Below are 144,179 nucleotides of genomic sequence, written 5' to 3' on the forward strand. Positions count from 1 at the left end.
GATTACAATATTGTTTCTTTATTTCAATTCAATAAAGTTTTAATTGATAACTGATTTACAAGTTGTGATCTTTATTGAGTAGATATTTACAAGTATAAAAACTGTTTAACTAACAACTAAGGTCAATAGATGCAGAGTGATTTTAAGAGTCGTAAAATGTCTGTTTCTATCGACCAAAGTAATTATTTAAAACAGTTCACAATTATTTCGAAGTCTGAAAAATATCTAAGTAGTAATTACAACAATCTGAGGAATACAATAACTATTTCGTGTTCGAAATTGAAATTACAGATTCAAGTAAAAATTTGTCTCGCTTTTACAAGCAATGTTTACTAAGTAGGTACAAAATATTGCCGGAAAATTCTGAATAATAGACATTTTCCTTTCGCGAAAAATTCTTGTGTCAAGTCATTTCAGATTTATAAACTAATTTTCCGTTAACTTGATAAGATTTTGAAGTTTTCAAAGCGTTGAAAACAAACTTAACGCGGACCCATGCTAAGACACCACACGAAAATGTAACAAGATTGAATAACAAGAAAATTTGACCAGAAATTATGTGTTAGCTTTAAGAATAACCCTGTTGGTTTGCTATTTGCACCCTATTACGGTAATATTTTATGATTTGTGTTGTCTTCTTCAGGTTATTTCGTGAATTCTTTCACTGCGTAATTTACGGTCATATACTAATTCCTAGCTCTCCTCTGGGAGAATAGGGCCATAACGGTCACATACAGCAGTTCAAAAATTACGGCAGTAGTTTTGTGGTCGACAATGAAATCACTTCTCTAAAGGAAACAAATTACGACAAGAGATCTTTTGAAAAAAATCCAGTATCAATTGAGCCGTAAAATAGAAGCTAAGGCCAAATTAACTCGAAAAATTAAGCTAGATCGAGTTCTGTGACTGACAACAAGTTTAGACTCTGGTAGAAATAAGTACGTCGAGCTCGAGACATAAATAAACACTCACAATTAATTGCTCCGTGAAAAGCAAGGCGACATGACTTTTAAAAATTTACATATAGTTTCATGACCGACAATGAAATTAAGTCTCTGGAGGAAAGAAATACGGCGAGATCTTTTCGGAACATTGAAAAATAATTGCGCCGTAAAATAAATAGCTTCAAAACTTGTACTTTTTGTTGCATGACAACCATGACAGCAAATTTAGGACTACAGTTTTGAAAAAAGTACAACGAGATTTTTAGAATTGGCAATGTTCACAGTTAATTGTGCTGTAAAGTGAAAGATGAAATTCCTTAAAAAAATTCAAATCAATGAAAAAAATAATTAGGTTTTTGGCAAACAAAACATGGGTCCGCGCTTTCGAGTTTGAAATATTAATTCTCCTTGCTAAATAGCATACATTTCCTTTAATACTAGTTATGAGAATTTGGATGTATATCAAGACAATTTTCCCTAGTTCAGGTCTCGTCATCTAACCGAGTTTGTAAGAAGAAATTTGATGTCCTGATTGTTCGTAGAATAAAAGGCTTAAAATTAAGTCGGTATAATTAGTGTTCTTTACCTATCGAGTTATACACTATGTAAATCATACGCCGTGATTTACTCCTCTTCTTGTCCTAAAGCATCTAGCGTCCACGAGAATCCATGAAAGCATAACATCCTTGAGAAACTGTGCCCTCGTCCCTCTGCAATGCTGATAAAAGAGGTAATCTGTGGAAAAATAAAACCATCCACATTAAGAAGGAGTCGCCTTCCAATTATCGTCCAAAGCTGCAAGTAACAAATGATTGTTTACATGTATTCTTGATGGGTTAAACATTGTGTTTAGGAAAAGTTTGAAAAAAGGACTGCTCTCTGTGATTGTGCCTAAAATCGTGTTATATTCCGCCAAATTTGGTCAAATCTCCAAAGGTTGTTTGACCGTTTTTAAATCGCTTTGTTAATTCAGGGGCACCCAACGGATCGGTTCGGTAAATTATCTGTTCGGAAGGCCTTTAATCCCCTCTGATTTTCTTGAGAGAATTGGCACCTCGAACTTTCGTGATATGAGAAATTTAATGTCTGTTGTTTTCGGACTGTTGAAAATGTCGTTTTGAGTACCGAAAAAAGGTCAGCTATCATTTTCGGAAAGGCGATAAGACCTAAGGTTTTCGGGAAATGGACAAAAAAGCCCTAATAAATTCGAGAATACTCAAGTTCCCCTAGAATATCCGAACAGATAAAATTTTTTTAGTGCAACCTAAAATTAACCTACAGAGCTTTAAAAGTACTCCAGATAGCCTAAAACAGCATCTAACAGCATTAGAGAGAAAACGGTCGTTGGGTGCCCCTGTTAATTTGCATCAGAATGAAACAATCAAACCCTGTGGAAGGTCATTCAAGGTCATCTAGACTGGTCAGCAGTTGTAAAGGTAGTGATCCAAATTAGTCAGAATCGAGCATTTTATCTTTTCCTCTTGAAAAATTCAAAAGATTCGGAGGTTCAGTTCTAAAATTCAAGTATATTCTATTCAAAGAAAGCATGAAATAAAAAGGAATTAGTCGAAATCTCCTAACTTCAAGCTGTCGTTTTGCGTGATTAATTTGCATCTTAATGTGAAGCCACTGAAACCAACATTGCGGCTAGCGTGAACACATGCCACTGAAGGTCATTCAAGGTCACCCATAGCAGTAGCTTAGAAACGTAGTGAAAATCAGCAAAAAATGACCATTTCTTCTCATAAACAAAGACTTTGAAAGTACTTTAAGAAAGCGCCAAACTGTACGAATTTGGTCAAAATCCCTTTATTTTAAATCGTTTGTTCCAATAGAATTGCTATATAATTTGCATCATAATGACCATAATATGGAAACCAACATGGCGGTGAGTAGGTTATGAACGATGTAGTTGAAATCCACGAAATTGAAACGAGAATTTTTCTTCCACACAGAATAAATATGGATTTCAAGCCGAGCAATTATGCCCTTTATTCATATTGCAAGGCCAACTTAATCATTTTGAACCATTGGGTTTTTCAAAGTTTGGTGCGAAATTTCTTTTTGGATTCCTTTAAATGTCCTTTTTTAACCCTTCGGGCTTACCTTTACTTGAAGGTGATCGTCAAAGCTTTAAGTTCGCCAAGATAACACAAGAAAATTTTTGTCAAGAATGCACCGTGATTACAGAAATATTGAAGAAAAATCTCGCTTCAACTGAGAGTAGGGACAGCCATTCCCTGGATTTTTAACTGTTAAGTACCACGGAGCCTGATTTAGTTGAGTCTATCCAAATGCAATCGATGGCTTGTGTTAACGCGACATCACTGATTCAAAGTTTTGTACAGCTGGAAGAACAGCTGGTACCAGTAGATTACATATTTATTCTCCGAACCTTCAGTTTTTCTGTAAAAGTTGCTAAGCGACTACTTGTTCCATGAAGTTGTGAAAATTTCGAAATACTCCCAGTGCTTGCCCTATTATTTTTATTGGGTGATAAAACTTGGAAAACTTCACGTCTGTGACAATCAGGACTTGTTAAAAAGACACTCGAGACACCTGATCTATTGACTGTGCATTAAATGATTAACCCAAAAAAAGAACCACGAACTCATCATTTGCAAATGTGCTCAGCAGGATATTTTCCAGTGCTTGAGTTGAATACAACAGGCACCTCCAGGTCATCATAGCAATTCCAGTCTACAGAGAGGTGAACAAGAAAATATGAGTAAATTGTGTTGAAGTTCTCAAAGACAACAGCTACAGCTACTGAGTATGTGAAAACAAAGTAGTTTCCAACATTTTGTGATTTCAGGTGGCTGTCAATTGTTTCTAACTTTTAACTTGTATTGGCAAAAAGTTGAACTGATCACAAGTCGGTAATAAAAGCAAGGGAGTCTCTAAAATTGTTTTGAGTAATTGGCCTTTGAAACTAAAAAAAATACAGTGTAACCAGTAGTGTCACGAAAATGACCATACAAGACTAAACTGACTTTTACAATTTAATTTGTTCCCACAACTGGTGTCAGTTGCAAGTTTTGCTTCAAGTTTTTCATGGTGTATAATGCATTGTTACTATTGTGATTGGCTATGTGGCATTAAATATAGAAAGGCAGCCCCCCAAAACCTTTTCGAGTTACCATCGACTTTGTTTTGGCTTTTAGATGGTCAACTTTGTAAATGTTGTTATTATTTATTACACGACGCTGGGTCTCATTAAGCCATAATTCATCCTCATGGTATTTGTTACATTCAGTGCCAACATGAGCAGGCATGTAACACCAGATTCTCATAACTGGCATTGTAAGAAATGTATAACAAAACAAGGAGAATTTACATTTCACGATCAAACATGCAACCAAAACGATTAACTCACCTGGACCTAACTTGTCGTGGTGGCCTCGTGAGTGTCAGTGTTGCAGGTATTTCTTCTCTGGAAGAAAAAGTCAGAAAAAATTAGTAATCATAGACGCTGACTTACGCTATTTTACCGTCAACTATTCTCGTGTGATTAAAGAATGCAACCTCTTTATCCTCAAAAAGATCTTTAGTATCGGCGACTCAAGATAATGTTAAACAGTGTTGTGAACTAAATTTTAAGAAATCCAAATGTAATAGGATTGTAATTGTACGAAAAAGAGACTATTAAAAGAAAGATGTATGACATAAGCTTAACTTACAATGTCTTAGAGTATGTGACTAAAGTCTTAGTTTAGCCGGAGAATATGAACAACTCCTGCTGATTTTCCTGCTAGAAAATACTTGCTCTGACAAACTTGCATGTTATGTTAAGTAAAGGGAATAACTACAAGTTAACAATGAATAACAAACACTACAAGCAAGTGCTAACTGCTAACTTCTCAGTAACGGGTTTTGTACAGCTCCTAAGTTTTCCAAGAGAAACAATTCTAAGTTATCTTTGCAAAATGCCACATTACTTTTACATATAGTTCTTACCTTAAGAAGGACATAGAAACCATTTTAATCTCAATTTCTGGTTTCTCGAACCACGTGCTTGTGAAGTTTCCTTGACTGAAGTACAATTCTTGTTGCAGGTACTTGTCTTTAGCAGCAGTTCCTGATGTACGGACATATTCTTCGCTGAATGTTGATAGATTTTGTAGCAACGAGTGACGAGAAAGGAAGATTTCTGTTAGTTGAAGTTCTGAACGCAAGCGAATGAACGTACCGACGAACATCAAGTTGCACGAATAATCTGCAATTCAAATTCTTTTTGAGAACTTTGCAACCACTGCACGCACCCAATGGTTGCTTCATGTCGACTATATGATTGGATGGCTTGCTCATTACAATTAAAGGCGGGACATTTAAATATTAGGACGGAGTTTTTCCCTGAGTGGGATGGAAGGAAACAGGCAGGTTCTGGTAAAATATTGATGATATGTTATGCATCCAAAAAAGCCGGAAAATACAACCCTCGGACGAAGACAAATAAGCTCATAACTTCACCGTGGTACAGGGGGAGGGAGGGGTTGGAATCTCACCCCCATCCCCCCCACCTGGGGTTTCGTTTAAACTGCCCAGCTTAAAAGCATTGTAGGAATCGAGGGACAAACAAACAAAAGCGCTTCTCAGTACAGACATACATAACAAACGAAAGATGTGCTACTGGGTTTGCGTTCTGAATAACACTCATCAAAATTCTCGTTGCATTTTATAGTCGATATAATAACCCTCAGCCTGAATACTCCGAGATGAGGTGTGATTTTGTTGACGTCGACACGTCTTTTGATTCCGAGGAAGACGCGTATTTTTTGCTATCTAACATTTACATAGAATAAAGACACCACGAGAACTTTTAGAAGATGTCAAGTGTAAACAAATCGATATGCCATCCTTTCTACGTCATCAAGACCTTTTCTCGCTCCAGTCTCCTGTAAATATGAACCACTTTTTGGTCAACGTTGTGGGTCTTTGAGCAGTAAAAACTAGCCTTTTGTGCTTTTCCGTTCTGATTGATGTTCTTTTCGTTTCTTAGAAAAACTAACATAAGTAATAACCAAAGCTTCTCAAACTGAAAATAATGATTCTGACAGTAATCTTTCACAAAGATCTTTTCTCTCGACTTCATGCCCACACCAGAAAGGTTATTTAAAACTGTTTACCGACGCAGTGATACAATGTTGACAGATATAAATAGATTTTTTTTTAAGTCCGTTATTAAATCTTTCCCAAATAAAAAAAATGACCTCCCAATTAAGATCTCTACTTTTGCAAGTCATTGCCTATTGGATACTTAAGCAATAGACAATAAGTTTTTATGGTTTATAGGCTGATAAACCACGCGGGATGTTGGAAGAACACGAGAAGAATTGGTAAATCACGAACCGCAGGCGAGTGATTTAGGAATTCTTCGAGTGTTCTTCCAACATCCCAACTGGTTTATCATGCCTCTAAACCGTAAAAATTGTGGTCTACTGCTTTTGTATAATAATTCAGAAGACACGCGAAATTTCCATGAGTTTACTGACACAATAGACCATAGCTGATTGACCAATCAGAGCGCGCGCATTCATTTGATTATTATATAAAAGTTAATAAAGAGAGCTTAATTAAATGAAAAAAGACATGGCAAGATGGATACATATTTCACGGTCAGCCAGGTTTGATGTCCTTTCTTTAAAAAAGTCTTTTCACTCCTAAGTTAGTTCAAAGGGAAAAAAGAAGATTGTACGAAAAGAGATAAATGGAGTCCGAACAAAATATGGAAAAAATAGGAGTCCACCTAGGGGGCTAAACGCAATACCCTTATAAACCGATATGCACAGGTACTTTTTATTGACGGCCTCATATTGCTTTGGAATACGTGGAGTAAAAAAAATTACAGACTTCACTTAAGTTATACAGTCTTTTTTTAAAACCCCTATTAAATCTTTCCCCAACAAAAGAGAAATAACCTTTCAATCAAGATCAGACCTTTTGCACGTCTTCGCCTATTGGATACAGCTTAAATGAAAAAAGACAATAAGTTTGATATATTTTACGGTGAGCCTGGTTTTGTCCTTCCTTAAAAGATCTTTTCATCCCTAACTTGGTTGAACCAAAAAAAAGAAGATTGTACGGAAAATAAAATGGAGTCCAAGAGAAATATGAAAAAAACGAAGTCCCCCTGCGGGGGCTGAACGCCATGCCCCTCCGAACCGAAGTTCTGAAATGTAACCACTGGGCTACGGAAGTACTCGTTGAATTGGGTAGCAAATTTAACGGTACCTATATGCACATGAAATGAAGTTTTTATTGACTGCCCTATGGTTCTTTGGAAAATGTGTAACTGAAAGACTGAAAGACCTTGCTTAAGTTATAGAGTCTGTTTTAAATCCTTTATTAAATCTTTCCCAAGCAAGAAAAAAAATAACATTTCCATTAAGATCCGTTCTTTTGCAGGTCTTCGCTTATTGGATACAAGCTAATAAAGAGAACTTAAATGAAAAAAGATATAATAAGTCTGATATATTTTAAGCAAAAAACAACAACAACAACAACAACAAAAAATACCAACAAAAAAAAACATTTCCATGAAGATCCGTTCTTTTGCAGTTCTTTGCCTATTGGATACAAGCTAATAAAGAGAGCTTAAAGGAAAAAAAAGATATAATAAGTTTGATATATTTTACGGTGAGCCAGGTTTGTTGTCCTTCCTTAAAAGGTCTTTTCATCCGTAACTTGTTGAAACAACAACAAAAAAAGAAGATGGTACGGGAAAAAAGAGTCCCGAAAAAAAAACAAAAAACATTTCATGTGCATATAGGTACTGTTAAATTTGCTACCCAATTCAAGGAGTCCCTTGTAGCCCACTTATTACATTACCAAGGTTCGGTTCGGAAGGGCATGGTGTTAACACCCGCGGGGGGGAGTCCGTTTTGGACCCCATTTATCTTTTCGGTACAATCTTCTTTTTTTTTTTGGTTTGAATCAAGTTAGGGGTTAAAAGACCTTTTAACAAAGGACTTAAAACCTGGGTTATCGCATAATGTACCCCTCTTGCTTTGTGTTTTTTCATTTAAGCTCTCTTTAGTAGCTTGTATCCAATAGGCAAAGACCTGCAAAAGTTCAGATCTTAAATGGAAAAAGACATGGCTACCGGAAGATGGGTATTTTTGCGGTCAGTCAGGTTTGATGTCCTTTCTTAAAAGGTCTTTTCACCCCTAACTCTGTTAGGAAGATTGTACGAAAAAACACAAATGGAGTTCAACACGAATATAGATAAAAAACGGAGTCCCCCTGCGGGAGCTGAATCTCATGCTAGCAGAGCGGTTTGCGAACACGAGCAGAGACCAAATTTGTTTTGCGAGCAGCGAGCACTTTAGAAAATACACAAGTAATCTGGCTAACACTTCCAAAACAGGAGAATAGGCGCAAAGCTAGCCAACATTTTAAGATCTTATCGCGGTTCAATCAGTCCCATCAGCTTACAGCCAATTATGCCTTGTTTGTTGTAGCTTTACGTGAGTCAGTGGGTGGACGCTCAATCGATCAAGGAGATGTAAATCTTTTTAACCACACCACGAGAAGAAGCTAAAAGCTACCAGACTCCGAACATGCGAGCAGTTGTAAAAATTTTGTGAGCAGGAGCTAGCGATCACTCATTTAATTTTTGCCAGCAATTCGAGCATAGGCTAAAATAGTAATTATGTCCCGAATATTCTCGTATTAGACCGGTACTCATTTTCTGAGTTTCTATTCTAGTGAATTGTTCACGCGCTGTCATTACAATGCTTGACGCTCCTGGCATGGAAAAAGAGAGTTGAAATCAACAGCTCTTCATGAAGGGATCTATTTTGGGCGTATAATTGAACAGTCTGTCTTAGAAGCGACATGGAGAGCAGGGCGTGTTCGTTCCTTTCCGTTGGCGGCTATTGCGGTTCCGATACGAAAGTACACTGCCGGAGTCTGCAGAAATGCTTCCTTTGCTTAGCTGTAATCGAGATATTTCAAGACCTACCTTAGTAGGAAGGTTTTTTGAAAATGTTTAGCTGCTATCCTCCATAAAATGCTTCCTCGCTTTGTAATGCGGCAATGGTATCATGTTAAGAATTTTTGGAGCATAAAGATGGCGCGGTCACACTGGGACCGCAAAATACAAATAACATAGAAAGGGTACGGTAAACTGCCATTGGCAAGCTCCACCTCCTTCGCCCTTAAAAAAGTTCCCGGGTTCCGGTTATGAAGCCCTTCCCTCCCAACTTAACGACATTAACCAAGAGATAATGATCCTGCCAAGAAATTATAATCCTGTATTAAGTTATGTCCACACATTGTAATATAGCCGCCATTGAAATAACTGCCATCGAATAAGTAAGAACCTCCCACTTTCCATACTCTGTTCTCCGGCCTCCCGTACCTTTATCTCCCGATTCCCGCCCTTGTCTGTGTGGCTCCCGTGCCCTGTGAATAAGGAGACTCAAAACACATTCTTGTCATTTAGCTGCGCAATACTTAATCGTTTCTTTTTCTTTTTTTTTCCTTTGTTTTCAGCCTTGCTCCTCTTACTCACGTCTTTTGACAGCTTAAGTGAAAACATTTCATGACGTAAGCACCACGAAAGGGTTTCCAATTTTACCGGAAGTATAGTAGGCCTCAGTTTTTCAGCCCAAGAGCGAATTTTCGTTTTTCCGTCAGTCCACAAGTCTCAAAATAAGCCAACAGTAAGTCAAAAGACATTTTGGATTCTTGTTTTCGAAAGTATTTTACCACTTAATTAATGATTCCCGCCTTCTTAGAATTCCCGCTTCCCGCCCTTTTTCTCTCCCGGCCCCAGCCCCCTATTCTCCCGGGCTCCCGCCCTCCTGCCCCTCCTCCCACTGACAGTTGTCTGTGCAGGAGAGTCACGGACTGACGTTACCGTGACTTTAAATCGTGACACTTGACCGAATGAACTACCGGTAAGTTACTTTCCTTAACAAAATCTGGACCGCAGCACAAAATGGAGAATAACTGGACGGCATGTAAAAGCAAGTCATCCTTCTTAAGCTGTGAAGCAGAGTTCAGCGCAATCATTTCTTTCAAAACCTGCCTTTTCGGCTGGAATGCGTCTTTGTGCTGAAGTAGCAAGTATCGCGAATATGCTAATTAGTTAAAATTTTAGTAAAATTACTCAATTTTCGAAGGCGTTTTATATAAAGCACTCGCGTAAAAACCCAGACTAATTTTTATATGATGTGTAAGGAGAACACTTAGACACGTTATAGCCAAAAAACGAGCCCGATTGAACAATGGCCACACATCAAATAGTTGGTCAGTGTAATTATGAAGTGAAACTCGATTTGCTGAGACTGTGGTGAAGCCTTATCAAAGAATGTGTTTTCTCGTAGCAAGAAGCATCATCTAGAACCAAAAAGTAGACATAAATTAAGTGTCAGATACTTCTCCTTTTAAATTAGTTTCTTTCTTCCCGATGATATAAACTTTACTACTTGCGCAAAGACATTTACGCGAATGCCAATTTATGCTAGTTATTATACATTGTAGTCACGATCTGTCTTCTCATTGGCTAAACGCCTACAGTTAATTCTGGGAAACAGTGTAACCTGCAGATTATTCACTAATCTGCTAACAGATTAGTGAATAATCACACTTACCTCGACCTTGATTATTCCGGATATCACAAAAACCTGATCTAAGAATTGTTTATAATTTGATTCCTCACTATAACCTATGACTTGATTACGTAATTCACGAGTTAAAAAAGACCAACTCTATATTGGACACTTGTATATAGTGTAAGAAATGAAATGAAATGTGTTTAATATAAAATTTCACTAGTTTAGAATGCCACAGGGATTTATAGAAGCGTTATAAGCTTCTTATAATTCACAGTAGTTTCTAAAAAACATAATAACCGAGTCAAACGCGACCACTATATTGGAATTAACCCATCCCATATACGCTCATGGTGTTCATTATTTAAAGATGCAATCAAATAATCAAATGCAGTAGCTATTTTTTATTCTCCGATAGGTCGTCGGATGGTCGTCGGGCTGACTTGTCTCAAGCGGTCGTCTCCGTTGTCTCTTTTAATGTGAATGTTAATTAACGAGAGAAACCTGAGAGGGAAACGCAGGTGCCCTCTTGCATAAGGCTGGTGCTTTGAAATTTGAATCGACCAATCAGGAGGATTCAGCAGGAAGGGAAAACTGTACTGTCCTAACATCAATGTATGTTTACAGGAAAGCCCTTGAAGTCAGGGAACATTTCATACTGGAAATATTCAGTTAAAGGGATTATAATTCCAAAAACTGTATCAAATTATAAAAAGTGAAAATACATGAAACATTTTGGGTCGCTCGTCGCTTGTTGAGTATCGCCAGGTAGGGTCATAGTTGTGTTATTTTGGACAACATGTTGTCCTCGTCAAATTAAAGCTAGCATTTTCGATTTAAGCATTAAGAGGCCGAGTTAAGAGGCCAAAGGAACTTCAGCATTGTCTTTGTTAGCTGCAAAGAAAAAAAGTATTATCGTGTCAATTCGGAAGGACAGCGCGGTTTTGACCGCCTCTCGTACTGCGGGCGACGCCACCACATGCAAGGCCTTCGTTGCGTGTTAGTCTGGCTCGTATCCATTTCTCTCGCCCCTCTCCCGTGAGAAACAAATAAGAAAATACTGGGGACGAGTCAGTGTTTGCATATACTGCCATTTCTAAACAACGTTAAACATGTGGACAAAAGGTGCTGGCTTGACTTTGCCAAAAAAAAAAAAAAAAAAAAAAAAATGGAAATTAGAGGTAAAGGAAACACACCGTACCGGTGGTTCCTTTTTGATAGCCCCGTAAAGTGATTGGCAAATGCTGAGCGGCGTTCCTCCCTCCACCTCGTACAGCGCTCCGTGAAAGTAATTTGACTCTTTAACTGAATGCGATTTGCAGATGGGAATATATTTGCCCGGGCAAATCGCACACGCAACGCGATTACGGAAAGTCAAACATTTCATGGTCCTGCTCAACCTAACTCAGCCCAAAAGTATTTTATACTACCGCTATCTAGCTTGATTTACTAGGAAAGTTGTGACCATGTCTTGGTGCAAGTTCTAAATGGTGCGCATTTAATTTCCGAACTGTTGACGTGAAAGGGGGTTTCTTCACCGTCCAGCTAGGCTGCAAGCAGTCTCTCTTTTGCTCAAAAATCCGCTGGGAAGAATGGTAATGGAGGCCGCTTACAGTCAAGCTCTAAGCTAGCTCGAAGTACGTCAGCAGCATCACATGTAACAATCACTTCGTAATTATAATAGCTTGAAGTCACCGGACACACACCAGGGCTTCGTCGGCTAATATTAAAATTGGAACCACCTTGAACAATACAATAAACTCTCCCATCCTCACTAGCTTTCATTTGAATGCTAACACACGAGGGTTTACTAACAACGAAACTTGGAACGTTTTGCTGGGTTTGGATAACTGAAAAACTTCACCAGCTCTAGAATAAAAAAAAAAAAACTGTAGAGTCCATTAATCGTTATGGGTCCAAACAAACCACTCCAATAAGGACATTTTGCGTTATTCTCGATTTATTCCAAATACAGACAACAAGTCCAGCAGATGCAGCGTACCTTAAAAGACATCTGTTAGTAGTGTAGGACGCTTGTGTGGGCCGTAGCCAATCAGAAGGCCGTGCATATCATTAAAAAAGGCTCTCGACCAATCAGAGGGCCGGATTTGCTCATTAATATATTCATGAGTTAGGGGGTTATCAAAATATGCGTCTGCAGTGACGTCACAGGTCAGCAGTCTTTTGCATCCCAGGTCACGCGCGTGCCCAAATAAGGCGATAGCCAATCCCTGAACTCGAGGTTGTCATATGCATGAAATCGAGGTTTGGATGGGAATAAAAGGGTTTGCGCGAGTGTGGAAGGAGTATAGTTGTTTTGAGCTAGACGACTAGAAGATGTCCTCAGAGGAGAGCGAGACGAAGGTGGAGGTTTCTGAAGAGGAGATAGAAGAAGAACTTGCCGCGAGGGTGATGGATGCTGTTCATGACGGTATTCTTGGAAAGATGATGAAATGCGCCGTTTCTCACGCTATGGATGTCCTCCTGAAGAAAGAGGTGACGAAGCTGGCGGATGAGGTGCTGAGTTTCAGAAGAATGCTGTCTGAGAAGATGCTTGCTGACCAGTCCATCTCGTTTAAAGACCCCGTGTGTTTGGAGAAGTTGCCGGAGGGATTTGAGGACGGATGGAAAGAGTGGAAGAGCGCTTGGGACAACAGAGACGAGTTGGCGTACCGAGCATTTATCAAACAAATTGTAAAAAAATCAGAGGAGTGAAAAAACATTTTTATCCATGCCTGTAACATTTTAATAAAGATCCTTTAAAGAGAGAATGTGATTTTTGCATCGTCTGGAGTGCTTGCACGTAATGGAGACACGGAGTCTGAAAAATAGAGCAAAAAACAACTTTTTTTTTTTAATTGGATACACCAGGACTTAATTTTTACATTGCGGGACTTGTGCCTAGTCCTGATGACTGGCGCCCATATTACAGGAACGATTTTACATGATTGACCCGTGACATGGCCTGGTCGTAACTGTTTCCCAGGAAGACGGGGGCATATTTTTGGGTCTCGTAATTGAAATGCTCGCCATAGATGGTCTTGCAGCAGGTTTCCCAGACTCTCCCCAGTCCCCAGGATTCCACAGCAACGAGAGTCTCCACAGTCTTCTGTAATGGGCGCTCATACAAGTTCAAAACTCAGAGTGCCTTTGACGGTCCGACTCGCTTATTTTATACACGCGGTATAAAGGGTGTCCAGTCTCCTACCGTGAGGGGGTGTGGTAGGGGGGTACCCCCTATCCCCTGGGTCTAAGTAACACGTGACTTGGTCTCGATCTGTGATTGGTTGAACGGATCTGCGTAAAGCGAATCCGCGTCGTTCGCTCTTCACTCTGCATCTTTGTATGTGTATAGAGCGCTTTTTAACTGTGGAAGTTTTTGAGACCATGCCTGCCCGCTCCGCTGCAGCATTGAAACGACAGAGAGTGAGAAGAAGAGAGTTCGCGCGAGAGTGGAAAAAGGAAAATCCAGAGAAAGTTCGCGAACAGAAAAGACGATATCGTGCCCGACGCAGGGCCAAGAGGTGTGAGGTACGGTTTAAGCACATTGCGGGCGAGGCTATAAAATCATTAGAAAGGAAGAATGGGGTTAAGTACAATCACGAGAAAATTCTTCGGAAGCTGTTTAGAGTCCGTATAGGGTTAACGGATTTCAGGCGCCCCGCGGAAAACCCCGAGAAAGTTCGCGAACAGAAAAGACGCAGGGCCGAGAGGTGTGAGGTAAGGAATGAGGATATGTATGATCCGGATGAAATTCTTAGAGGTTTGTTTCCGGGTTGCTCGATAACATCATCATCATCATCATCCATCACCACGGTCACTTCTAATGAAAGCGCCATCACCTACGCCTCCACCACGACCGCCGCCGATAAGAGCACAAGCACCACTACTGCATCACTACCATCACCATTTCCGCTAAGAGCAGTGACACTAAGATCACCACCACCACAAAGAGCACTACCGTCATCCACCAATACCACTGCAGCACCACAGGCATTACCCCCACCGAAACGCCGTGGGAAGCGGTTGTCTTATTCCTTCTCCTCTGACTCTGACTCTGACTCTGAGCCTGATGAAGGGTTGGTAGAGGAATTAGAGCGTATGTTAGCGGAACCCGAGGATCCTGTACAACGGAGACTTTCGGAAATCAGGAAAAATAGGAAGAAAGCAGAAGAAAACCGAATGAAACGAGTACGAGAAGAACAAGAAATGGAAGAGAGGATCGTGGAAATAGTTAGTGAGCTTGATCAGATGACATCCATGCTTCATGACATGGGACGCTCCAATACCACTGCAGCACCACAGGTATTACCCCCACCGAAACGCCGTGGGAAGCGGTTGTCTTATTCCTTCTCCTCTGACTCTGACTCTGACTCTGAGCCTGATGAAGGGTTGGTAGAGGAATTAGAGCGTATGTTAGCGGAACCCGAGGATCCTGTACAACGGAGACTTTCGGAAATCAGGAAAAATAGGAAGAAAGCAGAAGAAAACCGAATGAAACGAGTACGAGAAGAACAAGAAATGGAAGAGATGACCATGGAAATAGCTAGTGAGCTTGATCAGATGGCATCCATGCTTCATGACATGGGACGCGGGTTCGCGCAGTTTGAACGCGAAGATACAGTAGAACAGAACCGTTGTCATTTCCCAGTCACCAACGAACTTATGGATCAGTTAGAACACTATTTATTTTCGACTTAAAGAAAAAGAGACTCTTTTTGAAAAAAACAACAAAAGCGTGTGTGTAACTTTAATTATAACAACAATAAAGGTTTTACAATTTCAAACGTTTCTTGACCTGCATGATTTTCTTAACAATGCGTTCTGTCATGGTTTTACGTCCGGGTAATCTGTCGATGGCCTGGATCATCTTGGTGTCGGCGTTCCATTTGTCCTGTAAGTTCTTGGCCTTGGAATAGTCAATGTCGTGTTGTTTGGCCAGTCGGTCCAGACGGTTGATCCCGGGGTCTCCTCGCGCCAGACGTTTCTTCAGTTTGGTACCAGGTCCCATGTACTGATAACCGGGCCAATGGAACTCGATCCCGGTCTTGCCCAACCATTTTTGGATGTCGAACCCATGCCCTCGTTGACGGCGACGTCGGGTACTTCTCTTCGGGGGTGCAGGCGCCTTTTTTCCCTTCTTCTTAATCCGAGTCATAGTCTAGTCCCCTTCTCCAGGGGTCTTCGAAATCTTCCCAACCTGCTTGTAACTTTTCTGCGGCTGACGGTTTGGCCTTCTTGTACTTCTTTGACTTGCCTTTGGGACTGTAACCACCGTCGTCGTAGTCGATACCGAGTGATTTCAGTACACGTCTGGCTCTATCGGAGATGGGTGCTTTTTTCTTGGACGATAGGGGAGTTTTATCTAGCGTGACCTGTTCGAATGGACTGAAGGGTTTGGGGGTTTTCTTCTCCTTTTTAAAACCTGACGTGGAGGGTATGGGGGTTTTCAGCTCCTTTTTCAGTCCTGTCGTAGAAAGGGGTTGTGGCGGGATGATCACGGGGGCTGCGGCTGGTTGGTTGACTCCCTTGAGGATCTGTTTCAACAGAGTTTCGACGGGTGCGTCGACCATGCCTTCGGGTTCTGTCGTTCCCTGGTACGAGATGGGACCGCTTTTACCCGTCCGTATACGTTTCACCAGTTTCCCTTCTTCGTTGGCCAGGGGTTTGGTCATCTTGACGGCCATGCTGGCGGGGATACGTTTGTCGTTCAGGATGAGATGTTCTTCGGCGGCCAGACGTCCGGCTTTGTTCAACAAGGCATTCTGGCTGATCTTCCCCTTGTAATAATCTTGCAGACGATTGAATTCTTGAACGGGCACCATCATGACTTCGTTCATACCTTCTGACTCAAGGTCGTGTCAGGAAACTCGGACAATTCTCTCAAGGCCGTCTCGTAACAGTCTTGCCAGTACCGTATGGATTCGTCTTTCTTTTCCAACTCGAGTTCAAGACTTTGAACGGTTCGCTTGCCTTTACCGCACTCTCTGCACAACTCGATGCACCCACCGGGCGGCGTGGTATCTCGTTTCGTTTGACAGGTTTGGCAGAAGTCACCGAACTTTAAAGTCATGTATTCTTGATACAGGTCGTGGTACCTCTTGTTCAAGTACTCGTACGAGTCTTTCCATCGGGCTTCGCGACGATTGGCGTCTTGCAACAACTGCACGAGTTTAGGAATGGTATTGGACTCTTCTTCTCTCGGCGGGAAATTGGGTATGACGTCGATCCCCTCCAGCGGGTAACCGTCTTCGCCGCGTCCTTTCACCGTACACAACATGCTTTGAAACAACCGTGTAATCCGCTCCAGAACCCCGCTCCGTTCTGACTCAGGAGATGCTCTCTTCGACGCTTGAGAGAGTTTTTGCGTCTACCCACTTCTCGCAAAACCTTTTTATGTCTTTTCAGTTTCCCATAAGTCGTGACGTCGATGGGGATCCTCTTTTTCAGCAAATTGAGAACCATCTCGCTGATGGCGTTGATCTGATCTCTGTCGGCGTATTGCAACATCCGTTGACGTTTATTTCGATTGGCTTCTTTCAGGACGCGCGTCAAGAAATGACGTTGTCGTCGCAACCGCTTCATCGTTCGCGTCTAACGTCCGGTTGGTTCGTCCCGCTCTTTTATTCACAAGTCTTCGAGAAGGCTCAACACCGTCTTGGCTACGGTGCCGACCAGTTTACCAAGACCCTTTCCCCTTTGGACCCTCCTCCTTCTTCCTACTCCCACTCGACGTAATCCCACTCGTCGTCTCCTTCGCTTTCTCACCACCATGCCGTGTTCTTACACGTACTCACTTTTCCACTAGAATGACGTAGGCAGGTGATCACGCGTCTTTTTATAGAGGCACGTTTGAACGTTTCAGTGAATCCAATTATTCATCCAACCACTTTTCCGTCGTGGAGTCACTCTTCTTCGAATGTCTGAATAATGCTTCCATCCTTGTTTCAATTTTTCTCTATTTAGACCGCTAGTTAAACTGTCGAGAAACCCTTTTCCCGTTTGGGTCCTCCTTCTTCTACGTACTCCCACTCGCCGTCGTCTCCTTCGACGTCTCCTCACCATGTCGGGTTTCCACCTTAAATGATTCACGAAGGGATCACACGTCCTTCTTATAGAGGTGCGTGAACGAATCGTGTTTCGTAGTCTCGAACGTATCGGTCGTACGTGGGAGGTGCGAAATCCGTCACCGTGTCGTCCAACGTTTGCATCTTGACCAAAAACCCATCCAATTCCTCCACACCGCCCAGAGCGTAGTTCCGTAGTTCGGTCAACGTCTTTTCGTACGTCGTGTAAGCGAATTGGGTCATGTCCATCTTGAGCGAATACTTCTTGAAATCGTTCCATCCTTTCAGCGCGGCGGCGAGAGCCGTCAATCCTACCGCCGCGTACCCGTCTTTACACACGGATCCCACGACGATGCTCGCTGCCGCCGTCAGTAAGGCCAGTCCGTTGAGAATGGCGTTGCACAATTTGTAGTAACCGAACATCCGCCTTCGACACCACCAATACTTGTGGTAGAAAGCGTACAGTCCGTCCGAACGTTTCAGGGAATCCAAATCCACCACGGTGTTGAAAGGTTGATCCAATAAACAGACCAAAGTACTCATGACTCTTTTTAGCTTGGTGAGGTTCTCAGTTTCGTACACTGGTCGAATTGCGAGTCACCGTAGGACGTTGTCCGTTCTTATAGGTAGTCGTGATCGTATTCGTCGTGGTGATGCCTGCGATTCGTCGACCCGCGGCCGTCTGTTGTTGTTGGCGCAAAATCTCTTCCAATTGTTGCTGCATCTGGGCTTGGTCGAGAACACGGTCTCCTCGCCTCCTCCTTCTTCTTCTTCGAGCTCGAGAAAGACCCGATCGAATCGACGAAGGCGGTGTGGAGTCACCGCCACTTCCGCCACCACTACCTCCTCCGCCTCCGCCTCCGCCTCCGCCTCCGCCTCCGCCTCCGCCTCCGCCTCCGCCTCCGCCTCCACCTCCGCCTCCACCTCCGCCTCCGCCTCCGCCTCCACTTCCACCTCTGTCACTGCCTCTGCCTCTGCCTCTTCCACCGCTACCACTAGCGCTACTTCTTCTGCGGCTTCCGGAATTGCTGGAGGACGTCGGTGTATTTTGACGCGGGACGCGTCTCGGTCGTTTCCCTCCTCGAACGGCTCGTGCCAAAGGGGTGGACATTGTTATCCTGGGTGCCCCGACACCTGCCGTGACATTGGCGCGCAACACCGATCCAGCACTGCCGACACCCACCGTGACGTTGGTCTGCGGTGCACCCGAGCCAGCGGTGCCCACTCCGACGGGCGAGACATTGGGCAGAGGCGGTGTCGCCAGTGACGATCGCGGTGAAGGAGGCGTGTTCAGACTCGCACCCACACCCGCGGCAGGCGGAATCGGAGTACTCGTCCGAGCCGGTGTCCCCCAAGGCGAATAATCTTCCAGAGCCGAGAAGTTGAAATCGTCACTACCATAAGAGCTCATTTTTATCCATGTACCTTTCTCTTTCTATCTTCTTCTCGGCGAGTTCTCGTTGTTTATGAACCAAATAATCGAAACCTTCACCGTTATATGCGTTGATGATGGACCGTACTTGACGGTAACTCTCGCATTCCGTGACCTGTCTCATCGGTTCGTAGTCCAGCTCGTGGGGATTCATGATGTATTTGAGCCTGTTTTTACACAGGTGAATGAATAGCGGAAACCACTCGACCTCGCTCCTCAACATGATGGGGTTGCAAACTGATGGCATCGGACGAATCCTTCGTCTTTTAACACATGGCTGAGAACGCGTTGATCGTCCTGACTGGCTGGATGAAGATCCAATAGCATGTAACCGTAAGGTCGATCGGTGACCTTGCGAAACGTGTCCAACACCTCTTGCCATTGCGTGGGAAACGATTGCAGAAGTAAATTTCGTATCCCCAACTGATCCCGAGGGTTCTTGAAGGCTGCGATGTAATGCGCGTTTCTGGAAATGGTCTTGGCGAATTTTCCGTTGGGGAATAGATCCTGGCACAGGTAAATCACCGTGATGTTCCGATGATGCGAGTGTTTGGTGAAGAGATCCAACACGCGCTTGTCGTTACCGCCCTCGTCCATTAGATCGTCCAAGACCAACACACCCCCGCCAGGAAACCATCGGGGTAACTGGTCGCTGTCGGGGATGCCTTCGTAAAACTTGACTCCACCCTTCTTGAGCTTTTGGAAACCGTCTTGCCACGATCCGTAGCAGTAGTGAATACTCTTCGGTGTTTGTTGGAACAAGTCGCCGTTCTCCAACAACAGTTTGGTCGTGAACACCGTCTTGCCGCACCCCGACGGACCCGCTATCAACAAACTCGACGGCGTGTGAAATTGAAACGCTTTGCGCCGTTCCATGATCTTGAAAAAATGGTCCAGGGTCTAGAGACGTTCCGTTTTTATCCGATCAACTTGACCAAGGTGGTCTTGACGGCTGGGATGCGTTTCAACAGACTCAAGAGGGTGGTTCTACGATTGAAACAGATGGGTGGTTTGGCGCGACTCTTGCGTTTCACGAGTTTCTTCGCCTGGAAATTCTTGGCGTACCACGCTTTTCCCTTCTTTGGAGCCTTTGGAGCGACTCTTCTTGTGGCTCTCTTGCGTTTCCTACGCACGGTCACGGTCGCTGGTAATGCACCGGTGTCCAGGACACTCATTGGAGCCGGTTGAAGAGCGACTCTTCTTGCGGCTCTCTTGGGTTTCCTACGCACGGTCACGGTCGCTGGTAATGCACCGGTGTCCAGGACACTCATTGGAGCCGTTGGAGCCGTTGGAGCCGGTTGAAGAGCGACTCTTCTTGCGGGTTGTGGTTGTTTTTTTCGGACCATGTTGAAAGCACTGGGTTGAGGCGTCTTTTTACCCGCTTTTCCGTAGCGTTTTTCCAACCTGGCTATCACGTTGTCCAAATGTCTATGCCCTTGAAACTGAAGAGCCATGACTACGCAACGTCCTTTTCTCAAAAATGAACGTCTTTTATTTCGAACAGCTTACTTTATAACAAATGACGCACTCCTCGGGAGGAACCGCACGTGTCCTGGTGACACGGGGTTTTACAAATCTTGCGCCAATCCAACTCGTCCACGATCAGACGTTCTAACATCTGCCCTACTTTACGATCGTTCTCCACAAACTCGTTTTTCTTAAAACGATTCAAGAACTCGTTCATGTCCCGACCTTCGGCTCGGTCGATCAGGAACATCAGGGCGTAATCACCGCAACTCTGACTGAACAGGGACTGTAGACTCTTGCCGTTGTGAATCTGGTACTTGAAATGACGGTCCAACCAGGCTTGGATCGGTCCGGTGGTGACGTACGTGTCCAACGGTAGACCGTAACTGTCCAGGATCTCGCACTTGTTCTTGTCAGCCCACAAAGCGATCCAATGCATGCCCGGTTTGTCGTGAGGGTCCGTGTTCACGATGTAAGCGGTCGGTCCCTCTTGAGGGACTGTCCTGGGAAGCCGATCGCAAGGGACCGTGCAGTAAAAAACACAGCAGAGCGACGGATTCGTCCGTGCCAAATAATCCAACTGCAAATTATTCAAGGCTACTGTCTCCATTTTTTCTTCTTCTTCTTTCTTCTCACTGGTATACGTCGTAGAGGACGACTCGGTTCTCGTTGATCTCTATCATGTTCTCGAATTCGCCGTACAACAAGATGGTCAGGTTTGTGCCTGGATTGGCTCCAAAATCGATCACCAGACGCAGTTCACCTTCCTGCTTGGGGTTCAACACTGGACTGTCCAAACATCCATTGGCCGTGTTATCAAATACAAACAGGTTGCATCTCTTGCCGTGTCCCCAGTCCTCTTTCCGGACCATGTTTCCTTTTCCTCTGCACAAGGCTCCCGAGGCTTTGAGGAATCTTTGGTAACCTCTCAGATCTTTACTGTCATCGTCGTGTTTGAGCTCCAAGGTCTCGTAGGGGTACTCTTCACCTCTCACCAGTTGTTTGATGGAAACGAGATTGAATTGTTCAAAACTGAACGGATTGACCGTCACAGTTCCATTGAAGGCCGTTTGTTTCATCAACACCACCACTAACCGATTAGGTAGCTTACTGTGGAAAGGATTGCTGCACTCGAAATGACGATTGTCATTGGGATGCGAGTAAGTACGAATTTCACCTCTTACCGTGGGGTAAGTGGCCACTCTTCCGCCTTTCATGCTGGTCATGAGTTCTCGGTACACCGAGGGAGTCACTCTCACTTGAGATAGGAACAATCTCACTTTCACGTCGGCTTCAGTCAGTCTGAGAGTATCGGAACCGGCCCATTGGATGGTCCACATAGCGGGGGCATTGAAGTACATGTCAATCTGGATCTGTACGCCGGGTACCAGTAACTTGCTGAGATAAAACACTTCCAGGTAAGGTTTGAACCTCAAGGTCACTTTCTTTCCACCCAAAAACTGAATTCGACTTTGAACCATGTTCTTGAGATCGTGGGATAAAGCTTTGTAATCGTTGTGAGCAGGATCCAACTTGTTGCCTGTCATCACGTCGCCTTCTCCGCGACTGGGTACACCGAGACAATTGTACCAACCCTCGGGTGTCAGGATCGATTCACCGTCGTCTCGGTCATGGTTCAATAGCGCTTCGAGGTAGGCTTTGTAGTGGTAAGTATCGGTCTGGGGACTGATGAGAGTCCCATTCAATCTCACATTGATCTGTTTGAAGAGGGTGTGGACCAGATTGTTGGCGAGTCCGACGGTAGTCGCTTGCGCTATATTACCTCCGGCAGCTGTCTTGACGGCCAACTCCACTTCGAAGAAACTCTCGTTCATGTCGATGAAGTCTTCTTGAGGATCGATTTGGAAGGTCACCGGGTTGATCCCCGTATTGAACGGATTGATTCTCACCTCACGTCGCGACGACATGCTGAGATCCGTAGGAGGCGTGGTGAACATGTCCAGGCGGGGGTTACGAACTCCCGCCGACCTAGCGTGAGCCACCAGGTCCGTCATCGTCGTCTACGTCGTCTTTTCCGTCTCCTTCCCAGTGCTGACTTTACCCAACGGTAGTCTGGGAGTTTTGAGGGTCTCTGGAAGAGCGAACCCCCTTTATACGTGCGTATCCCTCCGGGGAGACGTCTCACGCGTCTCGAGTAGATGGGAATCATGATCCAAACAGGTCTTTTCTTTTTCTCTTACCACCCAACACGCGTTGGAACTCTTCCGTCGCTTTACGTTTCCCGGAGCGTATGGCTCCCCGCTTCAACCCGGCGAGTGCACCTTTCCAATTGGGCTTTCCTCCTTGACCGCCCGAATTTAAACCTCTCAGACCCTCGATGGCCGTCTCCTTCAGAACGTCCTTGAGAATGCCGAGACCTCGTTTCTTGATGCCTTTCCAAACCTGGCCGAATATGCCAGACCCCGATTGGTATCCGTCGGGATGAAACCGTATCAAAGCTCCACCGATCATGATTTCTTAAAGTGTAACGTCGCGATCGTATTGCCAGCTCCAAAGGTCGTCAGTTCTCCTGTTGCCTCTGCCACTTGCACCTCTATAATGTCCAGTACCTCTTTGCGCACGGTAATATATTGAATGTGAGCGGGTTCGAAGTACTGAGTACCGGCGCCTTTTCGAATCAAGTTGACCTCTCTCAGTAAATCCGTGACTTGATTTCCCACCACGCCACTTCTAGCCACGTCCGAGTAGACGAGTAAGGATCGCGACTTGTTTCCCACCACCACTGCCTCAAAAGCCTCGTTCAGGTTCATAAAACGCCAATTGCAATGGATGCTGAGTCTCAAATATTTGACTCCCCTCGATGAAAAGGTTACGACCTTCCAAAAGACAGGTACCCCATTCGAGCCAATTACATCCCCATCGCGGACACTAAGGTTGGGAATTTCATCATTGAAGAATTCGAGCTGTAAGTTAAGTCCCAGCACGTAACCGCTGCTGCTCTTTTGGAGCCATCCCATTTTCATAGCCAGGTCGACATTGATGAGTAAGGCGGGTACATCCGCTCCGTGACGTACGATGTTTTCGTTGTCCGTGACCAGGTCTTCCCCGTCCCACTTGAACTTGATGTAGGTTCTCTTCCCGTCGTCTCCGACATATTTGGATCCTAATTTGGGTCCGTCGTGTTTGAAGATGCGTTGTCGCTCGAAAAAGGCGATCATGGATTTCATGAGTCCAACACCGTCCACGTGGTAAATCGCATTCTTGAGGTCATCCGTGTCGAAGTAAGCGTTTCCATACGAATACCCCTTGGATGTTCGAGGTTCAAGGCGTCTCCAGGCACAATAGAACAAGTTGACTTTCTTATCATGGTTCGACATCAAGGAAGTCAGCTTCACGCGGTCATCCGGCATGGCGATGCTAAACAACCCCACTTTCCATCCATGTCCCTCCAGGCGTAAGGGATTGGGTAACCTGATCTTGAAACTGTTGGCCTTGTTCTCGGGAAACTCGTTCTTACTGCTGTGACTGGGTAAAGTGATGTAAAAATCACTCATCCTCTCTCTTGAAATGCAACGTGATCGTGGTCACACCCGACGCAAAGTCCACCAGTCGTCCGTCTTCCTCCGACACCTCAGTCTCGATAATGTCCAAAACGCCCGTACGCACCGGTAGATATAGGATGTGTCTCGGTTGAAGGTCGACCACGTCCGGATCGTAACGCACTTGTTTCAACAGGTCCGTGACTTTATTTCCCGTCACCATACTCTGTCCCACATTCGAATACACGAACAAGGAACGACGCTCGTGACCGAACGCTTCCGCGTAACTGCGATCCAGGTCCGTGAAGACCCAATTGATGAAACAACTCAAATGTAAGGTGTCCGTGTCGATCTTGTAAAATAGTTCGTCCCCGTCGTTTTGTCCTATGATCAAGTCCGTGGCCGTGGGGACGACTCCATTGGGAAATTCTTTCCTCAAATGGGGTCCCAAGACGTAACCCGGTCGTCCGTTCTGTAACGTTCCCATCTTGATCCATTTCATCCTCTGGGCCAATTCGATGCCGATGTTCATCTGAGGGTAGACGCGTTTACCATGGATCAGGAGACTGCGGCACGTTCTCGAATTGTCCAGGACGCATTCTCCATGCTCGGCCCGATGCATGACCGTGTACAGTAATTCGTTGGGACTGTCTTTCTTGTACAGGGTCACGTCGACATCTGTTCGAGAGTTCAACCTATGCAGGTATCGATCTCGTATCATGTTCATTAACTCGGTACCACTCCTCGGCGTGAATTCCAAATCGCCTTCTCGCGTCACCGAAGAGACCCGCGTGTATAGGTTTATGGACGCGTTCACCATATCGATCCACCAGAATTCAAACAGAATAGATCTCTTCAAACCCATCTTACGCGTCGCGGACGGAAACGAGAGGTCGCTGATTCCCACTTTCCATCCCGACTCTCTCAACTGCAACGGGTTCGGCAGACGGTTCTTGAAACTTTGGGCCTTGTTGTCCGGGAACTCGCTCGTGCTGGCATTGCTCATCAGTTGCACGTAAAAGTCTTTCATTTTTTCGTCTTGGGCTTTTGGGTCACGTACAAGCCCTTTTTATCCACCCAACTGTCGTACTTGACTGGCCAACCTTTCCAGCGCACCAAGACTTTATCCCCTTTTCGTTTGACGATCTTGTCGACGCGGAACAGATCGTCGTCTTTCACGTTCACCTTTTGTAAATCTTGCGCGTAGAACGTGCCCTCGACCGCCGTACCGTCCCATTCTTCCACCTTGTACGTGATGACCTTCCCAGGACGCACTCGGCGTATCACGAACACCTCCTCGGTCCATCCGGGTAAATACCCTTTCTTGAACTGACGGAACTTCTTGTTCAGTCTCACACGATCCCCGACTTTGAGTTGCGGTTTCTTCAATGTCCCTTTTTTCTTTTTACCGTAAAGAGTCTCCCACACGTCCTCGCTATTGCCCAAAGTCACTTGATCGGGAGCCATCTTGATACTGCGATGATACGATCGATTGTACCCTCGGACCAACTCTTGTAACACGGGCACATACGTCATCGTATTCTTCACGGTGAAGTACCGGTACATACGTTCCTTCAGGGTCCGATTGAACCGTTCCACCACACTGGATTTCGTATCCCCGCGCGTCGAAAAATGATGAATGCCTTTCTGCTTCATCAAATCCTGAAACGTCTTGTTGTAGAATTCCTTCCCGTCGTCCGTCTGGAGATTGATGGGTTTTCTACCGCCTTTCAGGATCTTTGCCATGGCTTCCGTCACCGCTTTACCCGTCTTGCTCTTCAAGGGCTGGACCCAGGCGTGCTTGGAAAACACGTCCACCACCGTCAAGAGATAACGATACCCTCGATTGTACCTCGAAATATGGATCACCTCGATCAGGTCAGCCGCCCACTGCTCGTCGATGCCGAACACCACCACCGGGACCGTGGGAAAACGACGACGTCTGGGTTTGTGCAGCGTGTACCCCAAATCCCGTTGCAGGACCTCGCGAGCGCGTCGTACCGAGATCTTATTGGCCTGGGCGAACCGCGTCAGACCGCCTAGACTACCGGGTCTGGAAGGATCCCGGTACCGTCCCAGTAACGTTCCGGTCGAAAGCGGCTTTTGACCTTTCTTCATAGTCGATAAAGTTTGTACACGCACTGTCTCCACAACTCGAAACGTTGCTCCCGTACCTCGAGATACTTCTTAAATGAATCGGGTTGCCGTTTCAACCACAAGATATAAACGACAAAACGTATCACGTTGGGTTCGACGTCGGTATGGTCAAACACCTCCAAAGGTGAATCGCTGACAAGGTCGGGGAGGGGTTCACCCTTACCGTATCGCTCGTAGACACTAGTGCGCTTGGAACACAAGGTCGTCCAACACCATCGATCGTTCATGGTCGTACCCACTCTAGAGATCAACCAACTCAGGACAAGAGACATGAAGATTTGAACCCAATTCTTTATTCACACTTTCTTATATGTACAAAAACGTCGTGCCTGATTGGTTCTTACGAAAAGATCGACTCTGATTGGCTAAACAAAAAAGAAGGCGAAAAAGACTTAGTCCGAATCTGAAAAGTACTGGGCATAGTTCATGTTCTTACATTTCCTGACCGTACTCATCATCACAGTCTTCCTCAAAGGTATCCATGGCATAATATTTACAATTTCTCCAATCACATTTACCGGGTCTCCACTTCAGGGCTTCCTCCTCGTTCCCCTTCACATAGAATGCTTGACGCATACTCTCTTTACACTCACCACACAGGTCATCCTCCGCGGCCTCGATGGCACGGAAGAAAAACCGATCCTTCCACAGATCACGCTGACGCATGATATCGTAGATCAACTCTTCCAACTTCAGACATGTTTCCTTGTAAGTGCACCTATTGAACGTCAGTGTTTCCTTCACCATGGGACTCTCGTCGTTCTCCAATACCCGTCGTGACAGGTCACAAGCGAACCGCAAGGGTTCAAACAGATCACGGATGGCATCGGCCATCAGGTACGAGAGGTGATCCGTGGCGATTAAACAAGCACGCTCGGTGTCCAGGGTGGGATCCCGACAATGAACGAATTTGAATTGTCCGCTACCACTTCGGTACATCACGCGACACCACTCACCGCAGAACAAAAACACGTGTTTGTTCTTCTTCATCATCTCCAAAATCGTACCACCCCAGTCAGGACGACGTCTCATCAAGAGCTCGAAAGACCACAGACTATCGGGTATTTGACCTGACGGTTCGAAGAGATTGTCAAAAATGTACATGTCCACTCTGACATCCGGAATGGCGTCGAGATCTCTTAAAGTGTGTACCTTCAGATCCACGATCTGTTCCACGAGGTCCCGAATCTGGTTCGAGTTGCTATAGTAAGTCATCTTGACACCCTCAGACAAACTCGTTAAACTTCTTTCCTTCTCGATCCGCTCGCTTCGTGATATCCAAGCCCGACAAATGAGGATAGCAACCACGCACACCCCAGTCTATCAAGTGCCTCTGGAGCCTATAGTACAAAGGAGAGACAAGACATAACTCCAAGTCAATTATCCTCGCGTGTAACGGTCTTTCGCCTTCTTTTTCGACTCTATCCAAAACGTCGGAAGCTCGATTCAACTGTTGTCTCATCCAAAATCCTACAGGTCATCACCGCGTCAACAGCAAGTCGAGAATGATTCGCTGCGTCCCACGGGCTCCTTTTATACCCGCGCCGTGGATCCACTTTCACTCCGTACTTTTCCCGGATCACGTGCCCACTTCAGATCCCGCCAATCGGAACGAAGACCGTCACATGATCCCATCACACCACACGTCACTGATTGGTTAAAAACGCCCATAAAGTCGAACCACGCATTCCATCACGAGTCACTTTTCAGCAGAAGTCGTCATGGATTCACACGTCGAACCCGTCAGGAAGAAGAAAAAATCGCCCAAAAAGAAACTGAAACTGCTCTTGCCCCAGAGAGTAGAAAGAGAAGTAGAAGGTAAACAACTACAAACCATGCGACGTGAAAACACCTTGTTGGGATACTAACTCGTTCTCTATCTTCTCAGACTCACCTCCTCGAACCGTGCAACTCCTGGAAGCAGCCCCTGAAGTGGATGCCCGAGGAGAATCCACCGAAGTCCAAGTGTGGGAGGAATTCGACCCCGATCAGTTCCTAGCCCAACTGAAACCCCAAGATCCCACTTGCCCGCGTTGTATGGTACCCCTGACATACGGAAGCGTGAAAACCCCAGACGGTGGTACCTGGGAATATTACCGATGCCCCTCTTCCAGATTCTACACCAAGTGTTATGTGACCTGTGGCGTCAAAGAGGTGGACGCTTACCTGAAACGCGTCGAAGAACAGACCCACCCCTGCTACAGGAACATCGACCCCGCTCGTTTCCGATGTCTATGCAGCAAATCCCTGGTCTTAGCCACCTCCCACTCCCAGTCCAACCCAGACAGGCTCTATCTCAAATGTCCCAAGCGTACCTGCAAGTTCTTTCAATGGATCGACGAATACCCACGAGGAGTCGCCGAAGCCATACTGATTAACGGACAGGACCCATACTAAGAAAAAACACACTCTGATTTTTTTATTTCACAACTATTTACACGTTGGGTAATCTATCGTTCGCGTCGATCATCGATCGCATTGTTACTTGGTCACATTGATTAAAAGTACGGTAATAAAAATTGATAACGTTCACATAGCGTTTCGCTGTTCTCTTCTGTCTCCGAGTCCAGTAGGTCTGGAAAGGCTCGAACCCGTAACACAGCATCAGTCTGTGAAACGTGATCCGGTCCACGGGCGGCTTCACCTTCACGTCCCATACAAGGTTCTTGTATATAGTACGGATCACGTTAAACAACGTTTTCGCGAAACACTTCTCTATTCTCCGATACATGCTATGACTCCGCGTCCAGTTCTCCCTTTGCACGTCCATGAAAAAGAAGATTTGGTGGAGCATCACCTCGAGCTGACTAGAGTCTTGGATGTGTATCATCCATCGTCGACCCGCCAACACATCCCGGATAGGAAAGTTCCTCTCCTCGTAAAATCGGGTCCAGGGTGCGTCTATCTGGTCGATGGCTTCCTCATACGTAATATTAGGCTTTCTAGGTACATGGTTTTGTAGTCCAATCTCTCTCAAGGCCATGACTGCGCTCAATACAAGTTCAAAAAACTCAGAGTGGCGAACCGACGACGCGGATTCCTTTTTATGAAGATCCGTCCAGCCAATCACAGATCGAGACCAAGTCACGTGTTACCCAGACCCAGGGGATAGGGGGGTATCCCCCTACCACCCCCTCCTCACGGTAGGAGACTGGACACCATTTATACCATGTTTGGTAAGGGGTTACCCCCTCACGGTAAGAGACTGGACACCATTATACCGCGTGTATAAAAATGAGTGAGTGGGTCCGTTCGAGTCACTCTGAGTTATTCAACTTGTATCGAGCGCTCAAAAGAAGAAGAAGAAGAAGAAACCATGGCACAGGAGCTGACCGACGAGGAGATGAACCAACTGATGGATCAATATGAATCAGTGAGTATAACATGCACCCTATGTAAGAAAGTAATCTTTAGAACTCTAACCCTAATCTTTTTCATAGAATTACTGGGATTGGTTACCTCCCGAGGTGCAAACTTACATTCTCCATTTACGAGAGGCCCAGGCTCTCGTCGAGACACGCGAACGTTTAATCAGGCGAGAGCTTTGTAACGAGATACGCACCTTCGCCAAGATCAAAGCATCATGGGACCATGGCCCAATCAAAGTGGTTCAACGGATATGCCCACGAAATGGAAATAGGGAAATGCGCATGTACGGAACCTACGTAGACCAATACGACAGCTGTATAAGAACCGTATTGTTAGGGTTGTTTAGGCCAGGAATGGTACCCATAGAAAAGACTTTCATCTAACCCCGTCGCTTATCGCTCCGCTAAGTATGCTCATAATAGGTAGTTAAGAAATCGTTCCCACTCTATTGCAGAGTTACTGGGATTGGCTACCGGAAGAACTGAAGTGCTACGTACTTGACTTAGCAACTTGGCAAAACATACGCGATAGAAGGAACAATAAACTATTGAACAAACTTCACAGAAGTATCTTGGATTACGCCGAACTGAAAAGACAATGGGGCCACGGTCACATACAAATCAAAAGACAGAAATATACACGTAGATTTAATTACGGAGGCAGATCTCATTTTCCAGCTTTCTATGGTTATTATGTCAACAAGCGTAACGAGAAAAAGAGACTCTATCTAGGAAGTAGTTTCAGGAAGGCATTAGATGTTGTCGTCTACTTATTGGATTACTGATAATAAAAAACTGACTAATTAAAAAAAAAACGTTGTGTTTGTTGTCTTTACAGACCAGACGGACCCACGACGAAGCCTTCCCCTTCGACGATGACGACTGGATCTTTGATCCGGCTCACAACCGAGCGACGCTCCAAACCGGAGGTGGTAGCAATACAAGCCCCCTCCTAGACTTCGACTTAAGACCCGTAGGCGCTCGACGTCGCTGGCGAAACGTCCTCAACAAACAACGGTACGAAGCCACGCTCAGACAACACAGAGACGTGACTCGCGATGACAATCTAGGCCAAGAATTGACTCAGGCCCTTCAACGATCCATCGAGCAACAAATCGCTCAGGATCCTACACTGACACCCAACTCCACGGTCCATTTCACCATGCAGTCCCGTGCCTTCACGCACGCCTTTCAATCCACCACCTTCACCGTGCGAGAATTCGAAGAAGGGAGTGAAAGACTAGCCACTTATCTCCAGTCTCTCGCGGCCAAACTCAACTCCAACGAAGAATTCACCCCCGACGACACGTTTACCATGGAAACCACTTTCATACGTACCCCGGGTCGTGGCAGCGGGAACGGAAAACGATACAGGCCGAGTTGCGCCGCCGTGCGGGGAATCGTCAAACGGTCGCGCGTGACCATCCGAAACAAAGACACTCTCTGCTGCGCTCGCGCCATCGTCACCATGAAAGCCCTGGTAGACGCCGACATGAATACGCGTGACCAAGATTACCACAATCTCAAACAGGGGCGACCCGTCCAAGAGCGATTGGCCAAAGACCTCCACCGTCGAGCCAACGTTCCCGAAGGACCTTGCGGCATTCCCGAACTGCAACAATTTCAAAAAGCGTTACCTGGTTACCAGCTCAAAGTCATGTCCATCGACCCACCCCACATGATCATCTACGCGGGACCCGAACCCTCGGATAAGATCATTCGTCTCATCAAAGAAGGCGATCACTACGACGGATGCAATTCGTTTAAGGGATTCCTCGGCAAATCCTACTTCTGCGACGAATGCAATCGAGGCTACGATCACGACGACTTTCGTCATCATCCCTGCCTCGGTCAATGGTGCACCGCCTGCAAACGAAAAGACTGCCCCGATTTCATCGAGAAAAAACGACCCCTAGCTCCAGGCAAGTTTCCCGAACCCACCAAGATCTGCCAATCGTGTCACAGACAATTCTTCGGAGACCGATGCTACGACGCTCACTCGCAAGTCCAGAGTCACAGCAAACACTCCATCTGCAACACTTACAAAAAGTGTGAGAAGTGTTGTCACGTCTACGAGCTTAAACGCAAGAACAAGCGAGGAGGGCGTCCCCGTGGTCACAAGTGCGGATGGGGCGAATGCAGCATCTGTGAAAAACAAGTCTATCTGGAGACGCACCGTTGTTACATCCAACGCATCCCCGAAGACGAAGACGAGCCCAAAAAGATACGCGTGTCGCGCGACCAAGTCAACGGGCGACCCTTCGAAGAACCCGGACCCGACGATCCAGACACGCGAGTCTGGGTAGACAAAGACCCGCCCCTTCAAGTGTACTGCGACTACGAAGCCATCACCGACGCCGAAGGGAATCAGACACCCATTCTACTCTGCCTGGAAGACGACGAAGATGAGATATGCCACTCCTTCTACGGGCCCAACTGCACCGCCGACATGTTCGAACACCTCGAATCCCTCGCCGTCGACCAGGACGGAGACGAACGGAACGTCATCGTCCTCTTTCACAATCTCAAAGGCTACGACGGGATGTTCATCCTGCAACACTGTTACGCCACCCATCGAGAAGTCACCGACCCAATCACCGTCGGCACCAAGATACTGTCCCTAAAATCCGACAGATTGACTTTCAAAGATTCCCTCTGCTTTCTCCCGTTCCCGCTGGCCAACTTTCCCGCCACCTTCGGAATCCAGGAACTGCGTAAAGGATTCTTCCCACACAAATTCAACACTCTAGAAAATCAAGAGTACGAAGGTCCCATGCCACCGCGAGACATGTACGATCCCGACGGCATGTCCGCCAAAAAGAAAGCCGAATTCGACCAGTGGTACCAAGAGAAAGTCAACGACCACTACCATTTCGTACTAAGGGAAGAAATGGAAGCCTACTGCGAGTCGGACGTCAAACCCCTCAAAGCGGGCTGTCAAAAGTTCCGGCAAGAATTCAAACAAAAAGCCGACTTTGACCCCATGGAGAAATGCATCACCATCGCCTCCGCCTGCAACCGATTCTGGCGCAAGAAACTCGTCCCGCTCAACACCATCGCCTCCAGACCCCCGAGAGGATGGCACGGTGCCCGATCCAATCAGTCCGTCGAAGCCCTGAAATGGCTAGCCTGGCAAGAACACTCGTTGCAACGCACGGGTCAAGGCGATCGTATCCGCACCGTGCGAAACGGAGGTGAAATCCGACTGGACAATCATCTCGTGGACGGATACGATCCGACCACTCGAACCGTCTACGAATTCCACGGATGTCTATGGCACGGATGTCCACGCTGTTTCCCGACCCATCGAGACCGACATCCCATCTATCACGCCGATCGCACCATGCAGGAAGTCTACGAGGCCACACTCCGCAAACACGACCTTCTCAGTCGTCAAGGCTACCAGCTCTGCGTCAAGTGGGAATGCGACTGGGCCCTAGAAGTCAAAACCGACCCTGATCTCAGCCAGTTTCTAGACACGTTCGAAATCGTCAAACCGCTCGAACCCAGAGAAGCTTTCTTCGGAGGACGCACGAACGCCGTCAAACTACATCACGTGGCCGACGTGGCTCAAGGAGAGAAAATCAAGTACATCGACGTGACGTCGCTCTACCCCTGGGTCAACAAGGGAAGCAAATACCCCGTAGGACACCCGCAAGTCATCGTCAACCCCGACGACCAAGACATCCATCACTACTTCGGTATGGCCAAAGTGGACATACTACCACCTCACGAACTTTACCATCCCGTTCTACCTTTTCGGCACAGGGGTAAACTCACCTTCCCACTCTGCCGATCGTGCGTGGAACACGAAATGAACAAACCCCTCCTTGAGAAATCACATCGATGCTCTCACACGGCCGAGCAACGCACGCTACGAGGGACCTGGTGCACCCCCGAAATCGAGAAAGCCGTTGCCATGGGATACACGCTCATCAAGATCCACGAAGTCCACCATTTCCCGGAAAGACAACGTCGTACAGGACTCTTCGCCGATTACGTGAACACCTGGCTAAAAATCAAACAGGAATCCGCCGGCTACCCCCACTGGTGTCACACCCCCCAAGACAAGACACAGTACGTGCAACAATACCGCCAGAAAGAAGGCATCGCTCTCGATCCGGCCATGATCCAAAAAAACCCCGGACGCAAAGCCACCGCCAAACTCATGCTCAACTCTTTCTGGGGCAAGTTCGGCGAAAACCTACCCAAACCCACCACCGAAGTCGTCTACACTGCAGCACAACTCTTCGAACTCGTTTCCAATCACTTCAACGACATAAAACAAGTCAGAATCGCCCACGACGAAGCCCTAGAGGTCGTCTACACCGAACTCAAAGACAATCAACCCGATAACGGACGAATCAACATCTTCGTCGCCGCTTTCACCACCTGTTGGGCTCGACTCAAATTATACAGCTACCTGGAACAATTAAAACAACAAGTCCTCTACTTTGACACCGATTCCGTCATCTACTCGCACAAACCAGGTCAAGCCGATGTCCCGCTAGGCGATTACCTCGGAGAGATGACCAACGAGCTCGACGACGGCGACTTCATTACCACTTTCACCTCCGCTGGACCCAAGAATTACGGGTACAAAACCCACCAAGGCAAAGTCTGCTGCAAAGTCCGAGGCTTCTCCCTCAATGTACGAGGAGCCCAACAACTCAATTACGACGTCATGGAACAAAATCTACTCGACGAACTCACACAACCTCTCGAGGACGGTGGACGACGCAACATCCCCGTCGTTAACCCCAACTTCTTCTACAGAAACCCAGCCACCAAACATCTCAAGGTCATCACACGCACCAAACACTACGGACTCGTCTTCGACAAACGCGTCGTAGACACGAACACTTTCATGTCGTTTCCATACGGATACACACCATTGTAATTTTTTTACTTCCTGTAAAATCAATAAAAAATCATCTTTGAAAACTCATTTCCTGTCTATCGCCTTATTTGGGCACGCGCGTGACCTGGGATGCAAAAGACTGCTGACCTGTGACGTCACTGCAGACGCATATTTTGATAACCCCCTAACTCATGAATATATTAATGAGCAAATCCGGCCCTCTGATTGGTCGAGAGCCTTTTTTAATGATATGCACGGCCTTCTGATTGGCTACGGCCCACACAAGCGTCCTACACTACTTCTGTTCTCTATTATACAACCGCTACACTCTACACCAAGGAAAGCGTGGACTGATAATCTCACAGCTTAGCTCATCAAGAGTCACTGACAAACAGTGTATGTCATCTAAATTGCATTTTTATTTTCATCAATGTACACATAATAAATTACTTATGGTTCTTCGACGGTTGCAACAGAACTTTTTTAGATAACTTTGCATATATGTTACGTATGCCACCTATTACATGGCAAAGAAGTTTTTCTCAGCGATAAAAATTATATATAAGATGCTCTTGCTTTATATAAAACTCTAATAAGATTCCGAGCCAAGCTACGTTTAACTTCAGATCAATACAATTTAGTATCACCCAACTAGTGGACTAATACAAATCTTGCATTTTGATTGGCTACGCTACTAGAGGACTATTAGTAATAGTCCTCGAGTAGCGAAATTGGCGCCATCGAGCGTGACGCTTTCTTTCGTTTTATTCCCAAATAAATATTTCTTCAACTTGCATTTGCTAACTTTATTATTACCTTTTCTGTCCGACTAGTTGGGTGATACTAAAACAATTAGACCCTTCGCCCTCAAGGGCCACGGGTCAGTAGCCCATTCGGCTTCGCCTCATGGGCTATTGACCCGTAGCCCGCAAGGGCTACGGGTCTAATTGTTAAATAGTCTCTATTGCTAGTGACCTCTCATTAGTCTTTACAATTTCTTGGTGCATATCCCAGAAAGCTACTGACGCCCATCTTATTCCTCGTATGACATCAGTAAAAATATCTTTGTATTAACGACAAAAAGAAAAGAAAAAAAAAAACTCAGTGCAAAATAAGTATGTAAGTACTATATTTGTAAAGCGACAGCAGGTTGTAATCATTGTTAAGATTATCCAGTAAGCTTTGTTTGATTTCTTTTGGTTTTTTTATTTTGTTTTTTTTTTTCGTTTGTTTTTTTTTAGGTTATTGCAATGCAGTGTAATTTTGTACTTGGCGTTAGTTCTTAGTACTACAGGTTAGTATGCGTTATTGTTAATATTTAGGTAAGTAGTGCGCTTGTAAATTATCTTTGTTTAAGCAACAAAAGTTAAAAAAAAAATACAAAAAATAAAAAGCAACGCAAAAAGAAGCGTTGCGTTACGTTCCAACGGTCATCACGCAACACGTCCGTTTCAGTAGAATACGTAGAGAGTCGAGCAACGTGGCCTGATAAAAAACGACTGCCAAGGAGCTACAACTCGTAAAAAGGGAGTATAGATGGTTTCTCTACAGATTTCCAGCGCGGCCAGTAGCAGTCTTTTGCGGGATCTCTCCATTTAACGAAGAATTTTCACGAGGACGCGTTGAAACGACATCTTGACTTACTGTTGATCAACTCATGATGTGTGAGAAACCGTTAGCTCGTACAAATTACCACAGCATCTTTTAAAGCAAAAGCGATTTGCATATTATTTTAGAAGCGATCAATGATCACGAGGTAAAAGTGCTTCCTCTATTGCAATGGCGACCTTCTGGTAGCTGTTCATCCTGAGTCGTTTAACTACCAATTATCTTCTTCATTGTATAACCCTGAAAGAAACGATCGAAACAGACATATTCAGATCTCACGTTTAAGCTAGAGAGATACTGGAAAGAGAGAGGAAAGTAGCGCTCAAATTTCCAGTATTTTTCTCTACGTTTCTAGGATTCTTGTACAATTCAAAAAGAAGGATCCTTTTCTTTCCAAGGACTACGAGTTTTGTTACTCCCCGTGTGTGGAATTCTAGTGTTTTGAAGTTTACCCACTGGCATTCTGTCAGATTATCCTAGCAATCTACGACAACCCGTCTATATAATGCTGGGTAGAGAGAGGCACTGCGAAAGCAAAGTACCTCGTCCATAATGATCTCAGTTCGCCCCGAGTCGAGATCTCTACCTCTGGCGTATGGCACCCCGGGAAGAAGTACCACCAAATATCGCAACCTCTCCATTATAATTCAGCAAAACATTTTTACTTCAAAAAGCAATTTAGACTACTGCGTTAAACATTATCCTAAGACTAAACAACTTACCGGCGCTGCATAAAAGAATAGAGCCACCAAAGCCACTAAAAGGACGATCACAAGGAACGCGATAATTTTCCATTTGAACCGGCGCCACAAGATGTACCGCAGGCTCTTGAAGGGAGAAGAGAACCAGGCGAAAGATGTCGCTGGACGACTGTAAAAAAAGAGGTTCTTGGTCACTGTCACGCCCACAGAGGCTCATGGGGAGTTTGGGGAGAAAAAAAATCCGCTAGCTAAAGTGAGTGCAGGTGTAAGCAGTCAACTGCAATCACCTCGCTCAGCGGACGTCTTTGCAACTCTCCCCGAGCCACCGCCGAAGAGAAAGGCAGCATTATGCGTTGTTACAAGATCGTGGGTGTTCGTGTTTGGTTCAATGGGATGAGAATGAATTTGGAGGGAATGCTCTGGGTAAGATACCTTTGAGTGATCTTTCGATTTAAAGGAGAAAAAAAAAGTCATGGTGTACTGTTTAGTAACCTACTAGTGAACTTAGGGTGTGGCATCCTTACAAACCACTGACAATAGGCTCTCTGCAGAAAACTGGGAAACTGAACATGACTAACATGAGTGTACTTTAGACCCGTTTTCAATTGGGTGTCGAAAGTAATCAGGCAATCATGACTTTGGTTTTGATTTTGGTTTTACTAAGGTTTGAGATTGGCTCCAGAGCGGTCGTAAAACCAAAACCAAACCAATCACGCAGCAATTAGACTACTCAGCCAATCTCACATCGTAGTAAAACCAAAACCAAAACCAAAACGAAAGTAATTGCCTGATCACTTTCGACACTCTCTCTCCGCTCTACTCACTTTGGTGGATCAAGAGTTGGATTCAGGTTCGGTTCATCTCTTCCGCTCCCAGCAGGCTTTTCTTCAGCTTCTTGTTGCGTCAACAACTCTAACGTCATCTCGAACTTACCCTGCACGGGAAACACATGTGCTGTAATTACTACAAAGATACCGACAGTTCTAAGAATACTGTGATTTTGCTCGGGTATACATAAGGGGAGTGTGAGCGCAAGGAAAAAAGGTCTTGTCTTTTCAACTCGTACTTTCTAATCCCTGAGCAAAGAATCCGAGGATTGACTACTTTGGTCCGGTGTTATATGACACATTACAATTTTCTTACTGGATGCAGGCAGTTATGATTAAAACGACTTAAAAAAAATACCTTAGAAGTTCATTTCGTAATAACTTCTTCTGGTCGTTCAGTTTGTTGGGGCGTAGCGTAAAAAACGGTGAGCGAAAACACAGTAGGGGGGGTTCGCTCTCTCCTCACACCAAGCCCCTCTCTCCTTTTTCTCATGCCATTCTCCGCGCTGAACCCCAACCAGCCAGACTGTTAGTTGCAAACTATTGACTCTTTCTATTATCAAACCTAGGGTTTCACGTAGTCTGCAATGTATGCAAATATACGTTACATATCGAGTGACGCACCGCCAGTATTTGTTGTCCATCGTCCGTTCCTACTGCAGGCCACCAACCATTCGTTCGCTTGAGATCAAACAAGGACACAGTCTCTACGTTCCGTTTAGAATGTTCTCCCACCACAGGAAGTTGATGGAGGCCACACCTGCGGGCATTCTTGGCTGGTTTTGGCATTTTGTTTAAATTTATTTCGAGTTGACCTTGCAAAGGAAAGATAACGAACGTAGAGTTACCTAATCGGAGACAACTGAAACGCGCTTCGCCATTTGTCGAACGTTTAACATCTTTTTGTTGGCTTCCTTGTGGCTCGACCAATGTAAACCATGCAGGTCTACAAGGAGGGAAAATTAATTTGTATGAGCGATTCCTGGCTCAGTGATTGGCTAAGAGGTTTAGAAAACTTGTCCGAGTGGTGCCTCATTCATCATAAGCAGCGAGATTAGTTTTTTCCTTAAAAACGCCCAACTTAGAAAATGTGTCTGGTTTGAATCCGGCCCGCAGTGAAAGGGTTAAAGCTAATGATAAAACACCTATGATAACAAGGAAGAGAGTGTTACCAAGGAAGTCATCTGGTGAGAACAGGTCGTTATCCCAAATTTGAAGAATCAGCTTGGGGGGAATTCTCTGCTCTCTGATGTCCAGGCTCCAAAAGTGCGCCTACCAAATAAATATGAAAACAAAAAAAATGTAAATGTTTTAACATGTTGGGCAAAGACAAGACCTCAAACATAAGGGATAGTTTTTTGACAGTCATTGCGCTTTACAAGTATTTAAAGGCTACATCGCAGACTTGCTTTTGCCAAAACTGCACTTCGATTTTTGTAGATTTTATTCGCTTTCTAAGCTCGGCAAACGGTTAAAAAAGTTACCAAATAACCCTCCTTTTACATTCTGATTTTAGCCTTCGGCCTTCTGTAATACATGTAACTGTTTTCTTACATAAAACAACTGTTCACTCCAGGCTCAGTAAAGAACGGATTCAATATCCACCGATATTTACCTTCTGTAAGGTAATTAACTGCTGATTATCACACACCTTTTTCCTGACTACCATGACCTTTTCAGCTGGAATGTACAAGAACGGAAATAGGAATCGCCAGTTGAAGTTGCCTGTACCGTCCAGTGATCTGTCATGAATAGCGATAAAGAAATCAAATGAATAAACAGACAGAAAAACAAACACACAAACAAACAACTGACGAATGAACAGAGAGTGTTAATGTGCCTCTCTAGATGCGCACAGACCTGTAATGGACATCGGTCTTCTCTTGCTTATCAATTCCGGACATCCAGCTGCAACCCAAACAAACATCACCATGCTGATGAGTTTACATGATTGAGGTGTTGTTATAGCATTTATATAAGTCAAATTATTCTCACATTTTGATTGGTTCTTACTCATGATCAATTAGAGGACAAACACAGAGATATTTCTTTATTATATAAAACAAGTAAATTCCATGCTGCCGTGAGCCTGCTCAGTAATTGATCACAGGAGACGTCAAAATGTGGTAAGAACATCAGTGACACAGTCCGCTATCGCCTCGTGTATCACTTTTTTGTTCTAACCACCATTTGACGTCATCTGTGATCTATTACTGAACAGACGCAGGGCAACTTGGAATCTATTTTGTTAAATAGAAAACGACGAGAGAACCAATCAGATTCGTGGATTTCCAATAGAACACAGCTAAGTGGCTACTAATACAAAATAAACCAAAGTGTAAAATTTTCTAAACACCCAAAACTTGTCAAAAGTTTACGACATGAGCCGGTCAAAAATTGGCGAGAATTTTTGGGACGCTTGATGAAGTCTGCGCACAAATAGAAAAGTTAACTATTAAACATACGGTTTTCAGCAAGAGACCGACACCTATTCGTAGCATTTCGACCACGGCAAACAAGTGAGTTACGCATTCGTCTTCTAGAAAACGATTACTTTTCATAAAATGTGATTAACATGTTAGGGTTTATATAGTTTTTGGCCTGACAAATGCATGCTACACAAGTGTATTAACGTTACTTAAAGTTTAAAAAAATACCAACTGTTGTATTTACCCTTTGACATAAATATCACTCATGGCCTCACCCATCACCGACACCTCCTCTAGAATGACGTCACTGGTGTTCCAGATGATAACACGTAACATGTATCTGAGTGTGAATACAATTTACATGGATACAGGTTAGCCAATCAAATAAGAGCTTTTGAATCGAACATTCGGGTGGTTTCATTTGTTGCCAGTAGAGATTTACCAGGGCTGAAGAAAAATCCAGGCTCCAGTCGTCCGGGATAAGTAGTTTTTCGTGTCGGGAAAGTAATTTTTTATTCTCACTTGACCATAGACAAGGGCGCAGGCAAGTCGTCTGCCAACTATATCAAAATAAAAATAAAGCAACATTTGCCCAGGGCAAGCAAAATTTGAGAGCTGCTTGTTCGAAGGGCAAACTGAAATTCAAGTTTTTTTCGAGCCCTGAAGTACTATTTAGTACTAGGCGATTCTCACTTGCAAGTCTGTGTATGAAGCCCTTGTCTGTGACTAAATAGAAACTTATTGATTAATACACGCATGTGGTGGAGTTTGTTTATCAATACTTCGCGAAATGAGATTTAACTGAAGACGTATCGAGCAACGTTCAAAGCCGACAAAAGTTAAACTTACTCTCCTGGTTCTCTTGGTGATATATTAAAAGGCATTCCTGGAGGTCCATAATCTTTCGGGAAAATGTCTACCCACATCAGAAGTTTTCCCTGGATGCGTAAACAAATTCTGAGTCAGTTCACGAAATAACCTTCCCCACAACGGACGGAACGCGAGTCTTTCTGTGTACCGTTTGCTATAATGGGGTTGCAAGGCAATTGACTCAAGCGTGTGTTGGCTGGGCAATTTCTCTTGCAACTTGTGTGCAGAGAAAATTTTCCAGTGTAAAGTCATCGACTTGAGTTAGTTAACAGATCACAAACCTGTTCTATTCCAGGCTGCAGTGTGTTGTACAGCGGTCGTGTTTCCACGTGTTCCGGCACCAGCGGCAGGCCGTTGAGCACGTGCAAAGCAAGACGTTGATCAGGGGGACCCAGGTGAGGAGACAATGTCATACCAGCCTCTAAAACCAAGTTATACAAACAAATAAAAAATCGAAAGGAAATACCAGCTATGAATACATCCGTAACTTTACAATAAATAAAGAGGCCCTTCTTACAGTGGATGCCAACCTACCAAAATCCTCCAAGCAGAATTCATCGCCATGGAAGATCACTTTGTCGTTTCCCAAAAATCTTGGTTTAAAGAAATTGTTGACCTCGCAGTACTTCTCCAGTATCTGTCTTGGTGTTCGCGAATCGCGCCACTTGTTAATGCCAGAACTGAAATAATTTGTAGAGCAAATCATTAAAAATCTATAGAAGCAGGCAGTTAGGAACACCGTCCATCAACAATCTAAAAACATTAGAATTCCAAGAAAGCAAGCACTTCAGCTTCGATGACAATCACTGGTCTACCTACAAAAAGTCTGCCCCTTTAAAACGAAGGGTGGCCCTTTGTAGACTTTGTGGCCTATTGTTTGTCTAATTAACGGTGTTGTGGTTTAAACACTGGGTCAAGACATTTTTGCTTTGAGCCCGCTTGACGACCAAATGTATTAATGAGATACCTTGCAAAAAAATACGATGCCGATACCCTTTCACGTTAATTTGACTTAAAATTCCACCCCTTTCGAGGATACGTCATTCTACAGCCCGAGTGGGTTTGATGCCAACGACCATGCTCTCACGTCTTGCAAAGCAAAAACACTTACGTGTTGTAGGTCTGCGGAAGACCACAGATGGCTCCAAACTTGGTCAAAAATCGATTCTCCAGATCAACTACTGTCTCACCAATCTTGTCATCTTTACCAATCAGATCATAATCCATGACAGTGATACATAAATCCTTCGATATAGGAACGTGGGCCGTCAGTTCGAACATCCTAAACAAACGAAGCAAAGTGTTATAGAAGTACTTCAGACCCGGACAAATGCAACATTTCTAACAGTACTGTACTGCAAGGTGTGAAACTTAATAAACTATCTATCTACCCAACGCTTAAAACAAGTATTCTTTTCACAATTATGCAACCAAAATCAAGTAGCCAAGAAGGAAAACCGTAGTACTTTTGCTTTCAGAAAAGTAAGGAAAACAAGGTATAGAAGGTCGCGTTTGGGTTAGAAATTAGATAGCCAAAGGTAAGCAGAAAATGGCGCGAAAATTCGCACACAATAGACGCGCGTTAAAATTGTTGTAAGGCACGCTGATTGCGACAATTTCAGGGATGGACATATGATGTTTAAACTTTAAGAAATTACGCGCAATGTTGCATCGAGTGTCTGTACCTTAAAGGAGCTCAGTCACGGTATTTTCAGCTATTTTGGGCACGTATAAAATTACCTTTAAATCGAAGGAAACCTGAAAATAATAGGTTATTAAAATAGGAAAAGACCAAAGCGATAAACCATAAAAGACCAAGGATGGTTAAGGATGGAGAAGATTAACACGGATAACAAACGACGAACTTGAAAAAATTGAGGCTAAACTTTTCAAGACGGGCAAACTGTGACGTAGCTCCTTTAATTAATAAAGAATAAAGAACCAACCGATATTTCCTCATTGCAGACGGAAAAAATGGCAGTACAAGTTGGATGACACGATGGTTGTTGGTCAGGTACAAGGAGTTGTTACTTACTTTCCAAAAAGAGGATTCAGAGTGTTAGGAATGTATTTGTCTTGATCTTTGATCTTGGTCTTTCCGAGAGACACGACTAAGTACGGATCAGCCTGCAGGGAAATAAGGACCGAATTGAGACTACTGGTCACTTAAATATACGTGACTAAACATTACATACACTATAACGTCTAAATGTTTGGTTTACTTTCCAACTTGCAAAGCAATGGGACAAATGAGAGAAATTTGAACAAATAATACTTACAAGTCCATTGGGGTCCATGGGCTGAAGATCAATTGCCTGAACAGTGAAAGAAAATGAATTACCTTATTATAGGAAATTAACGCGACTTAAATTAACGCGAATTGAAGGTAAATTTGCTTCCCAATAACGGAAATTAACGCGAGAGAGGGGGCAAAATTTCAAAATGGGGGAAATTAACGCGTCTGCTACACCACAAAAAAAAAGCAGAATAGGAACCAATTTATTTTAACATTGTAAAACTGACAGCGAACACGAACAAAATTCAGTTGAAGTACAGTAAACGATTTACTAATGTGAAAGAATGATGTGAAATGTAAAGTGCGCGAATAAAATTTATTGTTTGGCTGTGTCAAGAATGTCTGGAGTGTGTCACAGATTCGGAGAAAAATAATGGTAATTAACGTCGTGGAAATTAACGCGCAACTTAATCAACAGCGCGGAAATTAACATTAACATAAATTAACGCGACTTATATTAACGCGAATTTCAAAAATTCGCGTTAATTTCATGAAGCGTTCATTTCCTATAATAAGGTAACTCTCGAATTAGGTGGTCAGGATTTTTTTTCCAAGGGAAAGAAATTACAAATCTCTTGAAATTCACGACCCACACCTCAAAGGTTGACCTCAATTCTACAACATGACTTTGAGTGGAGTAGGGGAGATCAGTGCTTTCCCCTTTTCCCCCAACAAGGTTGTGTCCGATACACGAACGCACATATTTATTCTACAACACTACATGTATTTGGTGGTAGACACCTATTTCTACTTTGATAGCTAAGTACCAATGACGAATTGATTTGTACTTGCTGTCGAAGGTGAAGTACATAAATGCAGACCATTTCTGTCCTATAAAACTGTCCCTAAGAATTTTGCCGGTTGTGCCTTAACAGTTTGCAAAATACCCATTGAAATAACTAGATAAAGAAAATGCAAGCATTGCTAAAAAGGTATAATGTGTCTATGACCACACGTGAAGGACTCACCTTGATAATATAAACCCTGACCAGACACTCCACAGGCTCACTTGGAGGTAAGTTTTTCAAGATGCGGGGAGGAAAAGGAAGGTTAGGGTCACTAGGCAACGGGTACACATGAAATGAACCCTGAAACAACAACGATACAGATTCAGTCACAAAATTCGTCTGTCTGTCTGTATGTCTGCTTGTTTATTTACAGTCTCCACACTTAGCACAGCAATACTAAACCCACCGACACTAACATAAAGTTATTTGGAGGTCGAAAAGGCCGGACCGAGTGCAGCGAGGTTTGTTCTCTCCATCCGTCCAATCACTCGTCCTGACTCTGAATCAATAAGCTTCAGGTAAAAATTCTTCTAAATAAAAGTCTAAAACTGTTCAAATGTTAGTTCTGGGAATTTGTCAGTGCATCACGAAAATATGGCTAACGATCTCGTTGTTGGTTTATTCTCTACCAATCAGACTTAAAACCAAAACTATCAGCTGTTGACCTTCTTTTGGTCAGTTACATGTCTTACATGTAACTGATCATAAGAAAGTGTTACATGTTTTACATATAACTGATTATATTTAATTATCTAGTTATTTTTGTGCAAAACAAGAACGTTAAAATGGAGTTGAACGATGACAGTTACACGAAACGTTCCCATCAACTCCGCCGAGTATGAGCCTAACGATAAAACACTCTTGATGACGAGAGTGCACACCAAGCGAGAGAGCGAGAGTTTGACCTTTCGTTCTCCTTTTTTCCAGTCCTTACAGATTGTTTACATTATATTGCACTGTTTTTTGTACCTTGAACTCGCCCACAACCGTCGCCTCCTCTCCTGGTTTCACTTTTCCACGATAAAGATCAAACGTCTTGACTAAGTCTTGAAACTTTTCATAGACCTCTACGTTTTCCAGCTCTTTATCGTAAACCTAAACATTGAACAGTTGTTATACTTTACTCCACTGATAGACCCACACATACACTCTCCCATGTAACCGTTATTCAGCTCCTTGCTTTCGAGGTTGGGAGAATTTCTTCAACACATCAGATAATTCCCCTTGAAGAAAAGTTCTAATTCCACGTCGAAATGAAGAGCGAACCTTGACCAAATAAAATAGTTTTTGATTTGACAAAGAGGAAGTAACTCAACGTATCACACACGACCTGTGAGATCCAAAGAAAAAGATAATTTCTAATGTGCAGGAAATTTAACAGGTATTAAATTAGTTCAAGGTTTAAAGGGACACTGTCACCACTTTAAGCATGATTTTGGAAATCTCAAAAACAAATATCGATCACTGGAAGTTGAACAATAATGGTTTTATTTTATTAGAGCAGTACTCGACATTAATGATTAGACCCCATTAGGAAGTGAGGATGGCTAACGCTGGCAAGGATAGAAACGGATTGCATGCGATATAGATTTTTGAAAAAGCGTCAGGATGTCAGTTTTTCAAAGCTTCAAAATCGTTGAAATTTTGTGGACTTTCTTCAAGAAATTGCTTTTAATCATTTAGTCAGAGCTAATTACGTTCTTATTACATACATTTAGGGACCATTTCGTGAATTTGTAACAGTTTCCAACAAATATATCCTGACAGTGCTCCTTTAAGTGAGAAGTCGAAAGTGTGGCACCTTTGCTGAAGTGTTTTTAGTTAGCGGCTACATTGACTGCTAGCTTTCGCCTTGATGAAAATTGAAACCACAACAGGTCGTTGTCGTTGTCATGACAATGCGAGAGTGACACAACCAGATTTATTTCAAAGACAAACGTTCACACAAAAACGATAGTCTTACTAGGATCTTGTCGTAACCACGTTCTATGTAGTCTCCGCTTTTATCATAGTCACCAATGGAGGCGTAATATTTGGACCACCAGTCAATGTCCTCCTCTATCAACTCCTGTTGACGAAAACAAACAAAGATCTCACGCTTAAGTAACTAGCTATCGTCTTTGATAATTTAATTACGCAGTGAAACGATTGACAACAATAAATACTCAAATATCGATTAGGTAACATTTCAACAGGTGTCTCACCGCTTTCTCTTTGTCGTCAGTGATATCAATTAAAAAAGATCCAGCATCTTCATCCTTTCCCGCATCAGCTGAACAAATAAAAGGTAAATGTATCATTTATATATCTCTTCATTCCAGGTAATACTTTGTAGTCCATCAGACTGTAAGCAAACTCTAAAAATCATTCATTATAACTTGTTCTGAAAAAGTTTATTTGCACCTGTCTGGAGTAGAGTCTACCCACTCTCTCCCCTCCCCTCCCCTCCCTCCCCATCACTAACTCAATAAGTAACTTTCCTTTCTCAGGACGTTGTATCGTTTTGAGGGAAATTTGTACAAGAACAGTCCCACCTAACAATGTGTAAATCCTGGCAGGAAATAAAACGTCACCCTTCCCAGGCCTCGCTCACCCGGGAAGAAAAGTCAGTGGGAAGACTTGGGAAGACTAAACTACGACCACAAGGAGCAGTGGCGAGCGCCCGCGATGTTCTGCAACTAGTCGGTACTTCATACTAATACCAACCTGTGTCTTCACCATAATCAACCTGGTCCAGCGGTAAACACCTGTAGGGCTGCAGTGACTTTATACAGTGAACTCCGACAACAGGTCGACGACCAAATGATCGGTTATCTCGCACTTTGATGTTCATTGGTGGAGTGTAGAGCTCTTCCTTTGGAAGATACTGAACGAAGGAACACAAATTAGAACTATCTGGTATTAGTAGAATTCTACCGGTACACTGATGCAAATGATGTAATCTGATTGGCTACGCTACTCACTATCTATTTTGTTGTAGATAGTGAGTAGCCTAGCAGTGTGCGGTTGTTAAAAATGACCGTTTCTTGGCCTTTTCGAAGTGTCTGTGAAGAGGATTTAGATTAAACTTTGAACGACTAGTAGATTTATGCTAAAACAATAAGATTATTCGCTCTCGATTTCTATGCGTGATAGTTGACTCTGGCTGCGCTCTCGTCAACTAAAACGCGATAGAAATCTCGAGCTCATAAGTAATTGTTAATTAGATAGTGAGTAGCTTAGCAGTGCGCGGTTGTTAACAAAATGACTGCAGCTTCTTTGCGTTTTTGAAGTGTTGATGAGAATGTAGATAAAGGTTTGAACGACTAGTAGATTTATACGAAAATAATCAGATTGTTCCCTCTAGATTTCTTGAATCTTTAACTCATAGTCTTAACTGTTGTAATTAATTATAACAACTATTTTTCTAAGCCTACGCGATCAGTATGGCAGCCATGTTGGTCTCGACGGCAAAAGAAGAATCTATCACTCGTGCTAGAAGGGTCGGACTGCTAGCATTTTTTCAGCTTTCCTAAACGCACAGTGTTAATGTTTCGTACCTTTGGGCAAGTCAAAATGTTTGAATCACGCTGTTCTGGGCGATTTTATGCCACGATAAAAGAAACTTTGAGTAGCGAAAAGTATTAATTGGTTTTACACCACTATGCTACACGACTGACTTAAAAAACTCGCGCCACTTTTTTTTATCTAATCAAAAGTTAAAACAAAACCGATTGTGACTAGCTCGCAAACGTTTTTCTGCGCTTCGCGTCAGCTATAAGTCAGTATTACTGAAGTTTTCATTGGTTCAATGAATTGTGTGTATCCTTTGTAATTAGCCTGAGTGATTACTTTGGTTTTGTTTTTACGACACTCAGTCAAAAACTGATCTAGTTTACTAAGTTACATAAACACCAGAAACGTCAAGCAGACTTAAAAACCTTGCTTAACCTTTCCAGACCAGTCGTTCATAATGCAGCACCTAAGCACTAAGTTGTAAACAGGTCCTTACAGTGTCGAAGAAGAAGATTGGTTCATCAAAGTTTGGATTTCTATTCGTGTTCTTAATGACGGACGATTGGATCAAGTGACCTCCACACTCGAACTCGATACTCGGCGAGGAGACGTTAGCCAGTTGGAACTTCTTCATGTTTCGAACACCCCAACACAACACCTGCAATACAAAAATATGGAATTAAAAGACAAAGATTGGTTTGTGCGTCTTGAAAATTTCAGCATAAATTTTTCAAGTTCGTCGTTTGTAATCCGTGTCAATCTTCTCCATCCTTTACCATCCTTGTTTCTTTATGGTTTATTATTATCTCTTTAGTGTTTTTCTATCTTTATAAACTATCATTTTTAGGTTTCCTTCAATTTAAAGGTAGTTTTGTATGTGGCCAAACTAACTCCAAACTACCGTGACTGAGCTCCTTTAAGCTGAAAGAACATTCACCAGAGTCCCGATCAATAAATAGAGGAGAAACAATTCCACGATTTCGACCAGATATTACCTGGCGTCGTTTTCTAATATCCACCGAATGTTTTCGCAACACTCACCTCAATAGCTGTGCGCTGTACCGCGGGTCTGATTCCACTGGGTACAATGTACAGTGATGGTCTGTTTTCTTTGGTGGAAGGGAAGTAAGGCAAATCGGTTCCTTCGTCCTGTGGAATAAGGCAAAACAAACCTCATTCCGACTGGTATTTTCTAACGTAGAGTTTAAGTAGGTGGGAGGCGCAGTGGCCTCATGGTTAGTGCGCTCGTCTCCGGATCGAGCGGTCCGGGTTCAAGTCCTGACTGGGGACATTGTGTTGTGTTCTTGGGCAAGACACTTTACTCTCACAGCGCCTCTCTCCACCTAGGTGGAGATAAACGCCGGCCTGATGGGCCACTAGTCTTGAACGCGAACTTCACCTTACAGATACAGTAACACTGACTTACGGTCTTTGCTCCAGATCTTACCAGGAAAAGCTCGAACGCAACCAGAATCTCTCCGGCATCTTCCCGTCCCTTTTTCACCGGCTCCCATAACAGCCTTGGGGCAGGAGGCCCCTGACCTTTCAGTTTAACAACAGGAGATTCCACACAGCGACCCATGAACTCATCTTTACCCTGAAAAATAGCATCATACGTCTTAAATCTAAAAAAAACATAGCTTCAGCGGACATAAACTCAATAGAGTTCAAAGAATTTCCATTCCCAATTATTAGGAACACTTGTTCCCGGAAAACCTTCTTACATTAGTTCCACCTGTCCAGCTCTCTTAACAGTTATTTGTCACTTCTAGACTTGAAATGAGCTACAACACCTATTACACTCTTACCACAGGATCTCGATCAAACAATTCCAGAACGACACGAGGAGGCGACTTCTCCGTAATTTCAGGACTGCCGTAAATGCAGACATCCTCAAAGATAAGCGTCTGATCCCAGGTGGGGCACAGGGTGCGGTGAATAATCTCCGATACCTGACTCTGAGTGCCAAACGAAATGCGCACATAAGGGTCTGAAACAGAACAAAGCAATACAAACCAATGTCAAATCAGTACCAACTAGGTTTAGTCTGTACTAACGGGGTTCTTTTAGTCACCTTCAATTTCATCTGTCCCTTTCGTCACTAGGTGTCACATAAGGCCTCTACAGAGCGCCTACATTCTTTTATGTCGGCTTCTGCTCTTCGTACTTCGTTCCAAGATTTCCAGCCCGGGGTTCTTTTAGTAAGTCACCTATATTCCATTTGACTCTCTCTTTAGACTACATAGACTTTATAAAGAGAGTTCATGAAAAATTCACTGTCTTAATTCAAGTCCGCCATAATTTGATCATTCTATGTTCTTGAGAACGACTACGAAAATGTAACGTTGTATAATGCACCTGCAAGGCCGTGTTTGGTGCTCATTACTGTTTCGTCAGGCTACATCGATTTTCGAAAGACAGTTCACGGAAAATGCACTGTCGTAATTCACGTCCGCCATAATTTGATCATTCTACGTTATTGGCAACGACTACAACAATGTAACATGATGTATAACGCACGTGCAAGGCCGTGTTTGCTGCTCATTAAACCATTTCTGGCTTAGCAATGTCCTTTAGTTAAACCGCCTATTTAGTTCTATCTTAGTATCATTTCCAGCCACATGTCACTCACCAGACAGTCCATCAGGATCAGATGGCAGCAGGTCACGCCCTTGGAACAAGTACACTCTCAGCTGGTATTTGTGCGCTTCTGTAAAACAACGACCAACACACACACACACACACACACACACATTTGTAGCAATGATTAGGGAGCGCTTCTTGCGGCGTACGATAACAAAATACCGTTTCAAAAGCAGAAGTTTGTTTTGGCCAATTCTTGGTCAATTGAGTTTAACGCCAAAATAAAAGAAACGCGTTTTGGGCGTTTAATGTAAGTTACTGAACTTCACTTAGTTTCATTCTTTGACGTCCACCCGATTTATCAAGACAGCGTTGACAAAAGTATCCATTAAGCAATAAAAGAACACATATACATCTTATTTATCAACTAACATATAGGCCTGAGGTCGTACGGAGACTCGTACAAAACGAGAGACAAAGTACCTGGTCCAATATCAGGCCAGAGCAATCTGGCGTAAAAATATTACATTGTTACATAGTTTGATATTTTAATTGAATAACTAACTGTTTTGTCTTTCGTCTTTTTAACCGCTAATTTAAAAGTGACACTAAGTAAACAATGCTGTATTTCGTTAGTTAATACATTCTTTGTTACCGCGGCATTTTTAACAATGTTTAATTTTAAATAGTAAATTTGTAATTGTAAAATACAGTTATGAGTTCTTATGGTCACACCTGATTCTACGACTAGGAAAATGTAGGCATATTTATCTCTTATACAATGAGCTGTTTTATGAAAAAGAACGATGAAATGTTAAGAACCGCTTTTACATTCGATCAAGTGCAGCGATCGTGTCAGATACTTTACATACTTTCAAATGTGATGAACATCCGTGGCACCATCATAATTCCGCCCTTTTTACCCTGTTGGTTGTCAAGAGAGATTTATTGTTTGTTGCAAATTATTAAATTCAAATTGATCACTTCATTATGATGTCTGAAAATCAAATTAGAGACTTTACTGCTGAGTTTACTGCTACGGATCAAAAGAAATTCTTAAGTTATTAGATTTCCCGCCGCTAAAAGACGCGAACATGCAAAGACGTCAGTGATTGGACAGTTTAGATACCATTCGTGTTCTGATTGGTTCAGGATTTAGATGAGGTTTATGTATTAGGTAAGTCAAAGGAAAATCCTTTTTTAATTAATGTACAGCAAGCACGTCTTAAATTCTTGATTCTCTTTACTTCTCTAACTCGTTAATAATTCATCAAGTTGAAATAATGGAAAATCATAATCAATCTTATGACGCTGATTAGATTTTTACTATTATAATTTGCACGTTTTCTCCTCAAGTTTTAGTCTTGATTGAGAAGATACATCAGACACTAAAGACAGTGTTTGACCACATTTCCAAACAACTTGAAGCTCGTCAAAAATACTCTGTTTTGCACCCTCTTCTCGGTGATTGGATATGTGGTAATAAACGGTCTCTTGTGTTTGATATATTACAAAACTGATTATAGTGACCTGAACAAAGAACTACAGGAAACTCATCGTTACTCGGTGACACTCTCTTGGGAATTTATTCTACCAACCTCGTCACTGATCTGAAACACGGCAGGAGCTGTTGGGTCTGTTTGGATCATTTTTCGATGCCATCTTCGACGTCGGACTAAATCTCGTGTACGAGCTTTGCTATGAAACTTGGAGGAAAACACCGCAGCGTATTCCCAACCTTCCGTGTCAACGTTCTCCTGACCCTAGAAATTAAGCAAACATTACCTCACAAAACGTTTTGCACGGCCGTGAAACAAAAGGAGGTTGCAAACACCTGAGTGCAGGTAAGCTACTGTTAAGTGGATACTGAGCTAGAACATATCTGTCTTAATGTTCTAGCAAGGTGTCCGTAATAATATATATTTAGTTGTAAGGAGTTGTTTTCCTAATAGTGCGACCATTCAAATGAAAGCTATTGAGACGAGTTTTCACGTGGTAAGTTCCATTATACTGTGCAAGGTCAAATTCCAGTTTCCGAGACCAGGCTGAGCCAACAGTTTTAGTTCTGTAGTTGCTATGAGACTGATAATGATGGCGTGGGAACTTTCGGAGTACTCTCAACTAGGATCAAGTATCCATGCTATGGTTTAATTGGAAGATCAAAATCCGAAACTTAACGACCGTAATGAAAGTTGGTTTTGAATTTGTGGATAAAACCCTAGTGTGTTTCACCACTCAAAATGAAAGCTACTGACAACAACTTTTATGTGCTACTTTTTACCTGCCTTTACGAGGTGGTTTTCTTATTAACGTTGGTGTAATATGTGACCGTTCAAATGAAAGCTATTAAACAAAACTCTGGAATTGTTTAATATTGACATTCTTGAAGTCAAAGTGTTAGATCTCACAATAAACACGGAAGCCGAAGGTTTACCTTATCTTCCTTTTCTGTGCTTTTCACCAGGTTCCTGCTGCGAACCCATCTTCTCCTCCTTGACATGTGATAAGTTTTCTCCACCGCCACGTAACTCGCTACACTTGTGTCCACTGTGTATTCCCATCCTACAATCAAACACAGCGTAACCACGATGAAGCTGAGAAGTATCGAAATTCTATTAAACAATTAGATTATGAGCTCGAGATTTCTATCGCTGCGCCCTCGTCAACTATCACGCATAGAAATCGAGAGCGAATAATCAAATTGTTTTAGTATAAATCTACTAGTCGTTCAAAACGTAATCTAAATCCTCTTCACAGACACTTCGAAAACGCCAAAAAGCGGCCGTCATTTTGTTAACAAGATCACACTGCTACGCTACTCACTATCTATCACAGAATAGATAGTGGGCAGCCTAGCCAATCAGAGAACGGCATTCATGATAGAACGCTAATAGATTTATACTTATAAAATATACAACATGGTCTCCGTATGGTTCACGTTAAGTCACTTGGACATCATTCACAGTGGTGGTTGCTTTCTTCTACAGTGAAAGTGCGTTAAAAGTAGGTTAAGTCTGTGCTTGAGCTTACTGGCCCATCAGGCTAGCGCTTATCTACAGTTTCAGTAACATGAAGCGACTAGGAGTATTCGTTCTCCCCCCTGGATGGGACACTAGTCTATCGCAGGGTTACCCCGGGCGCTAAACTCGCCGGTATCCATTTATATACCTGGGTGGAGAGAGGCACTGTGAGAGTAAAGCGTCTTTCCCTAGAACACAACACAATGTCCCGGCCAGGGCTCGAGCCCTGACCGCTTGATACGAACTCCAGCGAGCTAACCATCGCCATCGCATCTTCCACAGTGAAAGTACCCAGCTCTAATTTACCAGCGCAACTGTTTCATTTCCGTTCGTTATTTCTGTTCTCTTACCATCTTCATCCACTGCCCTGTTGGTGTCTGCGTTCCACTCTGAAGTCCATTCCCAGCCTTCAGGGGCCACTATCGACTCCTTATTAGAGGTGGCATTCCCATGCTGCAGAGCGACACACAAGGAATGCCAAATTCAGCAAGTTATGATTCATAGGAATATAAAACAAACCAGAAAAGTGATTTATTTAAACCAGGTTGAATTGGATACTACAACTTTCTCTGGATCATTTCAATGTTATGAAATGCAAAAACTAATCAACGTCAATAAAAGAAACAAATTGTTACAAAATTAGAGATATCCTTCGCAACGTGGAATTAGAAAAGTTTCGAAAATTTCTCGCAATAGGGTTCCTCTTAAATCGCGCCAAATTAAATCTACAATGCTGGCGTAGTTTGGGAAATCAAACGCATTTCGATTGGACGAGCGCCATATTGAATTTGGAGAAAAAGAGACCCTTCCGGTAATGGATATTTACATAGCACCTATCCAGATCTGTTCTAGGCGCTTTACAAAAGTAAAAGAGCTAAAAAGAAAGATCTACGAGAAAACAACATAGAGAACAATGATAAAAAAAATAAAATAAATTAAAAATTCTTTCCAGCTAAAATAATAATTTTTTAAAAGATACGTCTTCAGTTTACGTTTAAAAAGACTTGGATTATCGCATGAACGTATATCATTGGGTAGCTTGTTCCAAAGTTCTGAAGCTGAGACAGAAAAAGCTCTGGATCCATAGGTCTTTAGGTTAAGGTTAAGACGAAGTGCGGATGATGAGTGGAGTGTTCTGGACGATGAGTATCGAGTTATCAGTTCTTGAATGTAGTTAGGAGACTGCAGGTGGAGGGTCTTGTAGGTGAGAAGTAGAATTTTGAATTTGATTCGTTCAGAAATAGGAAGCTAGTGAAGATCGAAGAGGATGGGGGTGATGTGATTGTACTTATGGGAATTTCTCAGTCTTCTCAGGTTCTTTCGTATATCATTAATCAAGGCAACAAATGAAAGAGCACTCTAGAAAGAAATCAGTAATTATAATAATCTTGAGCTTGGCCACTCACAATGTCAGTCCAATTCACAGAAGAAGGATTCCAGTTTCCTCCGGAAAAACGCTCTTCGTTTTCAAAAACGTCCTCCAGAAAATTCTTGCAGCCCGTGTCTTTGTCATAGGCAAAGCTATATACAAGACAAAAGATGAAAATTGGAATTAGCAGCTTATCACCTCCAGCACCGTGAAGTCACACGATGAACAGGTTTCCCTGACACCAACAGTAGCTAAGACTCTGTTTCTCGAAATGATACGAGGGAATCGAAGTTTAATCGACTTTAAGTTTCACCACTTAACACGTTTTATAGTGAGGAAGTAAAAGCATTTTCAAATCACTTAATTTTCGAAAATTTTAAGTGGCTGTGACCTTCCTCCGTAATGTTTGTCAAACTTTTCAAAAAATTGCATTTTATCTTTGTTATTAACTACCTACGATAAACTTAATTACTTATTAAATAAACGCTTCTTCCTCAGCACTGTAAATAACAAATTTGTATTTTCATTTCATGTGGGAAATACCATTTTGAATATCAGTTCACACACACACCTTAGTTCTGGATTAACAAACCATTTTCCGTCAAAGCTCCAGCCATCTGGTGGAATAAACGAGTCTTTATGAAGCTTCAACTGCAATTAAAATCAGAACTAACAATAAGCAAAAAGCCCACTACAAACATACTCTATATTCTTGACGCTTGTAGGTTGCAGATAAGTCACACAATATACTCTAGATCAAAACTTTGGAAAGGACAAGTTACATTTGTCTTTCTCAAACTCAGTCAAAGAAAATCATAACAGTGATGTGATTTGGATAACTGATCTTAGTCAGCATAGAAATTAACGTTTTCATCTCTCCGTTAACTCCTTATTTTTATTTTCGATTGTGAGGATATACCAAAAAATTCGACACAATGTTTCCTCAAATGAGTAAGCACCTCAAAAAATATTGCACTGCGCGTTGTATTTTCAAATCTCTTCTCGGCGTTTGGAAATGCGATGAAACACTGTGTCTTGTATTTGAAGTAATCAATCTAGTGTTACTAAATTTCACGCTGATTATTAATATTTTCATTAATCTATTTTAAAGAAGACCAAGTACCAGATAAGAAAAATTAGTTCTATTCTTACTTTCCAAGTGGAAATACCACGAACACGAAGAATAAGCTATCTCACCGTTCCACCAGCGTTTGACCAAGCAGGGCGAGGAAGTCCTTTAGCAGTCCATTTGCCAAGAACGCTCATCATATTTTCGTACTATAAAGAAAAACAACAACAACAAAAAAAAACATTCACAGCTTCCAACTTGATTTGGAATTCCTTGGTCAAAGCCTTGTTAGTCCTGCATATATTTCAGTGCCAGGTTGTTCAAAAGCTGGTTAACATAAACCCAGGATTAAAAGTTAACAAAAATATTACATTTTCTTGTGTAAAAATGTTTTTGACTGCTTATGTTTTGATTAGTTTGATCTTACTCTAGCTTGAAACTGAAGGCCAAACAATAGGAACAACGAAAAGTTACAAACCTGAAAGCAAAATTTTCGCTAATCCTGGGTTAGCTTAATTGGGCTTTGAACAACCCGGCCAGGTGTTTCCACTCGTTACCAACGACAATATATTCATTTTACTTTGTTGTTACGTCACAGAGGTTACTTATCAAATGCAAATACTGTCAATTGCTATCTGACTTGACTGCTTTGCACATAACTAGTCATACCGTTTCTGCAAATACGCAAAAGTCGCCCTCAGTCTCCTGGCGGTTGGTCCAGGCCTCTTGGTGTTTTTCGAGCCCAAGCCACAGTATCACACGAACGTTAGCAGGGACCTCTGGGTAATCCTCTAGATTAAACTGCTTCTTACCGGGGTACTGTGGAGATAAAAACGAAATTTGTGTTGAACATTTGTTTGGGTTTGATTGTTTTGGTTATTCTTGTGCCAAGGCCAAGAAATCACGCAAACACTATGCCAAGGCAAGTCACCATTACAAAGGTCACCATAATTACTAAAGAAAAAAATATGCAACCAGCAATTAAGTGCGGGAAAGACACCAAACAAATAAATTAAGTGTTGTTGGATTTACAACTGACTGGCCAAGTAGAGAGTGAATTGGTTAAGCTGCACGGGAGGACAAAAGTCCGCGTTGGGACGAATTATCTGTGTTTTACAACTGAAGTTTGAAAAAGCACTGCTATCCTTTTAAAAGTGCGTTGCTGTTCCCCCCTCCTCAACCCAATACAATGTCGAAACTCAGGAGAAATTGCAGGTAATAATTTTTATCATTGTAGGTGGGGTGGAGGGAGAGGCTAGGCAAGTGAAGTTGTATTCGCGCACGACTGTTTGTCGGGCGTGTGTGAAAAAAAAAACAAAAAAAAAACATAAGTACAAATTTGTCCCAAAACTTTTATCCATGACTGTAATCTCTTGGGTAGAACAAAATGCTACGTGCACAAAGTGTACACGTCACCCAGAACTGCTGCCCTGACATTCATCGGAATCCAAGTCATTTATTTTGAAGGATTGAAAATATTACCTTCATAAACAAATCCATTGTTTTCCCGCAATGTTTCCCTCGTGCTTCAAAGTGTGGTGAGTACAGAAGATCATAAGCGGGGATTCGGTGATAAGCTATTCTTTTGTCTCCACTCATCATCCAGATAACAACATCAGGCATGCTGTTCTGAGGCTGTTAACAAAGTTCAAAGACTTTTAAAAATAACTTTAGGTATTCACGAATGAATCCTGCCTTTAAAAGACTAGGTCGCACAATTCTAGACAATTTCTGGATTGACTAGCTGGTTTTAGTATAAATCTACTAGCGTTCTATCACGAATGCCGTTCTCTGATTAGCTACACTACGCACTATCTATTTAAACAATGGAGTGTTTCTGTCGAGGAACTACCGGCTGATAGTTGCCCCGCAGAAATTTGATGTCCTTAAAACAAATATGCTAGTTTTAGGAACATCAAATTTCCAAGGGGCAACTATCAAACCGATAGTTCCGAGACATAAACACTCTGTCGTCTTTATTGTTCAGCACTAAATTTTCTTCCGGGCGCCAGTTAAAAAATCATATCAAATTACTTTCAACTTTTTTAGATGATAGCCGTGAAAACCAAATGTAAAATTTAAAAAGGAAAATAAACAAAACCCACTTAACACAATTTCATTTGTTTATTTTTTTATAAGTTCGCTTGTTTACAAAACATTTTTTACGGAAGAGTACTATCCGTCCGAGTATTTTCCTCGGACGGGCACCATGGGCTGATAGTGTCTCTCCGCGGATGAACACTATTGGAGAAAATTTAGTGGTGAACTATAATCTGTGATGGATAGCGAGTAGCGTTGCAGTGTGCCCTTGTTAACAAAATGACGCCCGCTTCTTGGCGTTTTCGAAGTGTCTGTGAAGAGGATTTAGATAAAGTTTTGAACGACTAGTAGATTTATACTAAAACAATTATATTATTCGCTCCCGAATTTCTATGTGTAATAGAAATCTCGACCTCAGAATCTAATTGTTTAGCAGAATTAAAAGAAATACCCCAATAAAAGGTTAAAACCAAAAAGCCCCAAAAATGACTTTGATGGATAAAATTTCTGAAGTTCAAACGCACTGCATTCGGTAAACTTAAAAAAACGTCAGCTCGGTCTGTTCGAGTTAATCTCAATACATATGTAAGCTTCAGTTATAATTCTCGGAAATCATCGGGTCCATGTTTCTTATGTGGCTGTTTATTTGCTTCTTCTTATACCAACCGTACCTTTTTGGTACGCTTCGGCGGTATTCTAGGCGAGTTTGGTCAAGCCATGGTTCGTATTTTGGCAAGGTGTAGTCGAGCCAAAATATCCATGGCGAGACCAAAGGAGCCTGAAGGGCCACTGAAGCGTAACAAAAAGATACGATTAGCTATTTACCGTACCCAAATTCGGCCAAGTGAGCATGATATATACCATATCAGGTCGGTGACACAGCTTCTGATTGGCTAATTGCGAATTTGGGTAAGGTAAATAATAAACAGAAAATTATGATTAAAAATTAAGACACTGCAACAAAACAAAATTTAATTTTTTATAAACTTTCACCTCCACCGCAAGTAAACGCAGCCTCTTTATAAAGTCCTCGATAGCACCGATCGTTTCTTCCACGTCTGTTGCACTGGTACGAAGTTTTGTGGCTTCCTCGAGGATATCTTTCTACAGTTTGAAATATCACACACATTAGTAGCAATCCACGCATCTGATTGGTTCTCCTATTGTTGTCTACTTCCTGATAGAACGCAATCGCGCGCCAACTGCACTTGGAAAGGAAAAAAAATATTCTGGATCTTTGAACTTCAGGTTTTAGACCGCAGTCCTTAAGAGCCTCTGCTAAAATATACCACCGCACTCGTCCTCGTTTTCTGTAAGCGAGTGGTCAGCTGGGCTGTGCCTCTTTGATAATACGCTCACAGAAACTCGAGCTCGTATTCCTGGATAAGAGTTATTTAGACTGTATAAGACAAACACCGTCGAACCTCTATGTGCTGACACCTTCCTATTACCTACAGTTCAATCACGATACTCAGTAGAAAACCGTTGCAGATTTTCTTGACAAAAAATAGCCTGTATAATAAAACCAACAACTTAAAATCAAAGTGCTCTATGAGCAAACCCGTCGATTTCCCAGTGGATGATGATTGACCTGTGGCTTGCGGGTTATTCTAGTTATATGAATTACCATATTGACTTCTGGCTATACTTGTTACAACAGCAGCTTTTTTATAGGAAAAAAAAAGAATAACTTTTGGCGCATACTACATGAAGTACAAGAGCTGGCAAACCTCTACTACATGAGCTGCATTGCTCGAATGGATTTAATCAATCTCGATTGAGCCACTCTACCTTGTAAACTTCTCGTCGCCTTGCGCAACATATTTTTCTTCCCTCCTGAAGACGAAAGCGTAGTATGCTTTACGCAACTCAGCGCCGCTAGATCGAAAGCGAATAGGTTGAGAATAAGATCGACGCGACACTGCTCGGAGGGTAGCTGCAAAAGATCTTCCGAAATATCGATTTTTTTTATTATGAATTACAAACGCACAACATCTAAACCATCGGATGCAATTTGAGGTCGGTTATGCGAAACAGCAAGGTCGCGTAACGTCAAAAACCGTGTTCTTATCGGTTCCAAGCTTGAAATAAGTACATGTAGCTACTTGCGGATGTCCTTCAGCAAAAAAAAAAGGGTTGAACAAGCCACTAAAACCACAAAAAAACCACTAAAACCCTACAGATTGCTTACGCAATCTCTGGGTTAAAAACTGACAACGTGCATTATATCCCAGCCGTAAATAGCTTGTCAAACAACTATTACAGTTAAAATTCTGAGCATTTTTAGACTCAACCACTCAGAAAATTCCGGAGATTTTCTCTTTTCCATGAAACGAAACTGTTTTCTATTTTCCGGACGACAGAGCTTCCACCGTATTTACACGAAAAGTAATAAGTGGTTTTGTTACACAAAAAAATCACAAGAAATTGTAAATATATTTAGCGAGTTCAGTGCATTGCTTATGAGTGGCTTAAAATAGTCAGAGTGGCCAACCTCGTGTTTTAAAACTCTTGTGGTTTTACAAGTAGCTTAAATACACCTTGTACTGCGACGTTGGTTAGCCTGTGCAGTCATAGGTAAGTCTGTGTATAATCATTGCCAGAGCTAGTCACTGGCAAGCTTGTGCATTTAACGAAACTTACCAGCTCACATTCCCTTGTATCTCCTATTTTGAAGTCAAGGTCGTTAACTCCAGGGGTCTTATGTGTCGCACGGGGAAGCGGTTTGCTAAGAACATAATACGGAAATCAAACTTTGTTACTTCATTGTTAGAAATTTCTTTTGAAACGCACAAGACGCATCCACAGTATTTTACTACTTCTTAAAAATGGCGGTTAGGGTACAAAACACGTAGTTCATCTGAGGTTTTACAGGGCTACGTTGCTGCTCAAAGATAGCCCGCGCTAAGCCAAAGAAAACAGGTTTTTCTGTGCCACACGTTCTACCGAGGAACAACAGGGCCAAGGTTTGACCAAGTTGCCTCCTTACCCCCGCCGAAAATCCATAATCTCCTTGCAAATTGATTCTAAAAACTTCTTAATCGGTTCTTTTGCGTTCAGATATCGTTTCACTCGACTGACTGTTAAGCGAAATTGTTAAGTTTTAGTTTAGCAGTGGTCTACTGATTAGCACGCTGTACTCTGGATCAAACAGTCCGGGTTTGAGCCCTGGCCGGGTACATTGTGTTGTGTTCTTGGGCAAGACACTTGACTCCCACAGTGCTTCTCTCCACCCACGTGCATAAATGGGTACTGGTGAATTTAATGCTGGGGGGTAACCCTGCGATGGACTGGCATACCATCCAGGAGGGAATAGAAATACCCCTAGTCGCTTCATGCTACAAAAGCCAGAAATATGGCACCAGTTGCATAGTTTATTTGTAGCGTATTGAAAGTGTCTCAAAGATGCAGTCTGATGCATTACAAATCACTGGAAAGCATTTAATGCCTTCTTACCTGCAACTATCTATCAACGTGTCCAGGAGTTTCATAATAAGAACTGCGACATTGGTCAGCGAGGCATTTTCGGAGATGGCCAGTTGAACCTTTTCCAGGTCGGTTTCCTAGTATTAGAAAATGCAAGTAAAACATAAACACAAGGACTTATAAATCAAATTCTGCTATGATGACAGAGCTTTAGCATACTCTGGTCATTTCTATACAAACCATGGTTCTGTGAAGTTGTAGAGAACATGTAAATGTACGCACGAAATGTGACATACAGTAAGTGTAAAATGAGTGGGAGGCAATACTGTGTATATAAACAAATCCAAAATGGTTAAAAACAGGCGATGCGAAAATTGTTGTGTCTAGTGAAAGGTAAGGTAAGGTAAAGTCTGCATACGAGCCAAGTGGCCCATCAGGCCGGAGCTTATCCCGGTTTCTGTAGCATGAAGCGACTAGGAGTATTTCTACTCCCCCCTGGATGGGATGCTAGTCCATCGCAGGGTTACCCCCAGCATTAAGTTCGCCGGTACCCATTTATACACCTGGGTGGAGAGAGGTACTGTGAGAGTAAAGTGTCTTGCCCAAGAACACAACACAATGTCCCCGGCCAGGGCTCGAACCCGGACCGCTCGATCCGGAGACGAGCGCACTAACCATGAGGCCACCGCGCCTCCCTGTGTCTAGTGAAAGGTAAGCATAATAATACATGTATGTGTCTGATGCTTACCTTCACCTAAAGAAGTTTTGTGTATAAAACTGGAATGAAATGGAATTGGTTTACAACTACTGAACGTGCACTGTTCAAGGTAAGGGTAACTATAGGTCCAGAAGGTGTACATGTCCCTTATTCTTGTCGAATTGCATGAAACAGACGCGTACGTTGTATGCCACAGGGTATCTAATGCAATAAAATATTCCTTGTCTGCTATGAAAAGAGTAAGCCACTTTCACAACACTGGAGTCATCTTTACTGCATTAATCTATTTTTTTCTACATGCACTCACAAGTTGTTCGCACATCCGAGTGAGGATGTTAAGTGGCTCCAGTCTGAAAGCGATGTCCTCCCAATGACTGTCCACGTTACAGCATGGTTTAATATCATTCCAAGGCAGAAAGTAATAGAAGCTGCCGTCAAATATGGCGTTTGTTGGTGAAGTAGAAGATGATGACGGTGGAACTGACAAATCAAGCTGGTTTCCATAGTTACCTACGAAACAACAAATGACCAGAGTGGAAATTTGGGCAGCAGAAACTTACGAAACGCACTATCCTGTCGAAGGGCTACTCTTGCATGGACACAGATGGAACGCCTGGCCAGAGACAGATGGGATTGGAGGAGTTCTGTCAGTGACCTGTGCTCCGAAATGGAGTAGACAGACCTCAAATCAGATCATAGTATTTGACATTCTTCAGTGATACAAACCAAAAAAACACTTCACTAAGAAAGCAGAGATTTTTGCCGCTCTTTAACCTTGTTATAGTTGTTTGAAGGATGGAAAATGCTCATTTCTATCCAGTGTATGACAAGTGCGGCCATTGGTTATCCTGCCAGCCTTTAAGTCACCACCGTTAAAACTAATGTGTTTAATCTATATGCTTATTTAAATAAAAATGTACCTATACTTATTTCAAAAGTAACAGGTCCATCAGTGCAAGCAACCATCGTAGCCTCCAGGAAACAAGCAAACAACTTGTATTTACGTCGACGGAGGTATGTCTGTGAAGAAACAAATGAAGGCTCAAACTCATTTTCTGTTCAACCTTGATTTTCGTTTACTCAGATGTGAAACACTGAATTTTTTTATAAGCCGTCCAATAAGGGAAACAAAAGCTTGTGGGAAAAGCCAAATCATGATTGGTTTCATGTTTACATCTCAATTAAACCTAAAATTTAGAGTATACTCAGACAAATCTTTAGAGCCTTTAGAAAGTCGTTATGTAAAGGTAATGGACAAAATGATAGAGCGGTTTTCACTTGAGTGTTGAAAAAGTAATTGGTTTTGCACTTAATACGCTACAGATTGGCTTAAAAAAAATCGCGCCCTTTTTTCGTCAAATCAGAAGTAAAACTAAAACCAATCGTTATGTATTCGCTCACGTTTTCTCGCGCTTGGCGTCAGCGACATGCACTTACTTCGAATTTTGATTGGTTTATTGAATTGCCTGTGTCCTATGTCGTTGGCTGGAGTGATTACTTTGGTTTTGGTTTTATGACACACAGTTAAAAACCACTATGGATATTTCCCTTCAGGAGTTCTGCATACCTGGACTCGTACGATATCATCACTCAGAACATCTTCTACAAGTTTTGTTGGTTGTGTATCCATCTTTGTCTCCAATTCAATCAGAACTCGACCACGATACGCAACACCCTCACCCTGTAAAATATACAGTTAACTCATTACTCGCGAAATGGTTAAATCGCTAGATGGCTAAGAACGAGAATGACTTTCATGAACCGATAGGAATATCACTTCTCTGATAATGAAACAAAATGCAATCATTCATACACGACCTCAATGTCAACTGAATGTTGAATGGATCTTCTGCAAGATTTGACCCTTATTGGAAAGGAAAGGGAGGAATCTCTACTACCTCAGAAATGTTCCATAAAATTCCGTCAGACAGATTACCACCTGATTCTCGATCTGCATAAAATACTTCATTTTAACAATTAGACCCGTAGCCCTTGAGGACGAAGGGTCTAATTGTTTTAGTATCACCAAACTAGACGGACAGAAAAGGCAATAATAAAGTTAGCAAATGCAAGTTGAAGAAAAATTTATTTGGGAATAAAACGAAAGAAAGGGTCACGCTCGATTGCTATTCAGCTTGTGTTGTATATACCAAAACAAACTACACCGAGTGTCGGTGAAAGTAATGGATATTGACCTCGGCGCTCCGCGACTCGGTAAATATCCACAACTATTTACCTCCTTAATTATCATATGGAAGTTGTGACTGACTGATTGCTATTTAATAGTAATCAGTCAACCTAAAAACTTCCATACGACGTAAATTTTTAAAACTTCGGATCTCTCATTTTTGTGAATTGAATGCTTTTGCAAATTTATCTGTTAGTAATACCTAGACAGGGCTCAAGACAGACGGTAAGCAACAAAGAAAACAACACTAATAAAGTGTATTATCGTTTGTCTCACGATGTAGTCACATGAGATGTAGATCGCGACGTTTCGACTGCTTACTGCTAGTCTTCTTCAGGCGATAAGGGACCGTTCATTTTTTATGAGGGAGGGGGGGCTGGTGGGATTTGAGAAGCACCATTTAAAAATCGCATGACCCCCCCTCAGCTTGCCAATTTTTTCACATGGCCCCCCCTTATAGCGGTCATTTTTTGGGATGACCCCCCCCCCAAAAAAAAATTGAACAAACAATATTTAGATTTCAACTTTTTTAATATTTCTCTATTATCCCCCTACTTCACGTTATTGTGCTCACTATGAAGACAATATTTACAATCTTATACGAAAGAGAGCTGTTGTTTAAAAATCAAATCAAAAGAAAGAGAAGTCAATTTCGGATCTCCTAGTTATGGCTCGCCCTGAGCGTGTGGCATTTGGCTTCTCATTGGCATCTTCCTCATCTGAATTGATGAATGCAAGAATGACGTCACTTGAGTCATCTTCTCCCCCAGAGTCAATGGCATCACTGTCATACTCATCATTGTCACTTTCATCCGTTTCACTGCTGTCAGCACTTGCCCTGTTGTCATTTTGTGTCAATGTCCTGGCATTTCTCAGTGTTGGTTGGCCAGCTCTGAGAGGACTCTTCTGCTGCAAGCATGAATGTCTTACAATTGCCTTCACTTTCTCACTCTTGCTGCTTTTCAAATGCTGCTTCAGCCCGTGGTGGTTTGAGCACTTGTTTAGTTCTGGAACATGTAGCTTTTTAAGCTTGGTTAGATCTTCGCACAACTCAGTCCAAGGATAATCCTCCTCCCTACTTAACTTTGCCTTTTCTTCTGCTCTCTTTTTCCTTTTAAATTCCAGCACTTCAAGATGCTGAAGATAATCCACCACAAACTTCGATTTGACAATAAACTTATCTGCAAATAGAGCAACGCTCTCTGGGTCAGATAAAACCAGCCTGCCACTTCCATGCTCTTTCTTCTTTATATTGTTAATCCAATCGGGGAAAGAGCGCATTACTACATGAACATCATGAAAGAGGCTCATTCCAAAATGCGCAATAATGGCGAAAGCGACGAGTCGTGTAAGAAAAGGTTTACAGCTGAACGATCCAGGCAGTTTGACATCTTACAAGCAAAAGAAGCAGTTTTTCTAGGTGCGGATGGCTGTTCAGAAAGGGCGAGTGAGTTTTCCATGTAAGGGTACCAGTTGAAGCCCAGTGATGGAAGAAAACTGAACTTCTCCATCAAAGAGCACAGAGCAATGGTGGAAAAGTTGAATGTCATATTGAAAGATGTAAAGGAACGCGATTCCACACTCTTTCAGTCCAATGGGCTTGCTTTAAAGCAGGGCGAAGAATTTGCCCACAGTTTTAATGTAAAACAGATCAAATGTACAGAAGCTAAGTTGAGGAAGGTCACGTAGGACATGGAAGCACTAGAAAATAAGAAGAGCAATTATAACAGCATATTCAAGGGCATACTCAAACAGCACATCAACAAAAGGAGAAGGAAAAAAGAAAACCGCAGAAAGTCAAATGAAGAAAAGAGGAAGCGGACTGAAAACAACGTCCAACGAGTTTATGGAATCTGTGTTGGAAACCCGCTAGGAAATGATCTTCTTGTTTACCCTCCTAGAACGGCCGTCCCGGAAGAGTGTCTTAAAGTCGAGGATGTTGCCACGTCGATATTTAGAAGAGATGGGCCATACATCGCACAGCTCTTGGAAGGGAATTACTTCACCAATGCTGCAAGAAGCAGAATCACCACCAACCTTGAGCGGGAAGTCAGAGATTATGTTTACACCTTCATATACCCTGAAGAGTACACTCTGACGGAAAGCATTGCTGCTTCTTGCAGCATTGGTGAAAGAGACTCCCATAGCAGCACAAGCGGCGACGAAGAACTCGACGACAGCGGAGATGAAGATGAGTGCCAGTGAAAGTTGCATTCGAAAATAACAGTGTTAAATACTTCTTTTCAGTAGCTACAAATGCTTTTTGTCGCCAAACGTTTTTTTAAAGCAGAAGGAAAGTTTGTAATAAATTTGTATCCTGCCTTCTATGTTTATTCTATAGCAATTTTTTTGATATTCAAACATTATGCCATTTTAAAGTTCTACTAAAATATTTCACGTGACCCCCCCTTTTCCCCTTATTTTTTTGGGATGGCCCCCCCTCGGAAGCCATTTTTTTTCGCATGGCCCCCCCCCCAAATCCCACCAGCCCCCCCTACCTTATAAAAAATGAACGGTCCCTAAGGTCGACATGCGAAAGCTGAGCACAGTGGCGATGATACAAGCGAGTTATCAACAGCCTCAAGAACTACAGCGAGCCATCTATGAAATGCTCACTAGCAGAAAATCTGGCAGGTTGAAAGTTGGTTTGACCAGTAAAATCTGACCTACATGTCGGCATCTAGTAGGCATGGCCGGTGTGTCGTGAAATTCGTCCTGATCCCTGCTAAGCTACATAACTGTATCTTTATTGATAAGACACGTACATTCAGGTACTGTTAAGTTCTTCAACGAAAAAGAAATATCAGCTCACTCAGAACTTACAATGCCGAGATTGAGATCGTCGTACTCGTCAGGTAGATCAGAGTATTCTCTTGTGGAGCCATAAAAGTTTAAGAAGCATGGTCCAAACCTTGGCAGAAAACCTGGTGTAACACAAAGAAAGAGAAAATAAATAGCCGTAGAGTTCATTGGTTTAGGGTTCTGCTATTAGAGATACATATAAAGTGACTGCTGTTGTCATTGCTGTTGTTGATGATGCTGTTATAAATCTTCCCACTACAGTATATAAACCTCTGCAACCCAATAAGCTTGGGATACCTGTGCACGAAAAAATTGACTGCGGTCGAAACTCCCCACAAAAGCCACCTCGGGAACAGTGGAAAGTGGACGTTGTGGAGAGGTGACCATTTTGAGGAGGTAGGGGTGATATATGACACCTGTTTTACAAAGGATGCAAAATTTATTTTCGTAAAAAATGCTTTACTTAGTATATAAACTGTACGAGACACAATCAAAATGTATTAGTAAAACATAAACTAAACAGAAAAGAGACCAACGACCCGCAGTAAGGATCAAGTTGGTGACCTTTTGCAATAAAAATGGCGTTTTCTAGTATACACTGCTCACGATCAGGCAGATACGTGGCAGGTAGAGTGAAATACAACATCAAGTCACTGAAAGATCCCTTTATTGCCCAGCAATTTTCTATTACGACCAGGAATAAATACATACCTCTTACTAACCGAGTTCGAGGTCCGTACTATAAGTTACGGACCGAGTTTTTCCCCCTTCGATTTATGGCCCAAGCGCGGAGCGCGCGAGTCATAAACCGAAGGGGAAAAAACGAGGATCCGTAACTTACAGTACCGATCGAGACGACGAGGTTAGTAAGATATTTATTATATCTCTACTGTGTGCCTGACGGGTTCGGAAACGATTTCTATTCACGCAGACTCGGAAATGCTTCAAATTTCTGACGCACCTCGAAAGCAAAACGAGTCAGTTTGAAATTGTATTTAAGTCGTTAGCACGCTTTCTTACACAATTTAGAGTGTAGAGAAGTTTAATGCTTTCACTTGCTATAAAAGTTAAGAACACCTGGCGATAAATACGAAACAGTTTGGCAACAAAACCAACTTTGAATTTTAGCGGGCCGTACAGGAGAGTACGGCCCGCTAAATTGACCAATCACAGCACGCGTACTAATTGAGAGATATAATAACAAGCCCTCCACGATATGCAGGACCCCGGAGATCCAATAGACAAAAGTTGGGATAGCCTGAAGAAGATATGGACAGAAGCAAGCGAGGAAATACTTGGGCGAAAGAAACAACATAGCAAAGCTTGGATATCAAAAGACACCGTCTCAAAGGTCATCTTGAAAAGATCAAAGAAAGAGACCCTTAACAGGGCACGCACAAGACTGCAAAAGGAGAGGGCCCATGCCGAGTACACTGAAGCAAACAAGGATGTTAAAAAAAACGTGTGAGGAAGGACAAGAGGAAGTTCATTGATGACTTAGCAAAAGAAGCAGAGGCTGCAGCTAGGCAACATTACAAGAAGGCACTTTATGATACAACTAAGCAACTCTCAAGGAAGTTTAAGGCAACAAACCACCAAATTAGGGATTTAAATGGTCGTCTACTAACAACAACAGAGGAGCAACACAAAAGATGGGTAGAGCACTTTCAACAGCTCCTCAATAGGCCTCCCCCAATGGAACCTCCAGTACTGCCAGCAGCTAACCAGGAACTTGACATAAGCTGTGAACCCCTAACCAGGGTTGAAGTTGAAAAAGCGATCAAATCCCTAAAGAACAACAAATCAGCAGGTCCTGACAACATCCCTGCGGAGGTATTGAGAGCCGACATCAGTACCTCAGTGAACATGCTCCATGGCCTAACAAAGATCTGGGATCAGGAATACATACCATCAGAATGGAGAGAGGGGATCCTGGTTAAGCTAGCTAAGAAAAGCGACCTTAGTATGTGCAAGAACTATTGGGGAATCATGCTCCTGTCAACCGCTGGAAAGGTCTTAAATCGTATAATCCTGGAACGTATGAGGGAAGCCGTGGATAGGATACTGCGGGAGAACCAAGCAGGCTTCAGACCATCAAGGTCAACAGCAGATCAAATAACTACCCTGCGCATAATCGTGGGGCAGTCGCTTGAATGGAGGACGTCACTCTTTATAAATTTCATTGACTACGAGAAAGCCTTCGATAGCCTGGACAGAAATGTCCTGTGGGACCTAATGGCCAACTCCGGAATCCCCAGCAAGATCATATCACTTGTTAGGAACACGTATGAGGAAACAAACTGCCGTTTTCTTCATGAGGGAGGCTTAACTGAAAGCTTTAGTATCAAATCAGGCGTAAGACAGGGCTGTCTCCTATCGCCATTCCTTTTCCTTCTTGCAGTTGATTGGATTATGAAAGAGAGGACAACTGGCTCAGGAAATGGAATTCAATGGACCCTTGTAGACCAACTCGAAGATCTGGATTTTGCCGATCATTTGGCACTTCTGGCACACACTCATACTCGGGTGCAGGCAAAAACCACTAAGCTTGAAGCTATCTCATCTAAACTAGGGCTTAAGATCAATACCGATAAGACAAAGACCATCAGGATTAATAGCAATGCGAGTGAGCAGATCAGGATCAATAATCTCGGCATAGAAGATGTAACATCCTTCACATACTTAGGTAGCGTTATTAATATCACGGGAGGAACAGATGAAGACGTAGTGGCAAGGATAGGGAAAGCACGCAGCGCGTTTAATACCTTAGCAAACATCTGGAGATCCAGGGAAATAACAACAACCACCAAAGTCTGTAATGCTTTACGGGTCAGAAACATGGAGAATGACTGAGAAGACCGTGTCAAAACTACAGACCTTTATTAATAGATGCCTGCGTAGAATCCTTGGCATCTACTGGCCTGCCACTGTCAGCAACGCTAAACTGTGGGAAACCACAGGGCAAGCACCTGTGAGACAAGAGTTGACAAGCAGAAAATGGACATGGATCGGCCACACACTCAGAAGACCAAATTACTGCATTGCCCGACAAGCTCTTCGTTGGAACCCGCAGGGAAGTAGACGGAGAGGGAGACCACGCAACAGCTGGAGGAGAGACACAGACCACACCATCCAGTCGAGAGGTCTTTCCTGGCATCAGCTGGAACGCCTGTCCAGGGACAGAGGGGACTCGAGGGACTTTGTCAGTGGCCTATGTTCCGAGATGGAATAATTAAAGACTTCAGATCAGAGAGATACACTGCTCACCAGTCATTGATGATCTGGCCGTTGTTGAGAGGTTATTTTGGCAGTCCGGACACGTTTTAGTGGCCGTTGCCGTTGTGGAGAGGTGGCTGTTGTAGAGAGGTTAAAATAAGAGTGAATGTATGGACTGCCCGCCAGGACCAAAAAATGTGGCCCTTGTGGAGAAGTGGCCGTTGTTAAGAGGTAGCCATTAGTAGGTTCGACTGCATTAATCTATAATCGGTAAACCAACCTTCTTCTCCTTGCCCTGATATCTCAGACATTGGAAGATAATAGGTACCGATGCAATCATCGCTACTTAGTTTATCCCTAAAAAAAAAAAAACAAAAAAAAAATGTTGCCTATTAAGCAGAGAAAATGATGATCTGCAGTAAGTAATCTTGAACAATTAATAGTCAAATGGAATGCTAACCGTATCCATCCCCACTTTGAAACAATTTTCTGCAATCCTCAGTCACCCATCTCTAGTTTTTTTAAGTTACCTCCCTCCTCCTTCATCCTCAAGACGCATAACAGTGACTGCCTTTGCTTTCACTTGGTTCACACCTTCAATACATTGTATCTTAAATAGCACAAATCAAACTAAACCTGTATTTTTTAACAAAACAGTGCAATTAAAAAACATTTCTCCTTGAGAAGGAAAACTTTTTAAGATCTGTTACGTAAATTCACTTACCAGTCCCATAACTGCAGTTTTAACTTTTCAGCCATTGTGGGGAACTAAAACCAAAATCATAGTTATTAAATTTGATTTCAGTTGCAGTTTTTGACAATTTTCATTTCTCCCTATAAGATGAAATAACACAACTTTGGTTTCAACGAGGGAGGAAAGAACTGCCCTTATAATGGTTGACTGTTTACATGTATTGACAGGCTGTGCAGTACGAAACTAGTGACAGGATAAGTTCAAATCGGCAAGATCCCTGAGCGTTTAACAGTCAGTAACAAGATCCATTTTCATTTTAACAAATGGAGAGAGATCCTTTAGGATACATCCTATCCAACCAAAATTGTTGGCACAATAGCTGTTCGTTCGTCACTATTATAGGCCAGCAAACCATTGATATCTTGCCATTACTCGTTCTCTTTTTTTGTAGTATTCTAGTTAAGATATGTAACGTAATGTACACGTAAATCAACAACATACTAAAAGAATGTGCATTTATTATAATTATTATATATTAATATGTATGTAATGTATTGGAAACTTTTTTTTTATTTTTTGTTTTGTTTTGCAAGTTAAGAAAAGAACCAATCAAACACAAAAAAAATAGAACGTGCATCAAAATTGAAAAAATTAAGGCTCAGGAGCTTGTGGAGCAAATTTGAATTTTTAACCGCAAATTCCACTGTGGTTGTCTGATCTCAATCTCTCAACAAACCGTCAACCCTCTGGCAATTGTTTCCTCCCTTTGTGACACGGAGGTAGTATTATTTCATTTCATACAAGATAACAAAAACCAAAAGTAGTCAAAACTCAATAGAACTTAGCAACTTACATTGAAAGTTGCAAGTTGCTATGAGCAAACTGTCAACCAACAATGGAATAATTATTATGTTGCAACATTGCAGAGTTCCATCAAAAAACATCGGTTGGACTGTAATGTCCAGAGGATCTTTTTGTCTGTGAATTTTCTCATATTACCTACTACTCATCCCTTTACATTTGCTTTTGACCACAAAGGTCTGTGTAAATATTGAAAGTTACTGTACTTCGTCTTTGTCAAAACACTTTTTTGATCCTTAACCAAAGTTGCTACAGTGCACAGAGTAGCAAAGGGGATTATGTTGCATACTTTTTCTACATTGAGCCTGTCAGATTCAACACTCCCACTTCTTTTGAACACTCATTTTTACAGGAATCAAGCAACACGTTTTCAACAATAATACCATTCTCCTCATCGATGACATTCAATTCCATTTGACCACAGTGAAAGCACGTTTTGAAGCATGTCATCATCAACACAACATCTTAAAAATGTTCAAAGCAGAACATCTGAACTATTGTACCTGAAATGGAACATGTAGCTGTTGATTGAATTCAGGATGGTCACAGTTTTTATGTACCTCTGTTTTAACCTGAAAAACAAAACAAAAAACCAAAACAAAGAAACTAGCCAGCTTATTCAGTCAGGAGGATAATACATAACTTTCAAATACTTGCAGTAAATCTAGGGATGCCAGGTTTTATTGTAGATATACAATATACAGTATGTCAACTTAATCATTGTTATCATCATCAGCAGTATCATCATCATTATCATCGTCGTCGTCGTCATCGTCATCGTCGTCATCACCATCCCCCAACATTGTCATCATCAATATCATCAATTCCTTCTTTCTGCATGAGGAACATGGCATGAACACATGTACCAGGGGCATTTTGCATTGCAAAAAGGAACCGCAACTATCTCTACTCACCACTGGCAGCATTTTGTGAGGTTATAACAGAGTAATGCTCACCAAAAGTCCTTGCACCATTATCATTGAAATACCACCCAGTGACAAAGAATTAATTATTGCTAGGTGAAGCAATTTATTTTCATTATTCAATTTTGGAACCCTCCCCCACTCCAAAAACAAAGCAAAATTACATGTATGTTGTAAAGATGAATAGATGACATTCCAAACTACACTAAGTCAGGGAAGGTTACAATGTTAGCGAACAGGTGAAGTGTCCCAAGACTTTTCACATGCATTGTAGAGCTCTACGACTTAAAAAGAGTGAAATTATGCTTGAAACTTACTTCTGTACCAGCAAATGAAAATAATAAATATGGATCAACCAACTCTTTCATTTCACCACCCAATAAGGACTTTTTAATTTGCTCGGCAGCAGCAGAGTCCACTGCAAAGAATAAATCACAGAGTCATTTACAATTACATGTACCTTTAAGCACAGGTAAAGTTTAAAACAAAAGAATTTTACATCTCCCTTTCCTTTTGTTTTTAAATCTACTAGTCTTATCTCTCATCCATTTCATAGAGATCTAACAAAACAGTTGGAAAATGATTTTAATTTGGAAAGTCATACAGCCCCTTTAAAATTTAGCAATGTATGATTTTTATTTAAGGGGTATGCTCTCTTAATTCCAGTCCACTTATAACATACAGTACTCTCTTACTGCCACAATTAATTTCAAAATTTAGTTTGATAAGGAGGAAACCCAGTCCAGAATAAAGAGGCTCAAAATGCAAGGTAATATTGAGATTTAGCAATAAAGGAAAAGACCCTTTCTCCAATAGTTAAAAGACTCCTATTGGAATTTTTTACATTAAAATTATAATCCTGAATTCTACGTGAAAGTCTCTTGTCAAACAGGAATGCACTGTATTTTGATCCAAGCACAGCAAATAGGTTAAAAAAAAATAAAATTATTAAAACCTACTCTGTGGAACATCTTCAGCTCTAAATACTCTCAGATCAAAGACTGCTGGTCTAAGCATCATTCCAGGAGGTTGGATCAAGTTACTATGGAAACAGAAACAATACAGTTTATTATTTGCACGTTCAAAAAAATTAATGTGTAATAGATCAAAAGCTCTCTTCATTGATATCCACTGCTATTCAATGACTACTACAGTATTTGAATAAAGTACACACATTAGTCATCACAAAGTCCAAAGAAACCACACCATTATCTGTATGTGACAGTTTTTACTATAATTACCTTCTAACAGTAAAATTCACTTACTCTTCGATGTCATCAAGGTCATCTTGATCTTCAGTCACAGTCACTACCTAAACAAGGCAAGTGTATTTCCATTGGATAACAGCTTTATGGGATAGATGTGAGATCAGTGTGGACATGTTTCAAAAAAATCTACTAAGTAATCACAGTCATGTTTGCTTATAACACCACTGACACTCAGATCTTCGAACATGCGATGATCAGGGTAAACTAAGTGAACAGTCTTAAAACAGAAAGTAGTTAGAGAATGTTAAACTTCAGATCTGATCTGATTGGTTCATTTTGCAACAAAGCTGACTATTTGGATCAATAGCCTGTACATGTACAAGTTACTACCACAGTCAAACGGCTCTCCTAACAGACACACCTATGCTATGGGCAGTTCACTTGGTCAAAGAGAAAGCAGAATCTATTATCTCTAGCTAGAGCTACATGTCTGCACAGTCACATCATAGTAAATTTATGTATAGTTTTACACACCTAATTCCCCTTTGGTGTTGATACAAAAAAGCTTTAACTGTCCTCCTACCAGACCAACAATTTTTGAGTAAATGTGACTGAAGATAATTGCCTTGATTCTCATTGAGCAAAGCAGCATCAAAAAGCCATGAGCCAGAGGTAAATTAGCCTTAAGCATTCAAAAATTACACTCATCTGATGACTCCATCTTGTTTAATATAATTTATAGCTAAAAGGCTTCAAGTGGATCTGAAAATAAGCAAATTGCAACTTTTATAGTTGTATGTAACTCACCGGAGCCTCATCACCAGGTCCAAGAACCATAACTGTCACTTTCAAGTAGCCCTGAAAAACAGTTGCACAGAAACTCTTAGTTTTCTTTAAGTTAATATCTATCAGATAGATCATAGTACATAATTATGTAATGTGATTGGCCAAAGTAAAGTTCAGCTTCTATTCTACAACACATCTTGCATCCTCTGTGCTTGACTTGAAATATTTTCCTTTCCTCAGAATGATAGATAATTATAATAAACATCTTATCAACCCCACTTTGCCATCCACACTTAATAAGATACAGTCCAGTTCCTAATTTTGTCCAGTCATGTTCTTTGTGCTTAATGCAATAATTAAGAGGAGAAAAACTTCTTACACATGTCATTGTATGGACCTCAAATGCGATTAAGATAATTAACAATATAATAAACAAAACGATCACACTTAACAATAAGACGGGCAGATAGTATATGGACAAGACACATCAGTGTCAGTACCCTCACTTGGCAAAATGCTGTAGGGGGAGTGAAAGGGGGTGGGTGTTAAAACCTGCAAAGGTCCTTCATCCTGGGAGGCAGAAGGGGTCAGGGAGCAACACTCCTAAATTGTACATATAGTTTGTAATACTTCACTACAGAAACCAATGAAAGTTATGATATAACAACCTCCTTGTTAGGCCAGCTATGTTGCATTATTTCTTCAATATTTACCAATTTCAAGGGAAGAGAGGCAGGTTGAGGAACACCTTGCGATAGGATCTTTGAAAGGACATGAAGAAAATTGCATATACATGGATGCAGCTCAGAGAGGCTAGCTCAGGACAGGGGAAGCTGAAGAGACATTGTTGGTGGGCTAAGAGAGAGAGAGGACCTATTTCTACTTGTAAATCAGGTCTTGTCAATAGCTGTTATTGCAGTTATCAGCAGCTTGACACACAAAAGGGGCGAAAGGGTCAATCCTGAATTGTATTGACTCTTTCGCCTCATTTGCATGCCTTTTAAAACAAAAGAATATTTGACCGCAGACTCAACTGCAATAACAGCTATTTTAATTAATTACCTTTGCTCCAGCCATTTTATCCTCTGGATCAGACAACAGAATCCACTTCCTTATAACAGCATGAGCTGGAAAGTGACAGAGAGAAAGTCCCAGTTTCAATAAAAACATTATGAGTATGGGCCCTCTGGGCATGTGGTGTAGCCTGATTAGTTCAATGTCACTTACCCTGAGGAAGGAGAGAGGATTCATGAGTGACCTACGACCATCTTAGAATCAGGCTACACCTTCTGCCATCTGATGATACCAGGACAGCCAATTCAATTCAATCTTACTAATCTTCAATAAGGTCAATTTCTATAGTTAGGGTCAGGAGATATATTGAAAAAAATTCAACAATGTAACATTGACAAGGTGAACTTCGTTCCAGACAGTTTTTTTCAATCTTCTGTTTTGTGAGTTATGCATCACTGAAACTGCAAATGGCATCAAACTCTCTTGAAACCATACAGACAACAATCAGTGGCAAATAGAATTATTGATAATATTAACACGAACAATCATTCTTACAAGGTTCATCATAGAAGAATCCAACATCACACTGCAAGGTAAATGAACATAATTAACGCCATAAATGTAGACCTCATTTACATGATCTTGGCAACCCAAAAGACAACCCCACCTCCAAAGCAACTTTATTGAGCATTTAAATGTGAAAAAGTTGTTCCTGTTGACAAGGTCAAAGTTGTTCCTAAATGATAATCCTAATTAGATTTTCAAATTTGTAGTGATCCCTCTTTCCCCGAGTTTCCTTCAGTCATTCCAGCACGGTGGGTTTTGCCAACTGAAGTTAATTTCTACTTCCTTGTAATAAGGTTCTGCTTTAAATTCAAAAATCTAGACAAGAGGCAAAGTGTAAATATGAAAAAAAGTTGTCTTGTCTGCCAGGGCTATGCCCACAACAACCCCCCCCCCCTCCACACAACACACACACACCTCCCCCCACCCCGAGGAATAAAAACAAAGTTAAATGTACTGTACTTTAAGCATTTTCCTTAACTCACATCCAGAGATTTGGTGACCCTAATGGGAGACCAGGAAATTCAGTCTGTGACCAGAAAACTTCCTGATAATCTGGGAGTCAGTTGGTATAGATCAAGGACTGCTGCAAAACTAGAAGAGTCCAGTTTCTCAGTCTAAAGATTTCTGAATTAATTTTGAACCTTAAATGGACTTATACCTACAGCTACAAATCCTTATCACCTCAGAAACTCACCTGGAAACTTCCCACCATTGCATTTGCTCTTAATTTCTTCGAATTAAATACCTAAAGAAATTTTATTAAATATTAATTTTTATTTCTTCCAAACAGAAGCATATCACCGAGAATAGGTGATATGCTTCTGCTTCCAAAACTAGTCAGAGCAAATTTTATGAGATGGTAAGAGTTTGCTATAACATGGAAACAATATGCTTATATCAGAACGAACTGTTAAGCCTGTATCTAACATGACTGTATATGATTGCTAATTAGACATTTAGACATGTGAAAAGCATATCATGGGCTGCAGCCATAAGAAATGGCACTTACCATCTAAATTAGCCCATGCATGGACTTCACTTCTTACAAACACTGATCAATGGCACTTAAGGACATTCACATCCAAATGGATCTTCAATAATTCACAATATTTTTTTCAAACTTTTCTGTAGTTAGCTAAATAATGACCCCAGCACATGTCAGAGAGTGAGACACAAAAAAATTGGTGGTGGGAGGGGGCCTGGGGTTGAGCACCATACTTGATTTGGAGGTAGAGTGTTTTGAAGACTGTACTGTTTCCAGAAGCCTTGGTCATGTGGCGCAATTTGGTTGCATGTGAAAAGAAAATGTTAAGTTTTAAGAACTTCTCGTGTTCTCATGTTTTTGTGTTTATGTCTTTTTTAGTCAAAATAAAGAGCATCAGTTAAGGAAGCGATTTATGAAAAGAATTTAAGAGGAGCTCAAGGTCATGGACGGTTTAAAACAGAGTAAACTGCAGGTGAATTTAACACCACCAGGACCAAGCCCTTTACTTGATTACCTCAAATAGTGCCTGAGCATCAAACAGCTTCTGTGGTGTTACATTAAAGTTGAAGAAAAACACCTGTCAAGACAAAACAAATAAATAACAAAATTCAAGATTCTGTAGAACTTGGTGTAATAATTCTTATTGATAATGAGTGTGAACTGGCCTCAGAATCAGTCTGTAAATAGAACAAGGGAAAATAATTGGTCTAGTAGTGTTCCAAACACGTCCTCTGATCTGTTGCATTCTAGGAAATCAAAGGAAGTCTCATTTCCTGTTATCTCAATTATATTACAGACAAGCTTACAACTGTACTGATCAACACACTCTCTCCATTGATCATCAAACACACTCCATCATCCCTCACCATACTTGAGTGTGGCAATGATATTGATGGGTAAATAAGTAATAATTATATCAAACACGAAAGACCGTGTTTGACCACATTTCCAAACACCAAGAAGAGAGATGAAAATACAACACGCAGCAGAGTATTTTTGACAAACTTCGAGGTGTTTGGAAATGTGGTCAAACACTGTCTTGAGTGTTTGATATGTCTTCCCAATCGAAACTAAAACTACGGAAAAAACGGAGAAACAAAATCGTAAAAATCTATGCTAATTAAGATAAGACCATCACGGTCATGATTTCCTTTTGTTTAAACTTGATGAATTATTAATGAGTTTGAGAAGTACTGGTCAAATTCATGATGAGTGGAATTTACTCATGGAAAGTTTAATGTTGCTTTTAATGTATTTTATTTTTGTTAGTATTTTTGTCACAAATTGTTAGTTGTTATAATATTATTATAATTTGGAAATTATAAAGACTGTGTCAAAAATGTCATCAATGTGGAAGGGTTTGGAACACTACTGGACCAATTATTTTCTCTTGACAATATACGCAAGTTAGCTGGAACCAAGGATTTTGTTAGCAAGGTTCAAAGTTTAACATTTTAAACATTTTTCCTGTATCATAGTCTATTGATTGGCCCTATACCCACTTAGGGGTATGGTCAAAATCTAAATCTATAGTCTATTGATGGAATTTTCAGTTTTTATTGTATGATATGTTATAGCTTTTAATATCATAAATTAATATATGGTAGTTAGTTACCATAAATCCTTATATTAGCGACGGGGCGCTTATTTCAAATTTAGGAGAAAATGGGGGGCGCTTATTTAATTTTTCCCAAATCGTGGCCTGACATATGATCATCTGTGCATAAACAACAGCATAAGCTGTTTATCAACATAAAAAGCTGATCCTGAGGGTGAGGGGTGCTTATTCGAGGGGAGGCGCTTATTTCAAATTTTGGCCGATAGGAGGGGCACATATTCCAAGGGGACGCTTATTTGAGGGGAGTGCTAATTCGATGATTTACAGTACAATTTCCATGTATGTTAATTTTAGAAGTGGAATATCTGTAAACTAATGTAGCTGTATGGCTAAGCATATTGCTTCTTTAAATAAAATATCCTATCCTATCCTAATACTTCAGAAATATTGCCCAGCCATATCTTCTTATATACATGTAATTAGTTTTAACAAATGGATTCCACGTTGCTGAGTGCATGTCTGTTCAGTAATGGATCACAGAAGACGTCATAACAGTGTGGTAAGAACAAAAAAGACATTAAAACCACATTTTGATGTCTACTGTCATCTATTATTGATCAGAACAGAGGTATGGTAACGTGGAATCTGCATGTTACATATCATGTGAATATTCCTTTTTTTACAAACCTCATCATAGAATGGCTTGTTGGTGGATTTAATAACCTTTGTTTGTCTTGTTTGATTGTCTATAGTCACACGAACCACAGGACTGATATTAGCTCCAGCCAACTGACGGCCCTCTATAATCCTTACTCTAACCTGACAAATCAAATAAATGCTGTTATGCTTCCCATAAAGACTGCAGTCAAATTGTCTCAACAATTCCTTACCTATTTGAGGCATTTGGTTAGTTAGGGAGCATTGCAAAGAGCAAAGAACAGCACTTGGAAAAAATAACAGTAGGATTAGGGCAAGCTAGCCACAGAATTACACACAAATATCAAGTTTTAGTATATTCTCAGCTCCGACTATTGCATTTCTAGCTCTCTGATTGGCTCAAAAACTCCGACTATGAGCCATTAGTCGGAGTTTTACCTTATATGGAAAACAGTGCGCCAAGTTTAAAAATTTTCCGCTCTGTAAAATTGTGGAAATAAAAATCGGCGGCAAAAACCCGATTAAGAATATACTAAAACAATTATTCCATTCGACCTTGTTGGATATGAAGTGATCATAACCAACTCGCGCTACGCGCTCGTTGGTTATTTATCACTTCATATCCAACGCGGTTTCATGGAATAATTGTTAAATATTCTGGTGGATACACGTGATATTCTACTGGATTTCCATTATTATTATTATTTCCAAGCACTATTGGAGCCTTAGTTTTAAATTTCTGCAAAGTTGCATATTAAAAGAGTACCTAATGTATGATTCCAAGATGATACATGTATCTCTGTTTCCTATAAATTACAGTTACTTCAAATACAGTAATAAATAAGATCAGAGGACTATACTCCAAGAATAAATAAATTTGAGGACAAATAAAGAACCAAACCTGGAAATCAAGATTTTTATCCGGTAGTTTTTTCCTGGCTTCACTTTTTGCTAGTAAATCTTCAGTGCCAGATGGCTTTTCCAGGGGTCTGCGATTTGTTAAACAACCAATTAACAGTACTGTTAAGTTATTACAATGTAGTTCTGTTGATCCTCCACTCTCAAAATAAAGGATAAAAGTATAAATAAGTCCTCCTTCCTCTATTACGATTCTATAGCTCCCTCCTTCTATCCCAGCATTTTTAAAACTGGGAGAGGGATCGAAGGGAGGATGGGGCACCAAAATGGCGGTCTGTGGGTTTGAGCTAATGTTAAGAGCAGGTGGATTGTCATATAAGGGTGCGCAGTTGAACCCCACTATTTTGCGCTTTCAGGGGAAATAAAAAATAGTTTGAGATAACATGGGTTTGTCAACCTACATTTTTTGTAGCTGCTAGTAAATAACTGAAAGGCAAATCTAGGGGAAGTGGTTTTGAGTTTGAAATAATGTGGAATGCGAAGTAACCAAGTTTGAATTGTTGAGTCCAGTTCAACTATATTAAGTAATATATTTATTTAACGCATGCATGATACTGTGACTTGGAAATATTTAACAAGTACACGTTCACTATTATGCTGCCCTGTTCGCCCCCTTCTCTCCTTTGTGTGAAAAGCTCCCAAGGGATTGTGGAGTTATACAGCAGGTGTAAAAGGGTACAATCAACATGTGATCGTAGGAGCCTATCAGGCTGATCAATACTTAATTCATGTTTATTAGGATAAGTAAATGTATGCAGTGACTAGGCATGAGAGTGTCTTGTCAAGAAAACAACACAATGACCTAAAGTAGTGTTTAACCTGTATCACTTGATCTGAAGGCCACTGCACTAACAATTAGACTGCAGTGCCTTCTACATTAGGACTGTTGTGCCCCAAGAGAGCTTGAGTAATTGATCACTGACCCATCTAATGACCCACAAACCACCAAATGATTCACCAAATTAACAAACTGACTGATATGGCCTTAAATAGATTTTTAACACATACTTTTCCATACTTCCACCAGCTGGTGGCTCTTCAGCTTCTGGCTTCTCATCTTTTGGCGGAGCTTTAGGAGTTTCTGGTTCACGCTTTGGTTCTGGAGTGACTGCTCTCTCAGGCTGAGGAGTTGTCGCAGGAGCTTGTGGAGTTGCTGCAGGAGGTGGTGGTGGAGTTGCAGGTGGGGGAGGAGGGGGTGGGGCTTCTCCTGCACCTTCCATGACAGCTTTTCAATCAAACCTTGAAGTTAATTCACATTTAATTACAATGGGTATACACATTTTTAATAATGGATGGGATGTGTATATAGAAATGTAATGATCTGGAGTAGGCAAGGTACTAGAGACCGGGTGTCTGGAAAACCCGAATAGCGGATAGCGAATAGTCGCGAATAGCGAACAGTCCCGAATAGCCAATAGCGAATAGTACAAATAGTGCGAACAGTGGTGAACAGTCTCGAATAGTGGCAAATAGTGGCAAATAGTAACAAATAGGGTACCCAGTATCTCGTAGTTAACCTCGTAGCAACTTAGGATGGGATTTTTCCGCTAAAAAGCACAGACGCTTATCAGGACAAAAGGTGTTTCTAAACGTAATTTCTTCTGTTTTAACCGTTGATACAATTCACTCAAAAGGTAACAGGTTTGTGTGGGATGGGAAGATCAAGGCTACAGTTGACTTAGAACTTAATAACAGCTCTGTGGGATAGTGCATGTCTTCATGAAACAACATCTACATGTACCAATTAAATGTCCAGCAGCACAACTCATTAAGGCCACATTATATCCTGAATATTGTCAAGGGTAATGCCCTTGTCTGGTCTTGTCCTTTATTTTGCCTGTTCAATAAACATGCTGAAAAAACATGGCAAACATATTTGGGTTATTGACCATGTGTGAGTTAAGATGGCTGGATATTTTAGCCAAGTATATTTTTTTGCATTTTTATGGACCAAGATGGAGTCAAGGTTCATTTAAACATGCCAAACAAGAACGAGACCAGTATCACACCATCTTGACCAAATAAGCAAATTATGGAAAATAACACTATTTTCTTGCAGAACACAGTTGGTAAACCCAAGTGGGCAAGATAGCACCATCTTACCCGCTGGGGTAGCCAATCACAATGCTGAATTTAGTTTATCTTGCCTGCTCAAGAAGCTAGCTATATAATAAAGAGCCATCGTGACAAAATACACGTGGGCAATAACTCAATTTTGCTGCACTGGAAAGCAATTTCTGGCCCAGGATAAATTTCTTTATACAGCTCATACTAATACAATACTAGTACACATACTGTTTCCCTGACTACCTTTATTCTAACCTTCACACACAGACCACAGTTGTGAATAGAACATGACTAAAAACTGTATACCTAATTCTAAGAAGTATAAAATTGTGACAGGCGAGAGGGGCCGGGCATGCATAACTTATTGACTTACATATACATGTACTGACGAGAAATAAGAATGTCTGGAAATGACCTTTCAGTAGCTATGCAGCAGATACGGTAAATATTGCACGTCTTTCAATTTTCACCAATTGTAAATAACGTCGGACCATCAAAGCAAGAAGTAAAAATTATATAATTAAAAGTTAACCGATTCGCCTTTAAGCTAGGTACATTACCAATGTGTGATGCAGCCATCTGTAACCACGGTACACAAACTGTATATTTCCCTGAGGCTGTCATGTTTTGATCTTGTTTTACTTGATTAGAGCCCTGAATTAGACTTCGAAATTTGCTCTGATGGTCCCTTTGATTCCATCGATTTGATTTTTGGCTCGTTTTACACACAAACGTTCCTGATTTGCTACATCAATACACAGATCCAAAAACACATACAAGTTCAAAATAACGCGCGAAAGGCATTATGTGAATCAGTGCACAAAGTAGTTCCCAGTCTCTTCTGCACTGATCCTCTGGGGTCCGTTTCTCGAAAAGTTGCACCCTCTAGACTTCCCCGATAAATATCGGACCCGCTGGTCACTTGAAATGATAATCATGGCCACAGTAAAATATTACAGCAGTGTACTACCGGGTGTTCTTAGAAGGTGTATTCTGTGGACACTTCTAAATATAAATTAAACGCCTTATGTTAATTTTGATCGGCGTGCATCATCTTTGACTTTTTAGGATATCGTATTTGTAATTAGTCTTAATTTCTTTTATTCTGATTCTTATCTCTAATTTTAGCCTTTTAAGTTATGTTTTCCCACACAAAACCCGCAAGCTTATTACCCTCGCTCGCTTTCTTTAGCTTTCGAGCGAATAATTTAAAATTTTGTAGCAGAACCAATCGTTATCATAAAAAATAAAATGCTTAAACCGTCTAAGTTTCTACCTGAAAAAAATGCCAGCTTTCTGTTATCCAGTCAAACCACCCGTGATTCAAGCTCTGTTGTTGTTATGGTTCATTTTGCAAATAATGTGATCCCAGCTGAGAGCAGATTTTGCTTTAGAGGTACAATAACAATCGAGTTTACTCTGACTTCTGAGTAAAACTGCGAGGAACTAATCTTTCATTGTATATTCTCTGCGCAAACTGCGCAAACAAAAATGAACGGTTGTGAACAGGTGAAAAGGGCAAAATGTGTGTCCAGTATCTGTTACATATATTAATACCAACTGGTCATGCGAGCCGATAAAATGTAAAATGCAAAATAATTATAAATAACGTTCCGTTGCGCATTCAGGGTTGGTCTTAGACCTAAATTTCCAGAACTTTTCATTCTAGGTTATTTACTACTAATTCAAATCACTTGAATTTTCTCCACGCATCTTGACTACGCTTGACTACGCTCGACTCTGTCAACTAACGTTGTAGTTGAATGCCAGAAAATCAGAGCAATACCCTAGCTAAATGATCTGAATCAGATTAGGAAAATGAAATACCGTGATGGATTCAGAGACCTTATAAGAAATAGCATAACCTACTCGACAATAATATTTCGTGTTTGTGAATTAATTATTTCTTTGAATAGAGGAAGTTTAAGGACTGAATAATTATACGCAAACAAAATAACTCAATTTTGCGAGATCGATTAGGCTACGCAGTTCGTCACTTATACTTAGAAATCGTATTCGTCTATAGAAAACCTTGATAGATGTGTTTCTCTCTTCTTAGAGAAAATAATAAATAGAAAAGTGACAAGGCGAAACAACGGTTAGCTCGTTTGTATCCGCACGTATCATTTTTCTTATGACGAGCCTGCTGTGCGTACCCTCTGTCTCAAGTATAATAGCAAACGAGTAAATAAGAAAAAGGTTTAAACCTTAACTGGGAATTAATTTTGACGATGTAAACGGAAAACAGCAGCTCCTATCTTTCCAAATTCACGTAAACAACCAAACATTTCAGACACATTACAGGCCATTATAACAATACTTACACAATCAATAACGGCCCTCTAATTCTTTTCAAAGGTGCGTTTAACTACTTATTTAAACGAAGACCCAGGCCGATATGGTAGCCTTTATATAACTTAGAATCTATTACACAATGCTGAGATGAATTCCGCTACGAGCTTCTAAGAACTGTGTATTGAGAGCAAGTAAAACGCTTTATTTGTAGGATGGCAAACATATGCCACTTCAGTCTCTTTGTAATTTAAAATGTCTTACCTTAGGGTGACTTTTCAGGCGTCGACTCAGAAGAGGAGAAATCAATTCTTTCAAATAACGCAAAAATCATTTCCAACTGGGTGATTCCATCGCGTTGACATTGTGTTCAACACTCAGGAACGTACCAGTAAAGGGAAGTTGACAAACACGGACCAATTTAACTAAAGAAATAATTAAAAAGGATGCCACCGCAAAAGGCATTTCGACAATATACTCACTGTGTCATTACGTTGTCATGTTAACGGTTTATTTCGCGAAAAAATTTTAACTAAGAATAGCTATTTACATAGGGCGGTGGGAATAATCACACAACTGAATTTATTTTCTCTTACTGACATCTCAGAAAAAGTAAACTAGCGCTACCAGTCCTTATATCCACTTTGCAAAAACTGGGCGAAAAGAAATGGATGTTTTCAAAAAAAAAGAATAATTAGAGACAAATAACGTAAATGATCACTGTTGAAGGAAGAAATAACTTTTAGATATGGTAACAGGTGCAGATCAGGATATGTATGTTATATGATCTTAAACAAAAGAACTGGATAGATGTATTTCCGTTCAAATTAATTTTCTGCACAGTTTTTACAAGGAGAATGGTCGATCGATCGATTTTCCTGGAGAAACTGTTTCTTTCATCTCCAAACTTATCCGATTATAACCAATTTTAATTACTTAACTTATTCATTTATTGTGACGTTCCTTTTGGCCTTATGGCCTTTGAATATTTTACTTTGTTTCATAATGGTTTAAGTTGTATGTCGATCACATTTAACGACACGTACCTTGCCATTCATGCGAGCAGAAAGCGATAGATCGATCATTGGGTAGACGTTCCCAGCGTCAATACAAGCCAGGGCGGTACCTTCACTACAGGTATTCAATTTTTTTAGTTCTCCGTTGAGTAGAATTTAAGCCTAATATTTATTTAACTGGCCGCTGGTCGGCTAGAGCAGTTTGGTGGCTCGTGGAGCTTGTTTCGTAACTCAAGATATAGAATACTTTTTTTTTTATAAGAATACATTTTTTAAGGATATCTAGGCTGAAATTGAATATCTTAAGAATCAACCGGTCAAAGCTGGGATTTTGAAAAGAATATCATTTTGTGTGTTGAAAATTTGTAAATACAACACAATTATATGTTTTTAACTAAACCGTATAAAATAATTCCTTTCTCTAAACGGCAAAGCTACCTGAAAAAGCAACAAAAACAGCACTAGCCGTATGTTCAATGTATGTTCGATGCTAATCTGATAACATTTCTGCAAGAAGTTATGTGTGTCATAAAAGGCTTTTAAGCCTACAGGCATTAACATTATCCAGACACTAACTACATCGAAAACAGAAATTTCATACGCTATAAACTTAGAATATTCGCAAGAATACTTTCAGCTTAAAATCGGCAGAAAAATGAGAATATTCAGCCTTGCGGCCGGAAAAACAGTATCCTTACGAAAAAAAAGGCCCTGCATTGCTCGTTCATTTTACAACAAGTAGAAATTTTGATAACCTTGAGTTTCAGGAGTTATAACGCTTTTCTAGTCGCTGTATAGGATTGTTTCCCAAACTGAAATATTCAGACATTTTGCGGCCTTTAACAGTAACGAAATACTACGAGGTAGCTTGGGAAGAAACCATGGATCTGACGAACAGGAATCTAACTTTGCTGATATGACCGAAGGCAACCAAACTTTGGCAAAAGAGCCTATCAGATCAGGAAAGAAGGGTTTAAATAGTGCACGTGCTTTTTCGTCCGTTTTCGAATCTCGCCACGTCTGAGGGAATAATTGTATTCTGCAATATTGTATTGCGCACAGATAAAGAAAGATAGCCAAACTGATAGCACATAGCAACAGACTATACAATTTTACAATTACTTTCGAGAGTTTAAAAATGCTAACAGATCATTGATGCCTAGACAAAGAGAAATAGTCCCGAATAATTGCTTTTCTTTCAAACTGGAGAAGATTAATCAATATGCATATTTACATATTTGCATACTTCGTCATGTTAAGCACTGGCAAAGATAGAGCTCGAGCTATCGATATGAGTGAAATTATTTTATGTAAGCATAATTACAGTTGCGTTTTAGTATCGTATCTCTGTTTTCTTACAAGTCCTTTTCTAGGGAGACAAGAAAGGTCGAATTGACGATATTGTTGTTTAATAATGGTGAAATATTTTCGACGTTCAGATCCCTTGGATGAAAGTTTTTTTTTGAAAAGAATTTTCTATAAAAGGATGAGTTCAAGGTAGTAGCATTTCTTGTTCTGTGGGTACGACTTCAACGTAGGAGAAAATGTAGGAACACTTCAATTTACCAGTCATCTGCACACACCAGAGAAAGTGGAAAGGCGTATGAAACATTTCGTAATTTGTATCCTAACGTGATTTATGTTCGCTGCTCTTCAAATCAACGAGATAGCGAGACAAAAATGGAAGGGTGCTATGCAGGCGACAGAGCGGGCGTCACGTAACACGTTAATTCAAGCTTAGCTGAAGCCATTAGCTCGCCAACGATACTCCATTTACATAAGTTTTTTTTCAGTTTGGACAAAGAAGTAGGGATATAAATTTGATGCCGGGTAAGGGACATAATAGACATAAGGACATAAATTTTAACGTTTAACCAGGGGGTTTGATAGGGGTGCGGCTGTATACAAAATTTGAAGTATACAAATAGGTTTCAAACGATAAAAGTGATTTTAGCGCAAGCAATGCATGGATGCTACACATAGCAATCTAATTAGAGTCCAAAAATCTATTAACACATCTTTAACTGAATCAGGTAAACGTAACAGTGAGAATAGCTGGTATCTTATTTCGATTTAATAAGTTTGTCATATATAAGATATTGGTTTCAGAAATAAAAAATTTAAAACAGATTTAAAAAGGCTAGCATCATATTAAAACAGTTTCCTCACACTTAACGTATTAGACACTTTGCATATTTTTCTTGGCGATCAGAACGGTGTTCCGTTATTTTTCTCTTTTATTTCCAAGAGCGAAAAGCACTCGAATTTCAGATAATAAGCAGGAAACAGTGGGTTTTGTTTTCCCGAGACCCTCCTTGGGTGACAGTAAGGGTCGAGAGAAACAAAACTCACTGTTTCCCGACGGGCGCAGTTTCAAGATGTAATGACCTGATCACGTGCGAGCCAAGAGTTCAAGCTGTTGTTTCTCTGGGGAGTGACCCATGACACGTGACACGTTCTCCTCCAATCGAAAAACGTATTTGAGTTGGGATGTAAAAAAAAAGGTGATGATTTATTATTTGGCTTTTAATTTGTTTTCCATCGAATTTCTTAGGTCTTGATTTCAAACAAGAGAGGATGAAAAACGATTACTCTTCATAGTCATACTCTTGTGTCGCACCATATAAGCGTTGACGCAATCATTATTCTAACATCGTGTTTTGCTTGTTCCCTCAACCACACATTGGTCTTTCCAATAACCAGAAATCCTCAGATATGCTCGAAATCCTAGCCTGTTACCAGGTTCTAATTAATTAGGTGAGGGATCGCGGAGCGAACGAGGCGAGTCGAGGAAAAACTGGGCGTGGGTACAGTGGCAACCGTCGAGACCATGAGGTTGATCAATTACAACTGTCAGTTTTCACAAAATAATAAGGGTTTCTTTGTTTGCACTTAATTGCTAGCTTTGAATCTTTGACAGAAAACATAATCCACGCATGCAAGACGAATCTAGCAAAGATTGAATATGTTTATAAATGTTCATTTGAAATCTCGAGTTTCCATTGGAAATCGACGCTTTATATGGCGAGCTAGAGTGGAACTAGAGGGGAACCCTAGAGATGAAGTGTCTTAGCTCGCAGAAAAGCGCCAATGTTGTGTACGGCAGTTTATAGAACAAACGTTGTGGCTTGCCAGAAGGTCTCTACCTTAGATGGATGAGGAAACATTGGTTTCGACGGTTCTTTGTGATTTGCTTCAGCAATTTTGGGAAAAAAAACGTACCAACAGGGAATAGCTTTGTGAATTGCTGCGAATCGTCTTCTTAAAAAAATGGGACCTTGGAATGAGATGACAAATATCCACTCTCTGATCTCTAACTAAAACCTCTCAGTTACAGTACCTACAGAACTAACCAGATTTTAGCAGAGGGAATTCAAAAGAGAAGTTAAACTCTCATCGGAATTGGCATTCATCTGTTTGACTGAAAATTCTCCCTGTCTGAAGGTCTGAAGATTTTAAAGTTCAAGCAGTGGATATTTTCGGGAGGAAAACAGAGTTGAATAGGCCATTTACAAGTTGCCTTTTGCCTCTGTGTCAAAACGAGGTTACGTGCGAAACCAGTCATATGAAAATAAGTTCCGCAAACATGCTCATTTTCATACAAATCAACCTTTTTTCATAACAAAGGTTTTGCATGAAGACTCGTTTTGAAACAGAGACAAACGGTAACTTGGAAATGGCCTATTGGAGAAAATCTCAAGAATCTAGCCAATCAAATCATTTCCCCTGAGCCACCTTTTCCTTGTGCCGAGACCCCGCCGGTTAAGAGCGACAGATGGCTCTGGAGACGAGAATGAGATCCTTTTGATTCAAGTCTGTTGCCAGAGTGTTCTATTTCTCGTCTTTTCTGATCGGCTTGGGTTTAATTTAACCAAAAGATCATTCACTCAGTGTGGACAAGATATATCCCATTTATTGAAGCTGAAAGCTAGCTCACCATAGCAGCTGATTTCTGCCATTTTCAAAACAAAAATAGTTTTTCCACGAAATTTCTTAAGCATAATAGTTATCCTAGTCATAAACCACTATGACGGAGCTAAATGCTTACAATTTTGTAATTACATATGGAGTATTCCTCGATGAAGAGAAGCCTTATTCAGATAGTATCATTGAATTCACCTCCATAACAAATTAACCAGCCTCCTTAAAGGAACAATTTACAATCTAATTTTCTTGTACATCTACAATTCCTGTGTTACATCTAAATCTCCTCACCTGTAAACGGAATTATGAAGTATTTTCAGACGAATCCCACAGAAGAGACAGTTCAGTGTTATATTCCAGGTCTATGCTTACTGCTCAGTTGGCAAACAGGGATTCATCGCCTGCGACGAAACTTTCGAAACAATTCAATTTGCCCTTAAATTCTCAAGGGTGGTAATGGAGGGGCGTTTAAGGGGGAGATCAAGCATACGACAAAAAAAAAAAAAAAACACTTAACGGTCACTTCACTGAACTACGAGTGACGAACACAAAATCACGGCAACATAAAAAAAAATTCTTCAAGTGTTATAACGAAAAATAAACAGTCATTTTACATTTCACGCCCAAAATAATTATCAATTCACGACTAAATATGTCACTACCAGCCTTTTTTCAACGTAAGTGATTACCTCCAGACATTTTCTATCGGCTTCAAGGTAATGAACTGACTGCGTAACAAAGAAAATGCGAACTCTAGCTAATTTTCTATCGGACAAGAGAAGATGTTTTGACTAATTCAATAAACTTGATTTCTGTTTTCTGAGAATAGGACTGCTATTAAGAGCAGATTTTTTCTAACTTGTCAATTTTTTTAAGTAGCGATTTTACAATTTATTATATATAACCCATGAATTGAATATGGCGATTTTTAAATCCGAAGTTATGTATTTACGATTTACTATCAATATATTAATATTATTAATATTTCAATTCTTATACTTCGATTAAATTCGATTCAATAGAAGACTGAACTGTTGTGTTAATTTTCTTGGTTTTCCGTCAGAGTAGACGATTTATACGTTGAATATCTTCTTCACAGAGTATCCCTGGAAAGAAAGAAGGCAATTAATTCGTAAATAAGAAAATGCATGAATGTAGATTTGTTTGACACTTTACAACCTTGTGAAATTCAACCGAACCTTAGCCTGCGAACGCTAACGTATTTCCGGCCGGGAGACAAGCGGCGGCCGGAAATACATCTGCGTTCGCAGGCTAACGGAACCTCTGCATGAAAGCGAGGTTTGCGTTGAGATTAGAAACTCGTTAGCATGATAACATTATTTTACATCTAAAAAGCAAGCTTTGTATCATAACCAGTCAACTCTAGCCTCGCGTCTGTTCAAAGGCCTGGCCACTGAGCAAGGAACTGTAAGATAGTCTTATTAACAAATTGACGTCAGTTTTTCATGCGTCTGTCCTGTTATTGATCATGCATTTCGTCATAACATGGTCAAAGTAGCTGTGGATCCACGAGGCGATAGCCGAGTGGATCCGCAAACTATTTTGACAATGTCATGACGAAATTCATTGTCAATAACAGGACAGATGCATGAAAAACTTACGTCAATTTGTTTTTTACGATAACAAATTGTCAAATTGTCCGCTCTCGCTCGTTGCCGCATCACATAAATTATAAATTCATGTGTCTGTCCGCTTATTGACAATGAAAAATAGCCAATGAGCGCGCGAGAATTTCTGCAGCTATCGTAAAATATCGTATCGTTAAGTCTGTATGATAGGTCAAATGAAAGAACTTGGTAACAATTTGAAACTATAGTGCTGCTTATGCCAACTGAAAGTTTTTGGCGAACGAATATTTCACAAATAAGAACTCTATAAGTCCCACATTTAAGGGTTTACTGTGACTAACTTTACTTGATAGAACGGAGTTCGAAAAGTGGGTTTTGCTGAACATGATCTGCCGGGTCGTGATAAATTTCAAAGCACCGGCATGTTCAAGGAACACAAGACTATAGCCATGAAAATTTGAATGAACGTTCTTTACTGCTGATATTAATTACTAACATCTCGAAAGAGCAACTTCGTAGACAAAGCAGTTCAGATTTTGTAAGAGATTTTTACGACATCGCTGAGGAAAAAACGTTGCGAGACCACCAAACATAAACGAGGTCGCCACGCAATCTTGATCACTGAACAAACTGATGCAAATACTTACCGGCATTGAATACAAGAAGATGACCACAGCGGCCACAATGATAAGGGTGATGAGTATAGCAATGATGATCCACTTGTAATTTCTCCATATGATGTAGCGTAGAGTCTTGAAGGGTGACGTGAACCACCGGAACGAGGTCGCGGGGCGACTGGGAAAGAAACAACACGGAATGCAACGTATGAAGAACAGAATATCTAAAACAACATCAGGAGACCAGGAAGAACTTCCTATTGAAGCCTTGAAAGAGAAATTTCGTAGAGCAACCCAGGTTCTAAATTAATATTTAAACTTCACGGAAGGGAAAGCAAAATACTATGTTAAGAAGTAACAAGACAATGGAAGAATCGAGAAAACTCCTTGGTTTTTCAGTCGAGTTAGACAGTTTGCTTTAAACATGAGGTAACATCACAAACGTGCGACAAAGCTGTCTTCAGCTGTTGGTTGAGAGTGTGCAAAATATCGATACCATAGCGCAGCGCCAATTGCTGCAAGAACAACTTACTTGGGTTCATCTAGAGTTGGATTCTGATTTGGCTCCTCTCTTCCTTTACCAGCAGGTTTAGAATCAGCTTCTTCCTTGGGTAAGAGCTCAATGGCCATTTCGACTTTACCCTGCGACAAAAAAAAAAAAATCTTTAGACTACGGCTTTTGAAACTACTCGGTTGGTTGGCCTGCTTGTGTTTATTTGGCTTTGTATCTGGCTCCAAAAGGTAAGTATTAACAGATTATTTCTTAGGCCCAGGTCAAACTTTGAACTTCACATCAGACGAACTAAACTGCGCGAATTAAGTTCTTGATAAGTTCGACTTTTGACTCGACAGAGTCCGTCCGACTGAATTTAGATCGACAACAAGCTCTATTCGTCTGAAGCCGACGGATTTTTTATTGTGTTCTGAGCAGATCGCAAACAAAAGTTAAACTGGCCATTTTCTCCACGATCCAGGACGAAATTATCACCTTCAGGATCTTGTTTTGATGAGTCACAAAATTCTCCGAAGCAAAATTGAAAGAAATGTGCAACAATTTTTAAAAAGAATTTGCAGTTTGATCATACCGTTAACTGCATCTCTTCTCCAGGATCCTGAGCCACACAGGGCCACCATCCATACACTCTCTTCATCTCAAACAGGGACACAGTCTCCACGCTGCTGCTCGATCGGCCTTCTTCAAACGACGGTAGCTGCTGTAAGCTGCATCTCCTTGCACTCTTGGCTGGCTTAGGCATGCGGTTAAGGTTCAGTTCAACCTGACCTGGAAAAAAGTAGGAAAAAAAAAAAAGAAAAAACACTATGATAACGTTCCTATATAATACCTCTTCAAATGTCCTGACTTTTCTTCAAACATTTTTATGACTAAACTGAAGGCTAATATAACTTTGCAATTCTTCAGATACATTCTTTCCAAAATGACATTCCTGACTACAAAAAAACAAAAAGGGAATAAAAAACAAAACAAAACCAAAAAAAACAACAACAGAAAAACAAAACAAAACAAAACAAAACAAAAACCATTCCTTATCAACTACACAACCAATAACTTGCCCTCTGAAGCAAAAAAACAGTGTCTTGATAAATTGTTCACTTCATCCACACAAACGGACCAACCTCTCTCACTTTTTTCAAGATGAGCTTTTTTTAGAAGAAAATGGCCCATGTAATTTCCAAAGCAAGCAGTGCACACTGTAAGGCTCCTACACGACATAAGCATACCTAAAAAGTCGTCCGCAGAGAACTTGTCGTTGTCCCAAATTTGGATGACTAGACAGGGAGGTACACGTTCTTCTGTTTCATCTAAGCTCCAGAAGTGTTCCTACAATGAAACACCTTCATTAACACCTCAATGCAAAGTCTTATTTCACAAGGGTTCGACAGTCAAAAGCACTGTCAAAGGCTAGCTCAATGGATTCTTTGTGAATACATAAACATAGAGGCGAGTCGACTCCAATTAGAACGTTTACGACACACTGAAGCAGTAAAACGCAGGAGCGTGACGTGCAAACCTCGGAAATACTTAGTTATCGCATTTAACTATGTTAAAATACTGTCAAATTACGTTTGGCACCCGCAGAAGTCGGTTGAGATCCTTGAATGCTTTATTGTGTCAAGTGTTGCAAAAGATTGTTTAGTCTTATCACAGCATGATCCGCATCATAGCACCCTCATTCTATTGGTTACACCCGTAGACATGTCTAGCAATAAAAGCACCATGACTTAGTGTAAAAGTACTTCCCTTCTGTGGCGTGCTATACACAGTGTTCTTTGTTTAAAAGTAAAGAAAATTGTCATAATGATAATGGATTATAGGGGAATCCTTGTTTACAATATTTGCATATACAAGTTAGTTTCTCATGGAGTTACAAATAAATAAGTTCTGAGTATGGAAAGCTCATAGTACATTTAAATCTGCAAATGAATACGAGCCTGATGTACTGAATACTTTTTGTGCAACACGGGTTTAAAAACTCAAAATTGTACAAAGAATGTACGAGCTCATTAGCACATTTGCCACCCAAAAATTTTGCGGTTTTTGAAGACAATATCTCCATGAATATTACACCCAAAGAGCTAAAAATTTCACCATGTAGTAAGTTTCACTAGCTTTTTAGCTGCCTGGAGTTAATTCATATCTAACATGTTTACTCCTATAATAACACATCAAAGTAACCTCTCATGGAACAGGGACATGAACTCTCCAAGAATGAGCTCCAAACTTAAATTTCCCTTTACTTAGATGATAACCAAGGTCTTTCAGTCTCACACTGGCCTATTTGAATTTGACATAAAGGAGCACGAAGGATTTTTAATTTGATCACTGTTAGAAAAGAAGACATTTTCGTTACCTTCTTTCTAACGACCAGGACTTTCTCTGCAGCGAGGAACATGAATGGGAAGACAAAACGCCAGTTGAAATTTCCTTCACCGTCCAGAGATCTGAAAACAACAGAAATGAAACAAGAATGAATCAAAACACATCTGTAGTCTGCGATAAAATGGTACGGTCACTCGTGGCTCAGACCACTAGCAAATAAGCGACGCAAGAAGGTTCTATAAGTAAGCTGATCTAGACTGGCAAAATTGACCTGCCAAAAATTTGTCCACAATGTTTAAGTTGTTTCCTTGGTACATCTCTCGGAAGCAGTTATGTACCCTAATAGAGAAACGTGTGCCTGACAGTTACTGTTTTTGTCTTCTTCAGTCCTGTTTGTTCCTTACAAAACCGTCGGTTCATGTCGGGTTCAAAGGCAAGCCAAAGCCATGCACAACCTTAGTCTGTGACCTTAAAGGAGCACGGTCATGGTGTTTTGTCTTTTTTTTTTGGCCACGTACAAAATCTCCTTTAAATGGAAGGAAACCCGAAAATAGTAGTTTACTAAGATAGAAAAACATCAAAGAGATAATAATAAACCATAAAGGAACAAGGATGGTCAAGAATGGCGAAGATTGACACCGATTGCAAATGACGAATTTGAAAAATTTGGGCTAAACTTTTCAAAATGTGCAAACCGTGACTGAGCTCCTTTAACCCCGGAGAGGTTCCCCGGATTCTAAACCCAACAAAGAACTACTGAAGAGTCTTGTATCAACGTGTATTGTCCAAGGTCCTGAGACACCCTGAAAAGCGAACAACTGTCGGAGAAATATTAAACAACATTACTGGCTATCAACTATACCTGTAATGCACATCAGTTTTTTGTGATTCCTCGACTCCTGCAATCCATCTAGACACCAAATAAAAAGCATCTCTATAAGTCATCAAACGAATCGACTTCTGAAATCACCAGATATTAAAGGTCCCTTAAAATTCTTAATGAGTGCAAGTCCTCCACAACACTAAAACTTAAAGATACGCTATCAATCTAAAGTGGAGTCCCGATTTTTCGAGCCTTACAATTATTCGATGCATTCTTTTCGTCCCTTGCAAAAACTATCGTCGATTTTTCGAGCATCCCGATTTTCAAACCAATATCTGTTCCCCAAGGGGGTTACTACTGTAGCACGAGCACCACATATTGATCTGCATCGCATCGCGTTATAATTTCTTACTCAGCAACTTGTACAGGTTTTGTGCTAAGGGTAAATCCATGTAAGATAACTAAAGAATGCAGAAAGCATGAGCTCTACGCAAGTGTTCATCAAAGAGCTTTGGTGCTTTTAAATAACCAGACCATTTAATAACATTTTTCTATGTTTAATTTTTTTTTTAGTCAACCAAAGCGCGCGCAGCACTAAATCTTAGTTATAGAATACGATGCACTTAGTACTTACCCCTTGACGTAAATGTCACTCATTTTCTCTCCTGTCAGCGAAGTCTCTTCTAAGATCACATCGCTTGTGTTCCAAATAATCACTCGCAATTCATAACTAGAAAAGGGATTAAGGCGAAACATCACACCATGAACAGAAAGTCTTATAAATTAGACATTTAACTTCACAAATAGCAAAGTTGGTTTACAGACAAAAATATTTCCCTGATACTAATGCCCAAGCGCTCTCATAAATGTATGAATTGCTACTCTTTAGGGACCACTGTCATCCCCCTACTTAAAACACGAAAGCAAGTTGAATGCGCAAGTTCTGACCTGTTGACTGGAAAACAGAGCTACGATAACATGAAGTCAGACTTACTCTCCAGGCTTGCGAGGATTGATATCAAACGGCGAGCCTGCGGTCCCCAGATGCTTCGGGAAAATGTCCACCCACATTTGCAGCTTGCCCTGCAGGGACGATACAAAACAGATACTATAGTAAAGCACATTAAAAGACTTTCAAAAGTACTTACCTGTTTTTGATCGACGTTACGTAGCTGTGCCTCCCAAACCTCGGGGCATATACTCTGACCAATCACAACAATAGCGTCGTTTCAGCCAATCAAAAGCAAGACCACAACCAAGCATAACTTCACGTGCGCGTGTTTTTCCTGCAGTTAACACTCATTCTAAACATTCTTAAACTCCTAGTTTTGGTGGACTTATTCTTCCTTTCCGCACCGAAGTAATAACTTTGGTTCGAGTTTCAAAAAAAGTCGCATGTATTCTGTAAATTCAGTAAATGACAACCTGTCACTAGTAACTGTTAATGAAGGCTAATTTTTTATACCTCCCAACTCAAATAAGTTTTCCGACTGGAGGAGAACGTATCACGTGTTGTGGATCAAAACTCACTAACTCCCTAGGGAAACAACTTGAACTTTCGACTCGCACGTGATCAGGTCGTGCTCCTTGAGACCGCGGCAAATTTATGAGCCAGCCGGCGTCGAACAAACGACTTCTTCGCAGTTTTTTTTTCTATTTTTGAGTTGGGAGGTATAACAAAACACTCAATGACTGGCCCCGCGGGAAACAGTGAGTTTTGTTTCCCCGTGACCCTCAATGTTCCCCTCGGTTTCGCCTCGGGGAACATTGAGGTCGAGGGGAACAAAACTCACTGTTTCCCTTGGGGCCAGTCATTAAGTGCTTATTGTCCCATCCATCGCTAATAGTAATGGTTCCCACCACCCGTTAAAAACAACATACTTGTACCTGTTCGACGTTTGGTTGGAGGGTGTTATACAAGGCTCTGGTCTCCACGTGTTCAGGTACCACAGGCATGGAGTTTAACACGTGCAATGCCAACCGCTGGTCAGGTTGACCCAAGTGAGAATGAAACAGCATGCCTTCCTCTGTTGGGCAAAACGATCGTTATATAGCAGATTTGCAAGATATCGTCATTTGACCACAACTACAGTTTGACCCCGGGATTTTGAACTCGGTTATTTCGAATTCCCCGTTATTTCGAACTCAAAACCATTTCCCTTGGATTTGGTTCAGTCATTTACTATCGACTATTTCGAACTCTTTTTCGTTTCCCCCGAGAGTTCGAAATAGCGGGGTTCAACGGTACCGGAATTCACTTTGTTGTTCCTATATTATTCAAATTTTGAAGCCCAAGTGTGGTTTAAATAACAATCGCCCTAATCAGCATAAGAAACAGAAAAAGTGAAGGATTCTGGTAGGTCAAATGACGCTATCATGCAAATCGCCTATTTCGATATGAAGATATTCTCATATCTTGAATTCTTCTCCCTGACTACCATATTAGTTACAAAAATTTGAAGGCAAACCACAAAATGAAATGTTACATGGATGAAATGGCATACTAGTCGATGCCAGTGCCTTCCAAAGGTTCAGTAAACAGGGATTAAGCCCTTGCATAAAGAAAGTAAAGGGGAAAAAGGGAAAAATATCTTAGACTTTGAGTGAGATTTGAATCCACGACCTTATCTTCAGTTGTCCCACGAGTCGGATAAAGCTACAGAAAACCAAGTCCAGTGTGGTTTGATGATGACTTTCTTTATTCTCGACACAGGTAGGCCTGGCAAGAAACTACTTGTTGAACAGACTCCAGAATTTGAAGAGAGTCTAGCTTACCGTACTCTTGCAGATTGTAGACCTTTCCATCCAGTACAAGCTGAGTGTTTCCAAGGTACTGCGGTTTGCTTAAATTGTTCAACTCACACCAGTACTCCAAGATCTGACGAGGCGTCTGAGAGTCACGCCACTGGTTTGGACCAGACCTGACAGTCAAAAGAAGTATGTCACGCAAGTCACGCGATTGCACTCTCTCTAAGGCAGTTAAAAGCTGCTTTTCGTTGCATTTTTGGTTTGGACCAATGTCGTGAGTTAACCGTAACGTTAGTCACGCCATTGGTTTGAATCAAACGTCTTAACATTCACATAGGAGAGAGACCAAGAACCAGGTTTCGATGGCACCCAGTTTAGTTAATGCAACTCCGGGTTCAACAGGTATGCTACTAAATGTCATCACTCCTGTCATATTCATAATCAGCATCTTTGTGCTAAAACAACCCCAAGAGCAGTCAAAGACCCTTTACAAAATATTAATGATGTAGGCTAGAAAGAAACACTCATTAAGGGGACATCAAAAGTGTCCACATAGCCGACATCTAAGTCTTATATTGAGTTTCTTCTGTTCTTGTCGTTCCTTGAAGTCAAAAGAATCATCACATTAAGTCTTGGTACTCACGAGCAGTAGGTCTGCGGCAGTCCACAAGTAGCACGAAAACGAGACAAGAACCTGTTTTCCAGATCCACAGTCGTCTCACCAATCAGATCGTCTCTGCCAATGACGTCATAATCCATGACACAAATGCGCAGGTCCTTGATGATAGGAATGGTGGCGCTCATCTCAAACATCCTGGCAATTGTAGAACACAATGTGCTCAGATATGACCCAAAAGAAATACCTTATTACACGAACTTTCTGCGACAATTGAGGTGCGCATATTTCGCGACACTTAAATTCCGCGATATTGCGAAAATTTTGTACTTTGAATCACTTTAAATTCGCGTTTTTGAGTAACACAATTTATTTCCTTGGCAGTGTTACTTCATCATGTCCTTGAAGTTAGTAAACCGACTTTATCAAAGGTACAATAACGTCAAAATTAACAAAAACACCACGGCGGAACTATATCTCAACAGTAACATAATGTAAGTCACTTAATTTTTGCGTCATGTTATGTTCGCGACACTTATTGTTCGCGTCACTTTAATGTCACGATTTTAATTCGCGAAATTAACGTGTCGTGAAAATTTCATGTAATTAGGTATAGGAAGTGTGTCATGTAATATCGGGTTATCTTTTACGATATACAGCCACTACAAATCTCAAAAAAAAAAACTTTACTTAGGGAACGTGCAGGATTTAGCATTCTTCAATGAGAAATGTATCGCAATATTAAACATATTGTATTTTTATGTGATGTACAAACGAACACACGCACCACCCTCACTTAAACACCAGAGGGGAAGAGAAAAAGATTAATACCGAAAAGACACGTCAAGGCGCACACAGTGGATAGCCTACGAGAGCATCCGGTTTTTCAGCTCTCGTTTCACGCGTCTAGAAAAAACATGAAACAAGGGCCGAAAAAAACGGATGCTCTCGCAGGCTACACAGTGGAGAAAGAAATACAGAAGTTGAGTGTATGATCTTGGGCCGAAGCATCAACTGCTGCGCGTGATAGATATTGATGGATAGAATTGATTTCCTGCTTTCTCCGGCCCCAATTCTTACTTTTAACAATAAGTCGCTCGAAACTTGGAAACCAGATCACGAATAACGAATTTGAAAAGGTCTTCTTACTTTCCAAACAAAGGATTAAGGTTGTTGGGTACGTAGTTGTCCTTGTCAGATATCTTAGTCTTCCCCATATGTACGACAAGGTAAGGATCAGCCAGGCCGCTGGTGTCCTGTGGTTGAAGGTCTAAAGCCTTTAAGAAAATAAACAATTTATTAAAATCTTGCGCAATCAATTTACACCTGTGCAAATCTTTGGAAGTTTTACTTTAGTTTCCCCTTCCTTGGTTTCCAAAGGGTTGAAAGTCTCCAAAATTCAAACCCTTTGTAGAATTCAAGTCTCCTTCGCAGCCATTATTTGAAAAGTCACATGTTTCTCCCAAGAGGAGGAGGGGAAGCGTTGCGTGACGAACATTTAACATCGCGGGCCCGTTTCTCGAAGATCCCGAAAAATTTTCGCACCCCGAAAGCCGCAGCAAAATCTCAAAACTTATGATTACAGAGCTGTTTTATTCGCATATTCTTAATATAAACAGACATTCCATTCCGTACAAGAAGTTTCAGGCATATACACCTCCCTATCTTTAAATACCGATTAACTAAAAAGGCTTTTCGGGCCCGAAAAGTTTCCGGGGCTTTCGAGAAACAGGCCCCAGGTCTGGATGACCTACGAAATAGTCTTTTTGATATCGCTTGCATCGTGTCACGGAAGTAAAGATTTTACAACACTTGTCTTTTTCACATTTCGGTTGTCATGCAATTTTTCTCCTCGGTGACGAGCGGAAAAAAAAGAAAAACAAAACGGCTGCAAAGAGGACCACACTTCATTCCATGTTGTACATGAATGTTACTTAAATGGAATGAAGAAATAAAGCCGCTTTCTTACCCGCACAATATATACTCTTATAATACACTCCACAGGTTGACTTGGAGGCAGTTTTCGTAGAATCTTGGGTGGCAAAGGAGCGTTAGGGTCACTAGGTAAAGGGTACAACCGAAAAGATCCCTGAAAAGCAGGAAGAATAAAATTTCAATTCTACTTACTAATTGCCATACATTTCATTTAATCTTAGCTTTGAGAAATCGTTAGTGTACCTACACCAACTGAAAGTTTTCAATAATCACGTTTTTGACAGAAACAGGGGTTTTTACGATAGGCCATATTACAATTGAGTGCTTAATTACCTGACCTATGAATGCAAGCGAGGCTGGCGGTTACCTTGCTTTGATAGAGACCCCTCTGCTTTTCCCATTCAAATGCCAACTAGTTAGCATAAGAACAACTTGATTCACACAACAACAGCAATGAGGTCTTAATTAAAACTAGGTCACCGGCAGCCTCGCTACCATTCAAAAGCCAGGTCACTGAACAGACAACTGTAAAATGGTCTGTTTGAGAACTGTTTTCGAATGAGGTTAATATTGGCACGTTAAGAGCAACGCAATAAACATTTCATTACTGGATACCTTGGTATTGTCTTTGTTATCAGCCAATTTTCAACCCTATTATAACTATCTCGTCTCACAAGAGCAAGCTCTACGTCACGGTTTCGCATCTTGAAAAGTTTATCCTAAATTTTTCAAGTTCGGCGTCGTTTGTAATCCGTGTTAATCCTCTCCGTCATTTAACCATCCTTGTTCCTCTATGGTTTATCATTGTCTCTTTGGTGTTTTTCTGTTCTAGTAATTACAGGGTTCGTAACCTTTTTCAGAAACAAATTTCCAGGACTTTTCTAGGACTCAGATTGATTCTTCCAGCACTCTAAAATTCACATTACCCTTTCACTCCCAAGATCTCAATGTTAATTCTCCTTACTGTCTGCCGTACATTTCATATTTTTCACTCGAGTTTAATAGATTTCCAGAACTTTCCAGGATCAGTAGTCCTTTCCCAGGACTTTACAGTCCTGGAAAATGCCACAGTAAAATTCCAAGACTCCAGGTTTTTTCCAGGACCCGTACGAACCCTGAGTAAACTACTATTTTCAGGTTTCCTCCAGTTTAAAGGTAGTTTTGTACATGGCCAAAATAACTCAAAATGCCGTGACTGAGTTCCTGTAAGTGGCAGTAAAATGCTAGTAGTGATAACATCACTAATTGAGGACACTCTCTAGAATTCTAACTTCACTTACCTTGAATTCCCCTACAATAGTCTCCTCTTCTTCTGATTTCGACTTCACTTTTCCGCGGTGAATGTAAAACGTTTCTACAAAGTCTTGGAAGCCATTGAACACTTCAACCTTCTCGAGCTCTGATCCGTAAACCTTGGGAAAAAAATGATTCATTTGAAATTCCCTAGTTCATAACCATCCTTCAGGTAATGTTTTATCAAAGCTCCTAGTTCTGAAACTTCCGAGTCCCAAGAATTAAACAAATTCCAATTCGACCAGGATAGAGGACGCGCATGAAAACCACCTAAGGTTGATGCGGCTTCCTCTCTAAATATTGCTATTTAAGGTGGCCGAATACAGTTTTCGCGCGCGCACAAGGATTGCAAAAACAAACATGCCGTCAATAGAGCGATCATTTTATTTACTCAACACCCGCACTATCTGTGCTATTTTTCTCTATTATTGAAGGCAGCGCGGTATTGATGGCTTTAGTCTTTTATTACAAAGATATGTTAGAAAAGGTGACGACGCAAAGAACCCAGCAATTCTCGGCTTTTTCTTTGTTACCGAAAGAACCCAGTTAAATGCAGCGCATGCGCAGTTGCGCGAAAAATTGAGACCGATTGCTTTTGCAGAAACTTGCCGATTTCTGACGATCCAGTCGTTAGAATTTCAAGAAATTTGGCAAAAAAATAGTTCAGAAACCACGTGAATGATCTATCGCAAAAAATCTGAATTTTGACATAGGGAATTTTTAATAATAGAGAACATGCAGTGAAAAAGATTTACGGCGAATTACGAAAATCGCCTATGTCAAAATTTTATTAGAACAGTGTTGACAGAAGGGATTTAATGTCAGTTCGTAGTAGGCAAATGATGAAAAAAATCTAACGACTGGATTTTTTTTAAATAAACAAAAACCATTTTTTAAGCCTTGTTTTTAACCAGCCCCGTTGCCATGGCAACAGCACACACCTTAGCCAAAATGGGAGAATACACTTTTCTGTGATTAACCTTGACTCTTGCAAAAAACGGGCACCAAAGCATAAATAGCTTAAAAGTAATGGTGAATTAGGCATAGGCTCTTGAAAACTGTGTTCGGCCACCTTAAATAAGGAATCACTCAGCGATTTTTTATCACGAGATGAGCTTTTAAAACCATTTGGACATCATCTTCGAGTTAGACTTAGAATTATACTATGTAAATCCACACATCGAGAGGAACATATATGATTCTGTATAAAGGTAAGCTGGCTGAAGAGCAATGCTCTCGTGTAAGATCTTTCTGATGAGAAAGGAAAGGTCCTTCGCCCTCTCCTTATCTAATCCCCGAACGGAGAACCTGTTGCGGGTATAGAGTAAAGATCCTTCCTCAGAGTTGTTAGATTTCCAACAGAAAGAAGCTTTGCATCTTCTTACCATAATCTTATCATATCCTTTTTCCAAGTACACTCCGGCCTTGTCGATATCACCAACAGAGGCATAGAACTTCGACCACCAATCAATGTCTTCATCTTGTTGTTCCTAACAAAAATACAAGACTACTTAGTTATCCTATCCAGTAGACTTAGAGAAATTGTTACACCATCACCAAAATCGACAAATCAAGCTTACGCGCATCCACGGGGAGTAATGCAATTCTCTCTAATTCCTGAATGTCAGTTAATAGAATTTGCTGATACATCGTGACAATAGACCATTTGCGTATTCTCGGTATTGTACAGGAACTAACTTGCGACTAAGGCTTATGCCAAGAGTCTTCAAATACAAATGACATTAATCTCTTTTTAACGATATTCCCCGCACGAGTCTCCATTGCAAGCTAAATCCAGTCCAATACCAAGAATACGAATATAACCTATTCCTCCGTGCTGATGATCTTGTTGAAGCCCAAACGGACGCGAAAGTAGTCGCAAGTAGCCGCAAGTTGATCTTGCGAAGAGACTTGCGTCGGATGGCCAAACGGTCTCGCACGTTTCCTCGCAAGTACACGCCAACACACAAGCCGCAAAAATCCCAAGGCAGACATATCCTATATAATATTTCACTGGCCAATAAAAATTTATAGACGTCACTAAACATGCGTTCACTTGGGTTGAGTGGCCAGATGGTGAAAAACTTGCATCGACTTTCGTGCATATTTGATCTCGACCAAAGTGAGCGCAAGTGATCGCAAGTGCACGCAAGGCCTGGCCAAACAGACTTACAAGTAGACCCAAGTTTTCAACTTGCGTCTCCCGCGAGTCCGTTAGGCCAGGGCTTAAGGAGAAGTTCTATGTTGATAACTGTTCCACTTACGGCTCCTTTCTTCTGCTCCTCCTTGATGTCCATAATGTGAGAGGAACCATGTCTGGTGGCTTCACTCTCCGCTGGAAAACAAAATACGGCCACGAAACTATCAAATGCTGCTACTACATGCGGGATTACCAGTGCAGACAGCTCATATAGAGAGCAACGCAACTTTAAATGTTAATGAAGACAATAGCGCAAAAAAAATGTTCGGTTTTATAACTACTAACATTCTGTCGACTCGTCCTCGTCCTCTCGTGTTAGAGGATATGATTCCAGCACTGTTTGAAAAGGATGTCAAGAAACTTTTGAATACCATTACAAAAATAGTGTTGCAATAACGGAAAGCTTACCATTTTTAGCGGGAAAGTGAAAGATGTTTATACATTTTCAGATTCTTTACGAACACTGGAACTAAGCGCAAGCTCCTTGCGTTCAACTGATGTGAATCTTTCGCCTAGCACCTCACCCGTCTGTCACATTACCTATGTTGATCTCAACACCCTGTATGAGAGTTTTCACGCAACGATCCGTCCCTGTTAAACAGTTACGTGACGAAAACAGCTGTGAACAGGAGTCTAGCATTATTGGCATGAATTTACATACATGTACCAACTAACCTAAAGGCAGTTCGACTGGTTCATCTGCACTGGCGGGCTCACAGCGGAATTTCTTCATGGCCTTCATGGAGTGAATGCCAACAACAGGTTTGCGACCAAATGAGCGGTTATCATGCACCTTGATGTTCATTGGCGGCGTGTACAACTCCTCCTTTGGGAGGTACTGTGGGGTGAAATATTGCACAGAAAAATAAGAAAATGCAATCGCAAACGTCTACAGAGGAACCACAAGCGGTTAGGCCGCTGCTGATACCCAGATGGACCCAGTATACTGGTTGTTGTATAGGTGTTCTTATAGGGGGGGTTCACGCTGACGTCATTGTTTAAATTTTTGTTCATTTGCATAAAGCTTTGCGTACAGAAGGGAACATGACGGATGTTCGATATGAATTGACTCCAGGCAGCTTAAGAGCTAGTGAAACTTAATACATGGTGAAATGTTCAGCTCTTTGGGTGTAATATTCAAGGAGAAATTGTCTTTCAAAAACTGCAAAATTTCTGTTTGGCAAAAGCGCTAATGAGCTCATACATTCTTAGTAAAATTTTGAGTTTTTAAACCCGTGTTGCTCAAAAATTATTTAATACATCAGGGTCATATTCATTGGCAAAGTTAATCGTACTATGACCTTTCAATATTCAGAACTGATTTATTTGTAGCTCCATCAGAAACTGAACTGCTTATGCTAATGAGGCAAATATTGTAAACAAGGATTTCCCTATAGCTTTAAATACAACCGGGACATCTCTACTGGACATTGCAAGAGAGTACCTCTTCAGGGACGATAATAATCAGAAAGGAAATAATTCCATCTGTTAGTTCTAACAAAAGCTATCATTCGTTCGTATATTCCATATTTTGGGGTAAGAAAAAATGGTAAAGCAACTGTAAAATGGGAACACTGAATTTGATTACAAAAATAAAAGGAAGTGACGTCCCTAACAACTTAACTGCGCCTTTCACAAACGCGTAAACTCTGATTTGTAGATTTTGATCCATTTTATATGTTTCTTTTCCTCAATGTTAGTTGGTTGTCGTCGTACTTTTGATTGAAGGTAGCCAAAAACGCAATCGTTAGTTAGGTTTTGAACTTCAGACTTTAGAGATATGGAGGTTTTACAATGCAGCTTCTCGAACCGGGCCACTTGGAAAAGAGTCAACCAATCAAAACGTTACTTGAGAACAAACAAAGGATAGCGATCTTTTTCTCGACTAAACCAATAACATTGATGAATTCAGTACACAACAATAGATCTTGACAAAATCAGTGAGAATTGTTGCGAGCCTCTCCGGAAACTTTTCCATTTGTTGATTGGTTAATGTCAATCCTAAAGTTTGTGCGCTTTTCAAGGGTTTCGGTTTAGTTGTCACTAAATGAGTTTTCAAGCTAAAGTTTTCGAACGAGATTTATAATTAATATAATTCGCCTTCACGAACTGAATCTCTAAGGCTGGATATAACGCAGAGGAGTCGATTGTGTTTATGTTTTCACGTCAAACAGACCGTTACTGATTGGTTAGTTTTCTTCTAGGTGGCCTGGTTCGAGTAGTTGCACTGTAAGCTCGATTCATAGACGTCAACCTCGCGGGAACAAGGTACGCACGTGACGAGAAACTTCCGTTTTCCGATGTACTACAGTGTACTTCAAAACTTGATACTAACAAAAAAAAAAAAAAAAAAAACTTACCACGTCGAAGAAGAATAGTGGCTGATCAAAGTTGGGATTCTTCTGCGTGTTCTTGATGACAGTTGAATGAACAACATGTCCACCACACTCAAACTCAATGCTTGGTGAGGATACACTGGCTAGTTGATATCTCTTCATGTTCCTGACGCCCCAGCACAACACCTGTAATGGAAAGGAATTCATAATGGACTTACCTACTACACGGGGGACTACCGCAACAATAGTCATTTCTGTTTATATGAAGGTATGAAGAGAATTAATTGAAGCAATAACGATACAGGTGGACATGGAGGTCATCGTGAAATCATAAACCTCTTGACTGGACGACAAATTCAGATGATAAGTTACATTGTAGATCAACATTTAAAACGAAATGGTAACTTGCAAATTATGGTTACAAAGATGATGATAGTTAAGTCTATTAACGGAATATTCATGTGACTTAACTTGCATCTTTTTGTTAAGTGACCAGATATCTTCTAAGGAGCATCAGAGACCTTGTAATATTCCCACTCACGAAGAATCTGGTCTTCCCCTACATATTGGCCAATCATCTGCAAAAGTTGAGTTCTCCAGTCCTAGTAAAACAATCTCTTGCTATGTTTTAACTATCGGGTAAACAACGTTTACTAAGCTGCATACCTCTATAGCCGTACGCTGCATCACTGGTCTGATTCCATTGGGTACTAGAAACAGGGGTCCCTTCATCGGTGGAGCAAAAGGTAAATCTGCACCTTCATCCTGACGTAAAAAGGACCAGAGGATATTAAAAATGATGCGAAATGCAGCTTTACTTCCTTCATAAAGTTTATTCACAGTAATATTACAAACCAAAATCGAATCGTACTCCACAATCCATGCACCAGATTAAAACCAAATGCAATTCTCGTCCGAATCAGAGCAGAACAGATGACCTTTCCTTGGTTATTTGTCTTGACTGATTAAAATAATAACTCATGATAAGCTTTCCTTAAAATGGGTACCAGGCAGGAACGTTCCTTTTTGTGTCAGCTTGCGTAATGCCGTTTCAGAAGACAACACATTCTTATCTCAAGGTTATCACAGCAAAAGAACTGTAAGTAAAACATTTAACTCTAGTCTCACAGAAAGAACCACAGTATTCGTAGTTGCACTCACCAAAAAGAGTTCAAAGGCGGCTAGTATCTCCCCAGCTTCCTCTCCGACTCGTGTGACGTCATACCATAACAGCCTGGGAGCTGGTGGTTCCTGTCCATTCATCTTCACAAGCGGAGTGACCACGCAACGACCCATGAACTCGTCTTGACCCTACGTACAAAACGTTGAAGATAATCGCTTATCTTCGATAAAAGCTTTAAAACTTGTCATGGGTGGTGGAATCAAAATGTGAAATGAACCGGCGCAAACGTTCTTGTGTGGGGAGCTACTTGATTTTCAATTTGCTGGAGAGTTGCTACGTTAGTTTCTCGAGGGAAAAGCAGTTTGCATTGGTCTAGAAGTAGCGTAGTGAAGAACTAATTAAACTGAAGTCTCTCACATCTCGAAGAAAGGTGTGGGAATCAGTCAGCATCAGTTTTAGCCTACCCAATAAACTAACCAATAAAATTACTTGCCTTAACCTAACCTAACCGATAACATCGTTTAGAATCCCAATCAGCCGAAGGTGAACCAGTTACTTTGCTTTCCTTAACACAAGAGGAGTGTCCCGAAAGAGGCTTATGGAACACAACACTGTATTTGAATATTAAAACACCGCCAGCACGTCACATCATTGCATAACAGCGTTGCATGACAACTTCCAGAGCTAATTCAGCATCGCAGTCGTCATTTGTTTCGTCACGTTACACTGATGAGAAACGTGACGTGATGACTTCAGTGCTGACTAACCAGCGATCAGGCGTTCGTTTTTTGGCGAACGGGGCACGGGCGAAAAAAGAACGCCATATTGCAGGTTAGAGACTGACTTACCACAGGGTCTTTGTCAAACAGCTCGATGATAACCTCAGGAGGGTGCCTAGCAACTTTGTCAATACTGCCATAAATCTGAACGTTCTCAAAGATCAAGGTTTGATCCCACGTTGGACATATTGTGCTTGTTAGGATTTCTGTGACTTGACTTTGAGTACCAAACACTACACGTGCGTAAGGGTCTGAAAATAGCACGAAAAATACGTGATCTGTTACTGAACAGACGCAAGGCAACATGGAATCTAGAATGACAACATATGTGCGTCTGTCCTCCAACAGACCATACGTAGGAACCAATCAAAATGCCAGAATAATTTGACTTATTTAACAAATAAAGAAGCCTAAGCCGTGTATTACACTTTGATAAAACACGACGGCCCCTAAAGAACACGAAGGAAATGTAGAAAACACGGCCGCAGGCGAGTGTTTTCTACATTTCTCGAGTGTTCTCAAATGTCCGGAGTATTTTATCACGGTGTAATACACGGCTTAGGCTTCTTCATTTGCCTTATGATATAGATTTTACACGCGCAAAACAATAAAACACGCTTTTTCTATGTTTCATACTCTGATAAAACACGGGTTTTTGACCAATCAGAGCGCGCGCAGGGTCCTATCTATAATATAATATATAGTAGTAACTACAAATATTATAGCGACATGACGAGACTGACAGTGCTAAGATGACAGTAAAATGTTTCAATTTCTTCGAGCAAGTAGTGGACAATGCGCAGCTACGCTGTGAAAATTTGTGATGAAAAACTTTAATGAACTATCTATCAACATCATTCATCAAAATCGAATCAATGTTAAAATTTCAAAATATGAAAATATAAGCACAGTCTCTGTCAGCAAATACAAAACCATAAAACGGTCAAATTTACAGGATCGCAATTAAAACAAGGAATAGTGTTCTATCCAATTAAGGCGCGTGTACCATCCAAGCCGTGTCATAACACACACAGTAAGATGAATTTTACTTATTTTAATGTGTATTGTAACCTGAGAAGCCATCTGCATCAGACGCAAGGAGATCACGTGCTTGGTAAATGTAGGCCCGCAACTGGTACTTGTGAGGCTCTGCAAGGTAAGAACTGTCGGTTAGCACTAGGTAAGCTAAACAGTACTTAACAAAGCTGCACAGTTAACGCCAAATAAAACAACAACAACAACCTGTGCATATACGTGATATAGGTAAAAGCAAATGCTTGCTTTTGGAGTCGTGTTTCTCACTAAGACAACATTGTAAGAAGCCACCTTATCAAGAACGATTTTCATTGAAGTTAGACATCTTTCTACCCTAACCACTACTAACTAGATGTGGTTTGCGAACTGTACAGTGATTACGACTCGTACGGGTCCAGTCTCAAACAATAAGAGGTGGTTTATCAACGTTAAGTGGAATAATGAAAAATAAACAATCTGAAGCAGCCAGACTTAAGAACAGGCTTTCAGTGATTTACTTACTGTCAAATGTTATAAACATTCTGGGAGCATTCATCATTGTCTCTTGTTCCTTGTCCTTTAAAACAAAGTAACACAAACTAGTTAAATATAGAATAGTCGAGTGGGAAGTGCAACAAATTACGAGACTTCAGTACGAATACTACATAAAACCCACATTTTCGTAGAACGGTTTTCAATTGAGTGTCGTAAAACCAAAACAAAAGTAATCACTCTAGCTAATCACAAAAGACACAGGTAATACAGTGAACTAATCAAAACTTGAAGTAATTACATGCAGCTGACGCGAAGCGCGGGAAAGCGTGTGCGAACGAACAACGATTGGTTTTGGTTTTCCTTCTGATTGTAAGTGGCGCCAGTTTTTTAAGCCAATCGCGTAACGTAGTTGATGTAAAACCAATACCTTTTGGGCACTCAAATGAAAACAACTGGAAAACCAAACCCAAAGGTTATCACTTTAGCCGATCACAAAGTACACAGACAATACAAAGAACCAATCAAAACTCGAAGTAATTACATGTAGCTGACGCAAAGCGCGGGAAAACGTGTACGAACGTGTCACGATTGGTTTTACTTATGATTGGATGAAACAGTGGCGCGAGATTTTTAAGGCAATCGTGAAGCGTACTTGATGTAAAACTAACTTTTCCACACTCAAACGAGAACCGCTCTAAATAGCGAAGCGCACGAGTGACGTCATTACTCAGACAAACTCAGACAAACAAAAATGAATTGTGGAAGACTCGACGCTTTTTCAAGCCCGTAAGCAAGTGTAACAATTTTTGAAACGAAAATTTGGCGTTCATTTTCTTCTTATTTCTCTCAGAACACGCTTATGTTGTCTGACTCTCGCGGGGTTCCAATAATTTGCACTCTACTTTTACACTTCGCGCGCTTCGTTATTCACTTTTCCGCATTAAACAAAGGAAAAAGTAGACCTCCACACCCAGGCCACAAATTTGCGTCGTTTGTCTTTCAATGAATGTAAAAACGTAAAATACAAGTTTTGGCTTTCTTTCTATACCTCCAACGATACAGTATGGCAGAGGGAACTGGGAAGCCACAATAATGAGAATAAAGACGAAATCACCCTTATCAAATGAAACTTAGTTTAACAACGTTGAGAAACACAAACAAATTAATAACTTGAACTTCACAAAGTCACTAAATCTCACATCATCACTGCTCCCGACATCAATATGGAAGACCGCGGGGGCACTGGGATCCTCTTGAACCATCTTCCTGTGCCAGCGTCTTCTCCGCACCAGGTCCATTTTGCGCTCCTTGGCATGGAACTTCATGGTGAAGACTGGGGAATACTCCCAGCCTTCCAAGGCCAACTGTTCTGCTCTCAGCTGTATTGCAAACGAACAAGAGAAGAAATTTACAGTTAGACAAGAACTGAGTTGGTGCGTGGAGACAGACAGTGGAGACGATCGCGTTGTAGTAAGGTGGTAAACAGGCCAGTAAAAGGACTTGGATTGGTCTAATCAGAAGGCACACATCAAAAAAACGCCCAAAAAAAGGCAATCAACCTTCGCTGCAAGACGAAGCAATGATTCCTAAAGATGTTGGCCCGGCCTTGATAACACCAACTAACTTACGCAATACGAGGATGAAACTAGGAAACAAAAACTGTCTGGACTAAGAAATGGTAGCCTGTATAGCAAGCGTTTCTGTGAGGTTCGGGAGCAAAGAATTACAGCGCGAAAAATGGAGCGAGTAAAAGAGGGGGGATGGGGAGGGGAAGGAAGGAAGGAAACGCTTGCAGACAAACCCCTGGATTTTGAAAACCGCCCACTTGGCCTTTCATGCCTGAGTGCGCACACTAAGATCTCGTGCTGTCATCGGCTGTCATAAATTAACCAATAAGATCTTCGGCCTTCCGTAGCGGAAGTGAACTTTGAACCAAAATAAACTTTACTTGTCAAAATATGTCTGAAACAACGAGCGCACGGTAGGAACGGAGAAATCTCGATGAATTAAATTTGGTAATTTATAATCAAGCTATATTTCTACTCAATCCGTCTAAAAGGAAGGACTGCAAGGGTGAGGTTTTAGCACAAATCTGCCAGAAAGTTAAAATGTGAGAAGTATTCCAGTCGCGTTAGTACTCCTTGTGCTCGCATGATTCGAAATCTTGGATCACTGTATTCATTCGTCCAGGAATCGATACAAGGTAAAATTAGCAAGTCAACTCCCACAAAGGCAATTCCAGTAAAGAAGCGTTTGCTGGAAACGCCAGATCCGCAAATCGGTTCGAGTGTTATCGACTGCAGCAAAAACAAACAACGGAAAGTCTTCTAGGCAAACTTTGTAATTTGGGCAGGAGAGGCTTCAAACATCTGAAAGGGGAAATAACGATAATCTTGACCAGTATCTGAATAAAGATAATCTTCCCCTAGGCGGCCTCCAAGTCAAAGTTGTTTATAAAATTTCCTCGTAAGAATTCCCCGCGACGAGACGACTAAATTTTTGGTAAGGCAAATATGTGACAAAAACTTGCATGCCGCAGCTAACACTATCACAAATCATTCAGAATTGTACCCAGAGGTTCTAAATGCTGCCAACAAAAATGCTTCTAATGAAATGTCAGAGTACCTACGACAACATGTTGTCACGTAACAAGCCAGACGAAATCACTAGGTTTTCCCACGCAGTAGTGCGAATTTTCTGTCCCGTGGTTTATTATCTTGTCCTTGGCGCATGTGGCATTCAAGAAAGTGATGTTAAAATTAAAGGAACAGCTGTAAATTGTGTCGCGCTTGCTTCTGCAATAATGTGCAGGCTTCGAAAAACCAAAACGTCGGCATTGCACTACAGGATTTCTACCGTACTGTCGAAGCTGACGACTAAATCCTCGTTCAGCGAGAAAAGTTAAAGCGTTTTCTAACCAAACGCGTCTTCCCCTTTTGTCTGGCACTCAAAGGTATCAAAATACCTTTGATCGACACGTGTCAATAATACTGGTCTAGCCCAGCCAATCACGAGTTCCGTTCGCTGGCGAACGGAGGTTTTCAAAATCCAGGGGTTTGTCTGCAAGCGTTTCCTTCCTTCCCCTCTCCCACCCCCTCTCTCTTTTTTTTGGTTCTCGCCCCATTTTCCGCGCAGACAAAATACCGAAAATCCCGTTCCTCGGTCTTTCTTTGCTTCCAAACCCCACGGAAACGCTTGCTACGCAGGCTAAAGAAATGGAGTTTTTTCAAGTGTAGGTTCTAAGTAAAATACACAGAAAACAAGAAAAACAACTCAGGTCAAGGTAAGAACCAGTAGTAACTCAAACAGTGTTATGAATCCTACACCTGTATGTTGATTTATTTCTGAATCACTTTTTCGAATGTGTAACTTATCATTTCACCTGCTCCTGTTCCACTTTGGGACTCTTCACCACCACTCTGTTCCTGACCCATCTCCGTCGTCGACACAAGTGATATGTCTTTTCTACTGGTCCATAACCACCGAACGTGGCCTCTACTGTGTACTCATAACCTGAAATACAATGGCGCCAAAACATGCGACTTAATTATTCACATAATTGATGATCTCCACTCAATATGGAAATTTGTTAACGGCTGAATTGTTAAAAAAAATATTTGAGTGTAGTAGGATTTTGAAGCATTTCCCTAGAAAACAAACATAATACTAATTTCTGTACCGTGAAGTTACTAGGAACATTGCTACTCTTCCTGGGTGGGGGAGGTAGCCTGGGACAGACTTGCATCCCCATTCCTCACGATGCCTCACAGTTTGCCCGTAAAAGAGCAAAAAATTGAAAAGAAATAATGAACGCCACACAATCATCCTGGCCTGTTCAAACTCAGACAGCCTATTCATTTAATAAACGATAAGGAGGAAGAAAGAGAAGACTCATAACGTTAACTGTAAGATTAATAACAACAAAAGAGAATAAGACAATAAACAAAAACAATATATAACCATCTTCATCCACGGCTCTGTTCAAGTCCACTGCCCAGTCTGTGGTCCACTCCCAGTCTTCTGGACATACGATCTCATCCCTGGCTGTCACAGCATCACCACGCTAGAACAGAAATGATGGTTTACATGACTTTGCGGCCAAACGTCCATAAATGACACTTAGCAGGTACAAGAAAAGAATATAGAAACATAGTGAAGAGCTAACTCCCAGTGACATCTTAAGAAAATCAACCACCGAAAAGGCAGTAGATGTTGTCGCAACAACATTTAAACAGTTTTTTGTGTAGTTCCGTAAGAAAATAATTGAGAACATCCAGGGCCGTAGACAGAAAAAAATTATTATTGTGACAATGTCCATGGCTAAATTCTCTTCCTTGGTATCACGGGTGTTAATGATGACTACAAAAAAAAACAAAACAAGACAAAACAAAACAAAACAAAAAAACAAACAAACGAAAACAATGACTGCATGAGACAAGCCTGTTACCAGCTACGGCCCTGACATTTAACTGCCGAAAAGGCAAGAGATTTGATCACAATAATTAAACAACAGTGACGTGCTTATGAGAGGAAAAAAAGTTTATTGAGGCAGGTCTCAAAGAGTGAATACACCATAGTGTGGTCAACAATACTCACCACATCTGTCCAGGGTACAGAGGAAGGTCCCCAGCTACCTCCTGGAAGACGAGACTCGTTTTCAAACACATCCTCAAGGAAGCTTTTGTGACCACTGTCTCGATCATACGTCATGCTGGTGGCAGAAATATGCGCATGTAATTTTTTTTTTTTATCAGCTCACAATTCTTTAAGGTAACGCTTTTAGTCGTTGCAATACATTAAAGACATAGCAAGGACTACTACGCTGAAATTAAAAAGCTGAGTGACTACGCGATGCCGTTTTAGCCAAAGACCCACATTTCACCCTTGCTCGCCATAGAGTGTCCAGTAGCTCAGTGGTAACAGCGTCCGGCAAGATCACGGAGGGTTGTAGGTTCAAATCCCATCTGGAACTCGGATTTTTTCCGAGTTTTCGGTTGATGCTATTTCTATCATCAAATAATCCTCCAATAAGAACTGATATATTCGAGTTTGGCCTGCAAGCGTTATGCGTCGTTGTAATAATTGTAGAACTACAGAGGCAATACTTCAACACCCTTAATTCACAACAAATCCAGTTCTGCGTATATGTTTCGTACATACACGTGTGGTGTTGCACCCTAAAAACCCAGATATTTAAAGCGAAATTAAGCTAGCCCGCAAGTAGGATTTTCTGAATTGTCTTTCCCGGCGTCTTGTAAAGTTTATCTCTTATATCTAAATTTTCCGTCCTCCAGGTTTGTCAAACTCCACAAAACATTAGCATAGAAATTTAAACCATCAATTTCTTAATCTAAATAAGTGATACTGAGCTTTTGTACGTACTCATACACGCAACGCGAGATTCTAACTTAGTACCTACAGTGCACATGTACATCTGCTTACAACCATTCTACTTTTCATTGTCCGTGTGTAGCACATGTTTGGAAACTCGAATTCCTTTAGAACTTAATAATTACCTGAGCTCGGGGTTCACAAACCAATCTCCCTCAAAATGCCAACCAGCAGGAGGAACAAAATACTCTTTATACAATTTCACCTGAAATTAATTACTATGGGTGAATTTTTGTCACTTTTACTTAGGAAAAATACAACGCCTAACACTGACACAAGGCTACTCACCAAGGCCTTTAGACTTTCAGAAAAGTCCTTCGTCTTGTTTACGCTTCTCTCGCTTAGCTATTCTACTCTGAAATTCACGAGGTCGACTTGAAGTCTACAAGGCCTTCAGCGAAAGAGGAAAGACTGTTTTTCTACTTTCCACTACAATTTACAATTACATGACTAAATCTGACTAAACACTTGCTTTAAAAAAGATATATTCAACGATACCATTATTGCACTCTAGGTCTGCAAGACGTACTACATGATAGCAACTTTCTAACTAAAAAGGTCCCTTTTCAGTTTGAAGTTCGTCTGTGCACATGAGCTCACATGTTTCATGTGTTCTAATGATCTTCAGCACCAACTCATTGCTAAATCCTTCCTACCTACATATCCACGAATCCTCTTCAAACACTGCTTGTACATTTCTGCTTCAACTCCCAATCTTATCTGCCTAAATATCCTGTCTACACCGTTCACAAAGCAAGTTAGCCAATGCAAGCCATAAAGATATCACAAACAAAACTCAACGGAAATTTGAACCGAATCATTCTTACATCTCCTGTAGCATTTGACCAGGAAGGGCGGGGCAGTCCTTTGGAGGTCCAGGTACCGAGCACATTCATCTGATTCTCATACTAAATTGAAAGGGAACCAAATTATCAATACAAGATGACCAAAAGGGCACTATTTATAACGTTCCTTGAATTTTACAAGGTTAACATAATGTTTCTCTCGTAGCTGATATTGAGATGGATACATCCCGCATATACTAACCACATAACTCACACTTTAGGGTCCATACACAACGTATATGATGCTCACAACTCAGGGTCTAACAACATACACCATACTTTGACATGTTTGAGTATATACACACAATATATACTATGTACACTTTTAAGGCTGTTGACAACACTTGAATTCTTTCAAAATAAGGCACAAGTTAGTATTAAAAAGCAGCCGTTTTTATATTGCCACTGACACCCCAAACAAGGTCAATTGACGGAGGACCGAGCACAATCTGTGTGAATTATAACATCACAGTGGTTCAGACAGTAAGGTCAGAGATGGGACAACTCCTGCCATGTGTAGAGAGGGAGACAAGCGTTTTGAACATTGGTCTGTTATCAGGATAGTTGTCCAACCAAACAAAACATGACCACCTAAAAATCGAGAGTAGTAAGTAAGTAATGAACACACACCGTTTCAGCATAAACACAGAAGTCGCCCTCTGTTTGCTCCCTGTTGGTCCAGTCCTCTTGATGCTTCTCAAGGCCCAGCCAGATTATCATTCGAACATGAGCAGGCACTTCTGGAAAGTCTTCCAGGTTCATTTGCTTCTTACCTGGGTACTAGATGTAACAAGACAATAGCAAAAAATAAATGCTGTATATTTTGTGAAAAAAGCAAAAGATCAATGCAGAACTATCCTACACTCTGGTAAACGATGGCAACTTTGTCCTGTTAACCAGTTTGGAATACGATCGGGGTCTCTGTATTAGGATTAGTAGCAGCCAAAGGTGACTGCTTTACAAATACGAACTTAACTACACACTGGTATTGTATTAACTAAGTATATTTAATTTTTGAAGTGTGCAAAACCGAACCAGAGCATGTACATGTACTACTTTTCAAACTCATTGATAATTCATCACGTCAAAACAAAGAAGATCACAACCGTGAAGGAGGTTTGGAAACCCGCTCTTAATTAACATACATTTTGACGATTTTACTTCTCCGTTTACTCCTTAGTTTTTGTTTCGATTGAGAGGAGACAGTGTTTCATCGGCTATCCAAACACCTCGAATTTCGTCAAAAATACTCCGCTACGCGTCGTATTTTCAACTCTCTTTTCATTGTTTGGATATCCCGATGAAACACTGTCTCTCGTGTTTGATGTATGAACGCCAAATTACCTTCATAAACATGTTGAAGACCTTGCCACAGTACTGACCACAAGCATCAGATTGTGGTGAGAACAGAACCTCGTAAGCTGGAATGCGGAAAGATGCAATTCGTTTGGTGCCACTGATCAACCAAATGACCACATCAGGCATGCTGTTCTGGGGCTAAAACGTTAAAAATGAAAACGTTTGTTCAAGAATGAGCACCTTATGTTCTGTTTAATGCCCACGAACAAACATCAGAGAAATGTGGCAGATAAATTAAATAAAAATCTGGCTACATTGCCTCAACTTTGTGCACATTTTGGTAAACAATAGAAAAACGTTCTAAAGGAAGACGTTCACTGCTACTTAAAGCGTAATAGTTTTCAAACATGACAATATAGCAAAACTAATAGAATGTGTATAAATAGAGGCTAAAATGGGACACGTTATTTACAAAGACACACACAGAACGAAGAACTTAACTATGGCTTTGCAACTTTTGCACTGCGTCTGGTGAGCCACTTTTAATAACCCAATAGAACGATAATAAAGATGAAATGTTACCGAGTTAAAGCTGCTGCAAAGAAGCGTGAACATACCTCAATAGCCATGTCTTTCAACCTCTGCATGTAACCCTCAATTTCTAACATAGCCTCTGCAACATCAGTCGCACTTTCACGAAGCTTGTTTGCCTCTTCCATGATGGCCAACTGTTAAAAACGAAAGACTTGTGATGTAAAACAAGAATAAAACTTAGTAACTGAGCAACCATACACTGTACGAATGACACATTGCATAGCAGGCGAAATAGATCATCAGTTATCCTGGAAGCTACTTATTGTTATGTAGTATAATCTACAAAACCTTTTCCATCATCCTCGTCTCCTGAATCTTCAAGTCCAGTTCATTCACACCAGGGGTAGAGCTGTCAATCTTTGGTAAAGGTTTCCTAATTATAAGCACATAAAATTTTTTTACACATTTTAATCCATCCCCGGGGAGCAGAAACTGTATGAAGTTGAAGTAGCTCGATATCCGGGAGTATGATCATTTGTGTAAATCGCACATTGACTAAAAGACGGACAGAGAATCACATAAATACGGCTGACCATTTTCTCCTTTGCACATTTGCACATTCATTCTCTGTTCAAATAACTTCGACGTGCATCACCATTACGTTATTAGGGAGTTACGTAACTACGACGCTGACGCTGAGGACAATTTCGATTTAAAAATGAATTTATATTTGACCAACGAATCTCGCGATATTCTAAAGTCATTTAGTTTGTTTCCCTTTGTCAAAACTTTCGAAATACAAATTTTAAAAATTATCCATCGTGGTTCACGTTCTCCACACAATGCAGAATTTGGTCATTTTACGTTGTTGTTTTACAGAGGACGGGAAAGAAATGTACCAAGAATTATAGAGCACGTGCACAGCTATTGTTCCGCTCATTAAACCTTTTGTTTCGCGACGTTCCCGTTGCCGTTTTCTTAAACTCCCTATTCCGACTGTTAAGCAGTGGGAAAATTAAATATCTCTGTTCACGTTATTCACACTGTAAGCGTGCAAACCTAAAAAAAAAATAATAAAAAAAAAACTTAACGCGTTCTTGTACAGTTGTTTACACATCTGGAAATCACATGCTATCACTAACCTGCAATCACTAATTAGTTGATCTAACAAGGATATGAGAAGTGAAGCGGTTTCAGCAGTCGGTGCATTAGCTTCTAAACTGAGCTGAACTTTTTCGATGTTCCTCTCCTGTTAGCAAGACGAAAATTAAACATTAGCCCCTGAAAAGCCAATCTTCCCCTCGCGTTGCAGTTCAAAGAACTTGATATTCAAAAGCCAGTCACACGACCCCACTCTGATTCATACTTACCAATCGTTCACATAGTCTGGTTAAGATATTCAAGTTGTCCAATCTGAAGGAAATATCTTCCCAGTGACTGTCCACACACACACAAGGTTTAGTGTCTCCCCATGGAAGGTAGTAATAGTAACAGCCATCATACACAGCGTTTGTGGGTGGAGTGGTCGACGAGGAAGGAGGCACTGACTGATCGAGCTTGTTACCATAATTTCCTTGTAGAAAAAAAACATTCATTAGTAAGGATAGCAACTGTAATACACAGAGCTCGAAATTTTCATTTTAGTGTAGCTACAGCTTCTTTAAGAAAAAGGCTAATGGACAGTAAAGTCAGTACTAGTCGGGGTACATTTCAAGACTTCCTCAAAAGGATGTTGGCTACCATTATTGAGTCGTGTATCCCAAAGTCGGAAACAAGTTATCGTCTATGGCGCAATCGTTTGTCTTTTTGTGACGTCTATAAGTGGTAACTGCCTGTCTTTGAAGAACGTCATTTAGACAGCGTCCACACTGCCTAACATTTCTACGGTTAGGCCTACTGTCTACACTTATCAGGAATTAGAAAACACCGGCTTTTCGTTTTCGCGCGGATGGAAAACATTTTGAAAACGGCGCTTTTCAAAAACGATAACGTCACGATAATCATGTGTTTTCCCTGAGCGAGTTTTCCTCAAACACAACTCCAAAATAACCGGTAATTGTTGGGTCTTTAAATTCCTCCGGCGTAGTGTGCTCGGAAAACATTTGGTGCGTTTTCAGAGTGAAACCAGCGTTTTCAAATTCCTCCGGCGTAGTGCGGATGGAGCCTTAGACAACCCAAGGATATCTAGAGAAGTCTTTTTTTTTTTTGTTTATAGACCACCCACCTATGCTAACTTCGAATTCCACTGGTCCATCTGTTGATGATATCATGGACGCTTCCAAGAAGCACGCAAAGAGCTTGAACTTACGCCTGCGTAAGTATGGCTAGAGGATAAAGACGCAATACAACAAGATGGCAAACAGTCAAATAGAAGTACAATGTACGTGATGATCACCGCAGTGTCATGTTTCTAACCACATGTATCCTTGAAAAAATTGTTTCCTATTTACTGAAGTTTGGATAGTAAAGAGAAATGTTCAAAATGTTCTTGTTTACGGTGGTCAATGCGCTTAGCCACACCTAGCTACAGTTGTAGTTCACAGTCGTGCTACTTAAACTGAAAGAAACAAATATATCAACTAAACATAATTGGCTTAAAAATCCCAACTGGCAGGAGGCAGACCAGTTGGCTATTTACAAGCATGACCAGGAGTTGAACTAGGGTCTACAGAGAAACAACTTCAGCTAGTGGTCCGGCGCCCTCACCACTCGGCCACGCTGCCTCCTCCTCCTGTAGCACCTTTGAATGGGCAAGAATAGTAATAACTCAGTACTATTACTGCACCTGCACACGAATAATCTCATGACTCTGAAGATCCTCAGCAGGTTCCTTTGATGAAGGCCCCAGTTTAGTTTCCAGCTCTACCAATACTCTCCCTCTGTAAGCAACTCCCTCACCCTAAAATATGATAACATCAATTTTGCAAAATACACCAAACAAAAAAGGTATTGTAATAAACATTGACAGGATTGCACACTAAAATAGCTACAACCTTGGTCACAAGGGTTAGAAAACGTTACCCTGCACACATTTTGCCCCTACCAAACCCTGTGCAATGTTGACAAAATACTTATATTTAACACAAGTCTGCATTTTACCATTTTCCAACATTGAAAGGGGGAAAGGGCGTGATGTCACTTATTCTGTAGGTATTACGGTCATGATTTCGTGTTTTTTTGCACATTTTCCAACACAATTTGGCCATGGTTGAAGCTCAGTTAAAAGACAAAAACTCCGTAGAGTGTGAAGTTGGGGTAACATCCACACTTTAAGCACAAGCTTTGTATTGATTTCTGTGGACATATGGTGAATAGAGCAAGTGTTAAAACTTGTTTTGCGCCTAGGTGGAAAGACTTGGAACAGAGTTACAATGCCTTACCTGAGTACACAGCATGTGCATGATGGCTTTGGCCAAATAAACTGTAGCTCAACATCTCGATCATGAATGATTAAGAAATGGAAATTGTGCATCGTGTTCCAAAGATTACAATGCATCATGCGTAGTAAGTGCATCAAGTTGGGTGATGTTTTCTTAGATTAATGCTGGTGGATACCGCAAGTGGACCACAATACATTTAAGTGAAGTAAATGAAAGGGTTTTTCTACACTTACAATTCCCATATTTAAGTCATCATATTCATCTGGTAGGTCAGAGTACTCTCTTGTTGAGCCATAAAAGTTGACGTAACAAGGACCAAACATGGGTAGGAAGCCTGGATATAATCAGAATCAGAACAAAACATTTCAACTAAGAGTCCGCCATAAGGGACGGACCATTATTTTTTGAGGAGGTGGGGTTATTCGGACAATTTCCAAAAACAAAAACTTCTGGAAAAAAAGAATGCAAGGGGAGCCTCCCCCCTCCCCCCCCCCCCCGTCAAAAAAACAATGATCTGTCCCTAAGCAAAGAAATTTAATATCATACTCAGGTGATTCTTTGGTTGCAACCTCCACACTTACAGTTTATCTGATCAGTCTACACAGCCTGAACTTTTTGCAAACAGAATTATATCAAACAACACCTACAACACTGTCCAATCGATCGAGATGCATCCTGACCTGCTTAGAAATTCACTCACAGAGCTTATTCAATTCATTGGGAATGGATGCGAACCAGAAAAGAAACAACTGCACACCTTTTTCAAATAGACTAGTACACATCATGTCCTACATCTCTTAAGAGTATATGTGTATATAAGACCCCAATGTTACCCTTAAAAAAACAAGGAGTCCTAGGGAAACTAAGGTTATATTTCCCTGTGAAGCTACAATGAGTGACAGAAGTGTTGGAAAACATTTTTCGAGTGTCTTAGACACATTTTCTCCCATACTTGGGTGCCCAGGGGTGTCAGAGAATTAATGCTATATGCTGATGCATTTGAAGGAGAATAAGGGGTAAGTACATGTACAAGTATTGAGAATAACCTTTTATAAATGTCTCGGCTACTTTTGTTGCCCACTGCAGCCATTAAATGATCACTGTTCATCCCTTAGTTTAAAACACTTCAGAGAATACAACGTATGCTTACCATCATCACCCTGTCCTGAGATAGCAGATATTGGCATGTAAGCTGTACCAATACAGTCATCAGCTGTTAATCGATCCCTGAGATCAAATACAACATGGACATGGAAAATAAGTCACATTGACAATAGAACTTTTCATGGTTTCTGACACCATCTCACTTGTGGGGCAAACACAAAAAAATGCAGTAAATGTACAGGAAAAGTTAAACATTTGAATATCCCCATAAGTTCACAGTGATTGATGTTTAGAGTGTTTCATGAGTTACAAGGAACATATAATCCACAGAAGATTTTGTTAATAAATTTCAAGATTTACTGTCAGGCAAGGAATTGCAATTTAAATTTTTATGAAAATGTGATCTATCAGATCTTTTACATAATAACTTTCATTTTTAATTTATAAATACCTAAGAACTCGAATTTTCCGCAAGTTGTTTGACATTAGGTTCTCCATCTTTGCCATGCATTTCCTGTAGTTTTTGCCATGTTTGCTCCCCAAATAACATGGTGTCAGAAACCGTGAAAAGGTCTATTAGTGTCTACATATAAAAGTGTTGAATAAATTTTACCAGTTGCAAAATATGGCCTGAAAAACAGGACCTCAAGGTAAAGCTAACAATCTCGATATGCACCCATGAACATCTCACACTGATACAAATGCTATAAAATTAGTCCTGTAGACTCCTAACATAGAGACTATGCAAAACCTTACCAGTCAAATATTTGTAGTTTGAGCCTTTCACACATGGATGGGAACTACAAAAAAGATCAATAACATTAAGCCATGTTGTCAATGTTCCCTACATCTAACTTTCGTGACTCTGCCAATTAAGGTATTATTGTTAACCAGAAAATCTATCTAAGTTTATTTGGGAAACTCACCTTGAATAGTACATTGAGTTCTGTGTTAAACTCAGGGTGATCTGAATTGTAATGTACTCTTGTCTTTGCCTGTGAAATAAGATTCACTCTCAACTTTAATGTACAGATAACAACAACCACCTAAGAGAAGCCAGTTGTAAGAGCCTTCTCTTCTGTGAAGCACACAATTCCTGGACACAGTAGGGAATTACCTCCTCCCTCTAACAAAACCACTTCTGAAAGTGAAGAATGATCATCGCAGTTAATTTTCCAATTTAAGCAATTGGAAAGAAGAAGCCTGAAAAAATCAGGGCTTCAACGGGATTCGAACCCGTGACCTCCGCGATACCGGTGCGATGCTCTACCAACTGAGCTAAGAAGCCGCACATTGGGAGCGAGGTCAATTTAATAGTTGAGTTCATATCTTCCCGTGAGGAGTGAAATGATGTGAAGTTTATATGAAATAATTCATATATGAACTGCAGTTGTAGATGAAAGTGAAGAATGATCATCGCAGTTAATTTTCCAATTTAAGCAATTGGAAAGAAGAAGCCTGAAAAAATCAGGGCTTCAACGGGATTCGAACCCGCGACCTCCGTGATACCGGATAAAATTAACTGCGATGATCATTCTTCACTTTCATCTACAACCGCAGTTCATAGATGAATTATTTCATATAAACTTCACATCATTTCACTCCTCACGGGAAGATATGAACTCAACTATTAAATTGACCTCACTCCCAATGTGCGGCTTCTTAGCTCAGTTGGTAGAGCATCGCACCGGTATCGCGGAGGTCACGGGTTCGAATCCCGTTGAAGCCCTGATTTTTTCAGGCTTCTTCTTTCCAATTGCTTAAATTGGAAAATTAACTGCGATGATCATTCTTCACTTTCATCTACAACCGCAGTTCATATATGAATTATTTCATATAAACTTCACATCAAAACCACTTCTCCCCAACACCATCCCTCAATAAATCATGGATGTGCCTCTTTTTACTTGGTAAAATTTGTTTCATATCAAAAGTAAATTCAATTAAGGTGGATGACAATAGTTTCCACCTCTTCCTGTCCCTTATACTTTGATGGTCAATACTACCATTCTTGGTCATATGATCCTACAATAATGGTACCATACAAATGGCCAATCATTAGTAAACAAGGTATGGTTATTATTTTTATATATTAACAGGGAACCATACCAACAGTTCTCCCTGTTAATTTATTGACAGGAAATTAACAAAGTTTTAATTTTAGCTTTAAGTGCTTATACAGCTGTGGCTAAAAACGCAAGCTTGCTAAACCCCATACAATACAATTTGAACAGTGATAAGCATGATAAGGTGCATCTGTTTGCAAAGTTTCAAAACATTCTGTCTAGGGGGTTCAGAGCCACCTTAAATGTTCGAAACTACATAATTATTTTCTAATAGTTATTTGCGTGACCAATTGTTCTCTAAAGTAACAAAAGAAAACAAGAACATAAACCAACAATGTTCACCTTTCGTCCAGCAAAATTAAAGACAAGATAGGGATCTACAAGTTCCTTCTGGTCCTACAAAAAAAAAAAAAAGAACAATCACATTGTTAAACTGATTGAGCGGATAGATCCAGTACTGACCAGCAGTATTTGAGGTAATGTGGGCAGTTTCATAGGTCGCTCTCATTCATTTCTTCCAGTTGGCAATTTTGCACCCCTTCTCTTCCAGCCATGTAAGTATGGTTGTGTCAGAATAAGCATTTATGATTCAACATTATTTCGACCCCCAAAATACTGTAAGATTATCATGGTGCGTCAAAGAAACAAATGAATCCTTGCCCAGGTTGGATTCAACCATGATCCAAATCTTGGACCATATATCCTGTTCCAGATCCCTCCAAATTAAAAGGGAAGCAGCCATATGTTTTTTCACTGCACCCTACGACCTTAAAGGAACCAAATCTTAATTATGCTGATTATGTTGTAGCAAAATTAATGCAACTTACCTCTTTAACGTGAAAAATTTTTTTGACTCCTTCAAAGAACCCGGAGTCCACTAGGATAGATAACAACAAAATCCCAGTCAGCCTTACAATTTGCAAGAAACAAAGGATGACAAAATTTTGTGGCAATGTTCATCCTTTTATCAATAAAAATACACAGTCAAATGCTAATTAAGGAATGGTTAAAAAAGGTCAGAATCAGGCTTTTAGCCAGGATTTGAAAAGTGGGCATCCACAATGTGCTATAGGGTCTGCTTAAATGAACAATTTATAAGGCAGCATATGAAAAATAAAATGATTTTCTTTAATAAGTGGCCATCCACAGGACACCTTGGATGCCCATCTGGCTAAAAATCTGGTCGGAATACTACACTGTTTGGCATTCACTTATTACAGTCGAACCTGTATAAAATGGCCCTGTATTAAGTGGCCACCCTCTATTAAGCGGCAAGTTTTCAAAGTCCCAATTTTTCGCTCGACATGCAAATGCTGAATTTTTTACCTGTATTACATGTAGGTGGCCACCTCTATTAAGCAGCCACGGCCACTCTGTAGGAGTCCTATGTTTGTCTTTCTTTGTTATTTTACCTGTAGTAAGTGGCCACCCTTGAATATAAACTAAGCCACATGTAATTTTATGCGGTATTTTATTGTGTTTAAAATGCGATCCATTATCACTATAAATAAGTAACATGTATAAAGCTACTGTAAGCTGGTAATCAACTGTTTAGTGTCATTAACGCTTTCCAGATGTCCGCAATGTGTTGAAGTACAGTACCATATCATGAGACCACGCCCAGTGAGTACTTTTAGTGATCCTGTTTTAAGCGGCCACTTGTATTAAGAGGCCAGTTCCTCAAGTCCCAAGGGTGGCTGTTATATAAAGGTTTGACCGTATGACAAATTGCGAGTGCAATTTAAAAGGATATTCAAACATCATGAGAAGTGTAATTCCTTAATAGCTTGAGTATTCACATGATTACTCACTTATCACATGACTGAAAAATTACAGATGCTTTAATTTGCAATGCAGCACAAATTAAAAATAACTAAATAAATAAATAAATTGGCCTGCTCTCAGCCAGTCACAATGAAAAAATTTCTCCATCATATATTTAAGAGTTTAACCATCTTTGGAAACCTTGCACAACCTTTATGCAAACAAACAAGACCTATCCATGATAAAAACCATAAACATCTGATAATGCAGTACTCACTTTGAGGGATATCTTCAGCTCTGTATACTTTCAGTGAGAAGACAGCTGGGCGCAGCATCACACCTGAAGGCTGCAGCAAATTTCTGAAACAATCATGCATAAGTGTGGTTGTTTAAAAACATGTATTGAATTTACAATGCCTAGACCTGGAATCCCAGACATATGAGGAAAGAGTTTATTACAATAATAAAATATGTATTTAAATAGACCAGTTGACTGACTGACTTCATGCCTGTTTTGATAGCACAGTACAATTGACTGAGACTTCTATTGTTATTCTGCTGAGGTTGGATACTCCTGTAGTCCTAGTCTACTGTAGGTTATCCTCAGCTTTATCTTAGTCAGTTTGTCCCAACACACAATAAATGACAAAAGAGAGGCATCATGAGCAAATAAAACCACAACACAGGACAATATCCAGATTCTTTAGATCCAGAGTATATGCACTAGCAATTGCTCCACCATGCCTCCAACATGAGTATGCATTTGACAAGGTATTAAATTACAAAAATTATGCCATGAGGTCACCCACAGTTGTACATGTCCAGAAGTTAACTAGACACTTAAAAGTACTCACGACTCAATGTCATCAGTGTCATCCTCAGTTACACTTTTAGAGGTAGACTACAAAAAAAATAAACAATCATTATTTTTAATCCAAGGAGAGGTTGTATTGTATGTGCCTGGATAAGACAACTAGGACTCCAAACACATCATGGAACTGGGTAGGTACTTGAAATGCGAGTTAAATTTACAATCTTGGTCAGAAGAGTTGGAAAAAAATCACTCTATACACATTTTGCCCCTCCCCACCCCTTTGCAATGTTGACAAAACACTTTCATCTGACACAAGTTTGCATTTTACCATTTTCCAACATTGAAAGGGGGAATGTGGATGTTGACACTTATTCTGTAGGCATTATGATTATGATTTCACGTTTTTGGCATTTTCCAACACAATTTGTCCATGATTGTAGGTCTCTGAGTCATCTTTGGAAGTTGTTCAGTTTCAAGTCCTGCATGACCATCACTAACATTGATATGATGAACATTTAAATTTTCACTCAGAAAGGGTTGATGGGTTTTAAAACCTAATAAGAAATAATGTCTGGTTGATACAAACTACTCTGTCAGTAATAATCCAGGTATCAAAATCTACTCACTGGGGCTTCATCTCCAGGACCTAGGACCATAACAGTGACTTTGACATAACCCTGGAAAAAATTGATACTGAAAATAAGACATGTATTAAGACATAGGAATAACACTGAAGAAAAAGAAACAAAAAAGTGGATGCCAAGAAAAGAGGGATGTTGCAAGTATAACAAGAAGAGAATGGGAAACCAAATAATAAAAACCCCAGAACTGACCAAAACATGCAGGTACAGGCAGCTATTGGTGAAAAGGAATCAAACATTTAATACAATTTATTTAACTATATTTAGCACTTTGACTCAAAACAAATTATACATTTTATTAACATTGTCTGCTGGATTAATTTCTAACCCTCAAACAGTGCACCAGAAGTTAACAATATTATTTTCAACAATTTAATAGTTTAATTCTATCTAAGAATATTATTACTTTAAGTGTCCTTTACGGTAATATAGAAACTACCTCTATTTAATACCGACATACTAAGAATTTCAATTGATTTATAATGATACTGACACTTAATTGTTCTCATAAGTGATCTTTATTTTACTGTTAATGTTGGATCATATTACAATGAAACATGGCAGGAAAACAGCAAAAAGTATGTGGGAAAACACACTTCAATTAAAAACTAATCTCTAAATCTTTTTCAAAGTCCAAACACAACTTTATAATTGTACATGTATGTACAAATAGTAGAAATAGCTCAGTAATTGTATATGAGAGTTACTTTGCAAATCCATTCATGTGATTACCTACATTATTTTTTAATTGTTAACCAACGATACATTAAGTCACATTTGGAGCACTAAAGTTCAGAATTTTTAAATGTAAGCATCCATTTTACTTAATGAATAAATTAATTCTTAACTTATAAGACTCTTGCACAATACAATTAAGTATCCTTTAACGTTGTTTACATGAGGAAGATCAGCATTATTATCTCACATTACAAGACCCTGACATGTGTCAAAAAAACTTTAACAAAGAACAAGTTAAGGTGATTATATTTTTTTTCTACATAAATTCAATACGTTAAACATAATGAACCTGCTAGTTAGCATTAGTATTAAATAACATAATGCTTTAACTTTGCCCTAAATGTTTCTGCAAATATATGGATGCAGTCAAAAATTAGAAATCTTTAGATCTGAAGACGACCACAAGGATAACTGAGATTTTTATAATATGTCCACATACACACACTGATCAATGCACTAGCTACCATGTCATCTTGCAACCCAGTCAACTTGTTCCTCCATGTCATCAACAAAAATATTTCTAGCAAAAGTGTCTCCTCAAGATGACATGTTTTTCAAAGGCGAGTTGTCTATAGTTCTTTGACCTTATTTTCTATGAAAAGCAAACATTATGGTGCAAAACTTATTATAAACTTCTCCTCAACTTTGTTGCCAAATCTAAAGATCTCTGAAGACATCCAAATTGGACTGACTGTGTCTGGTAACCATTTACAAAATAAAATACATGTATGTATTTATGCATTATGTGAAAGTTTAGACAGTCCATAACAACTATCTTTAATGGCATTTTACATTAGCAATTGTTCTTTTTTATTGCGTCTTAATAATCAACATTTCCTTAATTTAAAGTACAAATATTGGTATGCATAATTAATGTCCTTGTACCACATAATTACTTATTTTCCTCTAATTAAAGACTTCGGTACTGATTGCAGTATTATTATCATATTTTTATTATTGAAAACATCATTTTTGCAACATGCCCTTTAAAATTTGTTCTTGCTCACATTAAGTATAACACACCTATGACATCACAATGTCAATCATCCAATATGTTTACTTAATCTCTTCAGTCATTATGTCAAATTGTTATCTTGGTTTACAATTTTTTCTTATCTTTGTACTTTTTACAAAATACAAAACAGGTATTAAAAAAAAAAGATATTAACTAAAACAAAATATTTTTTTACATGTTAACTGGGATAAATTATGTAAAACAAATTATTTTTTTATAGTAAATAATTTTTCATTTATAAACATTTCCATAGATTTCCCAGCACTTGTGGACAACCATCTTCAGGGCATGTCTTTCAAATACAACTGCGTTTTCAATTATACAGGCTTAAGCTGGACACTGCATTAATTTGCCCAAAGAAAGGGCTGAAAATGTTATTTTCTCTGTATTTATTGCATCTTAATTGACAAAGTTTTAGTTCTGAACAAGAACTCCGAAATTTTATATCTTAAGTGCATTTTAAATGAGCAAGTAAACATTATTTCAAAATTAGTACAAGGAACAAACATACCTCTGAATCAGTGTTCAAAAAGCCTTCGAAAAAAGCTTTTTTATATAAAATATTATGTCATTTCAACTAGTAATCTTTAAAAAAGGTCTTTTTGATACATATAGAGCATAAACTGTGAACTTCATATTTAAACCACTTTAATTTCCATTTATCAAGACTTCCTGAATTAGTTTCAGAATGAGGAAGGAAAAGTTTTTTCAGCTTTAAAATTTGGATAATTTATGAGTTATGCTACACTAGGTAAAGTCTGCATGCGAGCCAAGTGGCCCATCAGGCTGGAGCTTATCCCAGTTTCTGTAGCATGAAGCGACTAGGAGTATTTCTACTCCCCCCTGGATGGGATGCTAGTCCATCGCAGGGTTACCCCCAGCATTAAGTTTGCTGGTACCCATTTACACACCTGGGTGGAGAGAGGCACTGTGAGAGTAAAGTGTCTTGCCCAAGAACACAACACAATGTCCCCGGCCAGGGCTGGAACCCGGACCCCTTGATCCGGAGACGAGCGCACTAACCATGAGGCCACCGCACCTAGATCTTACTTGTATTAAGTTAATTTAAATTTTAATCACTATTCATAAGTATATAATATGTAAATGATTTTATGTAAAATTAGGGAGGACCATATTGTAAACTACTGGGCAACCAGTAAATTATGTTACCCTCGTTAAATAAAGTCTTTTATTATTATTATTATTATTATTATTATTATTATTGTAGCAAAATTCAGTTAAAAAGATTTAAACTTTTCACTGTCATGTAATGCTGTTTTAACTGTTCAGCTGGCTAGTCAAGGGGTGTCAGATTACAAAAACCATGATAAAGTAACTAGTAAGATATTTACTGCTGGAATTCCGCCCATTTTTCTGCCAGATGCTCCTCGTGACTTCCCTGTGTTGGACGTCTCATCGTCTTCGTCCTCATCCTGATATTTTAATTAGGCACTTACATAATAAGTAAAAGTATACTACAACAACTTTTTTCACCTTTCACTCTACAGACATTTCTACAACACACCCATCTTTATAACTTGAGATAAAATAAGTCAAAGTGCCTTTGATGCAACTGCAGCTGCATGGATTTATAAACAATTATTATAGCTGTCGTCTCAATTAAATAGAATTTGGTGCAAAAGATATTGAATCTAAATCCAATCACTGTAATCAAAATAAACTTCATCAAAGACATATATGACTATTGTACATACATCAAACCACGCAAGATTGTGATGCAGTTCCTTCACTGATCACCACTTGGTGTTCACACAGAGAATGCATGCACATAGATCCAATTCAAATGCCCCACAATCATAGCATTTACTAATTTAATAAAATTACTAACATATTAGTAGTGCTTTGCTAGACTCAATCATTTAGTTATGCTAAGACATAAGAAGTATAGTCGGTGATCTGGAGTAAAAGACATTAAACTTGACACAACCAGATCAATCATCAAGATTACAAGCATTAAGCCTACATTTTCAGGCTTTTCCCTTCTGCAAATCAACTGTGGATGGTGTGTTTCAACAGCAAAATGTCTGATTCCAGAAGATATCCATACTGACCCAAAGGAGGATTATTGGTAATTCAGAGGGGGAAAGGTCCCGAAACACAAAATATTTGAAGGAAAGTATGAACCAAAACTGGAAATGATGGGGGAGGGTTCATACCAAGACAACCTTCTTGGGAGAGGTATGGATATTTTCTGGAACAATACAATTGGCAAGAGCAAGATTAAATAACAATCAGATAACTCCCTCTGAGGTTCTATGAACTTTGATAGCTTTTGGAATTCATTCAACTATCAGCCAATGATAGTCTGAGCCTGTAGAGCAACTTTTATAAATGGTTATGCCAAGATGGGCTTCATTGACATTCCACTGTATAATTCCACTACTCTTTATAATATTAATAACAATTTTACCATAATTATAATCTGTATCTTTCAACTATACTTACAAAGTCTGACATAACAACTACCAAAATTAACACATTAAAATCACAGATTAAACTTAATTTCCCTGCTGCATTTTCATAACATTATACATGTACATGTACAAAATAGTAAGGATCTAAAATTGTTTTGTATTCTCTTCCCATGAGTGCAACGTTATTTTCCATTTAAAAATACAAACTACTGCAAAGGACACAAACATTTTGCATCATTAACAAAGAACTACATGTCACACACTAGAATTGGCTGGAAAGACTGTTTCACAATCACTTGCAGTAAGTATAGTCACATAATAATTTATTAATATGATGCCTACTGCTTTCAACCAATTTTAATTAGTACACAATATAATTTTCAATTGGTAATCTCAACTTTGACATCATGCTTAGTCAACACTGACTATAACTACAACATTATTTGAGGTCACATGCTATCGTGAGACAGTAAATATCAATTTAAAATAAAGTTAACTTTGAATTGCAGTGCTACTCAGTTCTACCAGATGTGAAAATTGCCTCAACAATTAATCTAACTGCTTAAGGGCGCTCTACAAAATTTACACAGAGGATGCTTAGCTACTACAGTATGCGTTACTCCAGTCACTAGCTGAAGGACATTTTCCCTGTCCAACCTGTCATTCAATGTAATCACCTGACAATTAGCCAATGAAGTGCCAGGATGGTTGACTAGAGGATAATTTAATTTGTCCTCAAGGTATGCATGACATATTGACAAAGGCACATGCCAGATAACTGTCAAGCAAGAAAACTACCAAGCATGCCAGATAATTGCCAAGCATAACGTACAATGCAGTACCAACTGTTAATGTACAATTTAGTGTACTCTTTGTATCTTGATCTGCACTATAAATAAGTTTGCTAGAATATGGCAAAACTCACGAGGTATCACTTCCATAATGTCTTTCCAAGTTGCTCTTACCTTAACCCCAGCCATCTTGTCATCAGGATCAGTAAGTAAAACCCATTTCCGTACAACAGCATGAGCTGTAACAACAAGTGAGATAACATTTGTTTAATTGTTTCTCTGAAATGACTGTGACAAGCTCATTTACATGTATCAAATTTTATTGGTTTGAATAACGTTATATATCATGACCATTTCCTCTGGTGCTTCAAGAGGAATCCCCCTGTGATCAAGTCAGTAACTATTAAATTAAATACAATAACAATACAGAATACTCATGAAGGTGCCCACAGAGATGCATAATGTCATGAAACTTCACCCCTTGAGGGAAAAGCAGAGGACCAATTGGGCAGAATTCAGACAGACTGTATACACTGTACAATGGAACCCTATTAACAAATACCTTTGGGTCATACATGTTAAATTGTGACTGTATTGAATCAAAGGGTTCTAAAATTAAGGTAATGACTTCAGTGAGCTTTTTCTTCACGCCAAAAAAGTGGCATCAAAAGAGTGGTTATAAGGTGGTGTTCTATTGTATTTACCACTGACAGTATTATATAGGTATTATATTTCTTAAAGGAGCTCGGTCATGGTATTTTGCCCATGAACAAAATTACCTTTTCATTGAAGGAAACCTGAAAATAGTAGTTTACTACGATAGAAAAACACCAAAGATATAATAATAATAAACCCTTAAAGGAACAAGGACGGTTGAAGATGGAGAAGATTAACACGGATTAGAAAGCCCGAACTTGGAAAATTTAGACTAAATTTCTCTAGGTGCGGAAACTGTGATGCACATGTGGCTCCTTTAATTTCAACACATTCCAGTGGCAGGATGTTTTGGCTTCATTGGTCTTCTCACTGAGTTCTTAAGTCATCTAATATGACCTAAAAAACCAGTATGTATTCACAAAATGATTTCAATGGACTTCAATCACCTCATCATGACAACATTCCTGTAAGAAAAGTGTGATCATCAAATCTCTCACTCCACAGTACTTACCTGGCTCATCATAGAAAAAGCCAATATCACTCTGAAAAGGAGACCCAAAAGTAATCATTTACAGAATGCTGAATCACACAATGTTCTCATATAAAGTACAGTTACAAAGAGGTAAATCTGAATCTGATTATGTCCCTTTCTACTCTTTTCCTGGAACAATTCATTGATCCATAAAACACCTATATCACTGACACGTTGGAACACTGGCATTTTTAATAACCCTCTCTCTCACTCTTACCTTCAGTGTTATTTAGAAACTTCAGGCAAAATGCATTGAATGTAAGGAGTTCAGATTCACTGTGCTATCCAAACATTGAAATGTGTAGTTCCAGAAAATATCCACACCTCCCCCATGGAAGGGGGAACCTTGTCCCAGTCCGTCTACAGGGGGGAAGACCCCCACCCCTCTGGAAATTCCAATTAAGCTTCATAGATTTCTTTTAATTGTTTCGGTTTTACAGAGCCCTCCACCCCTAGGAAATTCCAATCTCCTATGTGGGGGGAGTATGGATGATGTCCAGTGATTTTAGGGCTGACTTTTTTTCTGTTGCCAAGACAACACTAGAAAGGTTGTATAAAGGAAAGGGCAAATGCCTTTGTTTTATACTGTAAATATATTAATTTACACTGTCCATTTTTTAAAAACTGTACAAGACAAAAACTACCTTATCACTGGAAATGAGGACTTTGCTTATTAAAATAACCTGCAAAAAACCACCATGTAATTGCTTTACCTTGAAGTATCCAATCATGGCATTAGCCCTCAGTTTCCTTGAATTAAACACCTGTTCAAAACCAAATCCCACAATAATCAAAATTAACTTCAAGAAGACTAATAGACTATGAATACATCATTAATAAAATTCTCGTTAGTATTTATTATTACTAATAATTATTAAACTACATCATTGCTAATATGTTAATAATAATTATTCAGTTTCCTAAGGTAATTATTTTTACTTACCTCAAAGCTGATAATTTCGTCAAACAGCTCTAATGGTGACATTTGAAAATTAAAGAAGAAAGTCTACAAGATGAGAGAAATAAGAAGTTGACAGGCAGTGTTAAGGAATTGAAAACTAATCTAATGGAGGTGTTTCACTAAATATTATTTTACCAAGTACATGACAAGGAAAATTGTAATGATATATCATAATTTAATGTCAAAAAAAAAATGTCAAATGTTGTTGTTTATAGTGGACAGAGCGGGACTTGAACCCACAACCTCCAGATTTCAAGTCCGGCACCCAAATGTATGCGTGTACATTCAGAAGGCATGGTTAATGGTCTTAAATTGGGCAAGGTCAACTCTTATGGATAGATAAATGGGTACAAATAAACAAGGTAGCTTGTTATACCTCCCAACTCAAATACATTTTTTGATTAGAAGAGACTGTGTCAAGCATCATGGGTAAAAACTCACTAACTTCCCAGGGTGAACTGAAAACTCACTAACTCCCTAGGGTAACAATGTTCAACATAAGAATGTTTGACTCGCATGTGATCAGGTTGTGCACCTTGACAATGCTTCAAATTTGTCTGCCAGCATCAAGCAAATAATTTTTCCCAGTTTGTTCTATTTTCGAGTTGGGAGGTATAACAAAAGACATATTATTACTGACTGCCACTATGGGAAACAGTGAGTTTTGTTTCCCCTCAACCAACTGTTTCCCTTGAAAAGATGCTCCATACTAACTGCTCATAGGAAAAGTCTACATGCAAGCCAAGTGGCCCATCAGGCTGGAGCCTATCTTTGTTTCTGGGATAACCTACATGTTGCTAACATAATTCCATTAACCTAGCAATATTTTGCAGCTCACCTCATCAAAGAAGGGCTTGTTTGTTGAGTGCTTGACTTTAGTCTGGCGAGTGTGGTTAGCCACTGTGCATCTGACAACTGGACTAATGTTAGAGCCAGAGAGCTGCCGACCTTCGATGATTCGTACACGAACCTGAAACAGTTCAACATTTACTACGTACAGTTATACAAAGCTGGTTTTATGTTGGTTGGCTTAAACTACTGAGTGAAGATATGCATGTATTTAAGGTTTACATAGGATGTATATCTGTAGCTCTACCAGTTATTACCCAATGTATGCTGTATTAGAGCTAAAACTATAAACACCACCACAACTCGACCTGGTTGCAAATTCAGCAAACACCACAAGCTTGTTATTATAAGAAAATACCAGAACAACATCGTAAGAGGCCCACATGTAGTCATGCCATACAGCATCTGTCTGTGAGTAGTTTACCATATACTGATTCTATACTGATGGCAATTACAGCTACAATGTATGCATCTTGATAAGTTAAATATGAATAAAAGACTTCAATCATCAATTTTATACTTTATGTCCACACCTGAAAATCCTGGGGTTTATTTGACAACTTGTGCCTTGCAGTTCTCCTTCTCCTGCGCTTTTTTCTGTCAAAAGAATTAAAGAAAATATTTATTACTGAATACTTGAAATCAATTGAATCTGAATTGTAATATATAAATCAGTGATTAAAACCACTTGGAATAATGTTCCTGTTACCCTGGCCCCAAGCTGCATGTTGGTTGAATTACTTGCCTGATTTTAACCAAAGTTATGAAACTACAGGGGTTCAGTGGTTGCACCATTATAAAATATTTATCACATGGTGCTAATTAATCTAAAGCAATGCTTTTGAAATGCATACATTTCCATTCCCACCAATGTTTAAAAGAGGCTGACATCTTTCATCTTTCTTTTTGCATCTGACATCTTAACACTGACATCTTATGGATGAAAGTGCACAAAGAGATGCATCTGCTCTCTTTCCTCCCACTAATGTGATGCTCCAGAAAATATCTATACCTTCCTCATGGAAGGGATTTCGTCTAGGACCCCCCTGACCACACCGCTCTGGAAACTCCAATTAAGCTTGAGTTCATACATTTCTTTAGAGTTTTTGGTATTATGGTACTCCTCTCAGCCCCAGGAAATTCCAGTCCGTTCTGTGGGGGGAGTATATGTATGGTCCATATTTTCTGTAACTGTGCACTGAACTATCCCAAAGGTAATTGTCAAACAATTAAATTATAAATTCAAGGCTCAAGCTGCCTAGAAGATGAGACGCAGCTAACATACACTGTACAGGTACTTATAGGAAGTCTGATCATTAGTTTTTTAAAAAATCCATGAAAACAACAATTCAGTTACCTGACTGCCTCACTCACACCCGCAGCACCACCTCCCTCCAACTTGTCCATGCCTCCCTCTTCTTCTTCCAGTCCAAATTCATCATCTAGTTCTGCACCCAAATCAGTTTCATCCGTTGCTGTTATTTCCCCCTCCACACTCTTACCTGGTTTGGGAGGAATATACTCCAAGCGGAGAGACAGCTTGGCCTGTGTAAAAGTACAACACCAAAAAATAAAAAAAGTGCAGGTTGTAGGAGTTCCTCGTGGTTCTGATGACTGGCAATATTCATTATAACAAGCAAGCTATTTGGACTTGTAACCAACTGGACTCTCTTTTGCTAGACAGTGCTACTATACTCTCACTATTTAAATGCCCCTCTCAAGAATGAACAATACTTAAAATGGAGTTAACACATATTAGGTAACTATTACATACACGCAAACTCAAACTAATAAGCCATGCTACATGTATAGTCTTAGATAGGAATTATTTAACAAAACAATTAGCCCTAATAATTGTCCCAGAATATACCAATATGGGAGTTCAAGACTTCCTTTAAGCATTCTATTAAAGACGACGGGAAGGAAATCCAGGTACATAACAACTGACACAGCTTAAAATCTTTATGCATCCTCTGGTAAGAATAAACCTAAGATATCTAACATTGCTAAGCAACTTACAGCTATACTGACCTGTGTCATTCTGTTACTGCCATCCAAAAGATTGACATCAGCTTGCATGGTATGACTGCTATCCTTTACAAGGTCTTTCAGGGGGACGGTGGCTGTGCCAAGTAGCCTTTAAAAGAAACAAATTATTATATCCCTGGGAGCTCTAAATCTAATGAGGATTGCATCTAACGAAGCATACCAAATGAAATCCAACACTCCATACTTCCAGAAAATTTACTTATTAGCCAAGCACATTCTTTCAGAAACATACTGTAAGCCATAAAACTACCAGAAAATCTTCAAAAGTGACTTGCGGGATCATTATGGATAGTGCCTGGTCTAATACTTTTGAGAATATTGGACCAGCACTCAGGGATCCATATTGGTTTCTTCACCAAGTCATCATGCCAGATGACATACTTGCCCAGGCAAAATTTTACTTGCCTGTTCAATGGGAAAGAATGGCAACAGAATGGCATGTAAATGGAAAGTTTGCTTAGTTCCGGAATGGAAAGTTTTCTTTTTTATTGTTGTCATGTGACCAGTCTCCCAGTGCATCACGTCTGTAGTTGCAGCTGTTGGCAGGCACCAAAGGTATAAATGAAAACCAAGGACTCCGCCACTGGCATGAAGGCTGAATGAAATGCTTTTGCTCTTCTTGCTCATATTTGGCTTGTTTTTCCGAGGTGCTAATATTGCTAAACTTCATGTCCCGAAAGAGATCAAAACAGCTGATGCAATCATGCCACCTGTTTTCATGGACAGTACAGAGCATCAGCAGTTGACAAAATGAAAATTGAGCCTGCAGTGATTTCAATCCTGGAGAAAGTAGGCACCTTAAGATACCAGGACGGGATGAGCTAAGGACGGCTACCGGAAGTAAATTTACTCAACCGGGCATGCGTACAAGAACTCTCAACTCATCTCTGCTGTCCTCATCTCGTCGAGGACACCATTTTGTCCGACTAGCCGTTGTATCGAAAACGCGAGTATTTTGCTCTTGTTTTGCCCTGACAAATGTTCCAGTCAATCTTATTTTCACTTATATGATAAAAATGTTTATAAGGTTCAAATTTTTCATGATTGTACATGTAGTGTAGAATACTAAGATACAAAAAAACTGTGAATAAAAATATTCCTCGTCTGTTCGTTTGTGTTTCAGTCACTGTTAATTCAGTCGCTCTCACGAGTGTGCAAGCTCAAAACGAAATACAAACTGTATACATTGAGAATACATCAGTGTAAGTACAGTCAATAAAATGTTGTGAGAATGAATGCCATGGAAGCATCTATCGAGCAAATAAAATACACATTTTCAAACTGATGTTTAGTACTGCTTTTACCAGTTGGTAAAACGCAGTTAATGGAACATGACACCCCTTGAGGGTTAGGCTGTTTACGTTTGTCACGCAATCCAGCAGGATAAACAATAGTATAATACTGAATGCTCAATTCATGAATGAACGTTTCCCTTATTCTAGCAGTTTGCACAAACACTATTCATGTCTGTATTTTAGCTTCTATCTTGTGGTATAATCTAGCAAAATATCTTAGCTTCTCCTAGATTGGCCCATATATTTGTTAGCTCCATTCATTGCTAACAAGTTCGCCATGTTGTGTCTATTTAGCTCTTTGTACAGCTGTACCTACTGGTCAAACTTTGAAATACTGTCTTGCTATATAAATCTCAATACACTGTCCGATCCAGCCTGTGCTGTGGTGGGGAGATAAGAAAGGCTCTGCCAATACTCTTGCTCTATTCCCACGTTAGTGGGGGAATAAGTGAGGCTTTTAGTTTGTGCACCTATCATGAAGTCGCGTAAAACCTGCCACAGGGCTGCGTCCCCCTCAATTACACCATATTGTTGTTTGCATATTTTGTTGTGCTACCTTTTACCTGGTTGCAGTACATCTACTCTTAGTTTGAATAACAGAATAGTGACATTAATTGCTGTCTTTTATACTACCCGGAACTTGATGCAACGTTTGCTTTATTTTTATAATGCTTGCTACAATCACAGATGGGACCCACGAAAGTTTCCCGCGTCCACTAGCGTTCCCATCCTTGTATCTAAACGTCCCTAGTCACTTCATCTATGATGACGGACCAAAATGATGATTTTATTGTGACAGAAAGCTTCATATCTTTCTCTGTTTTCTTAAAGTTCCAAGTGGATGACAAGTGGTCAGAATTTAGGAATTCACAAGAAAACTTAAGAAATGGTAGAGTCAAAGGAAACTTGTCCAGTGGATGACTTTTCACACTGTTTTAGTTGTCCATGATTTTTTAGTCCTCATGGACGACCAGATGACTGCAAATATGGATTCCTGAGCACAGGAGCAATCTGATTGGTTGATTTTAGTTATTGGCTCTCTGAACTACATCCAACTTAGTTGTATAATTAATATCAATTAGAGCTGCTCATTCAACTTGTCAGGATTTTCTGTGGGGATAAGCTGGTAATCAAATAAGTATTAAAAGACCCTGGCAAATTTGATTACCTTAGGAAACTAATTAGCATCCTCCTTATGATTTCTCTCATCAATATATATGGGTGCAGACATCTACTATTCCCTTTGTTTCATGTGGAAATGGTGACATTTACACAGGTACAAAGCGCCATTGCTGACCAAGTTCCAGTATCCTGCGGACTCTACAATCCAGGGACCAATTGTAATCCAATTGTTTGGTTGACAATGTCATCTATGCCAACTCTCCCAGATTATCCAGAAGTCTCCCAGATACAGACTTAATATCCAGGTCTCCTGTATGGGTCACCAAATGTCGCGGCTTCTAAAGAAAGTGATTCTGCCCGCCTGGTTTGACCACCTAGAAGAACGTTTATCCTATAAAAACGTTCAGTTCAAAAAGTTTTACCCTGCTGTGAAAACCTGTTGCCCTCCTGGTGAAAATTAAACCTTGGCGAAACCTCTGATCTTGTGAGAGAAATGATCTCAAAACCTTACTGCCAAAATTGGCTATCACCACTGAGTCCATGGCTCTATAGTACTTCATTCAAACTCCTCCTGGAAAAGTACACGTACAGCATTAGAACTGTAGTCCTCTTCAGTGCACTGTAGTGCCCTTCAGAACAAGAATACCAAGTTTGGAAGACCAATAAGAATAGAAAGAAAATGGCGAATGACAAGACTTTTGCCTGTCATCCCAGCTGAACTCATCGCCAAAATTTAAGCAAAATGTAAAGCATTTGGGTAATGCATTATTATTAGCAACAGCGCTTTGCAGACGTCACTATTTCCATGTGAAACAAAGCTAGGACATACATGTAGTAGACTTCTGCCCACAGGCTAGTAAATATAAGGACAAGATTTTCTCATGTATTGTTATTGAAATTTGGCATTGCTTACAAGTCTAATCACTTATTGAAGGTTTGGTCAGTCTAAGGTAAATAATTTTTCATGCAGCCTCACAATGTTCTTGCAAGACAAGTTACCTGCACTGTGCAAGAAAACTTCTCTAACACAAATGCATAGAACATTTTTGGTGCAATAAGTCTTGTTCTTGAACCAGGATTGCTTGATCCGGAGTTGAGTGCACTAACCATCAGGGCTCAAAGTTAATGACCAACTGGTCCCATATGCAACTAGATTTTTGGCTGTGCACCTAAAAAAATCATGTGTGGTCGCACCACCACACCTTGAACGCCAAAGTACAGCACAACTTCTCTAGTACTTACTCACCTGACCATACTAATGTACTCCGATTGATAAATATAAATATAAACATAGATATAACACAACCAGGTGCCAAATAATAAAGTTGCACCATTTTCTTTTCATCAGTGTGTGTTCTATTTGTCATCTTTAAGCCTATCTCCGAACTCGAACGTTCATTTCTTCCCCACGTTCTGTGTTGTAAACAACTCTGCTAACAAATGGAGGTCATAGTGCCAGGCGGTCCTAGCGGAAAGCGTGGAAACTAGGGATGAGAATTAAATCATGTGCTCGTTCTTCGTGAACAACAGTTACAGAACACTGCATTTTGTAAAGAAAGCTTTGTTTTCACTTGTCTGACACACAAAAATGGCCAGTGTTTTCGGAACAGGCTGGTCCACAAATTCTATGGCCTGAAAGCAAGCCAAATGAGCAAAGTTTGTGCTAGTTCTCACAAATACCCAGATGTTGAAAAAATCAAGAATCTTCATGAACGGAATTTCGAAGGTGAGGCAAACAACAAGTAATCAGATAGTGAGGATACTAAACGAAGCAACTTCAGTAGTTAATATGTAAGCTTAACTCTTGTGTGATTCCTTTATTTGTTTTCGTTGTGTTCAATACTACTAGAATAGGCCTATATGGCAACATGAAGCCTGAGTTGCTCTTTTGGAGCGTTAAGTATTCTTTTGGAGTAGGTGCTCCAAGTATTTGAAGCTGTGCGCTTAAAATTTTTAACTCTGTGCCTAAAATTTCGGTACTGCACCTAAAAATTTACACTTGGTCGTACAAGTGCTCCTAAAGCCAAAAATAAACTTTGAGCCCTGACCATGAGGTCACCACAGCATATATGTGCCTTAAAATAATTCTTATTATTCATACAATCATGGTAATGAAATAATATTGGACGATAGAAAACACAATATATTGTCAGACTTACACTTGTTCACAAAACCAACTGGGCCATTTTATTAAATTTCTAGGGTGCAATCACTCTGTAATCATACTATGTTATGTATATTTAAAATAAAATGTTGTCATAAATTACCCCTTGCAACTGATTATCAAACTTCACCAAAGAAATTAGGATAATTAACTGAGATTAAAATTTATCTAGTACATGTCACACTAAGGAAAAGCAAGAGAGTACATGTAACTCATAACTAATGCAGTATGAGCAGGAAAGCAAGAAATCAACATATGCATAACTGGAAATTTGAACCTTTTAGAATCTCTAGACTAAATTATGATCATTGGCTTATTTCTTTTGGTTAAGAACACAAAATCTTGTCTGAATAAACAGAAAGTTCCAGATGCCCATTGTCGTGGTTTAAGATTTTGCAGACCAGTTTGATTTTTGTTTCCCAATGTTTCAGGTTGCGGTATCAAATATGAGACAAAAAATGAAAAATCAAAATCAAACTGTTTTGAAAAATAATTTTAAATGAAAAATATTTCGGTAAATTCAAACTATAAAAGGTGATAATAATTCAAGCCAAGTGACATGTAATTACCCACTATCATGAAAGTAATTCATTACAGTTACTTTACAGTAAATTATAAAAAGAAACAAACCAGAGAAAAAACAACTGTCATTTTCAGCTGGCATGTAGAATTGGCAAGAGACAGATTTCTAAAAACATACCAGCTACGAAAAAAATTAATCTGAAACAATAAACATTTCTGTCTTGTATCACTAGAGTACATACAGAAAAGTTGCCCTTGGCAAGTTGAAAATTTAAAACACCAAAGTGACAGGATTTACATTTATATGAAAAGAAAAATTATGAGCAAATTAAATATTCATTTGAAACTTGTTTTGGCATCCTATCAAGTCTGGTTATTATGGCAAAAATTGTGAGAGTTTTTTGAAGAAAATAAGCATTTTGACACCTGTCACATTATATTTTATTCAAACAGAATATTAATTTTAATCTTAAACAACGAGTCTTGGAACAAATTAGTGCAATATTGTTTTCTTTTCCAATATATGGGCAATTTTCTAGCAAAAGAGATTTTAAAAAGTATCATTTTGACAATTTTAACAACGTGTTCTTCTTCGTAAAAGTTTTGTTAATTATGATCTGTGGTTTATGAACGGGTCATACATATGTCAATTGATAACAGCAAAATATGCGAGGGTACAATCATCTTGAAAGCTGGTCAGTTTGAATGATGTACGCTAATTCATAAAAATAGCAATCAAAATTTGTCGCGAAAAAGGTTTAGGGTCTTTTGAACGACAATCAAAAAAAAAATTGTTACCGCTGATGTGATAATTCCGAATTAAAAATTCAGAGAATTTAAAGACATCGGCGGCATAAATAATACAAAACTGAAAATATGCTAATTTTAAGTCTTGTTGCATGACGGAAAAGCAAATCGCCTAGGAGATAGATTTAAAAGACTGAAAAAACTAAGACCGTGATTAAGTCGACAGTGAATGGCAAAATACTCCAAAGTTTAATGTTTAAACCATCGCTCAAGACCGAATAGTTAACCCAAATTTGTTTGAGTTATGAAGACCATGACTTAACGTTAAATTTTAACCCTTTTAGCCGGATAAGTAACTTGTAAATTTATTCGATTTTTGCCTTGTTTGCAAACAGTGCGAATTACACAGGAAGAACTTGCCATGTTTATCTCGCTAAAATAAAATTATGACTGAAGAACAGCGCGCTGCCCTTACAGCAACACAAACCTTCTAACAAAGTCACTGTTAGCTTAAAATAGTTTTAACAAATCGAAAAAATCTTCGCCTCACGCAATCCCATAACCTCCCCAACGGCGCGGGTTTTTCCGCGAAATACTCGTCTATAAATAGAAACAATGGTTTAAAGTGGCTCGTCCCTTCTTTGGCTTCTTGTGGCATTAATCGCCTTTGTAGCGATTGTTTTGGCCGGAAAATAGACACAAACAAAATAAATGCAACTACACCCTAAAATCGCGACATCGACCTATGCCACTTCAGTTTGTGATCGATGCAAAAACTGACTCGCT

The 144,179-nt window shown here is 40.5% G+C and overlaps 3 protein-coding genes across 7 annotated transcripts in view; all 3 read right to left on the minus strand.

The window, feature by feature from the left end:
- Positions 1–19,219: 19,219 nt before the first annotated feature.
- On the minus strand, positions 19,220–20,140 carry LOC145468512 (uncharacterized). Its single transcript, XM_081452255.1, has one exon. It carries the CDS (start codon positions 19,877–19,879, stop codon positions 19,220–19,222), a length of 660 nt encoding a protein of 219 aa, XP_081308381.1. The 5' UTR covers positions 19,880–20,140.
- A 14,513-nt stretch (positions 20,141–34,653) lies between these two features.
- On the minus strand, positions 34,654–84,802 carry LOC145478338 (myoferlin-like). Of its 2 annotated transcripts, none has more exons than XM_081456325.1 (55): positions 84,596–84,802; positions 80,981–81,211; positions 79,956–80,043; positions 79,085–79,216; positions 77,354–77,416; positions 76,549–76,599; positions 75,843–75,873; positions 75,336–75,400; positions 74,295–74,345; positions 73,545–73,591; positions 73,239–73,321; positions 72,597–72,697; positions 71,860–71,928; positions 70,526–70,569; positions 70,082–70,158; positions 66,607–66,707; positions 63,163–63,276; positions 62,516–62,615; positions 61,903–62,105; positions 60,908–61,014; positions 60,095–60,179; positions 58,445–58,555; positions 56,894–57,046; positions 56,081–56,230; positions 55,540–55,620; positions 54,914–54,993; positions 54,380–54,494; positions 53,324–53,426; positions 52,388–52,515; positions 51,552–51,716; positions 50,826–50,877; positions 50,003–50,080; positions 49,179–49,360; positions 48,818–48,967; positions 48,412–48,519; positions 47,867–48,028; positions 46,582–46,741; positions 46,080–46,147; positions 45,839–45,943; positions 44,845–44,970; positions 44,056–44,175; positions 43,071–43,106; positions 42,827–42,918; positions 41,903–42,073; positions 41,326–41,471; positions 41,073–41,212; positions 40,771–40,859; positions 40,166–40,261; positions 39,353–39,400; positions 39,144–39,234; positions 38,665–38,764; positions 38,117–38,307; positions 37,490–37,599; positions 36,687–36,834; positions 34,654–36,204 (listed from the first exon to the last, which is right to left on the minus strand). In XM_081456325.1, the coding sequence occupies exons 2-55, from the start codon at positions 81,190–81,192 to the stop codon at positions 36,172–36,174; spliced, it is 5,712 nt and encodes a 1,903-aa protein (XP_081312451.1). In that variant the 5' UTR covers positions 81,193–81,211; positions 84,596–84,802; the 3' UTR covers positions 34,654–36,171. The 2 variants fall into 2 exon arrangements, with proteins under 2 accessions (XP_081312451.1, XP_081312452.1); XM_081456326.1 differs by lacking the exon at positions 84,596–84,802 and adding an exon at positions 82,600–84,044.
- A 4,440-nt stretch (positions 84,803–89,242) lies between these two features.
- Positions 89,243–144,179, minus strand: part of LOC145478335 (myoferlin-like) — a 56,842-nt gene continuing 1,905 nt past the window's right edge. For 2 of the 4 annotated variants that reach the window (XM_081456316.1, XM_081456317.1), the window contains exons 4-59: positions 137,526–137,631; positions 136,852–137,039; positions 136,028–136,091; positions 135,484–135,615; positions 134,628–134,690; positions 134,398–134,448; positions 133,664–133,694; positions 132,670–132,734; positions 130,622–130,702; positions 127,502–127,552; positions 126,916–126,962; positions 126,339–126,421; positions 125,125–125,174; positions 124,640–124,693; positions 123,158–123,226; positions 122,988–123,031; positions 122,278–122,354; positions 121,361–121,461; positions 120,533–120,646; positions 119,972–120,071; positions 119,118–119,320; positions 118,890–118,996; positions 118,096–118,180; positions 117,831–117,941; positions 117,259–117,411; positions 116,545–116,694; positions 115,897–115,977; positions 115,195–115,274; positions 114,275–114,389; positions 113,639–113,741; positions 113,061–113,191; positions 110,878–111,057; positions 109,706–109,760; positions 109,241–109,318; positions 108,239–108,420; positions 107,429–107,578; positions 106,934–107,032; positions 106,292–106,453; positions 104,607–104,769; positions 103,996–104,066; positions 103,117–103,221; positions 101,719–101,850; positions 100,473–100,592; positions 99,653–99,780; positions 98,531–98,701; positions 97,915–98,060; positions 97,027–97,166; positions 96,134–96,222; positions 95,774–95,869; positions 95,179–95,226; positions 94,348–94,438; positions 93,218–93,317; positions 92,563–92,759; positions 92,010–92,119; positions 91,508–91,655; positions 89,243–90,377 (exon numbers count right to left, since the gene is read on the minus strand). In XM_081456316.1, the coding sequence (XP_081312442.1) occupies positions 90,345–90,377; positions 91,508–91,655; positions 92,010–92,119; positions 92,563–92,759; positions 93,218–93,317; positions 94,348–94,438; positions 95,179–95,226; positions 95,774–95,869; positions 96,134–96,222; positions 97,027–97,166; positions 97,915–98,060; positions 98,531–98,701; positions 99,653–99,780; positions 100,473–100,592; positions 101,719–101,850; positions 103,117–103,221; positions 103,996–104,066; positions 104,607–104,769; positions 106,292–106,453; positions 106,934–107,032; positions 107,429–107,578; positions 108,239–108,420; positions 109,241–109,318; positions 109,706–109,760; positions 110,878–111,057; positions 113,061–113,191; positions 113,639–113,741; positions 114,275–114,389; positions 115,195–115,274; positions 115,897–115,977; positions 116,545–116,694; positions 117,259–117,411; positions 117,831–117,941; positions 118,096–118,180; positions 118,890–118,996; positions 119,118–119,320; positions 119,972–120,071; positions 120,533–120,646; positions 121,361–121,461; positions 122,278–122,354; positions 122,988–123,031; positions 123,158–123,226; positions 124,640–124,693; positions 125,125–125,174; positions 126,339–126,421; positions 126,916–126,962; positions 127,502–127,552; positions 130,622–130,702; positions 132,670–132,734; positions 133,664–133,694; positions 134,398–134,448; positions 134,628–134,690; positions 135,484–135,615; positions 136,028–136,091; positions 136,852–137,039; positions 137,526–137,631 (5,884 nt within the window). In that variant the 3' untranslated portion in view covers positions 89,243–90,344. The remainder of the gene's footprint in view (positions 90,378–91,507; positions 91,656–92,009; positions 92,120–92,562; positions 92,760–93,217; positions 93,318–94,347; positions 94,439–95,178; positions 95,227–95,773; positions 95,870–96,133; positions 96,223–97,026; positions 97,167–97,914; positions 98,061–98,530; positions 98,702–99,652; positions 99,781–100,472; positions 100,593–101,718; positions 101,851–103,116; positions 103,222–103,995; positions 104,067–104,606; positions 104,770–106,291; positions 106,454–106,933; positions 107,033–107,428; positions 107,579–108,238; positions 108,421–109,240; positions 109,319–109,705; positions 109,761–110,877; positions 111,058–113,060; positions 113,192–113,638; positions 113,742–114,274; positions 114,390–115,194; positions 115,275–115,896; positions 115,978–116,544; positions 116,695–117,258; positions 117,412–117,830; positions 117,942–118,095; positions 118,181–118,889; positions 118,997–119,117; positions 119,321–119,971; positions 120,072–120,532; positions 120,647–121,360; positions 121,462–122,277; positions 122,355–122,987; positions 123,032–123,157; positions 123,227–124,639; positions 124,694–125,124; positions 125,175–126,338; positions 126,422–126,915; positions 126,963–127,501; positions 127,553–130,621; positions 130,703–132,669; positions 132,735–133,663; positions 133,695–134,397; positions 134,449–134,627; positions 134,691–135,483; positions 135,616–136,027; positions 136,092–136,851; positions 137,040–137,525; positions 137,632–144,179) is intronic. The other 2 variants (XM_081456318.1, XM_081456319.1) reach the window with 1 other exon arrangement.

Source organism: Orbicella franksi, chromosome 2 (assembly GCF_964199315.1).
Source record: "Orbicella franksi chromosome 2, jaOrbFran1.1, whole genome shotgun sequence".
Classification (NCBI taxonomy): domain Eukaryota; kingdom Metazoa; phylum Cnidaria; class Anthozoa; order Scleractinia; family Merulinidae; genus Orbicella; species Orbicella franksi.

What these genes read in the sequence shown, in the direction of transcription:
- LOC145468512 (XM_081452255.1), bottom strand. Translation starts at nt 19,879, where the DNA reads ATGGAACGGCGCAAAGCGTTTCAATTTCACACGCCGTCGAGTTTGTTG.
- LOC145478338 (XM_081456325.1), bottom strand. Translation starts at nt 81,192, where the DNA reads ATGGAAGGTGCAGGAGAAGCCCCACCCCCTCCTCCCCCACCTGCAACT. An exon ending in ATAAAATGGCTGGAGCAAAG is followed by an intron (nt 74,346 to 75,335) that starts GTAATTAATTAA and finishes ACTGTTTTTCAG; the next exon opens with GGCTACTTGAAAGTGACAGT. An exon ending in GACCTGGTGATGAGGCTCCG is followed by an intron (nt 73,592 to 74,294) that starts GTGAGTTACATA and finishes TGCCTTGTTTAG; the next exon opens with GTAGTGACTGTGACTGAAGA.